At 53.2% G+C, this 127,894-nt stretch overlaps 3 protein-coding genes across 9 annotated transcripts; 1 reads left to right on the forward strand and 2 right to left on the reverse strand.

The window, feature by feature from the left end:
• Positions 1-4,880: 4,880 nt before the first annotated feature.
• On the reverse strand, positions 4,881-5,502 carry RNF222 (ring finger protein 222). The gene has a single exon (XM_064395299.1). It carries the CDS (start codon positions 5,500-5,502, stop codon positions 4,906-4,908), a length of 597 nt encoding a protein of 198 aa, XP_064251369.1. The 3' UTR covers positions 4,881-4,905.
• Positions 5,503-12,295: 6,793 nt separating this feature from the next.
• NDEL1 (nudE neurodevelopment protein 1 like 1) lies at positions 12,296-35,978 on the forward strand. 4 transcript variants are annotated; one of them, XM_064395308.1, is made up of 9 exons: positions 12,296-12,444; positions 21,665-21,762; positions 23,110-23,263; positions 24,406-24,554; positions 25,482-25,618; positions 27,508-27,681; positions 28,379-28,470; positions 30,395-30,537; positions 34,452-35,978. In XM_064395308.1, the coding sequence occupies exons 2-9, from the start codon at positions 21,677-21,679 to the stop codon at positions 34,537-34,539; spliced, it is 1,023 nt and encodes a 340-aa protein (XP_064251378.1). In that variant the 5' UTR covers positions 12,296-12,444; positions 21,665-21,676; the 3' UTR covers positions 34,540-35,978. The 4 variants fall into 4 exon arrangements, with proteins under 4 accessions (XP_064251378.1, XP_064251379.1, XP_064251377.1 ...); XM_064395309.1 differs by lacking the exon at positions 12,296-12,444 and adding an exon at positions 17,155-17,782; XM_064395307.1 differs by lacking the exon at positions 12,296-12,444 and adding an exon at positions 17,909-18,320.
• Positions 35,979-37,123: 1,145 nt separating this feature from the next.
• On the reverse strand, positions 37,124-121,588 carry MYH10 (myosin heavy chain 10). 4 transcript variants are annotated; one of them, XM_064395880.1, is made up of 43 exons: positions 121,481-121,588; positions 118,755-119,131; positions 108,163-108,319; positions 93,719-93,746; positions 83,527-83,629; positions 79,751-79,780; positions 75,023-75,115; positions 72,964-73,027; positions 70,856-70,954; positions 69,816-69,959; positions 69,412-69,507; positions 66,854-66,972; positions 66,273-66,425; positions 65,743-65,916; positions 64,299-64,472; positions 63,444-63,558; positions 62,342-62,404; positions 59,735-59,928; positions 59,112-59,233; positions 58,714-58,783; positions 58,456-58,616; positions 57,767-57,875; positions 57,549-57,680; positions 56,979-57,185; positions 55,547-55,684; positions 54,868-54,991; positions 52,232-52,403; positions 51,317-51,529; positions 51,085-51,229; positions 49,855-50,061; positions 48,856-48,960; positions 47,717-47,869; positions 47,179-47,427; positions 46,466-46,678; positions 45,589-45,801; positions 44,055-44,216; positions 43,339-43,467; positions 41,515-41,603; positions 41,078-41,201; positions 40,790-40,998; positions 39,833-39,941; positions 39,223-39,395; positions 37,124-38,701 (listed from the first exon to the last, which is right to left on the reverse strand). In XM_064395880.1, exons 2-43 carry the CDS (start codon positions 119,097-119,099, stop codon positions 38,557-38,559), a joined length of 6,024 nt encoding a protein of 2,007 aa, XP_064251950.1. In that variant the 5' UTR covers positions 119,100-119,131; positions 121,481-121,588; the 3' UTR covers positions 37,124-38,556. The 4 variants fall into 4 exon arrangements, with proteins under 4 accessions (XP_064251950.1, XP_064251951.1, XP_064251952.1 ...); XM_064395881.1 differs by lacking the exon at positions 79,751-79,780; XM_064395882.1 differs by lacking the exon at positions 62,342-62,404.
• Between the last annotated feature and the right edge of the window lie 6,306 nt (positions 121,589-127,894).

The following is a 127,894-nucleotide window of genomic DNA, read 5'->3' on the forward strand; positions in this document are numbered from 1 at the left end:
CGGCTCAGCTGCTGTCACTCGGGGCCACCACAGGGCAGGCTGGCTGTCCTCGGGGATGGAAAACTTTGGGGTCAAACCCTCCCACCAGGCAGGGTCCGGGTGTGCTGGGGGTAGCAGCTCACCCCAGCAGCCACAGGCAGCAGCTGTCCCCAGGGAGATACTCCTGAGCATCCCAGACTCCACAGCCCCTGGACTGTGCCAGGGGCTGCCAGCTCCAACCCCTGGGCACCCAAGGAGGGTTTCTTAGGAGTCTCCACACCTTAGAGTGCAGTAAAGTGACCCCAGGCTTTCCTCTCCCCAGGGATGAACCCCAGAGTCCCTCCCTCGGGCACCCCACGGGGATTCCAGACCCTGCTGGGCTCCAGCCTGGCAGGACGGGCTGCCAGGGCTCCTGTCCCAGCCCCTGGGCATGCACAGGGCATCAGTGCCCTGCAGTGCTCCAGTCAGACACAGCTCTGCCACCAGCCAGCAGACCAATCACCCTGGAGACAAGGAAAATGGCCTTGCCAGCTCCATTTCCTGCTGCAAAATGGGACAGCAGAGAAGGCAAAACCTGCCCAAAAGGAGCTCTTCCCAGAAAGGCATCGGCTGCTCTCTGCCAGCCGTTCCTGGAAGAAGAGTGCAGACACCTCTGGTGACATTCCAGAGGGTGTTTCATGGCAGATCACTGAGTTTTTGACAAAAGCATCTGTAAGGATGGCACAGGGAAGGGTAAAGCCTGCCCAGGCTGAGTGGGTGTGACCCAGGGACCTGAGTGACCCAGGGACCTGAATGACCCAGGGAGCTCAGTGACCCACCTGGCCCCACCCTCCTCTGCACCTCATCTTTGTCCCCTGCCAGCAGCCACAGGACAGAAATCAGTCCCTCAGCAGGGGACAGCGCCAGCCCCACCCTGTCCCCATGATGTCTCATTTTGGGGTGCCCACCCCTGCCGTGGGCACTGGGGTGACAGTGGGGACAGGGGCTGAGCCCCTCAGGCACTGCCAAAGCTGCGGGCACAGAAACCCCCTGTTCTGCAATGCCAGGAGAGGAGCCTGCCCAGGGCCACGGGCTGGGCAGTGGAGAGGGGAACCTGCCACGTGCTGGAGATGGGGCCAAGGGGATCTTGGCTGGAGAGCCCGAGGGATGGGGACAGCCAGGTCAGTGTCACCTCCCGTCATGTCCCCGGCTGGCCCAGCCCAACCCATCCCCATTCCCAGCCCAGTTCAGTCCCAGCCCATCTCCAGCCTAGCCCAGTCTATACCCAGCCCCATCCCATCCATCCCATCCCATCCCATCCCATCCCATCCCATCCCATCCCATCCCATCCCATCCCATCCATCCCATCCCATCCCATCCCATCCCATCCCATCCCATCCCATCCCATCCCATCCCATCCCATCCCATCCCATCCCATCCATCCCATTATCCCACCCCATTATCCCATCCCATTATCCCATCCCACCCCATTATCCCATCCCATTATCCCATCCCACCCCATTATCCCATCCCATTATCCCATTATCCCATTTCCCCACCCCATCCCCTCTCCCGGCTCTCCGGGCTGGCTGCAGGCTGCAGCTCGGAGCCTCCTGCTGTTCAATAATTCATGGCCAGCTCTGGCTGATGGAGCTGGGGCTCTCTGGGGCCGCTCCCTAATGGAGCCTGCAGCCCTGCCTGCCCAGCCAGCACTCCTGGGCTGCACAATTCCCACTGCTGCCATCCCGTGCCATCGGAGTGCCACCTCCTGCTGCTAATGACGCGTGACGCAGCCTTTGCTGGGACTCGGAGCCTGCTGCCACCCTGCAGGGAGCAGGGCAGGGCCCTGGCACACGCTGGCACCTGCCAGGAGGGTGACGGAGCAGCCACAACCCAGCTGAGATCAGCCCGGGAGGAGCTGGCACAGCTGGCACAGCTGGCACAGCTGGGGCACGGCACGGGCTGCACAGAGCCCAGCTCCGGGCACAGGAGGTGGCAGGGGACACCCGGGGCTGTCCCAGCCCCAGCTGAGCCCAGCCCGGGAGCAGGGGGGATCTCTGCCCGCAGGCAGTGCCCCTGCCCTGCCAGTGCCGTCAGCTGAGATCTGTGGCACAGCCCTGGCCTTGCCCGGCTGCAGGAGAGCGCTGGCTCCCTCCCCACACTGCATTAGGCAATAATCGATAGTAATCGACAGGCAATAATCGACAGTAATCGACAGGCAATGATTGCCCTAATGGGCCCTGCGGGTCACCTGGCCCTGCAGCACTGGTCACGGCCTTGGGTGGCCCCTGGCTGCTGCTGAGCACGCCTGGACACTGGGCAGGGGCAGGGACAGGGCTCCAGTGCCACCTGTGAGACAGGGGATGGCACACCCCAGCCCCTTCCAGCCTGGGAGGGGACAGGGGAGCAGGGCTGGGCCAGCCCAGCACGGAGGGGACTCTGATGGGAGCCAAGGGGACATGGGGACAGGGAGGATGTGGGGACAGTGAGAACATGGGGACAGTGAGGACGTGAGGACAGGGAGGACTTGGGGACAGGGAGGGCTTGGGGACAGTGTGGATGTGGGGACAGTGAGGAGAGGACATGAGGATAGTGAGGACATGGGGACAGTGAGGACACAGGGACAGCAAGGACACAGGGACAGTGAGGACAGAGGGACAGTGCCCCTGGGCACCGGGCAGCACTGCACAGCACAGCAGCTGCCGCGGGCACAGAGATGCCATCCCTGCACGCCTGGCACAGCATTCCCGGCTCTCCAGCTCCTGTTCCTCGCCCACCAGGGCAGGGCTGGGGGCTCGGGGCTGCCCCTGCCTGCCATCCCTGGCCAAGCAGTGCCACCCTGTGGGAAACAGCCTCCTCTCCTGCCGGGGTGTCCCCCTCCCCTGTGCCTGGCCCTGGCACAGCACAGGACCCCCCCCAGAGCTCCACTGCATCTCTGCCCAGTCCCCACTGCCCTCCCAAACACCTCCAGGGCTGCAGCCGCCCTGTGCCACCTCCCACCTCGGGGGCTGCTGCCCTGGCACCCTGCACTGGTTGACAGACACATTAATTACAGGGTTTGTGTTGAGTAATGAGGCAGGGACACGTCACAGCCAGGTCACCATTTCTTATGAAGCAGGGTTTCCATTCCAGCGCGGTGTCTCAGGCACCTCTCACACGGGGTCGGGGTCGTTGGCACCCCGGGTTTGGGTGGGGACACTGGGACAGGGCTGGGGCAGTGCAGGAGCATCACAGGGAGCAGCAGGCCAGCAGGGCAGTGTCCCCAGCTGTGACCCCAGGGATGGCAGGGGACACTCAGCTCCCCTGCCCCACACTGCTCCCCCTCCCCAGCCCCACCTTGTCCCGATTTGTTACCCTGAACTGTCCAGTCCCAAAGCCACCCTGGTGGCACTGCTGGCCGTGTTTGTCCCTCCCTCGGGAGCACGGGAACCCTGGGCCAGCCCTGTGCCCCACTGCCACCTCCCGTGGGGGACAGCAGGGATGTCCTGCTCATGTTGGGGGGACAGTGAAGGATGTCCTGCTTACCCTGGGGGGACAGTGAAGGATGTCCTGCTCACTTTGAGGGGACAGTGAGGGATGTCCTGCTCACCCTGGGGTGCCCATGAAGTGACACACTCCCAGAGTGAGAGCAGCACCCACAGGCCAGGGACTGGGTCAGGAGGACAAAGGTGACGAAGGTGCAGACTGGGCTGGGGACGAGTGCCCTGAGTGGCCCCAGCAGCAGCAGGGGTGTCCAGCAAAGCCATTCCCCCTCCCCTGAGAGCAGGCTCGGAGCTTCCCAAGCCCCAGCTGTGCCCCCCTGCTGCCCACTGCCCTCCCTGGGCCGGGGGCTGGCACTGGGGTCCCCTCAGGTGGCACCAGTCCCAAAGAGGGCAAAGCCAGGAGGATTTTGGGGCTGAGCAGTGCCCAGCCTGTTTGGCACAGGTGAAAATGAGCCCCGGGCTGTGAGACCAGGAGTGGGACACAGGGACAAGGAAATGTCACTCTGCCACAGGGCTCTAACGAGGAGAGCAGAGTGGAATCCCAAATCTGCCCCCCTGTGATGGCCAGAATTTGGGTTTACCCCAACCCCTGTACCTGTGTCCCCCTGGCTGGAGGGAAGCTGTGACAACGGGAGGATGGCCACGACCCTGGGGAGCTCAGAGAGGGAGGGCACGGCTGGGACTGCCCGTGGGGTGAGCTGGGCTCCCCTGCCACCCACGGCCCTGCAGGGAGGCTGGCAGAGGGGAAGGTGAGCCCACAGGGCCAGCACTGCTCTCTCCATCCTCTGGTATCCCTGCCCTCGTGCCTGCCAGCTGCAGGCTCTGCTTTTCCATCCCGGGCTGGAAGCTGTGGGTTTCTGCTCCAGGCTGGCTGCATCACGGTGATCCCGATGTCCTGGGGACCTGCAGAGCCCCAAGCCTGGCAGCTCTGAGCCCTTGGCTGTGCCCAGGGCTGGGCAGGAGCAGCACGGCCCCCTCAGCCTGCAGGTGCTGCCAGAGGGTGCAGGGGGATCCTCTCCACACAGACCCTGCAGGTGCTGCCAGAGGGTGCAGGGGGATCCTCTCCACACAGACCCTGCAGGTGCTGCCAGAGGGTGCAGGGGGATCCTCTCCACAGACCCTGCAGGTGCTGCCAGAGGCTGCAGGGGGATCCTCTCCACAGACCCTGCAGGAGCCACAGCAGGCTTTGCCTGCCATATCTTAACCAGAAGGCACAGAAATCACCAGCAGTGACCCTGCGAGCAGCTGGGGCTCTGCAGGAAGGTCTGAGACTCCACTCAGTCCCTGGCCAGGTGAGAGATCTTCACCCGAGCTGCTCTGGGCTTCCTCTGAGCTCACAGAGAGAGCGCCCAGCCTGGTCCCCACACCAGTGACACCACCCTGGTGTCCCAGCCGTGTCCCCAGTGCCACCACCCTGGTGTCCCAGCCGTGTCCCCAGTGACACCACGGTGGTGTCCCGGCCGTGCTACGAGTCCCTCCTGACCAGCAGCAGCCAGGGCAGCACGGCGGCCAGCATGGTCACGGTCAGCACGAGCATCACGGCCAGCGCCATGGGCGACTGGCAGCACTGCAGCCCCAGCGCCGGGCCCGACGCCTCGGACGGGGACCCCGAGGTGCTCCCGGGCCGGCCGCAGTCGTGCGCGGCCGCCAGCGGCGCGCCGTGCTCGCTGATGATGAAGATGTGGGCCTCCCGTGGCAGCCCCGCCGGGCAGCGCTCGGGCAGCACGAAGTGGCCGGGCACCACCAGCGCGTTGCTGGCCTCGCTCTTGGCCAGCCGCGACAGCGAGGACGGCGACAGGGGCACCTCCGGCTCCGCGCCCCGGGGCGGCCACGGAGCCTTCCTCCTGCTGAGGAAGGTGACGAAGCGGCACACGGGGCACACGATGCTGCTCTGCAGGTGCCCGTCCAGCTTGGCAGACAGCAGGCACTTCACCAGGCAGTCGTGGCAGAAGGTGTGGCCGCAGCTGAGGCGGCGGTGCGTGGCCTCCAGCGGCTGCAGCCTCTCGTAGCACACGGGGCACTCGGCAGGGGCAGCATCCTTGCTGGGGGGGGCCTCCGACATCCCTGCCGTGATAAATATTGGTATAAATTCCTGCTTATATATATATGTATATAATAAATCGTACTTGTAGGATATCTGTTATGAAAAGAACCAAGGTTTAGAAGTCTTACAAAAGGGTCGGGAAAGAGATTAGCTAGATGGATTGTAAAAACACAGGTGCTCACTGAGTAGAGGTCCTAATTTGCAAGTGAAGGAGATAGCCACTGCAGAAACTCTGGAACACCCAAACCATCATCGGCCGATAGCGACCCCAGATAGCCGAGGACAGCCCTGGACTGGCATTTGAATGATTAGTTCCCAAAACTTGGAATTGACATGTATCTGTTCCCGGACTCTATATTCCAAAGACAGCTTTGTCCGACCAGGAGACAGGATTCTTCCAACACGGACATGAGATAGAAAACTACATGAATATTCAGGTGAAAGAATAGAACAAAAGAAAAACAGTATATAGCCAAGGCTCACACTGTGCCAGCCCAGGCCCAGACTGTGCCATCCCAACTCACACTGTGCCATCCCAGGCTCACACTGTGCCACCCCAGGCTCTCACTGTGCCACCCCAGGCTCTCACTGTGCCACCCCAGGCTCTCACTGTGCCACCCCAGGCTCACACTGTGCCAGCCCAGGCTCACACTGTGTCACCAGTGCCCCTGTGCTCAGCTGCTGGGCATTCCCATCCCAGGCTGGAACCTGCCAAGGACAGGGAGCTGCTCCCATCCCAGAGACCTCTGAGGGGTCTGGGGGAGCCTGGAGCAGCCAGGCTGGTGGAGCAGGGAGGTGACACGGCCAGGGAGGTGACACGGCCAGGGCAGGCAGCAGACACCCAGAGCAGGCTCCTTCTAGCCTGCTGGGGGATGGCCTGGGCTGGTGGCCAGGCCATGGCATCTCCAGGCCATGCTGGTGGCCAGGCCATGGCAGCTCCGGGCCATGGGCACGCTCAGGCTGGATCTGGGCACAGCCAGCCCGTGCCAGGGTTAGTCAGAGAGGAGGGAAGGCAGAGCCAGCCCAGCCCAGCCCAGCCCAGCCCGGAGCAGCGTGGGGTGCTCCGAGCCCCCGATGGGGCTGAAGCTCTGCCCTGCCTCTCCCCTGGCACAAAGGGAGAGGGCAGAGAGGGGAAGGGAGAGGGGAGAAGCTCACTCAGCCCTCCCAGACCAGCTCAGCAGCCTGACCTTCCCAAAGCTGCAGGTTTTTCCAGCCCTGGTGGCATTTTCAGCCCCCGCCCAGCCTGCTCCCCTTTTCTCACGCACGGCGGTGCCACCGACACCCTCCCAGCCCCTCTGGGCTTCTGCCAGCCCCGGCAGGGCTGCCCTCCTCCTGCAGGGCTGTCACCCCGGCCGCGGGGACAGCAGGACCCCCTCCCCGGCACGGAACAGACCCAGGCTCCTGCCCCGCTCAGGAGGGGTCAGGGATGGCTGCTCCCTCTCTCACCCCCTGCCCCAAAGTCCCCTTACCTGCTGTAGGGCCCCAGGGCAGCGGCCCCTCCATGCACGGCTGTCCCCAGGCACGGGGGACAGCTCCGGGACACCCTGGGGACACCGCGACACCCTGGGGACACCGGGCACCGGCTGCGTCTGAGGAGGGCGCAAAGGCTGGAGCGGGACAGGGCAGGGACAGGGCAGGGACAGGGCAGGGACAGGGCAGGGACAGGGACAGGGCAGGACAGGCAGGGACAGGCAGGGACAGGCAGGGACAGGCAGGGGCAGCTCCCAGAGAGTGAATGCAGAGGAACCCGTTCGCCTTTAAAGGGCTCCGCTGGCCCGCCTGGCCAGGGAGTGGGCGAGGAGCTGGCGTCAGGGACAGGGACAGGGACGGGGACAGGGACAGGGACGGGGACAGGGACAGGGACAGGGACAGGGACGGGGACAGGGACGGGGAGAGGGACAGGGACAGGGACAGGGACGGGGACAGGGACAGGGACAGGGCTGGGACAGGGACAGGGACAGGGACAGGGACGGGGACAGGGACGGGGACAGGGACGGGGACAGGGACAGGGACAGGGACGGGGACAGGGACAGGGACGGGGACGGGGACAGGGACGGGGACAGGGACGGGGACAGGGACAGGGACGGGGACAGGGACGGGGACAGGGACGGGGACAGGGACAGGTACGGGGACAGGGACGGGGACAGGGACGGGGACAGGGACAGGGACGGTGCTGCCCGCCGCGGTGTCCCGAGGGATGCTCCGGGGTCACTGCAAGGAACCCGGCACTGCAGGGGTGCCGGGAGCCCTGGGGCTGCAGGGCGGGGTGAGCTGCACATCCTGCAGCGGGGCTGGGCCCGCACACCGCTGCCTTCATCCTCCTCCATCCTCACCCCCAGTGCCCGTTCCTCACCCTGCCCTCATCATCCTCACCCCAGTGCCCATCCCTCACCTGTCCCTCATCCTCCTCCATCCCCATCCCCTCTGCCCATCCCTCACCCTGCCCTCATCCTCCTCCCTCCTCATCCCCTCTGCCCGTCCCTCACCCTGCCCTCATCATTCTCACACCCAGCCCTCCCAAACCCCCCCAGCCGTGTTCAACCTGCAAACCCGAGGTTTTACAGGAGTTTCTGCCCAGCTCATTCTCCTCCCTCCCTTCTCAGCCCCAGCTGAAACACAGCATTGCTGGGAATGAGGGGGAGGCAGGAAAGAGTAAATCCCTGTCTGATCCCAGCCCAGGGGGATATTCCCAGCTGGAGAAGAAGATCCCTGAAGCAAAATTAATTTTCCAGGGCTGCACTGGTGGAGGGTCCAGGAGTCCTGGGCCCTGGGTAATATCCACTTCCATGCTGTCAAAATAAACTCAAACACCTGGAAAGGGTGGAAAGCTTCAAGGGAATCCAAGCTTTTAAAAGGAGCACAAGCTTATCCACCTTCCCCATGCTTGCTTTGAATTAGAGTGGGAAAATCAGTGTTTTTTTCTTCTGGGGTGTCCATTCTGCTCCTCAGGCACCTGGCAGGATGGACCCCACCACGAGGACACCACTTCAGCCCAAAATGCACAGGGAAAGCTCCTCGTTCAGCTTCTCCTGGATGGTTTCCGTGGTGCCCAGGAGATGGTGCTCTCGGATGTGCTTCGGCACCAGAAAACCCTGCCGGCAGCTCTGAAGGCAAGCCCGGGGTGCCAGGGTGAGGGGGTGGCAGTCCCCACCAGCTGGGGTGCTGCCCTTCCCACCAGGATCGAGCTCTTCCCCTGCCTTCTGATGTTTACATTTTTCTAACCAAATTTTTCACACGTTTATGTAAATAACTTGGATCCGATGGCCTTGGACAACCCTCCAAGACAGGGATTAGCGAGGAAATCCCTGCTCTTCCCCAAAGACCAGCCCAGTTCTCCTGCCGAACCTTCCCTGCTGCCTTCCCAAGGTAATTCCCAGGTGTGCCTGCACATTGAAGGGCCCCAGCTCCAGATCCACAATTCCCAGCCCACAACCGATCCCCCAGGGCCCCACACCCCCCCTGTCTCCCCTTGGGTCTCCCTGCACCAGGACAAAGCCCCCTGCCCACAAACCCTCCCACCTTTATAAGGCACCTCAAGGGTCTTGCATGTAGGGTGGGACCCTCACACTAAGGTTGCCAGCAATTTCTCTATGGCTATAATTAATTTCTCTATAGCTATTATTAATTTCAGAATTTAACACCGCTGTACTATAGATCATCTCCATCCCTAAAGGCCAGCCTACCTTTGCTATGACCCTGGGGGCTCATGAATGAGGCCATAGATTATCACCACCATCATCACCATCATCATCAGTGTTTTGGAAGGTAAGAGCAGCACATCTCTGTGAATAAGAGCTTTCCAAACATTTTTTAGCACCTCACTGTACCCAAAGGGACACAACTCCTTTTTTCCTTCAGGAAGGCAGTGGTTGTGCGGGGGTGACTGTCCTGGCTGAGAGACTGTGGAGATGATTTGGAGGTGTGGGACACCCCAGCTCACCCGCAGTCCGTGTCTGTGCCCGTTCCGGGAGGGTTGCTGGCTGCTGGGGCGGCGGGTGCAGCATTGTGTGGCCGCTAATGCTGAGTGACTGCTCCTTTGTGCTGCCCGCACATGGGAACGGCCCCGCACAATGCGGGACAGCGGGGCCCCTCACAGCAAACAGCCCCTCAAAGGCACGCTTAACCAGGCGGGCCCCCTGGGAGCCAGCCCCCAGCGCCCAGCCTTTGTCCCCAGCCGGCTCCGAGAGGTGGCCCTGGTGGCACTACTGGCATCCGTGCCTGGCGCTGGGAAAAGGGGCACGAGGAGCACAGGTTAAAGGATCCCGCTGGAGGGAAGAGAAACCAGGGGTGTGCTGCTCGTGGGTCCGTGGCAGATTAATTCCCTGGGGGATTAATTTAGGGTTGAATAGACACAGCCTTGGCTTTTCTGTAAAGGAGAGCCCTCGCTCACAGAGCGCATTCCAGGATCTGTGTTTGATTGCAGATCCAGCACAGCGAGGCACCCCAAAGCTCCTGGTGTGGAGCAGCACTGACCCCTTGTTCCCACGGACAGGGAGGCAGGGGTGCAGGCAGATGTGCAGAGATCCCCTCTGATCCTCCCCAGTGACACCCCAGCGTGGCTCATTCCCCTACAGGACACTCCTGTCCCCTCGGAGGGGCTGCTCTGCCACTGGAGAGTGAGGAAAAGGCTGCACCAAGACCAGGTGGGACACTCCATGCAGACATTTCCTCCTGGTTTCTGAAGTGCAGTGGGAACACCGGGCAGCCAACCTGCTCCAGACTGCAGCGTGGCCTCCTCAGAGCATCAGCAAGGGCTCTGCCCAGCCTGCTCCAGAGCTCAGCACCTCCAGCTCTGGCTCTGCCCAGCCTGCTCCAGAGCTCAGCACCTCCAGCTCTGGCTCTGCCCAGCCTGCCCCAGAGCTCAGCACCTCCAGCTCTGGCTCTGCCCAGCCTGCCCCAGAGCTCAGCACCTCCAGCTCTGGCTCTGCCCAGCCTGCCCCAGAGCTCAGCACCTCCAGCTCTTCCCACCTCGGGGCAGCTCAGGATCCTGGGAAAGGAGGAATTCTCCCGGATGGGCCTGCAGGCTCTGCACAGCCACCTCGATGTCCCTCCCTGCCCTCCAGAGGGGTGTCAGCGAGCCAAGGGCATGGCCAGTGGAAGGGACACGGTGACAGCCGGGTGGGTTGGTCCAGGCTGTGGCAGCAGCAGCATCAGCTCTGGGAGCAGAGAGCCCAGGGAAGGCTGTGCTCCCAGGAGGGATGAGGCGGCTCCAAGGGCAGTTTGTCACCAAGGGATGACAGCTCCCGGGACGCTGTGGCTTCCCCTCGTGGCACAGCTCTGATTCAGGTGTCCCGGGGCCGTGCTGTGCTGCACGTCCTGCCCGCCGCCCTGACGTGGCTCGGCAGCGTTTGTGGCCTTGTGCAACACCCAGGTGACACGGGGTGACCCAGAAAGGCCCGGGCAGGGGTCAGGGGACAGCCAGGCTGGCTGGACACAGAGATGTGCGCTCTTCATCCTCGGGCTGTGTGCAGCAATCCACGGGAAATGCAGCGTGGATAGCCCCATGTACGAAAGGATGGGACGCGGGGACAGAGGTGGCCGTGGTGGCAGCGTGCCCGCGGAGGGCACCGGCTGTCCCAGATGCGGTTTGGGACACGGCCTGGGCCCGCAGCACCGGCCCGCGGCATCCCGGCTGCCCCGCCCGCCGCTAATGACAGCCCGGCAGCTAATTACAGGGCAGGGAATTAAACAGCAAAGGCAGCCGAGTATCGGGGCAGTGCCAGGGAGCTGCGGGGCACGGCCCGCCCGGGGAGCCCTGCAGAGCAACCCGAGCAGCCCGGGGACGGCGGGGACACGGGGCACACGCCGGGCACCGGGGCAGCCCCGCCGTGCCCAGGAAGCGGGCACGATGGGCAGGGACAGCGAGGGGAATGTCAGTCCTCCTCAGCTCAGCTCGGGCCAGCGGGGGTCTCTGTGGAGTTCCAAAACCTCTGTACACGGAGTTCCCTGCTCCGGGGACAGAGAGGCTGAGCGGGGAGCGAGGCAGCGGCTGCAGGAGGCGGAGGAAGGAGGAGGAGCTGCCCCTGCTCCAGGGCTCGCCCGGAAGGAGGGAGGGATGTCCTCATCCCCGAGGGATGGATGTCCTGATCCCCGAGGGATGGATGGATGTCCTCATCCCCGAGGGATGGATGTCCTGAACCCCGAGGGATAGATGGATGTCCTCATCCCAAGGGATGGATGTCCCGAGTCCCGAGGGATGGATGTCCTAACCCCGAGGGATGGATGTCCTAACCCCGAGGGATGGATGTCCTGATCCCCGAGGGATGGATGTCCCGAGTCCCGAGGCAGGGATGGTGTCCGTGTCCGTGTCCGTGTCCGTGCCTGGGTGAGCCCCTGCCGGGGTCACCGGGACAGAGCGGCGGAGGGCGGGCAGGGAGCAGCTCCCGAAGGCCCAAACGGAGGGGGAGCGGGACCACCACACCCCGGGCACTGCCGGGGGGCTGGGGGCGAACGGGGGGATCCCCTTTCCGTGCGGGATGGGGGCTGGGGGCGAACGGGACGCGAACCCGCGGCGACACCGGGGACAGACACCGAGGAGAGACACCGGGGACCGGCAGCGGGGAGTGGCATCAGGGACAAGCACCGGGGAGCGACACCAGCGATTGACAGTGGGAGCGGCACTGGGGACAGACACCGGAAGCGGCACCGGGGAGCGGCACCGGGGATTGACACCGGGGGGCGGCACCGGGACAGACACCGGGGAGCGACACTGGGGACAGGCACAGGCGGGCGGCACCGGGACAGGCACCGGGGACAGACACCGAGGAAGCGGCACCGGGGAGCGGCCCCGCCCCCGCCACCCCGGCCCCGCCCCCGCCACCCCGGCCCCGCCCCTCCCGTGACGACAGCGCCCCCGCCCCGCCGGCTCTTGCATCACGCGCCGGCCTCGCCCCCCAGTCCCCGGATGAGGCGGCCCCGGCGGGCGCGCGCGGCGGCGGCTGTGGCAGGGGATGCGCTGCGGTGAGCGGCGGGGCCGGGCCGGCCCGGGGCTCCCGGCCGGCCCCAGCGGGCCGGGCCCGGCGCGGCGGGCGGGGGGCGCGGGGCGGGCGGCGGCGGGGCCGGGGGCGCTGCGGGCCGCGCTCCGCGCCGCGATTGGCTGGAAATTGACAACGGGGCAGGGCCCGCCCCCCGAGCCGCGCCATTGGCTGCGGGCGCGGCGCCGCCGCCTGCCATTGGCCGCGGGCGGTGTCAGTCACGGCGCGGCCCCGCTCGGCCGCCGCCCTGGCCGGTGCCCCCGGCGGGAGCGGCGCCGGCCCGGCCGCACCGGGCTCGGGCTGCCCGGGCCCTGCCGCGCTCTGCCCCCGGCGGGGGCGTTTGCTTGTCTCTGGCAGCGAGCCGGACGCGTGGTTTGCCTCTGTTGTCGTAAAACCCCCGATCGATCGTACGCCCGGGGCAGCGTCATGTGCCCGGCGTCTTTTCAGGAAGAAATTCCTGGCGGAATCGGTGCTTGGATGCTGCGGGGCAGGGAGGAGGCGGTGGAGTCGTCACCGCTGGGGTGCTCGGTGCCCGGCTGGGCTCGGGTCCTGGCCCGTCATTCTGCGCTCCCCGCTGGGCGTGTGTCCGTCGTTCCGTCCGTCGTTCCGTCCGTCGTTCCGTCCGTCGTTCCGTCCGTCACTCCGCGAGGGTTCCTCTCCGGGGTGCTGCCCTCCCTGGGAGCCCCGTGGGCTGTGTGTGAGCGTGCCCTCGCGGGTGATGAGCGTCACCCGAATTGCAGCAGGCGTGCTGGGAGGATGCGCTGCGAGGAGAGCAGCGACATCGCCGGCCTGCCCCGTGCCCCCGCCGGCACACCCCTGTCCTTCCCGGGGAACAGAGCCCTGCTCTCCCACCGGTACATCTCTGTCCTTCACTGGGAACAGAGCCCTGCCCCCGCCGGCACACCCCTGTCCTTCCCGGGGGGAGCAGGGCTCTGCTTCTCCCACCGACACATCTCTGCCCTTCACTGAGAGCTGAGCTGTGCTCTCCCACCGGCACATCCCTGTCCTTCCTAGGGAACAGAGCCCTGCTCTCCCACCGGCACATTCCCATCCCTGTCCTTCCCAGGAGCAGAGCTGAGCTCTCCCCCGGCACATCCCTGTCCCTCCCAGGAGCACAGCCCTGCTCTCCCCCTGGCACATCCCTGTCCCTCCCAGGAGCACAGCCCTGCTCTCCCACATCCCCATCCCTGTCCCTCCCAGGAGCACAGCCCTGTTCTCCCCCTGGCACATCCCTGTCCCTCCCAGGAGCACAGCCCTGCTCTCCCACATCCCCATCCCTGTCCCTCCCAGGAGCACAGCCCTGCTCTCCCCCTGGCACATCCCTGTCCCTCCCAGGAGCAGAGCCCTGCTCCCCCCCTGGCACATCCCCATCCCTGTCCCTCCCAGGAGCACAGCCCTGCTCTCCCCCTGGCACATCCCTGTCCTTCCCAGGAGCAGAGCTGAGCTCTCCCACCCACAGCCTGCTCTGCACTGGCAGTGACTCAGGGCTTCTCTCTTCCCCCTGCCTTGACTCGCTCACGAGTGCAGGGCTTTGGGTGCCTGTGCCATTTGTTGCCTGGGAGGTGGTTAAATACTGAAAAGAAAAATGCTGTCAAAGAGTTCCCTGGATACTTCAGAAATTTCTTACTTCCTTTACATTTTTTTCTAACCCCCCCAAGAAACAATTCCTTGTTGAGGAAAGATTTGTTCCTGCTGAGTGGAATTGTTCCTGGTGGCCTTTCCAAGGTCAGTGTTTTGTTAGATATGAGCAACTGTAAGAGGAAGAAGCTGTCCCGAGGCAGAAAAGAGACTGGGAAGATTTTAGATAATTTGGAAGGGGCTGCCCAGGAAGGTGGTGTGTAGCTATGATATTTTATGAAAAATCCTTTGCTAGGATTTTTCTCCTATTCTAGCTGAGAAGCCTCAGAAAAGGAATGTAAACAAGAACTATCTGATGGCTGTGCAGTGTGCTCTGGACAGTGTTTACCAACAGGTGCACCTGGGATTGGTCCATGTGAGTTATTTCTATTTAATAACCAATCAAAGATCCAGCTGTGTGCACTCTGAGAATCACGAGGTTTTGTTATCATTCCTATTATTTTCTTTTTAGCTTTCTGATGGGTTTTTCTCTCTATTATTTTAGTATAGCAATATAATATAATATAATATAATATAATATAATATAATATAATATAATATAATATAATATAATATATCAGCCTTCTGAAACATGGAGTCAAGATTCTCATCTCTTCCCTCACCCTGGGACCCTCGAACACAACCACAGTGGTGGGGTCCCCATCCATCCCTGGAGGTGTTCAGGGAGCTCCTGGATGTGGCACTCAGTGCTCTGCTTGACAAGGCAGTGCTTAGTCACAGGCTGACTTGGTGATCTCAGGTCTTTTCCAGCCTGAATGATTCTGTGCTTCTACATTTGTTTCTTTAAATGTCAGTTTGATGTGTTTGCAGCGCGGCTGCACACTCAGGCTGGTTCATGGTGCCAGTGAACTGAGACTGCACAGGATGTGGCAGAGGTGGGTGAGGAGTGTGGGTCTGGGATAAACAGTGCTAGGTCTGCCCTGGAGGACATCCCTGGCCTGATTCCTGGCTGTGCATTTCTGTATTGTTGTATATATGGAGGCAGAGCCCTGGTGGGAAGATTCAATAATTTAATTAAACTTGTCACTGGGAGTCCCAGAAGTGAAGGAAGAGTTCAGAGGCAGTGTTTGAGTCAGTGTTTGAGTCACCTTCCTTCCTCTTCAGGCGAAAACCCTCCCTTTTTTCTCTGACTCTTTAGAGTTTGCAGATACGTAAGATAGTTCCTCATTGGGTGGAGAAGGACAGAGAAGAGAAAGGAAAACAAGAAAGTGGAGAGAAAGCACAGGACTGATGATGGCTGTGACCTTGGTGTCACAAGGAATCTTGTCTCTGGAGACACTGCTGGCAGCAGACTGCCAAGAACTGCAGCAACAAAGCACACTTTATGCCCTCAGTCCATTACATTGGTTTTCTGAGGTGCCAGGAAAGGCAGACTGCAGGAAGGAAATGGTATTTTTGCAGCCCTTGATGTTTGTGGCACCGCAAACCCAGTCAAGATAAACTGGGGAGTGTTCACAAGCTGCCTCACTGCTGTGCTGCCCTGAGCCCGGGCAAACCAGACCCATCAGAGCAGATTTCTCATGATGTGCTCTTGTCCCTCCAGGGCTCTTCTGTCCCCTCAGCTCAGCGGAAGGTTTTGCTGGTCCTTTCTGCTGATCAACACGGACTTTGGGGGGTTACTTTTAATATTCTGTTTGATTTTCTGTTCATATTCTGTTCAGAGCCCCTCTCTGCTGGGGGCTGGTCTGGGATCCATTTTAGGGGGCATTTTTCAAATCCATTTTACCCTCCCAGCACTGGTAGAACTTCAGAGCTGTAAAATCAACAGAATTCAGTCCTTTTGGCAGAAACCCTGCCGAGTGCTTTTCCCCTGGAATTCCTTGGTCACTGTGTGGTGTCCAGAAGCATGTCACCCTCTGGCCACCACCCAGGAGGTGCCACTGGGGTGGTTTGGATTGCTGGGGTGGCAGGGAGGCCCAGGGGACACGGAGCTGTCCCTGGTGCAGGCTGTGTGCCACAACCTCCCAGGTAAGCCATTGCTGCTGCCTGGGGTGCCCTGGTGTTCCTCGAGGCTTAACCTGACAGCAGCAGAGGCTGGGGAAGGTGGAGGTGGCTGGGTGATCTCCAGAGGGGTCTGGAGAAGGTGGAGGTGGCTGGGTGATCTCCAGAGGGGTCTGGAGAAGGTGGAGGTGGCTGGGTGATCTCCAGAGGGGTCTGGAGAAGGTGGAGGTGGCTGGGTGATCTCCATAGGGGTGCAGGTCCTCCCAGCCTGGTGTGGGTGAGGATCAGAGCTCCTGCTGCCCACCACACCTCACCAGCTTGCCCAGGAGGGAGCAGAGACTGGGGCAGGGACAAGCAAATCCTTCCCACAGGCTGAATCTCCTTGTCAGTTTGCTGTTTGCTCCTGTCTGTGTGGATTCATCCCTCTGGAGTTCCTGGGTGCAGAGCTGGGAGGAAATTGTCCCCGTGCTCAGGCCAGGGTGTTCTGGGACATGCCCAGGAGCCTTTCCTTCACCTCTGCAGGTACTGAACCTGCAGCAGGAGCACCAGCCTCTCCTTTTTTAGTGAGGTTACTTGGGAAGGAGCAGAGGTCAAATGTCTGAAACTTCCCATGTTTGTGAAAGCAATAAATGTTTTTAAATAGAAAATTCTGATACTTCTGGTGGTCGTAGGTTGATTTCTGAGAAGAGACTTTTTGCATCAGTGCCTTTCTTCTGGTTTCAAGGCTTCTAACCAAGTGCTGGCTCACTCTTCAAGGGTTTTCCTGTGACTGGATATCAAATATTCACCAGACAGATGAGTCTTGGCCATGTGGTGTAGAGCAGACATGTTCTATTTGATTAACGAGGCTGTTGAGATAACAAGGCTTTGCTGTGTGGTGTTTGGTTTATCTTAAAGGCTTTCCTGAATTTGGCACCAAGTTCTGCAGGTAGGATTGGTTATCTCCTGCCTCCCGTGCTGCCCAAATTGGAAGTGCAGGATTTATTATTGCAGCAGAGCGAGGAGCGTTGTGCTGACGCTGTGCTCGGTGACTTTCTCCTCTTCCTGAAAGCTCCCGTGCTGCTGTTGTAGGAGAGAAGGAGGCGTTTGTTGTGGTTCACTCGAGAACATTCAGTTCAAAAATAGAACTGCAGGAGAAGGTTCACTTCCCAGAGGTTCAGTTTCATCCCAGCGATGGATGCAGGCACACATCCAAGCGCGGATGGAAATGCGCCGGCTCCCGTTCCAGCACGGGCAGAACAAGCCCAAATTGATAGGTGAAATCTGATCTGGGGCTTCTGCTTGTTTGTTTTCCATCTTCCAATGAGACAGTGCACGTTTGCTCTGAGTTCTGGCTGAAGTGCTGGGGTTACCTTGCCGTGAGTCTTGGTTGGGTTTGCGAGGAAAAAATCAAGAGCTTCAGCAGCTGGAGGTTACCTGTTGGTCCTCGTGGCCTGAGAAGGTGAAGAATGATGGAAACAAGATTTCTTCTGCTTTTCTGCCCGTGAATCAGCAAAAAGGGGGAAGAGGAAGAAGAGCTGGCAGTGGACAGTCAGTCCTTCCTGCTGTGCGTGGCAGCTCTGGAAGGTGCCAGCGTTGGTGACGGCGTCATTGCCTCCGGGAAGGCGGACTGGCAGCCAGCAGGCACTTGGGCATTTGGTGATAGCCACAGTGGGCTGTTATCTTGAGAGCTGAAGGCCACATGTGAGCTTGGCAGAGCTTCTTGATCAAGTCCTGTTTGAGCTGTTTGCCTGTTAATTCCAAAGGTCGGTGGGCATTTGTGGTGCCTTGGAGGGAGGGGGGATCAGCCGAGCGTGGCTGGGGGAGGTCAGCCCTGTGGTTGGTCCTGTTTGAGTGGCCTTGCTTTGCTTCTGCTTGATTTTTCATGTTTGGTGTCTGAAAATCTTGGGCAAATGGGGTTGCGAGGAAGAAAGCAGAAAAATGTGCAGAAAACCTGTTCATGAAGATCAAATAATAATCTTTCTCTTTATATGGCAGTATTTATGGGCTGGTTTTAAATGGGGAAGTGAGAGGCGATTAAAACGAGGAGGAATTCTTTCTGCGGCCACTTGAGATGCTGCAGGTACATCTGGGGTGAATTGCAGTGCTCAGAGTCATCCCTGCCATGACGTGTGAGGGGCTGAGTGACTTGGAGAGCAGGGAGGAGTGGATTCCCCACGGAGGGAAGGGGTGGCTCCCAGCTGGGAGCCGTGTTGGATTTCAGGCTGTGTTTTGGTCTTGGATTTCACCCCGAGCTTTGCTGCAGTCTCCCGTCACATGGAGAGCCTGGGGAGCTTGTTTAAGGTACTGTCTTACACTTCAGGCTGTGGTGTGCTTTCATGGCTTAGCTGGAGGATGGCTCCAGAGAGGTTTGGGGTTGGCCTTGAATGCAAGTTGCTCAAATTACTTGAAAAATCCTGTCTGGATGTTACTTTGGTTGTTTCTGGTGCATTCTGAGCCTCTGGCTCTCGTGATGTCTGCAGGATACTGCTCCTGTCGTTTTAAGGATGCTTTTGAGGTGGGAAAACAGATCTGTCCTGTACAAACCCCCCTGGATTTAGACAAGTTCTTAACCTCCACAGTTTGTTTTTTAGAGTCATTGCAGCGTGGAGAAGTTCTTTCCTTTCACAGTGGAGAGCTGCTGACTTTGTCGGGGGGGCTTGAAAGGAGCCCCGGTGTTTTGAAGGTAGTTCTTGTCTGGGAGCAGCTTTGGAGCTGGAGCTGTGCCCACGGAGCTGTGTTTTCCCAGGGCACTGTGTGAATGCTAAGCTGTGTTGGAATGAATCTGAGTGGGCAGCAGCCTAAGCCTGCTCTCATTTTCCCTGGAAGACGCTGCTGCATTGTCTTGTCTGCTCCCTGAAAGGCTCAGTGTTGTTTGTCAAAGGCTGGATTCTGCAAGTGCCACGTATGCAAAGAAGCCCTGAATAGGAAGGACTGGCCGTGCTGGTTCCCAGCTCCTGACAGAATTCCTGGGGCCAGGACAACAGGCAGCAGGCTGAGGCAGAGCAGGGTTTGTTAAACTCTTGGTATTCCGTGGGCATCCGCGCTCCCACACACGAGCTGTGTGGGGTTGTCTGCCTGTGCTCTGATAACTCCTGGGACTGGCTCTCAGCTTGCACAGTCCCTGTTTCTGTGCATCATTCTGGGGGAACAGGCAGAGCTTGGCAGAGTGAGGGATTTTCCCATGGCCACGTGTGTGCTGGGAGCAGGTCTGGAAGTGGCAGCATCTCCCCGCTCCCAGGTTGAGATTTTGGCACTGTTTGCAGGGTGGCTGTGTGCTCTGGTGTCCTGCCCCTCGTGGGAATCCAAGTGACAAAAAGCAGGATGTGGGTGCTGGAGCTGCAGCAGGGCTTTGTGCAGGACTGTCAGCAGATCCCAAATCCCTGCTGATGCCTTTAGGGATGGTGGGACACATGGAGCAGGGGCAAGCATGGCCTTGCACCCCCTCACCAAGCAGGATGAGAGAGCTGGGGAGGATCTGGGTGGGTTGGGAAGGAAGAACTCCTGCCCAGAATTCCTGGACCAGCACTGGGCTGAATCTCCTCCCTCCAGTGTGTGGAAGGAAAAGGTGCTGGACAAGGAGTGGGGGCAAACACAGCTCCTGTCCTTGGGAGCCCCAGGCAGCCCTTCCTGTCCTGCACAGGCTGCTGTGCTTGCAGGGATCCCTCAGATGTTGATTTCCAAGGGTGTGCCCCGTGTGAGCAGACAGGAAGGAGTCTTGTGCCTTATCTCAGCTACTTCTAGGAAATGATGTAAGACACTTCCCTGTACACGCTTTTTTCTAGCCACATCCTGAATTTTACTGACAGCCCGCTTGGCTGCTCACCTTTTGAGCCCAGCTGCTCCTGAGCTGTGGAGCTGAGCCTGGGTTGTGCTTTATCTGGTTTATTCTGGGGTGGATGTGCTCCCTGCTGCCCTGAGCCTCTCTAGCGTGCTGGTTTAGAGCTGGTCAGGGATTTGTGGCAGGGTTGGATCAGTGCCTGACAAGTGCTGGGGACAGCACCAGCAGAGCCCTGTCCTGGCAGTGGGAATCACAGTCCAGGAGGTGCTGGGCACAGCTGAGCTGTGTCAGGTGTCTGCTCTGTGGAACTGCAGCACGTGGGGCAGGAATACTGAGCTCCACATCCACAGGGCTTGGGATTTGTCCCTGTGGAGTGACTGAGCTGCCTTGGTAACGCTGATGCAAGTATTCCCAAAGAAAACCCTGCCTGAAATTTGTGATGGGAGCGGCTCCACAGGTACTTCTCATTTTCTCAGTGCAGGAGAGGAAACGCCATCGTTCTCCTGAGCCATGGCATGTTTGCTCCTGCAGCAAAGCTGCAGTTAAATAAACACAGAGATTGGAGGTGCTTTTGAGGTGCTTGGCTCTCTCTGGATCGGTTTGCTCTTGGCCTGTGGCAGCTGCAGGCTCAGCTGGAGAGCCGGTGTGCCAGTTCTGCCTGGCTGTGCTTGGCCTGGCTGCCCTCTGACGAAAGCATGGGATTGTTCTGGCCCACTTTGAGGTGTCAGGAATGTGGGTCACTGAGACACAGAACACATTAGCGTGACAGTTTTAGCCTGAAGGGACAGAGTTGGCTGGGAGCTGATGGCTGTTAGAGCCAGGGCTTGTAGGTCAGCTCTTCTGATCAATGGTGCAGGCGTTGTTCACAGCCTCTGCTTGGAGCCTGGGTTCATCCCCTTCTTTTTTGGGGTGGTAAGGACGGAATTTGAGGCTTGGCTTTTTGAGGAAAAATAAAAATAAAAAGCCTTGAAGAGCTGTGGGATTGCCTGGGGAGGGCTCAGCAATGGTGCATCTCCTGGTCTGAGCATTCTCCTGGTCCTGCTCTGCATTTTATCTCCTTCATCACCCCTTGGACCTGGCCTGTGCTGAGGCCCCTAATGCCTTGTGTCCCCTAGGTCATATAAAACCATAAAAATCATACCAAAGGTGTGTTGGGTTGTGTTTCTGGTGCTGGCCGACAGCCTGGGGAGGTCCAAGAAAGCAGGATCCTCATGGAGATGGGATCTGCAGTGCCTTGGTGTGGGAAACTTCTCTGAACACCTCCGGGCTGGGAACCCTCCTCTGTGACGTGACCACGTCATTTCTGGGAGAGGCTGCTCTTCCTCCTGGCTGCCCGAGGCAGCAGGGCTGCCTGGATAATTCCTGTTACCTGCACGGTGGGAATTAGCCAGGGCTTGCTGCAGGAGGAATAAGCTGAGTTTTGAGTGCACACAGAGCTGGTTGTGGTTCTCTCACTTGCAGTGTCCATCTCACCTTTGCAGCTCTGACAGCAGCTGTGGTGCAGTCACTGTGTGGTGGCAGGAGGCAAAATCTCTTCAAAACACTTCATGAGGTAAAGTGGACACTGACAGCTGCAAACCTGAGTGTGTGACCAGCTGTGGGCCTGAGAGGGCTTGTGGCACCGCTGGAGTTTTGTGGCAGCTACAAAATACAACCAGAGCTTCTGCTCTCCCTTCAGGCTGCTCCACAAGCCCGTGCAGAGGCTGGGTAAAATCCTGGGGCAGGTCGGCGTGCTGGGTGAGCCCTGGAGGCACTCCTGGCATCCTGGGTGCCAAGTCCTGGTGCCTGAAAAGGCAGGACTGAGCAGAGGTTTGGGGTGGTCTGCCCAGGTTTGTGCTGAGTGTTTCCCTGTGCTTGTGTCCTGCAGGTCGTGTTGATCATGGACAGTGAAGAAATCCCTACTTTTTCGAGTCCAAAGGAGGAAACTGCCTATTGGAAAGAGCTTTCCTTGAAGTACAAGCAAAGGTATTGTGGATTTGCAAGCTGAATGTGGTTCTTAATGACCAGGATTTGGATCTTAATGATGGCTGTTTAATCTGCTCCTCTGCAAAGCCACACCAAGATGGTTATTAGATACTTTAGAGAAAACCTGTGAGAAGAGAATTCTCTGGAAAGGATTTCCAGCTTTAAAATTTCCATCTCTGTGGGAGCTGAGTGTTTCTTGCCCAGTGTCAGCATGCCAAGCACTGCAGGCTATGTTTTGAGCATGTTTGAGCAAGAGCAGAGCCTTTTTATGATCATGTGCACCTTTGTGTAATTAAAGTGCTGCCTTGAGTGGTATCTTGATGTTTTATCATCAGAAGGCGCCTTTGGGCCTGCCTTGTATCATTCCTGTTCCCTCCAGCTTCTTGGAGTGGAGTTACTGGTATGAGAAGTGCCTGATTTGGTGTCTGCTGCACTTTGTTCAAGTGTTCCACAGCTCCTGGTCCTGCCTGTACCCGTGGTTTGCATCTCTTAGGGCACACAGGGCTTTGGCACCCAGAGAAGCTGCAGCTGCTGTCTGGAGCCATGCTGTGCATGTGGGGGGATTGGGGGTGGGCTGAGCTGGTTTTGGAGTTAAATCCCTCTCAAGCCCCAAGAGCCCAAGGTCCTGGTGGCTTTTTTTGTTTGCTTTGGGGTTTTTGGGAGGGAGGTGTTGGGAATGTGGAGGGGCCTGTCCTTGTGGAGAACCCGAAGCTGTTCCTGCGTGTCAGAAATTCCATCTGAGGCACCACTGGATGTGTTGTTGCCCAAAGCCTCGGTGGTTTGCTCTGCTGCTTGCTCAGGGCTCAGCTATTACGTGTGGTAAAGATGCAAATGTAATAAGCAAAGTATGTGGGGTGGCTACTTCTGGTATTTAATAACTGACAGTGGTATGAGGTAGGCATGTCCTGCCTTCCTGACTCTGCATGATTTTTACAAACTTGAATTTCCCAGCTAGTGCAGAGATGCAGAAAGTGTTGTTCTCTCTTCAGCTGCTGACCAAAATCTGGTTAAATGTTTGCTTAATTCATTGTGTGTTCCATCAAGTCTGCCAGCAGTGAAAGCTAATGGAGCACAAAGTGCTCCTCAGGCTCCCTTGAATCCTGTAAATAGCTTTGATTCCACACAGGCATTCAAGGTGGCTGCTGGGTTTGATGTAAGAGAATTAATTTCCTTCAATCGCTTAGCTTAATGCAATTTCTCTATTTTCCCATTTTTCTTTTTCCCCTCAGAGGTCTATGGATGACACTTAAGTGCTTTAAAACCCCTGGTTTTCAGCTTTTTCTTTTAGGAGAGCTGCAGGTTTTGTTTTAACTTGGCTTTCCCACTGATGCAATCCTCTCCTTGCAGCTTCCAGGAGGCTCGTGAAGAGCTGGCTGAATTCCAGGAGGGAAGCAGGGAATTAGAAGCTGAGTTGGAGGCACAGCTAGTGCAGGCTGAGCAGAGGAACAGAGATTTGCAAGCAGATAACCAAAGACTGAAATATGAAGTGGAAACATTAAAGGTAGGTTTTTTTCTGTGGTAGAGTTGCTTTTCTTTTCAGCTATGTCTTGGATCTCTTCTTGGATCATCTGGGCTGCTCTTGGGCACTGAATATCCAAATAAAAAAGGAGTTGTCTGGTTAAGATCCACACTGAAGCGTGGCATGTACCCCAAATAAGGCCAGGGACATTTCTGGCAGAATTTTTCTTGTTCACGTCATGAAAGTTGGTCCTGGAGTTTGTGCTGCTTTGGATTCCCCAGGCTGTGCCAAGGAGGAGCTTTATTTGTCCCACAACATCAGCATGGCAACAGGGCACAGCACAAGGGCTTTTGGCAGGCCCCTGCCTTGCCACCTTTCTTTGCAAAGCAGTCTTGTTGCCCTCAGGGTCTCCCTGGATTCATGAGACCCCAAAGAAAGCAGAAATTGATGATTTGTGCCCATCTCTCAGGGAGCCTCCACGTCCATTCCCAGCTGTGGCTGTGGAGCAGGAATTGCTGGAGGAGCTGCACGTGCACAGGGTGGCTCTCAGCTGATCCCCCTGTGCTAACAAGTGCTTGCCTCTCTTGACATCTTGAACAAGCATCATCTTGGGCAGTCTTGGCTTATTTAGTGAAGCCAGAGATCAGAAATTCACTCAGTGGCAGGAGGGTTATGGGCTTGCTTTGTGTCTCCAGTCCCAGCTGTACCTGCAGGGTCAGGATGTGTTTCATGAGCTCAGTGCTTTCTCCACAGCCCCTCAGAGGGTTTTTGGCAGTGGGTTCCTCAGTCTGTTGGGGATGACTCTGTGGGCCCGGAGGTTTTGTGGCAGATTTCAGTGGCCCATGTTTGCCAGTGAGAGTTTCTGCTCTCGGGGTGGCTGCTGTCAGGGCAGGAGCACGGAGGGCAGGCTTTGCAGCTGGGTTTCTCCCTGCCCTCCGGAGCTGAGGGCAGCAGATGAGGGCTGCATCCCTGAGAGGCAGCTGTGCCAGGGGAGATGGTGGCTGCCTCTGTGCTGTGGCCAGCTCTGAGGCTCACAGCCTGCTCCCTCTCCAGTTCCTGCTCTCAATTACCAGCAGTCCCAAACCAGCATGCTGCACACAGGGTGACACTTCTTGTCCCCTTTTCGTGCTCTTGGCTTGGCCAGTGCCAGCAGCTGATGTTTATCTCCCTGTCCTTTGTTTCAGGAGAAACTGGAGCACCAGTATGCCCAGAGTTACAAGCAGGTGTCGTTGTTGGAGGATGACCTGAGCCAGACAAGAGCCATCAAAGATCAGCTGCACAAGTATGTGAGGGAGCTGGAGCAGGCCAACGATGACCTGGAACGTGCCAAGAGGTGAAGGCTGCAAACCTCCTCTTCCCTTCCACACTGCACCACAAAGATCTTTCCTTTGCTACTCAGCTTCACTGTTCCTTAAAGGGAAAATATCAGAAAAACCCCAAGCACCCCCAGGGCTTTGGATTGCTTGGGCAGTGCAGTTGCCCCTCGTCAGCAGCTGGTTCCTGGTGCAGCAGGAGGGGCAGTGTGGTTTGTGCTGCTGTGAGGAGCAAGCCCAGGGCCAGCCAGGCCACTGCTGGCCCGTGGTGTCCCCAGCCAAGTGGCTGACACCTCAGAGCCCCTTTGAAGTCAGAGTCTCCTGCTTTCCACAGTGCTGTTCAGTCACAGGCCAGAGGAGTGTCGTGGTGCCCTGCAGAGCAGCTGCAGGGAGCAGCCCTGCCCTTCCCAAGGGCTGCAGTGAGCAGGGAGCACCCCGGCTGGGAGGAGGCCATGCTTCCCTTCTGCTGAGTGGGAATCCTGCCACTGATTCAGGGAGAGCAGGAATGAGCCTCTGGCCATCTGGAAAAAAGGTCTGAGAGCTGAGCCCTGTTTGCACAAGGCTCTTAAGCTCGTGGCTAACTTTTACTCTGGTTTGGGGAGGAATTGGGTGTTGGGTCATGTCCCAAGGTGCTGCCCACCTTGCAGAGCCTGGAGCCAGGCCCCAGCTGAGATCAATGCTCAGCTTGGGAGCAGGGCTGGGGAAAAAGGAGCTCTGGGCTGGCTCTTTGCCACATCCTTGGGACATCTCTGAGAGCCAGGTGCTGTTGTGTTCTTCTCATCTTTCTCTCCTGTTTCTTTGATGACTCCTTTCTAAGAAGCATTTCCATGGCTTTCAGATGCTTACCTTGTACACAGCCCTGCTAACATTTTCCTTCTGTTATGCTTTTGAATAAGCTTTTATGCTGGCTGAGCTGAAGAACCTAATATTCTGGATTTTGTTTCTAGGGCAACAATAGTTTCATTGGAAGACTTTGAACAAAGGCTGAACCAAGCTATTGAGAGAAATGCATTTTTAGAAAGTGAACTGGATGACAAGGAGTCATTGCTGGTCTCTGTACAGAGATTAAAGGATGAAGCAAGAGGTATGGCTGGTCTGGTTGGTTCTGGCTCCTGGTGCAGGGTTGGTTTGCTAAAAGAGATGTGCAGCAAGCCCAGCTCATGTTTCTGGAAAGCCTCACATGATGAGACTTGAACTGCATGCTTTAGGTCTTACTAACAGTGTGTTCTTTGTGTGTCCAGTGTAGCCAGAAAGAAAAACTTCCTCATTTAGAGCAGAATTAATAACTGATGGATTCAGGATTTTTAACACAAAAATACTCTGTTCCACAGATATAAGAGAATTGAGGAAGTTGCTTCACAAGTTCCTCTTCCTGTGGGTTTATAGGAAGGGAAAGCACAGGGAATGACAGGGAAATACAGGAAAAATTATCCAGCAACTCTTAAAAGAAATCTCCTGTGTTCCTTCTAAGCCCCTTGCAAATTGCCTTAAGTATATTATTTAATATGTTCTGGTAAAGCTGTGTTTAGACCTGTGGGAGGTGTTTGGGATGGTGTTCTGGGATGAGATCAGGAGCTGGGCATTCCCCAGTGGAATCACACTGAGCATGCTGGGGAAGCATTTTAGTGTGCTGGAAACTGATTTCTGTAACAGTGGAGGTGATCTGCTCCCAGCCTGTGCCAGCCAGTAATGGCTTTAGAGACTGGTGATGTGCAGCTTTGTTCCCTAAATGAAGCTTTCTAAAATATTTCCTCATGTAAGGAGCTCAGTGTAAGAACACACCTGACAGCAGGCTGGGATTTTTTGTTGTTTTTCTCCTTTATGAACCTTTTTGAAGCAAGTCTGTGCCCCAGAAATTGAGAGCTTTATTGGAAGCACAGGGACTTTGAAATAAATATGAAGAAATTTTCTGAGGAAGTATATGTATTGTAATGTGAGATTAGGGCAATAAAACTGGGAAAAGCAGCAAAATCCAGGGGACTGTTTTCCAGAACACTGGAACAATCAGCAAAACAGATATCTTGTTTCTTAGATGAGTCATTTGGACATTTTTAGCATTTGTGAGTTATTCCCCCTGGCAGCAGGCAGGAGCCTCTAAAAGAACTGGTACTGTCCAACTCCAATCTGACGTTTCTGACTGAGCAGCCTCAGATCCTCTTCTGGGAGCCCAGACAGATTGTCACTTCAGCTCTGCTGTTTTACCTAAAATCAGCTCTAAACATTTGTTACAGCTGAAAAGCTGTGATGTGCAGTCAATTTTGCTTTTGTACCAGATTGAGGCAAGGAATAGGAGGTCTTTGAAAGTGAAGCTGCTCTGCCCAAAAAGGAACAACTCACCTGTAATGTTTGTTTGCATCTTTCTGAGGGTTTGAGAGGTCCATTGCTGGGCTGTGCTGGGTGTTTTTGTAGCAAAAAGCTGTGGAAAGGGAAGGGATAAGCTGCAGTCTGGGGAGCAGTGGGAATAAAGCCAGGCTTTTCCAAGGCCCAGTCCTGTGGAGTGCCCTCCAGCCTGCCCTGTTCTTGTCAGGGTGCAAGCCTTGGCCTGCCTTTGGCTCGTGTGGTTGTTAACTGGGAGGAGAACGTGGGGAATGGGAAGCACAGGAGCAGGCCAGTGCTGTGTTTGAGCAGCAGCAGCAGCAGCTCTTTGTGCCCAGCTGCAGTTCTGCTAACGTGGAGCTCACACTGCAAATGGGGAGAAATCCTGAGGGAGATCAGCTGCCCCCATCCCAGGGACAGGGAGCTGTGTGGGGCAGGCAGGGCTGTTTGCTCTGGGATGGGATAATGGGGTGGGATAATTGGATAATGGGATGGGGCTGCTCTGAGGGCTGCCCCCACTGCTGGAGGAGGCACTAACCCAGGATTGGTGGGAAGTGTCTGCTGCTGCCCCTCCCAAATGAGCAGAGACAGTGTTTGTGAGAGAATCAATCACTAACAGGGGATTTTGTGGGGTTTTTTCCTGCTCTCAACCCTCAGACCTGCGGCAGGAGCTGGCTGTGAGGGAGAGGCAGCAGGAGGTGACCAGGAAATCAGCACCCAGCTCCCCCACGCTGGACTGTGAGAAGATGGATTCAGCTGTCCAGGCTTCTCTTTCCTTGCCAGCTACACCCGTTGGAAAAGGATCAGAAAATAGTTTTCCTTCCCCAAAAGGTACCCCCCATAGGATTGGGGTCTGGTTGTGCTCCCTAAGGAGCCAGAGGTGGGTGGGGTGTGGGTCTCCCACACTCCAGGTGGGTGCTTGCATCCAGGGCAGCAGCAGGGGCATTTCAGCAGTGAGAGCATGGCAGAGCAGTGAAGCTTGGGCACTGCCCTTGGGGGCAGGCAGGGGTTTGCACTCTGCCCTGGGCCCTGAAGATATTTGGGAATGCAGGGGACTGATAACTGCTCCAATGTGCAGCAGCACTGGTGGGTGAGCACGGTCAGGAACGTGGGGTCTGTCACCACCTGACTCCTCAGGGGTCCTGTCCCTGTGGGGCAGTGGGGTCTCAGTCCAGCCCCTCTTCCCTTCTGGGCACTCACAGGGACTGGCAGTGGGTGTTTCAGAGCAGGAGGGGGATTGCAGGGGAGCTCTGCCTGCTGGCATGGATTGCAGTCAGCAGCCTTGCAGATGGAGAGGGCATGAACTCTGCCTGGGGGGGGATGCAGCCAGGGCAGTGGGCAGGAATTAAACTTTATCATCCTCCCTGCCTGGAGATCCTGCAGCTACTGTGGGTAATTGTGTGAAATGTCTGCAGCAGGATTCTAGATATGTTTGGGGTTTTTTTTCATCTAGAAGCTGATTTATTTAAATTTTGGAAAAGCCTGAGCTGTGGAGGAGTGAGGTAATGAGAGGTGTCTGTGTTTGCAGCTATACCAAATGGGTTTGGTACCAGCCCACTCACTCCTTCAGCTCGAATATCTGCACTCAACATCGTGGGAGATCTGCTACGCAAAGTGGGGGTGAGTGCTCTGAGTCTGCCTCTGCTGGGCTCCTGGCCCTGTGCTCCAGCACAGCACAGCCTGGGCTCTGCTCTGCATTCTGCCCTGCCAAATCATCCACTCGCTGCTTGGTACTTGATAATGCTTCGTTTTTTTAAATTATTCTGATTTTTAAAGCCTGATCCTGTGGTTCTGAGTCCAGTTTGGGGTGACAAAATTCATATTTGGAATAAAAATTTTTCAAGTGCTGGGCTAGACACTGCCAACTTTTTCTCACCTTACCTGGGCCTGCAGCTTCCTCTGCCTGGGCTGCAGGGCTGGAGCTCAGGCCCTGGCTGAGCAGGAGCTGGGGTCACCCTGCCAGGCTGGGACAGCTCCTCTCCCGCTGGGATCTGCCACAGACACTGAAAGAAAAGCCAGCCTGGAAGCCTTTGGTAAGAAAGTGAGAAAATAAATGAGGAGAAAGCCAAATGCTCCCATCTGTGGCTGCTGGGGAAGTGAAATGCATGAGCCTTTAAAGGGATTACACTGTCAGCAGAGAGAGCTGCTCTGAACATCTGCTGCAGTGCTGGTCAGGACCCAGGCTCTCCCTTGGAAGAAGAAATGAGTTTTGAGCTGCCAGGAGCTTCTGTGAGCCGTGGAGTTGAGTGTGAGTGGAGCTCGGGGCAGCTGGGGCTGGCTCTGCCCTGTGCCAGCCTGTGCAGCCACGCTGAGCCTGCCAGGAGCTGCCCTGCAGACGTTGTTCCAGCAGGCCTGGACATGAGAAGTGCCTGGCTGCTGCCCTTTGGGCTCAGCCCTGCTTGGAAAGGGCAGCAGGACAGCTGGGGTCAGCAGTGACACGTTTCAAAGGGGATCATTGTGAGGAAGAGCCTGCAGGGGATTTGGGGAGCTTAGTGCCAATCCCGTGTGGTTGCTCTGCCAGCACAGGAAATGCCAGATAAGCAAGCAGCCCTCCCAGCCTGCCCTGAGCTCATGCCCTGCTCTGGGAGCAGTCAGAGGCTGCTCAGCAGCCCTGGGTTTGGCTGTGCCCTATGCCCCATGTACACTCCTGTCTCTGCAGGAGGATTTCCCTCTGCTTTGCTGCCTGCAGTGAGGCAGGGCTCAGGTCACACTGCCTGTGGCCAGGGGACAGCCTGTGGCACCCACACTGCCTGCATGGTCCATGACCCCTAAATAAACCTCCAGGGGTTCCTAGGCTCACCTGTGGCAGCATGTCAGTGCCCTCTTCATGGAATATTCTGTGCAGAAAGGACCAAACCCCACACTGGGGAGATGAATTTCAGAATGCCCCCATGCACAGGGGGCTGTAATGAGTGAGGGCTGCCTGTTACACCCCGTGGATATTCAGGATAAGGTGGATATTCAGCCTCTGATGGGGGCAGAAAAGGCAGGTGATGCTCTGGACTAAAGGACAGAATCAGGATGTTACTTTTCCTTCCTTCACTTTACATGGGGGAAAAAAAAACCTCACCAGGCCTGTTTGGAAGGGTGGCAGTGAAACTTTAGAAATTGACTTTATTTTGCAAGCCAAGATTAAGAAATAAATTCCAGGAAGCATTGTCCTGGTGAAAAAAACCAACTTTCCACATGCACAGTTCCTCTCAAGGCTTAGGATTCTGCTTTAGGCTCTCAGTGCTCTGATCAGCTCAGCAAGAAGTTTGGGTAACTTCTGCTGGCATTTGGCTTCCTGATCTTGGGTAATTATTTCAGAGTTCATCTGTTCTAGAATCTGAGCCCTCGTGGAGCTGAGTAATGTCTGGCAGTCTGCATCAGCATCTGTGTGTTTCCTTTGTGGTGGGGTGAGGAGGAAATGACAGCTTTGTTCCCGTTTTCTTGCCAAGGGTGATCACACTGCAGTCCTGATCGTGGCAGTCTCGGGCTCAGGAGCAGCAAAATCCTTCCTCTTCATGGTTTTTTAACCCTGTTCTCTCCTCCCCTTTCACAGGCCTTAGAATCCAAGCTGGCTGCTTGCAGGAATTTTGCAAAGGACCAGGCATCACGGAAATCCTACATTTCAGGGAACGTCAGCAGCGCCGCGCTGGGCAGCGCCACAAAGTACCCCGGGCACACGTCCTTCTTTGACAAGGGGTGAGTCTGGCACAGCTGTGCCCAGCAGGGCCCTGCAGCTCTGCCCCTGAGCCCCCACAGCCCTCCTGTGGGACAAACGGAGCAAGGGCTGGCTGCAGGGGTTTGGGGCAGCAGAGAGAAGCAGCGTGCGGTGGCAGTGCCACTCCTGCCCCATCTCCTGGTGGCTGTGCCAACCCCAGGCAGTGAGGAGTGAGCCCTCTGGGGCATCTCAGGGGCACAGGAGGGGTGCCCAAGCTGGGTGTGCTCTGGGGAGTGCAGAGGAGGGCAGGCAGGGATGTTCCCCGGGAGCAGGGAGGGAGTCCTGGTGCTCACAGCCCTCCGGAGGGGAGGATGAACCAGAGGGATGAACCATCGCTGCTGGGATTGTGGCTCCTCCCTGCTCTGAGCCAGCTGGGAGGCAGGGATTGCTGTCCTGGGAGCCAGGATCCTGTGTCTGCCGTGCTCAGAGCTCCCTCTGGGATGCTGGCAGAGCTTCTGCAGGAGAGATTTCGGGTTCCTCACAGCACAGGGCCCTGTGGGTGTACAAGGTGGAAAGCACAGAGTTCTCAGTGGTGCTGAGGCAAACAGCCTCCATGCTCCCTCAGTGCAATTCAGGGCTGCTATCAGCCCTTCCTCAACCCTGCATTTATTTCAGGGAATGAAACCAGCTGGTTCCAGGCTGGAAGTGCCAGAGCAGCCAGCTGAGCTCCCACATCCATCCTCCGTGGGGCTGTGTGGGGGACAAGCTGCACCTTAAAACCTGCCCCTGGTGACTGCTGCTTTTGGGAAGGAAGGATTCAGAGCCTTGGGGCCACGTGCAGATCAGCCTGTGGGCTGTGTGTGCTGCAGGGCTGGGGTGTGCCTCCCCCAGCCGAGCTCCTGCAGTTCCAGGGAGCAGGGCAGTGCTGGGGAGGGATTAGGGCAGCTCTGTGGCTATATTGAGCTGTGGTGTGACAATAAGCTGATTGCTCTCCGGGGTGGGGTCACTTTTAATCATGCAGATTGTCATCACACTCCTGATCCGGGCTGGCTGCCTGGAGGGGGGGCAGGCTGGGCTGGGGGGCTGAGGAAGCCTGGCAGGAGGGGCTGCACAGGGCTGGGGTGGCAGTGGACAGGAACGGGCTGGAAGTGGTTCATGTGCTGGTCTGCAAGGTGCCAGGGACGCTGCAGGGCCCCACTGTGCTGTCCCTGTCCCTGCAGCCCGTGTGCTGCCCCCAGGCTGTCCCCTCAGCCCCTCTGTGCCAGGGGGGCTGGCAGTGCCCGTGCTGTGCCCCAGGGCTGCTCTGCAAAGCCTGGCTTGGCCTGGCAGCTGGACTGGGGGAGCAGCCCTGGCCCGGGTGTGGGAGTAACCCTGACCCAGGTGGGAGAATAACCCTGATGATCCAGGTGTGAGAGTAACCCTGACCCAGGTGTGAGAGTAACCCTGACCCAGGTGTGAGAATAACCCTGTTCCAGGTGTGTGTAACCCTGACCCAGGTGTGAGAATAACCCTGTTCCAGGTGTGTGTAACCCTGACCCAGGTGTAACCCTGACCCAGGTGTAACCCTGATCCAGGTGTGAGAATAGCTCTGATCCAGGTGTGAGAATAACCCTGATCCAGGTGTGAGAATAGCTCTGATCCAGGTGTGAGAATAACCCTGACCCAGGTGTGAGAATAACCCTTACAGGTGCAAGTGTGCCCTGATCCAGGTGTGACCCTGCCCCAGCTGTGAGTGCAGCCCTGCCCCAGTTTGCAGCCCTGTCCCAGCTGTGCTGGGTTGGGCAGAGGTAGCTCAGCCACACCATCACAGCTCCGTTTGTTTTCCTCCTCCCTCCATTTCACTGAAATGTTTGAGGTGTCTCCAGCTCTTGTCAAGCCCCTGCTTTAGGGGAGGCCTGGAGCACAGCAGGGCTTGCAGCAGAGCTTGGCTGCAGAGCTGGGGGAGGCAGGGTTTGTCTGCTGGTTAAAACCTCAGCAGTGGCAGGTGTAAGATCAGTTTCCTGCAGATTTGTCCCTTCAGGAACAGGCAGGTTCTGTCCAGGTGCCAGGGAATGGCAGAACAGCACCTGGGGATGGTCTCAGGGTGGATACTTGTACCTTGCTGTTGTAATTATTGTTAATTGGTTGTTAATGCCAGTCCAGTTTTGTCCAGGAAACAGAGCTGCTCTGGGCTCTGCAGGGCCCTGGCACTGCCAGCCTTGTTCCCTCCCTGCAGCCCTGGCTGCCAGGGTCCTCACAGCTGCTGTTTGTTCTTGGCTTTCTTGTGAATCCCTTGGCTTTGTTTTAATGGCAGCAGCTGAAGTTTCAGGTGAGCAGTGCTCACAGCAGTCAGAGGTGTCTGCACCGTTACCCACAGCCCTGACCTGAACTCCGGGCTGGGAGAGCTGGGTTTTCTCCAGCCCCTGACCCACCCCCGTGAGAGGTTTCCCTGGGAGGGGGGGCTGTGGTGGCTCAGCTGCAGGGGTGTGTGCTGTGCCCACTGCGCAGAGCTCACACAGGACAGCTTGGCTGAGCCTTGGCTGAGCCCCTGTGCTTGGCCCCAGCTGCTGCCTCGAGGGCTGTGCTCAGGAATGTCATTTTTGTGTGCATAAACTTTCCCTTTCTCTCCACTAGGCGTGAGAAGGTGATATTCCCCACCCTGGTCATGGGTAAATGAATTCATTTGCACTGATTGGCTGCATGTGCTGTAACCTGGGCTTGGGGCAGCTCTGGGGCTCTGCTAACTGCACGAGGTAGTTGGTAGTGCCACACTAATGGGCCCTGACCAACCTGAGGCTGCTCTTCCTCCTCACTTGAAATAAGCCTCTCTGCTGCTGTGACCTGTTCAGACATGAGCCTGAGTGCTGCTTGCTTTCTTCATCTGTTTAACACTCCAGTAAGTGCATGGAACTTTCCAGTTTGTGATGGAACTGGTCACAGCAGGGTGCAGGGGAAGCTTCTTGGATGGAGTTCATGTGGAAGGTTTGCCCTGGTTGGGATTTTCCTTCAGCATTTTGTGGTTCTTGACCTGCTGATGTGCAGTGGCTGTGGCTGGCAGGAAAGCAAGGAAGGTGCCTGGGAGCAGGGAGGGGACAGCGTGGGTAGGGACAGCAGTGTCCCTGCTCCGTGTCACTGTCCCTGCCCAGCTGTGGCAGCTCCTGTGCAGGTCCAGGTGTCCAGCTGTGCTTTACCAGCTCCATCTCCCCTTCAGGCCAGGCTGGTCAGCCCCAGAAGAATCTGCCACTGAGGATTTGTTGGATACTTAGAGCTGAGGGAGTCTCGGGCATGAGGTGCTAAGTACAAAACACAGCTTGAAATGCAGATTAATGAGTCCAAATTAGTAATTAGGGCAGAGAGTGGTGGCCATGGACACAAAGTCCATGGCCCTGCAGGGACAGGCAGTCAGAACCACCCCTGAGGAGCCACTGCAGGGACATTTCCAGCAGGAGTGCTGCTCCTGGCTGCTGGGGCCTGCAGCTCCTCCCAGGACAGGTGTCAGAGCACAGTGGCAAAGCTGCTGGGGCTGCTGTGCCACCCCCGGGGAGGGCAGGTGCTGCACTGCTCCAGAGGACGCTGGGGAAGGGAGCCTCTGGATCCTGGGGCTCAGCACCAGGAGCTCCCCTGCAGCCCAGTGGGGAGTGGGGGGACACAGAGGCAGCTCTGCTGGGCTGTGCCACTGCTGAGGGTGAGTGTGACCTCCTGGCACGGGGACACGGGGCTGTGCCATGGCTCCAGCACAGGGCACTGAGTGCCAGGGCAGGGACAGCTGGGCCAGCCCTGACCCTGCACAGCCCCTGGGTGACCCCCAGCAGGCTCAGGCTCTGCAGCCCCCCATCCTCCTGGCACAGTCACCTCGGCCAGGCCATGGCACCGAGCTGGGGCCTGTCCTGCCCTGCTCCCAGAACAGGGGAGGGAGGGAGGGGCAGGTCAGTTCAGTGCCAGGCTGCTCCCCTAACGGGCTGTCTCTTGTCCCCAGGGCAGTGAACGGCTTTGACCAAGGGCCCCCCGGCCTGGGGGGCTCCCGCCCGTCCTCGGCGCCGGGAATGCTCCCCCTGAGTGTATGAGCCCCCAGGGCTTGGACTCGGATGCTTTTCTCAGCCCAGCTCGAGAAGAACTGCTCCTGATTCCGCCCCCTTCCCACTGGAACATGACCCTGAGAGGAGACCCCGAGCCCACGGCCCTCCATGTCCTGTCAATACAGTTTGTTTTCTGCTGTCGCTGTAGTGGACGTTCTCTGCCCCGGCCCCACCAGCTGCCACCCTCTGCTGTGCTTGGGACACCGAGTGAGTCCTGCTGTGCTTGGGGACAGGCAAGTTTGGGGACACTGAGTCCTGCTGTGCTTGGGACACCGAGTCCTGCTCTGTTTGGGGACAGGCAAGGCTGGGGACACCGAGTCCTGCTGTGCCTGGGGACAGGCCCAGCCTCGCCCCTTGGCTTTCCCTCTCCTCTCAGTCTGACAGAGCCTTGGCTGCTCCTCTGACAGCTCCCCTGTCCCTGTCCCTGTCCTGCCAGGCCCTGCAGCTGCTGCTCTCAGACCTGTGGAGGTGCCCTGGGGTGGCCAGCGGTGGCCCTGGGGCCGTTGGCACTCGGGAGCCAGCCCCAGGTGCTGTCTCAGGGGCAGCTGCACCCGGGGCACTCAGAGCAGGGCTGGGTGAGCAGCTCCATCCCTGCTGGACAGCTGGACACACACAGAGCCAGGCTCTGTGCCCACCCCAGCCCCCAGATGCCTTGGCAGGCCTGGCACGGCTGAGCTGTTCTCCCTGGGCTCTGCCCCGTGCAGGTGGCAGTGCTGGGGCAGGGGCTGTGCCCTCAGCTGTCCCCAGGGCTGTCCCTCTGCTCCCTGCTGGACTCGGCCCCCGTCCCTCACCCCACACACAGCCCCCCCGTGGGAGCTTTAGGAACCCCCAGAACCCCCTGCCCATCTCCCCTGTGCTGTAGGACTGGGCTGCGCAGCCTCACCGAGGGCTGCTCTGGCACTTTGGGGCGGCTGAACCTTGTGGGTCCTTCAAGCAACACATCTGTGTGGTTTCTCTGTCCATGTGCCTCAGAGTCAGTGGATTTTTATTCTGAACCAGCAAATGGAGCCAGGGTTGGAGCTGAGGGTTCAGCAGTTGTTGGTCAGGGGCTCTGCAGCTCCCAGGTGGTTGAGTTACAGATGCTGAGGAAGAAAACCCCACTGGCCCAGCAGTGGAGGTGGGATTGTCCCTTTGCCATTAGGGTTTGTATGGTCCTTCCTTCCTGTGCATCCTCTGCTGCATTTGACTGTTTACATTTGTTTTATTGTACATAGATTTGTAAACATAATACCTTTGCCTGAGGTCTTTGTACATAACTTGGGCTTTGTAGCTTTATTTATTCAGCCTCTCTCTGGCATGTTTCCATAGGATGTACCGTTCCACCCTGGTGCCACTGACATGATGTGGTTTCAAAAGAATGAAAACAAATGAGAGTAATCTTCCAAAAATAAAGTTCTTTTAATGTGGAATCAGTGGATTTTGCAGAACCAGTGGCCGTGGCTCTTGCTTTGTCCAGCAGGGTTTCCTGCCAAGCCCCAGGGAGGGGGGACAGTGTTCAGGTAGTGCCACGTACCCCACACCCCTTCCCTTGGGAATGTCGCTCAGTTTGGGCACAGGGGAAGGCACTGCTGGGCCATCCCAGCCTCTGCTGCTGCCACTGACGGGGGGACACGATATTGCCCTTGGGGACGTGTTGGTGGCCTCCAGCTGAGCCTTCTGGGGGGGTTTTGCTTCCTTAGAGCAGCTGGAAGAGTTTCCTGTGCACAGCAGCCAGGCTGGGCCCCCTCCCGGGCTGTTCTATCCATCCCGGGCTGCTCCATCCCTTTCCCGGGCTGCTCCATCCCTTCCAGGGCTGCTCCATCCCTTTCCCGGGCTGCTCCATCCCCTCCCGGGTTGTTCTATCCATCCAGGGCTGCTCCATCCCTTTCCCGGGCTGCTCCATCCCTTTCCCGGGCTGCTCCATCCCTTTCCCGGGCTGCTCCATCCCTTTCCCGGGCTGCTCCATCCCCTCCCGAGCTGCTCCATCCCCTCCCGTGCCCGGGGCTGTGCCTGTCTCCTGTCCTGGGGGCTCTGGAGCCGTGTCCCTGTCCTGCCCTGGGGCTGTGCCCGTGTCCTGCCCTGTCCTGGGGTCCTGGCCCCGCAGGGACACCCCGGGCAGCCTGCCCTGTTCCTCTGGAGCTGCCAGCTCCTGCCAGAGCCCCGCACCCCAGCCCAGCGGGGTCCCCCTCCCCATGGCCACCCCCTCTCCCCATCACTGCTCTCCCCTCTCCCTCCTCCCCTCCCGCCCATCCCGGGGCCCACCCTGGTCCCAGAGCCAGCTCCTGCAGCTCCCACCCTGGGCTGCAGCTCCTGCAGCTCCCAGGCCCTTCCTGCCCCGCTCCAGGGCAGGTTCTGCACCCCAAGACCCCAAAATGTGGGATGTGACTGCTCAGGCAGGAGCCCAGAGCCTGTGCCACGGCACTGAGTGGCAGCAGCAGAGCTCAGAGTTGCTTTGTGCTCCAGCTGGGCCCTGCCAGTGGCATTCAGAGGCAAAGGCTCAGCTCGGACCAAGCCATTGATGCTGTATTTAGGTCAAAATAAAAGGGGAAAAAAAAAAGCAAGCAAACAAAACAGGAAGAAGGGAAAAGGCAGCTTCCAGTCATATCTCGTTTATTAAGGTCTATGCCAGCCTCGGGAGAGCTCTTCCAGTAAGTAAACAGAGCAGGCGGCCGCATCTATAATGAATAAATTTATTGTCTTACAAAAATCATTGTCTAGAAATATGGGTATACAAGAAAACAAGATATTTGCAGTCAGACGCCTGGTGGTCAACAGCCAGTTTGATTAAAAATATCCAAACACACACAACAAAACCTTTGCGACAGATGTTAAAGCTTTTAACCAAAAAGGGAAATCCATGGGTTTTGAGCATGTGGCAGAGGAAGTTTCCTAGTTAACACTGATTCATTGTCACTAATATCAATAATACCACTTGGACTAGAGAGGTACATGATATGAAGCACAGTCAAAATTAATACATTAAATCATTGTTATATAGGCAAATTATATATGTAACGTTGTCTTAGTACTGTAGTGTCTAAGGCACTTTCTGTAATGTCAGTTTTCAGCTATTTAAACAAAAAGAACGCTAACTACTCACTGTAATACTGCTCAAAATAAAAAAAAAAAAAAACAACAAAACAACAACAACAAAAAAAAAAGGATTCACATCCACTGGCATGTTAACTGTAGGCAGGCAACATCCATCCATCCAGGGCGGGAGCCGCGAGCCCGGCCCCACAGGAGCAGGGCCCAGAGCCTCCCAGGGCCTCACATTAATAAATTAGTTGTGCCTTGCTGTGTTTCTTTCCCAGCGGTGCTCACACACCCAGGCCGGGTGCCTGCAGGGGGCTCTGGGGCCGGGGACCCTCCTGGGTGTGCCTGGACTGCATGGACACGAGGGGATGGAGCGGGCGCTGAGAACACTTCAAATGGGATTGCAGGATAAAAACGGACACTAGCACTCATCCCTACACTTCCCTCTAACACTTCCCAAGGCCGTTTTTCACAGTTCACTCAGGGGGGTGTGTGCGGATCACAACAATTGGGAGAAAAGAAAGAAACGGGAGCGGTTTGGTCTTCACTGATCCGAGAGGCTGCGGCCAGCCCGGAGCCTGAAGGATGCTGCTGGACACAAGGCATGCACAGCCACGGCAGGGGGTCTGTCCTGGCCCCCCACCCGCTGGGAATGACGCTTCTGGATTGATAAAAAAAAGTTTCATCCTTCACATGATGCTTTATAAAATGGCTTTACAATGAGTATCTGGAAAAGAGATGCACTGAACAGAGACGATCCCGGTTGTTTACTATATATAAAAAAGCAGTTGTACCTATATCTGAAGCAGGGTACAGTGTGGTGAGGCTGGAGAGCCTTAAGACATGGTTGACCTATGATAAGGAACCTTGTAGCACATGCCGAGGGTCGTAAGGCAGCTTTGCGGCCACAAGGCAGTTCCGAGGGCAGGGCAGGGCGCTGGGGCGCTCCCGCGGGGCTGGAAAGGTCTCTGCATGCAGGCGGGGCCGGCGCTACTCGGCGGGGGCGGCGGGGGCCTCGTTCACGTCGCTGCCTTTGCTCTCGGCGTCGTCGTCCGACAGCTCCAGAGAGGCGCCCTCGATGTGCAGCTGCCGCCGGCCCGAGCGGCTCGAGGAGAAGGTGATGGGTCCCCCCCTCCTGGAACGAGAGCAGCGCTGGGGGAGGCTCCTGCTCCGGGCAGGGGCTGGGCTGGGATTGGGATTGGGATTGGGATTGGGATGGGATGGGATGGGATGGGATGGGATGGGATGGGATGGGATGGGATGGGATGGGATGGGATGGGATGGGATCTTAAAGCTCAGCCCATCCCACCCCTGCCATGGCAGGGTCACCTCCCACTGTCCCAGGCTGCTCCAAGCCCTGTCCAGCCTGGCCTTGGGCACTGCCAGGGATCCAGGGGCAGCCCCAGCTGCTCTGGGCACCCTGTGCCAAGGCCTGCCCACCCTCCCAGGGAAGGAGTCCTTCCCAATATCCCATCCATCCCTGCACTGTCAGGCATATCCCTATGGAATACCTGGCAGCTTCCTTGCTCTCACCACCAGGCTCCAGTTCGAGCCATCCCCTAATCCCAGCAGCTCCCCAGCTGATGTTCCCCAGGGGGTCTGTGGGCTCGGAGGGGCTTGGGTCAATCCCAGTCCCAGTGTTCCAGGGGCACTGACCTTAGCCTGTTTTTGAGGGTGCTGACCTCCCTGCTCAGCCCCTCGTTGGCCTCCGTGGCATCGTCCAGCTCTCGCTGCAGCTTGCGCCGCGACGCGTTGGCGCGCGTGGCCTCCTCCTCTGCCTCCTCCAGCTGCCGCTTCAGCTGCTTCATCCTGGCGTTGGCTTTCTCCATCTGCAACCAAGCCAGCACTGGGGTCACCCTGCAGCTGCAGCCCCACCAGGGATGCAGCACAGCCCTGACTGGGGATGCAGCACAGCCCCGACTGGGGATGCAGCACAGCCCCGACCAGGGATGCAGCACAGCCCCGACCAGGGATGCAGCACAGCCTAACCAGGGATGCAGCACAGCCCCGACCAGGGATGCAGCACAGCCCCGACCAGGGATGCAGCACACTCATGCAGGCTCCAGCCTGGACCCCAGAACACCACGGAGCTCCCAGCCCTGGGAGAGCAGGGTGGGAACAGCCCATCCCAGCAGAGCTCACACACACAGGGAGAATCCCTGCTGGGCTTTCCCTGCTGGTTTCATCACCACTCTAAACTCCCTTTCCATTACAGTTCTCTTCCCAAGCCCTTCCCACCCAGGAGGTTTTCCTGACCCCCACCCACCTGCTCCTTGTACTGGTCCGCGTGGCGCCGCTCGTCCTCCACCTGCATGAACACCTCCTTCAGCTTCTTCTCCGTGCGCCGCACCAGCTTGTTGGCAGCTGCTCTTTCCCTGCAAGAGCCAAAGGCATCGCTGCTCCCGCTGCTGGGGGCTGGCAGCACGAGATCTGCCCCCCTGGGGTGCCCCTGGCACAGCCTGGAACACGCCAGGCACAGCAATGCAGCTGATGCATGTGCCAGGGGCTGCCTGGGAGGCAGGGATGCAGGGATGAAGAGATGCAGGGATGTGGGGATACAGGGAATGCAGGGATACAGGGATGTAGAGATGTAAGGATACAGTGATGCAGGGATGTAAGAATATAGGGATACAGGGATGCAGCTCTCAGAGCACAAAGCCTTGGGGCAATGTGAGGGGCACAAACAGGACTCAGAGAATTCCTTCACAAAGAGACTGGACAGAGCAGCTTTACAGCTGCTGCTCAACCAGTAACACAATCCTGCTGCAGAGCCCAGAGCACAGAAAGGAGAGAGGTGCTGGCAGGACAAGCCCCACCTGCAAATGCGGGGAGGAATCAGCTAAAGAAGTGAATTTTAAGAATAGAATTCAAGGAGAGATGGATAATTCACTGCAGAAAGACTTCTGGAGAGCACGGGATTCATCTCAAGCTGTCCCACATAAGCTGTTCCTCTAACCAAGCACCCAGGGGACATTTCACCTTGTCCCAGGAAACTCCTGCAGCACCCTGTGGCTCTGGGACATCAACACCTTGCAGAGTTCATGCAGCTGGTAGGAAGCAAATCCACTCTGGAACTCCCAGCCCCAGTTACTCTACAGCTGCCTTGTTAAAGTTTACCCCCTAAACAGGAGTCTCCAGACAATACACCAAGGCCCTTCAGAAACACCCAGCATGGAACTTCCAGCCATTCAACCGCACAGGCAACCAGGTCTTTGCCCCTTACTTGGCTTCCTGCTCCAGCTGTTCTTCAAGCTGTGCAATCTTGGCTTCTAGAGTAGAAATTGTTGCCTTGAATTTGGACTTGACAGAGCCCTCCAGCTCCTGCAGCTTGGCCTTGAGCTCCTTGTTCTGCCTCTCCAGCTGCTGCCGCGCGTTCTCGCTCTTCTGCGCCGCGCTGCGCTCGCCGGCCAGCTCCGAGTTGAGCGTGTCCACCTGGCAGGAAGGGACAGGGTCACTCGGTGCCACCAGAGCCCCCGTGCCCGTCACAGCCACAGCAGCTGCCCGGGCTCACCTGCAGCGTGGTCTTTCGGAAGCGCTCGTTGAGCAGCTCCATGTTGCTCTGCTCCTCCTCCAGCTCCTCCTCCAGCTGGGCAATCCGAGCCTCCAGCCGCCGCTTCTCGTCCAGCAGCGCTGACCTGCACAGGGCAAGGGGTCAGGGCGTGTCCAGAGCCAACAGGGCTCCTGGGGAGGGCACTCAGCATCAGGGCATCTCCTGAGCTGCAGGGGACCCTCAAGGAGCCAGCTCCTGTCCCTGCACACACACCCCAACACTCCTGCCCTGGCAGCGCTGTCCAAACGCTCCTGGAGCTCTGGCAGCCTCAGGGCTGATCCTGGGGAGCCTGGGCAGTGCCCAGCACCCTCTGGGGCAAGAACCTTTGCCAGATCTCCATCCTGCCCCTCCCTGGCCCAGCTCAGGCTGTCCCCTGCCCCAGGCACAGCCTGACTCACTTCCCAGAGGCGCTGTTGGCGATCTCGTCTGCCAGCTCGTCGCGCTCCTGCTCCGCGTGCCGCCGCGCGCGCTCCGACGCTGCGAACTCCTGCAGGGTGGGAACAGTCAGGGCAGCCCGGGAACCCCACACCCTCTGCAGGCACAGCCCCAGGAACCCCACACCCTCTGCAGGCACAGCCCGGGAACCCCACACCCTCTGCAGGCACAGCCCCAGGAACCCCACACCCTCTGCAGGCACAGCCAGGGAACCCCACACCCTCTGCAGGCACAGCCAGGGAACCCCACACCCTCTGCAGGCACAGCCCCAGGAACCCCACACCCTCTGCAGGCACAGCCAGGGAACCCCACACCCTCTGCAGACACAGCCCGGGAACCCCACACCCTCTGCAGGCACAGCCAGGGAACCCCACACCCTCTGCAGACACAGCCCCAGGAACCCCACACCCTCTGCAGACACAGCCCGGGAACCCCACACCCTCTGCAGGCACAGCCAGGGAACCCCACACCCTCTGCAGGCACAGCCCGGGAACTCCACACCCTCTGCAGGCACAGCCAGGGAACCCCACACCCTCTGCAGACACAGCCCAGCAACCCCACACCCTCTGCAGGCACAGCCCGGGAACCCCACACCCTCTGCAGGCACAGCCCGGGAACCCCACACCCTCTGCAGACACAGCCCAGGAATCCCACACCCTCTGCAGGCACAGCCCGGGAACCCCACACCCTCTGCAGGCACAGCCCAGCCATCCCACACCCTCTGCAGGCACAGCCCGGGAACCCCACACCCTCTGCAGGCACAGCCCGGGAACCCCACACCCTCTGCAGGCACAGCCAGGGAACCCCACACCCTCTGCAGACACAGCCCAGCCATCCCACACCCTCTGCAGACACAGCCCAGCAACCCCACACCCTCTGCAGGCACAGCCCGGGAACCCCACACCCTCTGCAGGCACAGCCCCAGGAACCCCACACCCTCTGCAGACACAGCCCGGGAACCCCACACCCTCTGCAGACACAGCCCAGGAATCCCACACCCTCTGCAGGCACAGCCCGGGAACCCCACACCCTCTGCAGACACAGCCCAGCAACCCCACACCCTCTGCAGACACAGCCCAGGAATCCCACACCCTCTGCAGACACAGCCCGGGAATCCCACACCCTCTGCAGGCACAGCCCGGGAACCCCACACCCTCTGCAGACACAGCCCGGGAACCCCACACCCTCTGCAGACACAGACCCCAACAGCCTCTGGGAGAAGCTGTGAACTGGGATATCCCAGGGGTTTTATGGATCAGCTGGATGTTCCCTCACTGCCCAGTGCAGTTACTTCTCCCTGTCCATGAATCCTTCCCCACCCAAAGCAAAGGAAAAAAAAATCTGTGAAGATCAGTAACTCCCCAGCCCTCAGCAGCAGGAGAAACCACTGTGCCCCACGCTCTGACAGACACAGTCAGTGTAAAGTGGTGCTAAATTAAGCAAATGTTTTAGGTTCTCACAGAGTTCTCAGCATGAAGACAAGAGAATAAAAATTAAAAAGCTCCAGCACAACAGCACACCCAGCACTGAACCTCAGATTGTACATCTGCATTAAGTGGCAGGAGCACTCAAGCATTTCCTAAGGACAATGAAATGCTCTACAAGTGCCACACTGAGCTCTGAAGGCCACCCAAGGCCACCTGGAGGAGCCCCAGGCAGTGCCAGGTTATCTGTGAAGGCAGCAAGGGAAGTGTGCTGAGTGTGGGCAACTGCTGCAAGCCTTGCAGCTGAAGCAGACAGGAGAGGCACAGGGACAAGAAAAACAATCTCCTGAATTTCCATCTCACCTCTTGGAGCTGGAGTATTTCTGCTTCGAGACTTTTGAGCTTCTTCTCACTCTCTTTGGACTGGGCAAAGATCTCATCCCGGGATGCTCGGGCCTCTTCCAGCTCCCGCTGGTAGTCCTTCATCTGAGCCTGCAGGTGGAGAGCAGGGTGAGGCACAGCCAGGCTGCACCAGGACAGTCAAACCAACCCAGCTCTGAAGCAGTTCAGCCCCTAAGAGATAAGGCTGTTCTCCCAAAGTGGCTTCATTCCTAAAAGGCATTTCCAGTTCTTCTGAATTCTAAATTTTCATTTCCTCATCTTTCCACCCCTCAATGCCTGGTCACAAATATCACATTCCAAGACTTCAAGCATTCCACGGAATTATAGAGTGGAATCTTAGAATGACCTGAGCTGGAAGGGTCCTTAATTATAATCAGTGCCACCCCTGCCATGGCAGGGACACCTTCCAGTGTCCCAGGCTGCTCCAAGCCCTGTCCAACCTGGCCTTGGGCACTGCCAGCGATGTGGAAGGTGGTTTGGTGGGCAGGGGAGTTTGGAACAAGATTCGCTTCAGGATCCCTTCCAACCCAAAGCATCCTGTGATTCTCTGAAAGGATGAGTTTTGCCTAGAGGATAATTCAGGCTGGACACTCAGACCCACAGTGGAGTCTGCCTCTCCTCCTGCCCCCGGCTGCAGCCCCTGGGCAGCTGCCAGGACAGAACCCAGCTGGGCCTACCTGCAGCTTCCTCAGCTGTTTGATGGCTTCATCCCGAGCCTTGTTGGCAGCCTCTATCTGCCCCTCCAGGTCCTTCAGGTCCATCTCCAGCTTCTTCTTGGCTGCCACGGCCAGCGCGCGCTGCTTGCGCTCGTCCTCCAGCTCGGCCTCCAGCTCCCGCACCTGGGCACGAGGGCAGCATCAGCCCTGCCAGGCAGGCAGGCAGGCAGGGCAGGGCCAGCCTGGCACCCGGGCACGAGGGCAGCATCAGCCCTGCCAGGCAGGGCAGGGCAGGGCCAGCCTGGCACCCGGGCACGAGGGCAGCATCAGCCCTGCCAGGCAGGCAGGCAGGGCAGGGCAGGGCCAGCCTGGCACCCGGGCACGAGGGCAGCATCAGCCCTGCCAGGCAGGGCAGGGCAGGGCCAGCCTGGCACCCGGGCACGAGGCAGGGCCAGCCTGGCACCCAGGGGCTGCCCAGGGCACGGGGACCCCTCCCCATGGCACAGGGCAAGGCCAGGTCCCACAGGGATCAGAGATCTCTGCACTGAGCACAAGGGAAAGGCCAGGAAAGGACTCAGCTTCTGCAGCATTTCCATTCCAGCCTCCTGCCCACCACTGCCACCCACCCCAGGGGATGGCTCCGGGGCAGATGGAGCCAACTCTGATGGAAAATGAGAAGTAGAATCACCTCATTGTCTCAAGAAAACAATGAAACCATTCCCTTTGAACAGCCTGTTACTGGCACTTATACACCAGCAACTTCTTTTCCCAAAATAAAACAAAACAGGAGTGTGTGAACAGCCAGGCAACATGGACTGAGCCAAACCTATGCAAAAACAAACTGAGCCAGAAATGCCACAGCTTACCAACATGAAGGAATATTCTGTTTTGAAGCAAATCTCCCTCCCAGTGCAAGGTCAGGAGCTCTTGTCCAGTCCAGATAACAGCAACTTTGCCCTGCAGTGACCTTCCAAACCCTGCAGGCCAGGTCTATTCCTAGGACAGCTCTACACTGGTGATTCTCAGTTTTTGTTTTCTTGGGATAAATCTTGAAATATTGGCTGGTTTATTGCTGAACACTTAATGTTGATTTAGAACTAAGCATGATCCTCTAAAGGCATTTCTTGAGGCTCTTCTGATCTCTGTGTTCCCAGAATTCTCAAGTCTGGAAACCTGAAAGCTCTGCCATGATTTCCATTTAGGAAACTGTTCAGTTAATTTAAAAGTCTATCTCAGCATCCATGGATTTGTTCCTGGACATCAAACAAGACGGGCTTGAAAATGCAACTGGGGTGTCCCTGTGCTGGGAGTACAGCCAGGCAGCAACAGCCAAACCCCTTTGGGGGCCAGCAGCACCCCCTGGCCCTGCCTGGGGACAGTGGCCAGCCCTCAGCCAGAACCACTGTATGCTTGGTAAAAATGCTCTGGTCTGGGGTTTCCACTGGATGGAATCTTTGAGCAAAGGGGTTTATTTTTCTGGCAGCACAGAGGCCCAGAGTTCTGGCCAAAGCCCTTCCTCCCCTCCTGACTGCAGCACAAAGTAAAACACACGTACTTGTTTCACCAGCATCCTCTTCTTCTCCTCGTTCTGCTCATCTCTGGCTTGCAGATCTCTGTCAAACTGGGCCTTCATGGCCTGCATGTTCACCTCCAGGCGGAGCTTGGCATCTTCTGTGGCCTGCAGCTCATCCTCCAGCTCCTCCAGCTGAGTCCTCATCTCCTCCACCTGCTGCTCCAGGGTTCTCTTGGACTTCTCCAGCTCGTGGACCTGCAGCCCAAACTCTGCTCAGAGCCTGTCCTTGAGGGGCCTCCCAGGGCAGAGCAGCTCAGGGAGGGCAGTGAGTGCCCTGGGCACCCTGAGCTGCACAGGGAGCCACAGCAGAGGCCCCACGGTGCCAGGGCACACCCACCCCCTACCCAGGCTGGCAAAGGGGAAATCTGATCCTTGGGTAAGGATGTGGGGCTGGGCACAGGGACACAGTGCCCATCAGGGAAGGGCAGGGCCTTGGCCTCAGCTGGGTGCAGGGGGAGGACACTGAAGGGTCACAGTTCTGCTCTGCCTTTGCTTCAGCCATGTCCTGCAGCTCAGCTTGACCAAAGGTAACAGAAATCCCCATTATCCCTCATTTATACACAATAAATATACCCAGCAACACAAAAATGGGGAGGTGGCTGCCTGATCTGCCACAGCTGCAACACATGAGCAGCTCTGTCTGACTGCAGTCCCACCTCCACTGACCCAAAAGCACCAGACTGGTATCTGGGATCTGCATGAGGGGGAGAATGCAGCTTGGAAGATGTTCATTATGCTGGGCATTAATTCCTCCAGCATTCTGGGTGAGCTTCAGGAAGTTCTGCTCTGGTGCACAGCCCCTTGTGCAGCCAGGGAGTTTTCCCAGTCTCTAACAAACAGGCTGTGGAGCCATACTCACATTTTTGCCCACATCATCCTTGGAGCTCATCAAGTCTTCCATATCTGTACGCAGCTGCTTGTTCTGCCTTTCAAATTCCTCCTTGGCTTCCAGGGCCTCCTCCAGGGCCCGGGCCAGGGACAGGGCTTTGGTTTCCTTCTCCCTGGCCTCTGCCTCAGCACGGTCTCGCTCCTCTGCATACCTGGCAGAAATGTTCTTTTCTTCTGCCAGCATCTGGACACGAGAAACCATGAATGCATCTCCTGAGCTCCACACTCAGGTCCTTCCTGCCTCAGTGTTCTACTCAGGAAGTGGCTCATGCCCTGAGTTTAACTGGCCTTCAGGAGCTGCCTGGTCCCTCAGCTGTGATCAAAGTGCCAGTGAGAGAACAGCTACAGGAGGAAAGCAAGCTACTCATCAAGACTCGAGTTTCATATGCTCCCCATCTTTCAGGTCCTTCTTTAGCCTACCTTGAGGGACTGCAATAAAACTAAAGTTTTTGTTCCAGCATAATTCTCCTTTCTGCATGAAGAGCTGATCCCTTGCTCTGACAAGCCTCGGAGATGGCATTTGGCTCCCAGAGCTGGGAGTGGCACATTGCTCCTCACACAGGCTGCCCACAGGTCTATCAACAACCACAGCACAGCCAGACCCTCTTCACACACAGCTCAGCAACACAACAAGTGCCATTTAAAAACCCTAGAAAGCCAGAGGGTGACAGCAGACTGCAGTACCTGATCAAACTTCTTCTGCTTTTTCTCCAGGTTGGAGACGATCTGGCGCTGGTGATCCAGGTCCACCATCAGGTCATCCAGCTCCTGCTGCAGGCGGTTCTTGGTCTTCTCCAGCTTGTCATAAGCCAGAGCCTTCTCCTCCAGGCGCTGGCTTAGGGACTCCATGTCCTTCAGCAGCTTCTTCTTGGTCTCCTCCAGCCCTTCAATGGTTCCCAAGTCATCGTCCACCTTCTTCTTGGCCTCAGCCAGCTGAAATTCACCAAGAGCAAGAGGAGGCCCTTAGGGCAACAGGAGAGGGGAAAGGCACAGGGGCAAAGTGCTGCTCCTGCAAGCTAAGGGAACACAGAACCTGGCAGCTCTCAGGCTCTCAGAGGCCCGAGCCCTGCCCATCACAGCTCAGGGGACACAGCACTACTGCAATGGAAGCTTCACTCCAAAATCTGCTCCAGCACCCGTGGAAGTTCATTATTGCTCCCCAAAGCTCTGGGACACTTTGGGACAGCTGCTCACACAAGGTCTGCCTCTCACAGCAGCCTACCTGGGCCTGCAGGGCCAGCATCTGCTTCTCCAGGTTCTTCCTGGCCTCCTCCTCCTCCTCCTGCTGCTCCTGCAGGTTGTTCTTCTCCTCCTCCAGCTGCCTTATCCTGCTGCTGAGGTTGAGCTTCTGGCGGGTTTCCTCCTGGAGCAGCTCCTGGGACACAGCATGGGCAGGGCTGAGTGTGCTCTGAACCCCCACAGCTCCACGTGGGGACTTCAGGTTCATTTTCCCTCAGATTTTGGGACAAACACATGCTTTATGAAGATATCTGTTATTTGGGTTCTCAAAAAGCCACTGACCATTCATTTTGGGCACATTTAAACCTTCCTAAAGCAGATCTCTGGTCAGGGAACCCATACCAGTCTGTTCTAGAAATTAAGGGATGATACCTTCCCACCTTTCAAGGGACTAGCCCAGAAGTCACCTTCAAAATGTATTTTTTCTTTTTCAGACAAGCACAGAGCACCTATTAAAAACCACCTGGGAAGAACGTGGAGCAGCAAATGCTGCAATGGCAGCATGCTTCCAGGTTTGCTGCACTGTTTAAATATAAAGGTCACTTTAAAGGTGGAAACTTCTGTCATAACAAAGTAATGGAAGGTGCAACCCCCATCCCACCCCCTCTCCTCCATCCTGCTCCCTACAAACCCCCCAGCTGTCATTAACATTATTCAGAGTTAACTGGCCACCATTAGAACTTTAATACAGGCAAGATAAAATATATTGAAGTGATGATTATCTGCAGAAAGCTGCATTTTCTTAATTAAGAGCCAAAACCTGACAGTTTGAACTTCAGCTGTAAGAATTTGAAGCTGTCAGCAGAAGACTGTTGCTCCTCATATATCCCAAGGATATTGACATTAAATTTTGCCTGGAAAGGGTTTTTTTATTTGATTCTTATCTGCCTCAGAGACAAAGACATAAAACAGAACGACCAGCAATCAGGAAGTGAAGCTCAGAGAATGAAAACTTGGCTCCCCACGTGGCTGAGCCATCCCCATCCATCCCACTTCACTGGGCAGAACAGGAAATGCAGCCCAGGGGCTTTCCAAAGCATGGAAATGTGTTTTCTGTCAGCAGTCAGCACTTCCCTGAGGAGCAGAGCTGCAGGGCCACGCTCAGCTCTGCTGCACACTCACCTGTGTGTCCTGGAGCTGGGATTCCAGGCTGGCTGCATCCTTGGCAAACTTGATGCCTTTCTTCTCTGCCTCCTCCAGCAGACTGGAGACGTTGTCCAGCTCATTCTGCAAAGCAACAGCCCAAAGGTGAGAGCACAGCCCAAATCCCACTGGGGCTGGGACTGCAGGGCACAGAACCTCAGCAAACTCCAGGTACAGAGCCCAAGAGAGGGAGACAGCAAGCTAGAACCACTGAAGTTTGGCTGCAAAAAGGGAAACGGAATGTCAGTGCTGAAGTGCAGTAACAAAACCAGAGCTAGTCTGATATTTAGCACTTTGCTCTGATCCCTGCATTCACACTTTAATGTTATTTTTAATTCCAGGACCATCTATTTCATGCAAGCATTAATTCAGGGATCATCAGGGTCTGAAGCATCACTGGAAGAGGAAAGGTTCCTGCCAGGTGCCAACTTATTATTTTGGGCTACACTTTTATATACCCTGAGACAGCCTGAAAGCTTCCCCCCAGAGAGCTGGGCCATTCCCTTCTGGAAGAGCTTCACCTGGATTTACCTGCAGCCCTCATTGCTGGGGTTCAAAGTCAGCCATGGCTGCATTTTTCCTGTTTGTTCCACTTCCCACAAAAATGGGCCTGTGCTTGCAACCCCTCCCTGCCAGGCCCCCAGCCTGGAGCACCAACCCAAACCTGTGGCCACCATCACTTTTTGTTCATCCTTAAGGAAAAGCTCAGCCCACCCCACTCAGTTCCCAGCCAAGCCAGCCCTGGCTCAGCTGGCCTGGGCAGAGCTCCCTGCAGGATTTGTGTCCAGGGTGGAAGCACATCCTCCCAAGGCACTGCAGCTCTCACACAGCCCAGGACGTTCAGGATTGATGTCACAGCACCACTGTGAGGCCTCCCAGGTCCACGAGAGCCCTGCTGAGGCCAGGTCACCTCCCACATCAGCCACAGGCCATTTCTGCACACGGTTTTTCAGGATTTTAGGGTTTCCAGAGCCTTACCTGCAGCTTGTTTGCCTTCTCAGCCAGCTCCACCCTCAGCCTCTCCCCTTCTGACACCTTTGCAGTCAGCTCCTGCACCTGAGCATCGAGTTTCTTCCTCTTGTGCTCAGACTCTGCCTTGACCTGCTGCAGCACCTTCACCTCACAGGCCAGCTCCTTGTTGTCAGACTCCAAGCCTTGCTTGTTCTTTTCAAGGTTTGCTTTGAACTAGGGAAGACAAAAGGGAAGAAGTTCAACCCCTGGCTGCAGGTGAATGTTTCCTGGCACAGATGATTGTGCAGATCAGGTCTCCATGCCCAGAGGGAAGCCAGGGGCTCAGCAGGGCTGCAATGCTGCTGTGGAACACTGGGTGTGCCAGCAGAGGCTGGGGTGCCAGGCTGCTCTCCCCAGGTGAGGGGAGCAGCAGGGCAGGATCTGGGATGGCAGCACTGGAAATGAATGCTTTGGTAGCACTGCAAGCAGCAAGGAATGTGCCCATGCAGAGATGAGCATGGCTCATCTCACAGAAACAAAAGGGAAGACATGAACCAAAGCTGCCCTGGTTTGAGTGGGCAGAGCAGCCTGGGAGTGCAGAACAAAGCAATGCTCAGCTCTGCACTGACGTCTGCAAGGAGCCTTTCAAACAGCCATCCCTGGCACCAGGGATGTTTAAGTGTCACTTCTGCTGTACCACAGAGCTGACACCCCCTGTCACAGGAGCTTTGTTTCAGATTGCAGGGTATATCTTTTCATGCTCCTATTGAGAATATTTATTGAATAAGGAGCAGAAGACATGCAGAAGATTTTCAGGTGAATAAAGCTGGTGAAAATCATTGTTTAACTACTACATTTCTCTCTTAATTTAGAGTACTAAGGAAGCTTGTGCAGTATTCACAATACATAAAAACCACCACAGGACAGGAACTGTCCACACACCCATTTGTGAATGACCCCAGGTGTAATTTCCAAAACCAGACACTTCTTTCTTTGGAATAATTCTCATTTTGAACAAGAGCCACGTGAGCCACCTGTGCCTCTGCTGCTGGTGACCAGAGGGCACAGCACAGATGTGCTGCTGAACAGCTGCAAACTGTCAAACCAACATGAGAAATGTCAGCTATAGGGTGGATTTTCAGAGGACAGCTTAGCTCTGTGAGCATGGAAAGCCTCAGCCCAGGTCTCCTGGGAGGAACCACACTGCCTGTGGTCCTCATATAAAGCCCTGGAGCAGAAAGTTCATTTTCCTCTCACCCTTTTGGCCTGCTCAAGCTGTTCAGAGAGCTCCTCCAGGGCAGTGGCATGCCTCTGCCTGATCTCCTGGATCTGGGCTTCGTGGTTTTTGGTTTCCTCCTCAATTGCTTTCTTCAGCTCAGCCACCTCCTGCTCTCGCTTTGTCCTGGAGGGGTCATCAAAAAATCAGCATTTCAGTTTTTTATAAATCTCAGAGGAATTCCAGTGCTGCTTACACAGACCATGGCCCTACCTGAGCTCTTGCTGTGCTGCAGTGGTATCCAAAGTATCTTCCAGTTCAGTTTTCAAAGCCTCCAGCTCTTCACTCAGATCCCTTTTCTGCTTTTCTGCCTTGTTCCTTGAGGCCTTCTCAGACTCCAGATCCTCCTGGAGCTCTGCAATCTGAGCCTGCAGCTCCCTGATCACCTTCAGTGCATTGTTCTTCTGCACTGCCTCCTCATCCCCCCTGTCAAACAGGCACCACAGTTACTGGGACTGCCCCTCCCTCAGAACCCCTGTTAATTAGCTACAAACCCAGCTGAACTTCTCCTCTGGAATAAAATAAATACCAACATTTATAGAATGGGGTGGAACCTTAAACATCACCAAATTCCCACCCCTTCATGGGCTGGGAGACCTTCCACTACCCCAGGTTCTCCAGCCCTGTCCAGCCTGGACACCTCCAGGGATGGATGACAGGAACCACAGATAAAACCAAGGTGCACTGTCACAGGTATCAAGCTTTAGTTTACAGTCAAATATTCCAGTTTTGTAGATCTCAACACTGCCCCAGAGATGTTCCATCTGTAGAATTTTCTCTTCCTGCAAAATTCTATTTAAAAAATCCAGGTGGTGTTCAGCATGACATGGAGTATCACCCAAACCCAGACAAAGTCTGTCCTGCACAGCACTTTAAGAGAAATACACATTTTTCCCTCCTGAGGCCGAATTTTGGGAGACTAAAAAAGCTTCCAGAGCCCAAACACTGTTACACCACGTGCAACTTCTTCTCTGTGCAGGTTTGTGGAGGCAGGATGCTGGGGCATCCCTGAACTCCTGGGAATTGCCCTGGCTGTGCACAGCACAGGGCTCCAGAGCTGGCAGTACTGCAGCACACCAGCCCTGACTGTGAAATTCCCTTTTGGGAGCAGCTTTGTCCTGCTCTGACCTGGCCACAGCAGCCTGCAGCTCCTCCTCCTTCTTGGCCAGCTGGATCTTCAGCTCGTCAATCTGGGCTTGCAGCTCAGCTATTTGGTCCTGCAGGTCTGTAGTTTCCCCATCCAGTTTTCTTTTAGCTTTTTCTAACTCCTGGCGGGTCTTCTCCTCCTTTTTCAGGCGTTCTGAAGGAAGCAAAGAATTCAATTCCTATGGAATTGTCCTTCTTGTCACCCTCAGGGACTCTGGGGTGGCAGGAAGGGTGGGAAGTTTAATTTATGCTGCCTCAATTCTTTCTCCAGCCTGCAGAAAAATGAAATAGCAAAGGAGAACTGCATGACTTCGCCAGGAAGTCAGGGGAAAGTCTCTGACAACTGTGAATAGCTTGGGATGAGGCAAAGAAACATCTTGGTAGAAAATAAGGAGTGGGAACTAATAGAGCAGCTTGAGCTGTTAGGCCAGATAATCACAGACATCAACACCCAAAAAAGAAGATAAACTGTGGACTGGAACAATTGCCTGGCTTTGGAAGGGCCAGGCCAGACTCCAAAAATCTGCTGGAAAATGGCACAGCTTAAAGTAAACTTGAATAAACCATTTTACAAGAATCTGTGCTGTTTAATCACATCCCACCAATGTTTAGCAAAACTCTGCAGCCCTGAGAGCTCCCTGCCAGTGATTTATGGTGCAGCTGGGACATCCAGCCCTGAGGAGCTTTTTGGGACAAGCACCCCACCAGCAGGGCCACAACAACCCCAGCCCCTGCTCTGCCCTGCCTGGGCACACCTGGCAGGGCTGGCACAGCCTGGCAGGGCTCAGCTTGGCTGGGCTCAGCCTGGCAGGGCTCAGCTTGGCTGGGCACAGCCTGGCAGGGCTCAGCTTGGCTGGGCTCAGCCTGGCAGGGCTCAGCTTGGCTGGGCACACCTGGCAGGGCTCAGCTTTGCTGGGCACACCTGGCAGGGCTCAGCTTTGCTGGGCTCAGCCTGGCAGGGCTCAGCTTTGCTGGGCTCAGCCTGGCAGGGCTGAGCAGGGCTGCAGCAGGTCCCAGCCTTGCTGAGCACACCTGGCAGGGCTGAGCAGGGCTCAGCTTTGCTGGGCACAGCCTGGCAGGGCTGGCACAGCCCAGCAGGGCTCAGCTTTGCTGGGCACAGCCTCAGCCCAGCTCTAAGGGCAGTGGCACAAACGCACAGTTCCAGGTGCCAGCAGAGTTCATTCCCCTGTTCAATCCTTTGTGGCTCCTCAGTGCAGGGATTTCCCTCACAGCACTCCCAAAGCTCCTTCTGGACTAGATGGAAAGGGAGCCATGGGCAGGAACCTCTCAGAGGCACCCTGGGCTGGCTGGGGTTTTCCAGACAACCTAAGGTAACAGTGCTTTTCCCCAAGCACTTTCACATTCCAAAGGATTTGTACTTTCCCCTCTGTTTTTACGTGAGGTTCCTGGTGAGTGACACTTACAGCAGAGTCACAAGACACAATTTTGTAATTGAGAGTTCACAGCAAAGTGAATTATTTTTTTTCCCCCAAATATCAGTGCCTAGACTCTAGCAGAGACCTTAATGGCTTCTTGAGTCATCTCCAAGACTAAATATCATTTTACCCTGCTTTCCTAGCCAAGAAATTGCATGCCTTAAATATAAGCTTTAATTTCCACATCTAAGGCCATCAGTCTTGGAATGGCTCTGTAACCAAACACATCTGTCAAGCTGTGTCCTGATTTGAGCACAGAGTACTTCAGAATTATTTTCCAGTGAGTAAAGCCTACTTAGACCCACCTTAAAGCCTCTGAATGGAGCTGTGGAAGACAAGGCTCATCAATCACTGCTACCCCTGCTAGCTCAACACCTGCCTACACAGATAAGGTAAAACTCTGATATCCTTCCAGAAGCACATCAGCCTTAAAAAATGCACCAGGACAGGCCCCAGCACACCAAGTGCAAGAACCATTCCCAAATTAGGGCTCAGAGAACAACTTTCTCTGTTATTTTGCAACTTTGACTTGGCAGCTCATTAATGTTGCACAGTATCTATAGTAATTAAAATAAAACAACACAAAATCAAGAAGGGTTGCATATGGGGTGGGTTTCACTTGTGACAACAGTGGCAAAACAGTCAGAAATAAATGGCTAAAGGACTGGAACCATGTAGATGGAATCATGGAATGGCTTGGGTTGGAAGAGGCCTTAAAGCTCAGCTCACTCCAACCCCTGCCTTGGGCAGGACACCTTCCACCAGAGCAGGCTGCTCAATAAAAAAAGCACTACAAAATAAAATATATCTACAAATATAATGAAGATAAATATTAAGAAAAGCAAAACAATTGAGATTTGCTTATTGAGAAACAATCCTGGAAGCCTAAGGAGTGCCATTCCTGCAGGAATACACTGCTCTGTGTTAGAGGAAAGTGGGAGAAGCCTCCGGGAGCCAGGATGTTCTCCCCTGGTGCTAATGGACACAGGCAACAGCAGGAACTTCTGAGTGTGTCTACAGAGGACATGGATTCTCAGAAATGAAACCCTGACAAGTTCAAAGGAGGCAGACTGAGCAGCCAGACCAGGCAGAGGCACAGCTTTCCTCCAGGACCTGGCAGGAGCAGCAGCCCTGCCCCAAGGATCCATCCCCTCCTGGGCTGCCATTCCAGGCACAACAAACCTTCCAAATCAGTGATCATCATTTCCTGCTTGTTCTTCAGTTTGGCCAAGTTTTTGGCTTTTTCTTCTTCTTCAGCCAGCTGAGAAGAGCATTCAGCAATCCTATCCTCCATCAGCTTCTTTTCCTGGGCAGGAGGAAGGGGAGGCAAAACAACTTCAAAATAACTTCAACACAACAAACAACAACAAAATTACTTCAACACAAAATAAGTTCCAGAGTCCCTAAGCAGTGCAAATAAAGGAATGTACAGAACACACAGAGGGCTGTCAGAGAGCACAAGATTCTATTACAGATTTTGTTTCTGTTACAGATTTCATTTCAAGTGATTCTCAATATCAAGGATCAGCTGGAATTGTTTGGAACCATGAACGCCTATTTTCCAGGAGAGACCTGGAATTCAGCACACAGCAGGCCTGGCTTTAGGACAGCACTGGAAATCTGTCTGCAGAGAACAATGGCAGCTATAAACCCTTAAACCACTTTTCCAGCTCTAGGATTTGGGAAAGTCATGAAACTGGGAAGAGTGTGTGACAAACTCCCCCTGCAATGTCAGCCCAAAGCCATCTCCAGTGTCTCAGCTTTGCCCTGGTCACATCCCAAAGTGCCCAGGTGTGTCAGACCCTGTGACAGCACTTTGGGAGCTGTCCCTGGGCACCTCCACCCTGCACACTGCTCCCACCTTCAGAAATTTGGAATTTTGGTCCTCCAACAGCAGGATCTCCTCCTCCATCTTCTTGATCTTTGCTTCAGCTGTGACTTTTTCAAGCTGCAGCTTCTGCCGAGCTCCCTCCTCCTCATCAAGCTGTTCCTCCAGGTCCTGGGGAGAGACACAACTGCATCTGTGCATCTTCCAGGCTATCCAGGGGGGGCATTGAGGCTTTTTTAACTCAGTGACAGAGGTGTGTTACTTGGGAAGCCTCTGGCCCTAACACACACAAAGCCACATTTGCTCGGTTAGATTCATGTCCAGGATCAATGATCTGGCAAGGAATGAAGGGCCATGGGATGCACATGGAATTTTTGGTGCTCTGGATTCCAGCTTTGGGTGAAATGTGCTCTCTAGGAAACACTCACTGCCACAGCCTTCACCTTCCTAATTCCAACTACAAAATAAAAAATCTGTAATTAATGACAACCAATCAGATCAGGCTTTATGGCAGAGCCTTCCCAGCACACTGCACCTGGATGGGGCACCTGGTGGAAAACACCAGGATCTGGGAGAGATTCCACAGGAAACAGCTCCCCTTATTTCAGTGCCACAGCTGAGCCAGTTCAGCCATTGAACAAAGAGTTAAAAAGCAATAATGCCCTGTGCTTCTGAGGGTTTAAACATGATTCATTTAAATATGATTAACAGACATTTTTAAACTGCATCAAAAGCTGTGAGAAGTGAAGTTTATTTCCTCTTCAACTACTTTTAATATTTTTAAAGACAGGTAAGTTCTCAGCTACTCCTTTTTTCAGGGCCACCATTATTTAAAAGGAAGCATCTTAATAATCTGATTGTCAAAAAAACCTCAATCAAGTAACTTGGAGGAAATGACATTGTCTTAGTGAAGTCAAATGAGTAATTTCCTTCATGATGTCCCCTGGATTTCAGTCCAAAAGGAACATTTCTCTCACAAGTGACACCATCCCATCAGTCTGTCCCCAAGCCCTGTGCAGCTCCTGCCCTCTCAGAGCACTTTGCTGCCTTTAATTATCCCACAGCACACACTGCCAGGGCATCCTGGCTTTCCTTTACCCTGCCAGGACATCCTGGTTTTGCTTTACCCTGCCAGGACATCCTGGCTTTCCTTTACCCTGCCAGGACATCCTGGTTTTGCTTTACCCTGCCAGGACATCCTGGCTGTCCTTTACCCTGCCAGGACAATCCTGGCTTTCCTTTACCCTGCCAGGACATCCTGGCTGTCCTTTACCCTGCCAGGACAGTCCTGGTTTTGTTTTCTCTCCTCACCTGCCTGAGACCACACAGAGCTCATCACACTCAACACAGGAAGAGAAGAGAAATAAAAAATCATTCCACTCAGGAGCCAAATTCCTCTGTCCTGCAGGGATGCTGAGGGAGCTTCCCCATCCTACTTCTCCACTCCAGGCACTGAGAACTGTACCTGGATATGGCCCTGCATCTTCTTCTTCTCATTCTGCAAGATTTGGTTTCTTTCCTCCTCCTCCTCAACCCTGGACTCCAAATCATGGAGAATTTCTTCCAGCTCTTGCTTTTTGGCAGCCAAGCGAGCTCTCATCTCCTCAGCCTCTGCAAAGAGCTCTGTCTCAGCCTGGAGCTGCTCTGCAAGGATGTTCTTCTCCTCCAGCACCTGCAAATACAAAAGGCAGTGAAGCTTTAAAAACGACACTTCAGAGACTCTCGGGAGAGATGACACCTGTGACAGCCACAAAGGTACCAAAGGCCACGTTCTGCCCCAGTTCCTGCCTCCCAAGTCCACATCCCAAACCAAGGACTTCCAGAAGAGGCTTTAGCAGCAGTCCAGAGCACAGCAGCTCTGGCTCCAGCAGCATTTCCTGCACTGCTCCCTGCAGAGTGGCACAGCAGGGCCATGGGCTGGTCCTGCCACTTCTGGCCAGTCCCAGTCCCCATCCCTGAGGATGTCACTTGTCCCTCCCATGGGACAGAGCACAACCCATGTCCTGCACAGCAAAAGCTGATCTTGGACACAAACCTGTTGATGTTTCCTTTCCATTTCCTCAAGCTCTGCCTCCACTTTTGTCTGTTTTTCCTTCACCTTCATCAGCTCCTCATCCTTGGCTTGGAGCTCTTCTTCCTGACGAGTGACCTGCAGAAGAGGCTTCACCTGCAAAGGTGTGGAAGGGAGATGTGAGAGCCTGCACTCAGCTATTTGCAGGAGAAAGAAACAGAAAAGAACAGAACAGAAGGAACCTTGGTGAAGACTCTCCACCACTGCCAGTGCCTCAGCTTCAAATATGCAGCACAATTCCTCTGCAGGATTTTCAGTGCACTCAGCTGCTGCTGCTTCTTTGCAAAGGCCCTGAAGACAGCAAATTTAAATAAATAAATGTGTTAAATACAGCTGACCATCATTTAATTTTTAGGCTACCCAACCCTACAACACTTACAGACCATAAATAGGCTTCTGTATAAGTTTCAGTAACTACACTGAATTTATGAGTTCTTGCTCCTACATAGTCAGAGCAAGAGCTGCATTCACCATTTCCCATAATTAAAAATGCTGCTTGTTCTTAATCTCAGCAGGTTTTTTTCTTAAAAAGACAAAATCAGGATGGATTAGCTACTTTAGTTTTTTTAAAGCAGCTTTCCAAAGAACTTCCAGGAACCTCCAGTGGGACAGGAGGAGAGACAAAGGAATTTGCAGCCACTGTAAAGGGCTGTGTGTGCCACAAAGGAATGAGCAGGAGAGGAGATATTGCCAAGGAATGAAGGTGAAAATTCTCCCCAGGCAAAAACCCTCTGAATACCCAGGACACAATTACAGTTCCTCAAGCACCACACTGAGGAAATGCGTCCTGAAATTCAAGTTTTAAAGCACAGCTCCCTGTCAGAGGGGCTTGAGAGACCCAAGGGAAGATGCAGTCCCAGAGCACACTCACTTCCTGGCCAGGTAGCCCCTGCACACTGCCTGGAAGAAGATGATGATGTCTGTGATCTTCAGATCCCGCTCCTCCTCCAGGTGTGCCAGCACTCCAGCTCGGAAGAAGATCTTGCTCTGCCCAATTCTGTACAAGTTGGGGTCCAGCTCCAAGGCTCTGATCTGAACAGACAGGCAAGGGCGTTCTTGTTACACCAAGAAAAGGACAATTTAGGGGGATTTTTCAATGTTTAGACAATACTTAGCTATGAACACTTACCATACGCTCACAGGCTTGCTTACCATCCATGAAACCTTTGGGAATTGCATTGGGAGTCAGGATCTCATACCTGGAAGGCAAAGAAAAAACACCTTTACACTCAGCAATAAACAGTGTGATTTCTAGTACAAACTTATAGCCAAACTACAGTGACCAAGTGCACAGTTAGGGAATTCCTCCAGGAAGTTTTCCAGCAGCCAGTTTTGCATTGTTTCCCCTTGCCCACTGCCTTCAGAATAAACAGCAGTAGTTAAACACATGAAGTTCAAGGCCTCACAATCAGGTTTTGATTTTCTTTGAGCTGGGCTGGGGGAGAAGGGAGGACTGTGGGGTCTTCAATTATTTAAAAAGGAACTTTAGCTCCTAAGAGCTCAAAAGGCTGTGGCTGCTGCTGTTACCTCTGCCTGAATTCCTGGAACACGATCCTGTTTGGGAATCCCTGCCGACAAATCCTTATTCCTTCCAAAACCCCGTTGCACCGGAGCTGATCTAGAACCAGGTGTGGGTCCAGTTTTCCAGCCTGGACAAAACAAAACACGGGTTATTTTAATTGGTATTACTGTACTTTCAGTGTTTCAGGCCAGAAGATGAGAATCTTGACTCTATGTTTCAGAAGGCTGATATATTAATTATATTATATTATATTATATATGCTATACTAAAAAGAATAGAGAAAAGATACAGACAGAAAGCTAGAAAGGGCAGGAATGGAAAGGAATGATAACAAAAGCTTGTGACTTTCACAGAATCTGAGACAACTGGACCATGGTTGGTCATTAAGTAGAAACAGTTTACATGGACTAATCAAAGATGCACCTACTGCATTCCACAGCAGCAAATAATTATTGCTTTCCTTTTCCTCTGAGGCTTCTCAGCTTCTCAAGAGAAAAAACCCTAGTGAATTTTACTTTTCATAACAATTTCACAGTAACAGAGGAGGAAAGCGCAGAGAGGACGCAGGGCTCGGTGAGGTGAGAACAATGAGAGGCAAGAGCCAGGAGTGGCCTGCAGCCCCACCTACCCTCTTCTCGTGGTTGGGGATGATGCAGCGCACGAAGTTGGGGTTGGTGTTGCGCAGTGTGGCCATCAGCTTGGTCAGGGACTCCTTGTAGAGCTGGCCCACGGTGCGGAACATGCCCTTCTTGGTCTTGTAGGCAGAGCCGAACGCCGTCTCCGTGATGCCCGTCACCTGGTCCAGCCCCACGATGCGATCCACTGGGGGCGACAAGGGGGAAGGGCTGAGTGGCCCCCCAGGGGCTGGCAGGGTGGCCCTGGTGGCCCTGGTGGCACGGGAGCAGCAGCAGAAGCTTGGGGACAGCGCCGGGAGCGGCAGCGCAGCGGGACCGCGACACCGGGCACAAGCTCGGGGACCAAAGCCACAGACCCATCCAGCACAAGAGTGCAGCTTCAGGAGTACAGGCTGAAACATCCAGCTCTTTACTTGCAGTTCTACATGACCAGGAAAGCTGCTTGCTGCCTTTAAATCAGCTTTACAGAGAGGTAAATGCTGGTAAATGCCAGCTCTCTGAGCTCTGACAGTGCACAGCGTTTCTGGGTTGGACATTTGGAATTGCACATCTGTTATGTTATGTTATCTGTTATGGGTTGGACATATCTGTTCTGGGTTGGACATTTGGAATTGCACATCTGTGCATGAAACTCGGTTATGACAATGAGATATGAATTAAACTCAGGTTTAACCTATTTTAACAGAATTTACAGAAGAGTTGGAAATAGTGTTATTTCAGTAACAAGAAGGGAAAAAGTATCTGCCAGACTTGTGCTCAGCTGCTATTTGGAGGAGTTCTTCCCATTTTTTAAATACACCTGCAAAGATCTCCCTGCCCAAAAGACAAGTTTCAAACCAGGAAAACTCCACACCAAAGCACTTCCAAGCTGCCATAAAGCACCACAATAGAGATTTGTCTTTGATTTTTTTGGAACATTTTGGTAAGGATCTCAAGGGTTTGTTTTTCAGAAGCACAATTGGAAATGTGAGTGCCATTATTAAAACCTTGAAGGTGATTCCATGTGCATGTCAAGAATTGTGCAAACAGTTCATTAAAAGATACACCGGTGGTTTAACACCTCAATAATTACAGCTGGTGCTCCTTAGGACTGAGCAAACCCCAACATTTGTGGGTTCTCCATGAAATCCAAGCTGGGCAGCCAGAAACAGGAAACTATTTGTAGGCTACAGCTTCACTTTTGTCATGTTATCCTCAAATTCATTTAAACCAAAGCAGAAGGAATTATGCTTTGCTGCCAGAATTATCTGACAAATAAGGGACACTCTTTAATTTCTTCCTAATATTTAACTGGTCAAAGGTCTATTAAAAAACAAAAAAGGAAAATTAAAAGCAGAGAAACACAGGGCAGCAAATTTGAATAATCAGTTGTAAGTCTTGAGTGCAGAGCAGAGCCTAGATCCTCCACAGGGTTTTGAACACAAGAATTCAACTTCTAAAAGTTGGAGAAATAAATAGGTGGAAAGGTGTTCCTAAGCTCATATCCCAAATATTCCTAATATTTTTATTATATTGTTTTGAAGCAGAATTCAGTCCCAAATCAGACATGGGATAGAGACTGCAGGGAGTCAGTTTTCTAGACAATTAAATGATTGTCAATATCAGAAACCTGCACCCAGCAGGCCCCACTAAGGACTGCAACCACTCAGCTTTTTTTCACCTTGCACTTCCTACAATTTGGCAAACAGATCTGATCCCGCACAGTTTTGTGCTGCTCCCCTCTGTGCTCCAGCTCCAGGAGGGTGATTTGTACTTCAAACAGGATGGCTGGAGTTAAATGTAAGCCCTGCCTGTAGGTTTAAAGCATGAACTGCATGGCTGGGCCATCACCCCTGGCTGGAGCCCCTGGATCAAAGCTCTGCAGGAATTCCTTTAGGAACAGCCCTGCCTCCTCAGGGATGGGATATATCAGGAGTGGTGAGACACAAACCCAAAACCTGAAGGCACAACCCTCACACCCATGTGTTTCTAAACTCGGGGAGAGGAATCCAAGAAGGATGAGGAGGTTGAACTAAACATCTAAAGTGTCTTCAAAGACATTCCAAGTGCATTTCTTGATTTCTCAATACCCAAAAAAACATCTGCAGCTTATACAAACATTAAAATTAATAGGCTTTTAAATAAAAGAACAATTCCAACAAGGCTGGAAGAAGTTTATTTCATTTTCTACCCCCACTAAAACTGCAGCACTCATCCTGATACTTTCTTGAGCTCTCCTCCCAAAAGGACACAGCCACGTCCTAAAACATCCCAGACTTTTGTCAATGTTGGACTGCAGAAAGAAGCTTGATAAGTGTTCCAAAGCTTTTGCATTCTCTCAAATGCTTGCAGCTACCAGAATTGTCACTTAGAGGCAATTCTACATCTCCTCATGGAACCAGGAAGCAACAAACCTTTTCATCTGCAATGCCAAACTGGAGATGCTTTGTGTGTGTGCAGCAGCAGCTGGACAGGAATGCACTGGGGCCCCGGGGGGCTGGGGGGTTTTACCTAAATTCAGCATGAAATGAGAAGTTCATGCAAGCCTACGAGCAAGAATGGTTCTCCTGGAGGTACAACAGCCCTGCCTTTAGTAGGCCTAGTGTTTTATATCCATTCACCTGGTGGCTCATGAAGACCAGAAATATTGTCATAGAAACAGGCTCTCTGAATATTCTGAATCTCTAAGGCAGAGAAACAGCAGAAACACAAAGACAGAAGAGCAGATACACAAGACACTTGAGTTAGTAAAAACAACAGGTTCATCAATTGCAAACACACTTCACTGTGCTACAAAAGCAGTTAGGCCACAACATATTCCATGCACATTTCAATGGTCTGTGGGAGCGGGGTTTGAGGGTTTGCACCAAAACACAATTGCTTTGTGTGTGTTCTCCAAGGGAAAGGGGCAGCTCCCCAACCAAAAAGTTCTTTACAGATTCATTAAAGCTGCTCTCTGTGGCTGCCCAAAGAGGGAAACTCAGCATTAACCTCCAGCACCACCATCACAAGCTGCATTTGCTCCTCAAGTAACAAACTGCAGGGTTTGTATCCTGTGACATGTAAATATACTCTGATCAGTAGACTGTGATGTTAAAAAGCAGAACAGAAAAGTCCCTGCTAAGTACTTAGGTGGCTGTTTCTGCTTTTTGGAGTAGTTTGGTGCAAGCAGTGATAAATACTTTCAGGTGATGGGCAGCTAACCTGGCTGAGCAGCAGGGTGCAGTTAAAATTGATTTAAATGTGCAGTATCTCAGCACTGCTGCAGCTGTTACTGCAATGAATTTCAGGAGCTGTGGATTTCCAGAGCACCACCCACCACTGCACAGGAAATAACTGTGCTGTGCTCACAGAGACAATGTTTACAATGGTTTACCAACAGCAAGAACCACCCCAGCTGCTCACACTCAGGACTCCACTGCTGAACCCAACCAAGAGTTCTGGACACGATTCCACGTGAAATTGGACACAGATAAACAAGAAATAAGTGAATATCAGTTCCAGTAATGAACATGAGAAGCAGCTACTCAGAAATGGTACATGTGCAAGGGACCAGAGGTGCAACTCAGCTTCCTTGGTGTACTGTGGGCACTGAGAGAGAAAATGCTGCAGGGATTGACAGTGGGGAAGTGGAGGGCAAGGAAGGAACAGGCATTAAAAAACCCCAAACAACTCATCCAGCAGGGTGAAACGACCAACAACCTGTGCTCAGAGCTCTCTTACCATCCTTCCAAAGCTCAGCCACGAATTTGTCAGAGGACTGGTGCAGCAGCGTGGCCACGTTGTCGTTCAGGGGGTCCATGTTCTTCATCAGCCACTCATCTGCCTTGTAGTCCACCTGCAGGGCAGCCCAGGGCACAGGCTCAGAGCAAAACCAGCTCCAGGTTTGTGTTTCCCAGCATCAAACACCAGAGGTGTTTTCCCCTCACTCAGAATCACCAAGGCTGGCAAAGACCTCCCAGCTCAGACCCAGCCCACGCCAGCCCTGGGTGCTCACATTTGGCTGAGCCTCCTTAGGACAGCTCAAAGTACCACGAGTTTGTTATGTTCTTCAAAGAGTAAATGGGAATTTTCTTTAAAATTCAGCCACCTGGCTTCTTTCTTACTGACAGCTGGGTGTTTATTTGCTGCCCAGTTTATTAAAATGAGTTTCATTGTGAAGATGTAAAACCAGCTCTAGGATTGACACCAATTACTTCATCTAAATTGTTGGAGAGTAAATTAAAGATGTGCTGCAGCATGATTTTTTAGAATTTCTCTACAGTATCTACATTTAAACACTTGGTTCTATACAGAAAACAAAGTTCTTATCTTTAAGGACCAAACCTGTGGTTTCCAAATAAACCCCAGCTCAGCAGCTAAAAAATCATTGATACCAGCCTGGGTTTCATCCCAGCCCAGGGAGCCCTAAAATTCCTTAATTCCCTACAGAGATTCCCTAAAATCCCTGTAGACCAGCATGGTTCTGCTTCAGCCAAGGCAAAAGTTGTCTGTTTTTGCATCCAGGCTTTGCAAGGAAAGCAGAGTACTTCCCCCAAACCAACCTCTCCCCACAAGAATTCAATGTTGAGCCCTTACCTTCCCTGCATAGTGAATAATGCAGAAGTCTGCTTTGTCCTTTAGTTGTCTTGGCTTTTGGAACTTGGAATGAGTTCCTTGTTCTTGGACCAATTTCTCCACAAATGTCTTGTCAGTAGCTTTAGGGAACCAGCATTCTTCATCCAGCAATGCCAACACACCAGGAGGATTTGCCTGAAAAGCAGTTGGAGAATGTGTTCACATTTCATATATGTATATATATAATTTTTCTTTTTTTTTTCAAAGTTTAGTATTTCCAGTGCACCACTGAACATCACAATAAGGGTAATCCAAAATGCTGCAAGCCTAATTTCAGTTAAACAAGCTGTGGGGGAGTCCAGGTCAAGAAGGATGCTATGGCTGATTCAAACAAACATATTCCAATATCCATGGGGACAGCACTGAGCTGGTCCAGTACTGACCAGGGCTTTGCTTTGAAGGGTTTATACTTAAAAGGTTCTGGGGGAATGCAAAGTTCACCCTTTTGGTGAGAGATGGTTCCATGTACCTGGCATCACACTTACAGAACAACTGGGAGGGCACTGAGGTTTGCTTTTAAATTGATAAATAACTTGAGGTGGTTTAGGATATTCACCTAAACATGTGCACCCTGAGGTCAGCCACACTTGTCCTCTGAGGCTTTTTGGAGATTTTACCTTGCAAGGAGGCAGAACTTCCTCAGTTCCACACACCAAGTGCAGAGCTTTGATAACTGAAACAAGATTTCCCTTTTCCCACAGGGAGAGAGGAATGCAGCCTTTGTGCTGGTCAGGATGCACAGCAGCACTGGGAGCTCACCTGCACCCCAGCACACACAGGGACAGGCAGGAGCAGCGCCTGCCCTGGCCCAGGTTTCATTTACAAGGTTCTGAGATGGAAAGAACAAACTTTCAGGAGTCTCTGTTCCCCCATCTGCTCCTCCTGCTCCTCAGCTTCATGGATTGAGCAGCCAGAGGAGGATGTTAAAAACCACAGTGACCAAAACCATTTTTAAGATCCTGCTTTCCTATTTGCAAGGCAATTTTCTGAAGGGAAACTCTACTCTACACGAAGTTTCAGGAATTTTGCTATTGATTCCCAATGAAGAAAGTCTACCACAAGTCTTGGAAAAACTTTGTACCTGAGTCCCAGAGCTCCTACACCACAATGGCACAGTTTAATGACACTGACAGGATTAATGACTTCATTAGTACCAGGGAAAAAGGTATAAAAATAGCAGCTTCATATCTTGAGCTCGGTGTTTTACACTGACATAAGGGCAAAATCCCCTCTGGATAAATCCTTTTATTAACAATCCACAGTATTTTAGATTTGAACTTCAGCATTCCAGTTAATTCCCTTTTAATGACAGCTCCACAAAGAAATGTCTCATTTGCAGGCAGCAAAAGACACAGTCAGCACTCCAAGCTCTCCTCCTCAGAGCATTATTCATGTGCAAACTTACAGGTCTCTCAATTAAGTCAATGCAGGGCTGCAGGTCCAGGCCAAAGTCAATGAAGTTCCACTCGATGCCCTCTCGCTGATATTCCTCTTGCTCCAGGATAAACATGGTGTGGTTGAATAACTGCTGCAGCTTCTCGTTGGTGTAGTTAATGCAGAGCTGCTCAAAGGAGTTCAGCTACAAAACAACATCAGTGTTCAAGAATGAGTCAGTGACAAGATCTGGGAGTCAAAAATTTGACTTTATAAGGAAATTCTTCAAAACTTTGCGAAGTTCGAACGTAACGTAAAGAAAACTGGAAAGCAATTCTACCAACCTCCACTGCATAAATTATAGTAGGAACAACTATCACACACAAAGAAGGGTTCAAGATTAAATTATGATTTTCTGGCACTGTAATTTTGGGCTGTCAGAGCCTCTGCACACCCAAACCAACCCCTCGTGTAACCACGCTGCTTTCGGCGCCTCTGCAGCGTGTCCTGACCCCCAGAAAGAGGGGAAAGGAAAGGCTGAGCAGGGACATTCCCCTGTACCTCGAAGATCTCGAAGCCAGCAATGTCCAGGATGCCAATGAAGGAGGCTCCCTGGCGTTTGGTCCTGTCCAAGGCTTTGTTGATGCGGTGCACGAGCCAGCGGAAGAGGCGCTCGTAGGTGGCCTTTGCCAAGGCTTCCACTGCAAAGTCCGCCTGCAAACCCAAACAGGAACAGTTATTTACCCTGGAAAAGCCATCAAAAGGACGCAGAGAGGGATGTTATCACAAATAACTAGCAAAGGAAGAAGTTGGAGGGAGTTAATATCAGTGAGGAATGAAAACAAGCGGTAGGAAGAGTTTGGAGTTTGATCAATGTTAAGAAAAATTTCTTTCCAAACTGTTCCATAAAAACAAAAGGTCTCCCAAGTATTTGATAATGTCACAACACGAAAGGATGAAACCAGGAGAAAGTCAAGGAAATGGAAGGGTTTCTCCTATTCTACACATGATTTTTACCATATAAGAACATTTCATACAGACAGCAGAGCTTTAAGGGAGCAGCAAACACCAAAAGCCAATTTTCTGTTAGCAGCTCATGAGGACGAGGCTTTCCCCGGTCCCTAGAGCCCCTGAACGCTCACCTGCTCTTTGGTCTGAGCTTTCTGCACGTAGTCCCTGCCCACCTTGATGCGGGGCGTGAGGATGGCGCGGGTGAACTCCATCACGTTCATTCCCAGCAGGTGGCAGAGCTTCTGCGCGACTGCGGGGACACGGGACGGGGACACAGGGACACGGGGACACGGGGACAGGGGGACACGGGGACAGAGGGACACGGGGACAGAGGGACAGGGAGAGAGGGACACAGGGACACGGGGACAGAGGGGCAGGGACAGAGAGATAGAGGGACAGAGGGACACGGGGACACAGGACAGGGACACAGGGACAGAGAGACACAGGGACAGAGAGAGAGAGGGACACAGGGACAGAGGGAGCACTGAGACCCTGCCCCGACACCTGGAGCAGCTCTCACCAGAGCTGCACCTCAGGAGCCAGCACAGGTACCCAGGTGGTGCCCAGCCCCTGTGTGCCCAGGGCTGGCACAGCTCTCCAGGGACACAGCTGGATGTGCCTGGGCAGCAGGGAAAGCTGGCATCCATCAGCTGCCAGCTCATTAACAGCTCAGCTACCAGTGCTGGTTCCAAAGGGAGCACGGCCCTTTTCTGATCCCAGGAAAAAGGACAGTGTGGGCACATCACACATCAAACCCCTCATTAAAGGTGCCTTAACACCTGTCTCAGATTGTGTTTGTTTGTGCCAGCCCAAACCAGGGGTGTGCCACCTTGCCCAGGGAGCTGAGGGCTCCCCAGGCCAGGGCTGGGAGCAGCCTGGCACAGTGGGAGGTGTCCCTGCCATGGCAGGGGCTTGGAATGGGACAGCCTTGAACCCAAAGCAGTCTGGGATTCCAGTATTTTACACAGAGCACTTCAACAGCAGAACCTTCCTGATGTCATGACATTATTTATTATTATATTATCATGATTTAAATTTATGATTTATATTATCATGATTTAAATAGTGCATTACCCACAGCAGCCCTACAGACCCTGCTGCATCAGTCCCTCCCCTGAACACGAGGCCCAGCAGCTTGGGTGGTTGTGATTCCACACTTCTAAAAATGACAGTGACACTGAAGGTATTTTTAGGTCCAGGGAAGTGTTGCCCTTTAGCAGGAAGCTCTCCACACCACCCAGTAAGAACTTGGCCCCGTATCTTTATCATCTGATAGCTTCTTTTACTGTCAAAATGAAAACAAAAAGCTGGTTTTTCAAATCAGCATTGGAAAACAGATGTTCATGCTAACATATGAGAGCTTCTGCTGCATTATTTTTTTATTTTAGCATTAAGAAAGCTATTATTGCTCTTGAATGTTGAGATTCTGTCTGGCCACATGTTCACTAGAAGGGTTCATGACCTGACACACAACCAGTGAAAGCTGGGGAGCATCACAAACTAAGCACTCCTTCACCTGAGCTGCAAACAGGAGCATTTCTGGGCTCTGGGTGAACAGATATGCACCAGCACACCAGGTAAAACTCACAGCCTCAGGGGCAAGCAGGAAGTGCTCTCAGGGTCTTTTAAACAAGAACTTGAAAAGATTAAGGGATATTGCAGTGCAAGGAGGAAGGTTCCCAGAGCACCCCAAATACCACACTCAGCTCCTTGCACAACCCAGGGACATGGATTTATTGTCCCAGCCTTTCCAGTCAGTCATAAACTGTGCTCCAGGTGAGAATAATCCCAATAAAGCACAGCAGGTGTGATCCCAAGCACCACACAGCACCTCTGAGCTGCCTCTGAGGAAAATGCTCCCACTGCAAACTGTCACCTCTGAGGGCAGGACTGGGTCATGCTGCCTCAGCTGGCTCCATCCTGCACTTTAAAATAAGCACCACTCATCTGAGGATCACAGGATGGTTTGTGGTGGAAGGGACCTTAAATATCACCCAGCTGCACCCCCTGCCACAGGCAGGGCCACCTCCTTGTTTGTTTGGAATGAGAAAGGACAATTTAAAAGGTGGGACTGGAGAAAACCCTGACTGTCCTGACCCCTGTTTTATTACTGCTGGGGTTTCTTTTCTTTTTTCTTTTTTCTTTTTCTTTTTTTTTTTGTTTTTTTTTTTGGGTGGGGGAAGAAATCCATCCTTCAAAATGCTGATTGCATTGCAGGCACTGATAAATTCAGTGTCAGCCACTCCAGAAACGAGCCTGCTCTAAAAGCAGCATTCCTGTCTTCAGCCACTGCACCATGGAAGTTGTGCTTGGCTCCAGGGCTCTTATCATTGGCAACAAAGCTGCTCTCAGCAACCAAAGAAAACAAACTGATTTAAGCATGAACTTCTTCCTAGGGCTTAAGTCTTTGGAGAGAGCAATAAACAAGATTACAACCAAAATACTTGTTCCAAGCTTAGCAGCAATGCAAACAGCATCAATTCCCCTGAAGGCCACTTGCACTGGTCTGCAGCAGGAGAGGGAAGGGAGAGCTTTGGGAATTGCCTGCTGGTGCCCTCAGCCCTGCCTGGCCTTTTGAGCACTGCCAGGGATGCTCAGCACTGCTCTGTGCTTGGCAGGACTGCACTGGCCACGGGGCAGGCAGGAGCTCAGCACAAGCCCAAGGACACCCCCAGACATGGCAACTCACCAGTGTTCTCTGGCATGGAGGCCTGATCTGTGTTCCTCTCCTTCTTAAAGGAAATGTTTCCAAACTGCAGCACTGAGGACACCACTTTCAGCATTGCTGTGATAACAAGAGACATGTGCATCAGTTTTGTGGCAGAGGGCTCAGCTGAACACATTTTTCCTCCTGTTTCTTGTGTCACTTTCCTTCCAGATTCCAAGGAGAAGTTCAGGGAGGATGTAATACAGTTTGTACTGTGCTTTTTGGGCAAATGGCTTGGATTCAACTCCAGTTGGAGTTAAGCAAACATTTTCTTCAGGCTGTCAGAGACACTGAAGCAACATTAAATTTGGTGACACTAAATTAGCAGAGTGTGTGTGTGAGAGAGGGAAAAGGACCCTGAAAATTCCAGAGGCTCTGTGACTTACACAAGATCTCATCGTGTGAAAAGCCCATGATATGCATGGCTTCCATGGTCTCCTGGAAGTTATCCTTGTCTTGTTGCCCAGGGATGGGGATGTAGCCATTAGATAAAAATCTGTAATTGTTAAATCCTTCGAGCAGCAGGTCAGCTGTGTTGGGGGAAGGGGAAGAGACAGAAAAATAAGCTCAGCAATGCTGTTCACACCCACCCGTGCTCTGTTCTCACTCAATTCCCCAGCTCTGCTTTAGGAAAGCAGTCCCTCAGAAATGGCTACAAGCCAGGAGAGCAGCTTCTGAAACCCTAAAAATACAAGTGCACCTCCCAAGCTGAGGCCAGATCAGACTCTCCCTGCAGGAGCTCTTGAATGCATTAAACCAGCCACAGAACATTACCCAGCACCACCTCAAATCCTCATCTGGAACATCCCAAAAGGAAACCTCTACTGAAAGGCAACAGAGCCAGGCAGAAATGGAGCTGGGGATTGATGATCCCATCAAGGTGCTGAGCACCAGCTTATCTCCTACAGGAGGAGGGGACCAATTCTCTGAAGTCTGTACCTTTATGAGCTTCACTTATCACAACCCACCAGCAGGGGAAAAATCCCCAAAGAGAGTTGAGATAACCACCCCAGCACTGCAGTGGCTTGAAGAGGGGGAAAATCCCCAAAGAGAGTTGAGATAACCACCCCAGCACTGCAGTGGCTTGAAGAAACCCCAGGGTTTCCTTAGGTTTGGGTTAAATTTCTCTGTAGGCTGGAGGAAATGGAGCTGCCTGTTTCCAGCTGGGAACTTTGCAGCTCCAAAGCAGGGATTCCCAGTCAGAGCCTGCCCAAACTGGGCTTTGGCAGGGAGGAGACACTGGCTTGGAATGGCAGATGGGCTCCCAGCACATCTGATAAAACCCAGCAGTGATTTCAGGGCAAAGCTACCCAACCTCTCCTCCTAAAACTCACCATTCACAACCACAGAACAACTCAAACCCACCCTGTACCCCTGAAACAAGCAGTGCAGCACCCCAGAGGTGTCAGATGCACACTCAGCTTACACTTGAGGTGCTCCCCTGCCCCAGCCAGGAGCTGGTAGAAGATGTGGAACGTGCGCTCGTCCTTGGCCTGGCGCACGGCTCGCGACTTCTCCAGCAAGTCTGGGGTCAGCTGGAGTCAAGGGCCACTGCAATCCTCCTTCCAAACACACAGAGAGCCCCAGAGCAGGCCATGGAATCAGCCTGAGACCTGAGAGAATGTCAGGAGTAATGTCCAGGGCAGCTGGGGCTGTGCCTGATCCCTGGCAGTGCCCAGGGCCAGGCTGGACAGGGCTGGAGCACCTGGGAGAGGGGAAGGTGACCCTGGGACAGAGGGAGGTGTCCTTGGGGCAGTGAGAGTGTCCTTGGGACAGTGGGAGTGTCCCTGGGGCAGTGAGAGTGTCCTTGGGACAGGGGAAGGTGACCCTGGGACAGTGGGAGTGTCCCTGGGGCAGTGAGAGTGTCCCTGGGGCAGTGAGAGTGTCCCTGGGACAGGGGAAGGTGACCCTGGGACAGTGGGAGTGTCCCTGGGGCAGTGAGAGTGTCCCTGGGGCAGTGAGACTGTCCCTGGGACAGTGGGAGGTGTCCCTGCCATGGCAGGATGGGCACTGAGGTCCCTTCCACCCCAAACCAGGCTGGGGTTCTGTCACTGGACTAGGTGCAGCACAAACTTCAGTGACTAAGTAGGTGATTTCCAGCTGGTAGAACCCACTGTTCATCTCAGCCAACTCCTAGCATTTCTACACTCCCATCCCCTACATTCCCTGCATTCCCTGCATTTCCTGCATCCCCTGCCCGTGCAGCCACCACTGTCTGCCATGGACCAGCTGCACTTTTGGTGAGGGGGAGCTCCCATCCTTCTCCATCATCGCTTCCACTCAGGTCCTAGCTGAGCTAGGACCCAAATCCCAAAACAGCAGCAGCTGCTGAACTCAGAGGTCCTTTATTATCCAAAGTGCATTTGTCATTCCCTCCAAGCACTGCATTTTTCCATCACAATCCACACTGCCTTTAAAGCTCCCAAATTCAATTTCTGCAGCAGGTAGTGCCTGATTAGCTGCCCTGAGCTGTAATCTTATTTAATTTTTTTTTTATTTATTCATATTCCATATTGTAAAGCAAATGTAGGACAGGGATTTGAAATGGCAGTGCCAAGAATGGGTTCCTGTGATGAAGAAGAAATTCCAAGAGTTAAATCCTCCTGTTTTCACAAAGCTCTGGGCAAAACAATTCATCTGGACTTTCCTAAAGGCTGCCTTCATTCCTGTGCTGTGGTGAATGAAAAAAACCCACTTATCATTGCAGCATATTTTCAATAACTATAGATCTTTCCCAGCCTTATTGGGAAATCACATTTTCTGACAATTCCAAACAGTTAGTGTTCAGATCAAGCAGTTTCAAAACACCGGAACCAAATGGAAACTTAACTACAGCATTGTTTATGATCAATATTCACTTCATGTTGTTTAGCAAGACTCCCAGCTCCATCCTTTTATGGCCACTCCACTGCTATTCTCCCAGAAAACTCCAAATTACACAATACATTTTTAGCACAGAGAAAACAACTTCAGGGAAGGGCTTTCAGTGCCAGAATTTTTACTTGGTTTTACACTCACAAATAAAAACGAATCTTAGAGCTAAAACTGAATTCGCTGTGGTATTAATCACAATTAATTAAGTATAACAGAAGGCCCTGTGTTACTGAGCCTTCATGGCAGCCAGAAGAGCTGAGCCCTGTCCTGGAGCAGGGGCTCCTCTCCAGGCAGGAGCTGCTCCTGCCACCACAGGGGCTCAGCTCCTGCTCAGGAAGGCCTTGGGCATTTGCAGAAACATTCCCAGGAAAAGCACATTTCACATGGTTTCCCTTTCTAACACAGCCTGGGTTTCAGGCCAGTCCACAACCCTGCAGCTTCCAGGGTGTGGAATTTGGGAGTTTAGGGTTTCTGAGCACGTGGAAGCTGCTGAATGTGTGATATTTGAGCAGTTATTTTGAAACAAAGGGAGAGAGGGATGCTGTCAAAGGAATGTCCAAGTGTGGCAACCTTTCACTGCATTCCAGGGAATTCCAGGGTTAAAAGCAAAACAAAGCAGGGCAGCTGCACTCTGCAAGGATGTGGCAGGAAAAAGGATACAGGTCTCAATGTTGGCCCCAACAATGTAACCAGTGACATCGAAGTTAATCCTGATGAATTTGCCCTGCAAAGGAAAGAAGATTTTTTAAAAATTACTTTTTTGAAAATTTTATTTATGACAACGCTGTCCATACCAAGGATAACCCAAATGCATTCATGGATCAAGGATTTCCCAGGCTCAGAGGGAACCTTTCCTCTCCCATGGGCTCAGCCATCACTCCAGTGGAGCACACTGCTCACAAACACCCTCCAGAGCTGGGGAACTCCTAGGGCAGATTGATTCATTTGGGATGCACACTCTCTGAAGGTCAGGCTCCATTTCCCCTGAGCACACACTCGGGCTGAGCTGGGGCAATGCTGAGATTCCAGCTGTGCCCTTTCTGTGCCATTTGCTGGCCCCTGAAGTGGCTTCATCCTCAGCCTCAGGTGCTGCCTGGCCCCAAGATTGCCCCCTCCTTTTCCAAAAGGCCTCCAGGGCCCCTCCTCAGCTCATCCAGGGGCTGGATGCTGCTGACATCAGCACAGCCCTGAGCCCAGGGCTTTGGAAAAGCTCTATCAGAGGGAAGCACTCAGGGCTGCCACATAACTCCAGCAAGCCCCTTCTCCTCTCCAATACAAACCAGAGATTTATCCCCTGGAACACGAGAGAAGAAAAAATAAAATCCATTGGCCACTGGGCTCCTTTGAGTCCTCCTGGGTTAGCAGGAGCAGGGCAAAGTCAGACCTGCATGGCTCAACAGCAGCACCTCTCACTTCGTGGGAGGACAGAGATTTGTTCAATCAGATTTTTTCAATCAGGTTTGAAAATGGCTGTTAAAGATGATTTTTTTGCTGCATGAGATGAGACCATCTGGAATGAATTATACTTGCTCCTTTATGAAAACAGAGCTGGAGCCATCAGAGTGATTATGTTCATGATGGCAATGCAGAGCTCAAAATAACACAAACCAGATGCTGACATCTTCCAGGGGAAGAAGTATTCTCATTAAATTAGTACAGCCTCTGATGGATTCAAGACAGGTAACAGAGTGGAGTCATTGTGCAGTGAAACCTGTTGATGTTATAAATCCTGTACCCAGCTCCTATAAGCATCAGGAAACATTATAAATAACAGGGCTGTAAAATGAAAAAAAGCTGAATTTCCACAAAACTGTGCTCTCCCATCTCAGGGCTGATGGATTTAGTCATACAGTTTTCCAGAGTTCTTATCATGGAGTTGAGTTCATGCATTATAAATCCAAGCAACTGTTGAAATGTCAAAGGCAGACAAGAAATCTTTCATTTGTTCTGTAAATTTTAGTGCTGTTCTCGCAAGCAAAAAGATTTAATACCTCCTGTACACTTTTGAAGTTGTACTAAAAACATCTTCCCCCTGAAATAAGAGATGGCTTTTTTTTTTCCTTCAAAGGAAAGGAAGTTCTAAGAAGTGGTAAAAAGCTATTTATTCATCCTGAGTTCCACCACAATTTTTAAAACAATGGAACCCATCAGAAGTGGTTATCAACCACCGAAACACTGTGAACAGCAGGCAGGGCCCCAACAAAAACATGGAGCAGCTACAGCAGGGCCTGACACCTGGGCTAGCTCACACAGTGGCTTCTTGACTTTCCTGCAGCAAATCAGCACTTTTAGATGGGGTTTGATGTGCCAGTCCTGCAGAAATTCAGGATGCTCTCTCCAGTCCCACCACTGGATGAAGTCACAGCTCTGCACGAGGAGGCTGTGCCAGTGCCACAGTCCCTGCCACTGACAGCAATCCAGCAGTTTGTGCACACTAGCCCCAGCCCAGCTCTGTTTGTTGGATTATGAACTGCTGTCAGCTCGGGGATGGCTGGAGTCAGAATAAATCACTTTGCCAAGAGCCAGTGAGGAGGTGCCCTCGGTGAGCCCAAGGAGCAGAAGGCATTGTAAGAGAACCTGGATTGATGGGGGAAGAGAAGAGAGGAATGCCCTGACAGCAGTGAGGAACACCTAGCAAGGGGGTGGGTGTCTGCAGCAGCAGCAGCAGCAGCAGGGATGAGTGCCCAGCCCGCAGGCCTGGCAGGGCAGGGGCACTCACAAAGCGCGAGGAGTTGTCGTTCTTCACCGTCTTGGCGTTGCCGAAGGACTCCAGGATGGGGTTGGCCTGCAGCAGCTGCCTCTCCAGCTCCCCCTGCAAAGCACAGAGACACAAACACAAGCAGATTTACCCAGAGCACGGGCTCGGGTGCTGCAGTCACCTCCCCTGGCTGCGGCAGTGCCACCACCTCCAGAAGGGGACTCTCATCTTGCCCTCGCCCCCAGACCTGCAGCTTCCTCCATCCAGGGTGCACGTGGTGGGGTTTGGGTGGTGTTCTGGTGGGGTTTCTTTATCAAAACACACACAGAGACACGCACAGACAGAGCAGGGACCAGACAGGACTTGATGGATGTTGAAAATGACTGAATATGGGAAAGAAAATTCACATTTAGGGCTAATGAAATCAGGCACAGACCTTTGAGTGCTTAAGGGAAGAAACCAATTTAAGTAATTTAAGGTTTTAGGTTTAAACTTTGTGCTGACAATACAGCTATCTCAGAACACCTATTTTCAAACCCAGAAAAACTTATTTTCAAACTTACTTTCAGGTGAGTGAAACTCCCCTTCAGTGAGGCAGACTGAAACTCATCTCATTGCATCACCCCTGACCTGGCCACACCAGCACAGCAGAACTGAGCAACACCAACTATAAACACTGCTTTCAAATTGCTCAATCCAGCCAGCTTTGCTCAGGCTGTTTAATGCATTTGTTAAATGTTTCTGTCAGCTCTGGCCAATGAGTTTGGAATTTGAAGTGCTTATCTCAAGGAAATTGCACAACAGCTTTTACAAGTTCTGTCCATGAGAAGGTCTGGTAACAAAAAAAGTCTGTGCTGCTTCCAAGAGCCCAGGAGGCACAAATGTACACAGGAAAATACATTGTCTTCTTGCTCTGAAGGATGGTTTGGGGGAAAAAAAATAAGCGAAGCTGTCTGGAATGTAGTCTCCAATCTGGCACTTGTGTTCATGAACCTGCTTTTTCCAATTATTTATAGTCTTGTGAATAAAGGCCCAGACCAAGGATCAAAGAACAGGAAGCATTAAGTCTCTTAAGGCTTCCACACGGGGTCAATTCTTAGACAGAAATTTTTAAAATTCACTACTTAACACCTAAAAGAGTTTTATTTGTATATTGAAATATATTTCAAGCTCTCCTGGAAATAAACGGCTGCTCCTTTTTTTATGTGACCTCAAGTTATCTGCTCAGAAGCTGCTTACTTCCAAATGTGCTCCCTTTGGGACATTCCCTAAATTCTGGGGCAGGTAAAGAAGGAATGAATGCAGAAGGGATAAATGTGAGTCTCAGAGCAGAGGCAGCAGTGCCACGGCAGGGCTGCCAAGGTGGCAGCTTAAAGGCACTTTTAAACTGACAAAATCCTGCAACTGGACAGAAACTGGGTGTCTGTTACAGCCACTCTGTGCTGCTGATAGTCTCCAAATTTCCCAAGTAAGAGCCTCAGAGCCTGGAATGCTCCCACCTTCCCTCCCCTCTCCTGTGGGCACACCAAGATCCAGGGCAGCACTCCCTGAGCACTGCTCCTGGGATAAACCCCAGCCAGGGCAGGGAGTGGGGCACAGCTGGCACGTCCAACTGCTTTTATTTTGGAAAAGAAATGCCCTGACTGCACAGTGAGTGCCCCTGGCACGGCTGTGTGCCAGCAGCACTGCACAGTGAGTGCCCCTGGCACAGCTGTGTGCCAGCAGCACTGCACAGTGAGTGCCCCTGGCATGGCTGTGTGCCAGCAGCACTGCACAGTGAGTGCCCCTGGCATGGCTGAGTGCCACCAGCACTGCACAGTGAGTGCCCCTGGCACAGCTGTGTGCCAGCAGCACTGCACAGTGAGTGCCCCTGGCATGGCTGAGTGCCACCAGCACTGCACAGTGAGTGCCCCTGGCATGGCTGTGTGCCAGCAGCACTGCACAGTGAGTGCCCCTGGCATGGCTGTGTGCCAGCAGCACTGCACAGTGAGTGCCCCTGGCATGGCTGAGTGCCACCAGCACTGCACAGTGAGTGCCCCTGGCATGGCTGAGTGCCACCAGCACTGCACAGTGAGTGCCCCTGGCATGGCTGAGTGCCACCAGCACTGCACAGTGAGTGCCCCTGGCATGGCTGAGTGCCACCAGCACTGCACAGTGAGTGCCCCTGGCATGGCTGTGTGCCAGCAGCACTGCACAGTGAGTGCCCCTGGCATGGCTGAGTGCCACCAGCACTGCACAGTGAGTGCCCCTGGCATGGCTGAGTGCCACCAGCACTGCACAGTGAGTGCCCCTGGCATGGCTGTGTGCCACCAGCACTGCACAGTGAGTGCCCCTGGCATGGCTGTGTGCCACCAGCACTGCACAGAGAGTGCCCATGGCACAGCTGTGTGCCAGCAGCAGTGCACAGTGAGTGCCCCTGGCATGGCTGTGTGCCACCAGCACTGCACACTGAGTGCCCCTGGCATGGCTGAGTGCCACCAGCACTGCACAGTGAGTGCCCATGGCATGGCTGAGTGCCACCAGCACTGCACACTGAGTGCCCCTGGCATGGCTGAGTGCCACCAGCACTGCACAGTGAGTGCCCATGGCATGGCTGAGTGCCACCAGCACTGCACAGTGAGTGCCCCTGGCATGGCTGTGTGCCAGCAGCACTGCCTGGGCACTGCACAGTGAGTGCCCCTGGCATGGCTGAGTGCCACCAGCACTGCACAGTGAGTGCCCCTGGCATGGCTGAGTGCCACCAGCACTGCACAGTGAGTGCCCATGGCACGGTTGTGTGCCAGCAGCACTGCACAGTGAGTGCCCCTGGCATGGCTGTGTGCCACCAGCAGTGCCTGGGCTGGGCAGTGCCCAGCAGGGCTGCAATAAACCTGCAATAAACCTGGAATAAAGCAGCAGGGAATGTGGATAAACACATTCACCAATCTCTGGCTGAGGCAGGCTCAGCAGCTCCCGTGCCATCACCCCTGGCAGCTGCAGGGAGCAGCTGGATCTCAGCTGTGGGTGAGAACCATGGGAAGGAGCAGAGCTCGGTGCTGCACACACAGAATTGTCACAGCTGTCACCAGGGGAAGCACAGCCCTCAGTGTGGAAAAGGCTCCTGGCTTGGGCGGTTTCCTCTCTCCAGGGACTGCTTTCACCAAAACCAGTCCTCTTTGGGAAGAGCTCAGGGCTTTGCAGACACTGCACTCCAGCTTGGCCAGCTCCTGCACAGGCATCTCCCAGAACGTCTTGGAAAAAGCAGAATGGGAACTGTGGGAGAAGAGAGGTCATGCAACAGCTCATGCGGGCAGCACAGGACAAGGCCAGGTGAGTCCCAGTTCGGGAGGAGCAGCAGCCCAGTGTGTGGCTCTGGGGAGGCCTGGCAGGCAGGGGAAGCTCCATGCTACTCACATACAACAGGGATCCACTCTGCAGTTCCACACGACATTGAAACACAGATGTTAATGAGTCCATGCCTTATGCAGTATCAACAGCCTGGGATTAGCATTTTCCACAGCCACAGTTAAAATGTTCACCAAGAAACGTTTTATGTCAACCCTGGCACACCAGCTCTAAGCAAAAGGAGGGTTCAACCAAACAGCACTCCGTCTATTTTTGGACTTGACAAATATTTCAGTGAAAACCCTCAGAAGTGACTGATGTGTGCAAGGAGCGAGGATTAAGTTGCTCACTAGGAATGTCTGCAGCTTTGCAAATGAGAGCATGGCTCAGACACACTCTGGCCTGCAGAGGTCTAAGGGGTACCACACACTCCCAGAGGCATCAGCTGCCCAGGGATTGCTTTTTGCTTCTACAGATCCCACTGGAAGGTCCCTTTACTATTTCCCTTTGCACTGGAGTTACACTGCACTCATCAGCTCCTGAGAAATGCAAGGGGGAATGCACCCAGCTGGACTAAGCCTTCAGTTTCTGTGCTGGTCACACCCTGGGGAGCTGGGACAAAGCTCTTGCTTCATTTAGAAGCTGTGCCCAGCACAAAGCATCACTCACCAGCTGGGGTTAGAGTGGGGCATTTCCCTTGTGGCAGCAATTGTTTGTCCCTGCCCACAACCCTGCCCTCAGCTTCCCCCAGGCCTGCTGCAGGTGAGCTCCACCTGGAGCCCTGCAATTCCTCCTGTCCCCCAGGGACTGGGATCAAAGAGCAGGGCAGGGGATTGGGAGCATGGCACGGGCAGGGTGGTGTGCCCAGCAGCCCCTGGCAGCACTGAGGGCAGCTGCAGCTCACATCAGCAACCTCCAGTCACATCCCACTCTGCTCACACCACTTTTTCTGGGGAAATTCTTCATTTCACAAGGCTTTTGGTTATGCCAGGCCTTTCACACTTGAGATCAAAGACTTCATTGGTGATGTGCAAAGCGATCAAAATATTCAGCCAAAGCACTTAATCAAAAGAATTTTGTAGCTTCCATTAACCAAATCTTTTATTTAGTGCTTTGTTTAATATTTAAAAAGTGTTCTGCACTCTCTCAGCAGCACATTACCCAATATACATGAAGTATTTTGGAGGAGAGTGGCTGGAGAGAAGGCAAACCTTTCATTTCAGGGCTTAAAAGTGTTCAAATCCTTTGCAATGCTGTGAAACTCATGAGCTGCTCACTCTTCCCTCTCTCAAAGCCAGTTAAATATTTCCAAAATTCTCTATTAGCTGTGTGTTCCTTCAAGGTTTCCCACATTATCAGCACAAAGAGAAGAATATACATCAGTTCTCCTACATAACTTGAAAAGCATTAAAAAAAACCACTTGCCTGGTGTTTCACGGGTTTGGGAGATTCGGGCTGTTCATTGCAAACAAACAAATGATAAGTTAGCAAGCAGGCACTCCAGCTGCACCCCACACCAGCACTGTCAGCACCACAACCACACAGAAACAGAACTGAGCACCACCAGGCACAGATTTAACTTCTCTGTGTTTAAATGAGGGCAGTTAAAGCCCCTTGGGAAAGCCAGGGGAGCCTTAGCCTGAGTGAGCCTACCTGAGATCCTGTCCTTCAAAAACTAATTCTGGTTCTTTAGAAATTAATAAAACAAATTAAGCAATTTAGCATTTCAGCAAGGCAAAGACAGCCTCTGAAGGCAATCATTAATCTGAAAGTACCAGTAATGAGCTCTAAAATAGCACCAACATGAAAGCTGGGTTTAGTGAAAATAGAGGCATTTTGGGGTGAGAACACTTTGGGGAAAGCTTAAAGCCCCTTCCAGAGCCTAAAGGGGCTCCAGGAGAGCTGGAGAGGGACTGGGGACAAGGGATGGGGGCAGGACACAGGGAATGGCCTGAAGCTGAAGAAGGACGGGGATGGATGGGATATTGGGAATTAGGAATTGTTCCTGTCAGGGTGGCAGGCCCTGGCACAGCTGGGGCTGCCCTGGATCCCTGGCAGTGCCCAAGGCCAGGCTGGACACTGGGGCTGGAGCAGCCTGGGGCAGTGAGAGTGTCCCTGGGGCAGTGAGAGTGTCCCTGGGGCAGTGAGAGTGTCCCTGGGGCAGAGGGAGGTGTCCCTGCCATGGCAGGGGTGGCACTGGATAATCTTTAGCATCCACTCCAATCCAAACCATCCTGGGATTCTGTGATCTGCATTTGATTGAAAGGTTTCACCTGATGGAGACTGGGCACCCTGCATTACTTTGAGCCCTCCTTCAGCCTCAGAGGAGCCCCTGCTCCCAGCCCTGGCAGGCAGCTCTCCCTCCCCCTGCCCTGCAGAGCCCAGCCTCTATCCCCCTTAGGGCTCAGCCAAACCCCACTTCTGGAGTCTCTCTGGCAGCTCTCTCCTCCCCACACCGAGGGCAGTGCCCAGGACAACACCTTGGGACCACCCAGGCAAGGAGACACTGGGGCACAGATTCCCACCCTCAATCCCAGGAATCCTCACTGAAATCCAGGCTGAATCTGCAGCCCCCGTGCCACTGACTCCATGCCCAAGGCCCATGTGCTCAGGGCTGTGCAGGACTCTGCCAGCTCTAAGGAAAGAGGGATTTTGGGACAGAAAACCTCATGGGCAAGCAGCTGGATGCCAGCTATGCCAGGCTGTGCAGGGCAGGGCAGAGCTCCTCACAGAGGATGAACATTTCCCCTCCACCCAGCTGGGGGAGGCACTGGTGAGCCCCTGAGCTGCTCTGAGGTGCCACTCTGGGGCTCCTCTGCTTTGTTCTGTTTTTACAGCCACCCTGTCAGGCAAATCACACTTAACCCTAGGCTTAGCATACAAATTGCTTTGTTTAAAAAAATAATCAATGAGGCATTCAAACAGGCTCAGAAAGACACATGTCACTGATAACTATCTGCAGCAGGATGGGTACAGGCAGACTGCAAGCCATGGATTAATTTAACAAGCCTCTTTAGCATCTTCTTGTGCACAGGGCAATGCACAGCTTGCACAGTGGATCACCAGCAGCCCTCTACAGCTTCCTAATGAATATGCAAACAGGGTCAATTAGGGCTGCTTCTCTAAGCCCCATTCTGACCCTTCCTACCCTTCCAGCGGCACCTGTGAGGGTGAGACATTCTTTGTTCCCAATATATAAACACCAACTAATTGCTTCACAACAAGGGAGACTCATTTATATTTTCAAAATGAGTTTGGTGACAAACATTCTGCATTTTTCATGGACACATGGCAAATCCAGTGCCCACTGTGGCACTGCATTGAATAAAGGGCACAACCCAGGACTTTTATTCAGGACACTCCCTGTTCTTTTTGTTCACATCCCAGCTTTCCCCTTTCTTTCCTGGGCCTTCACAGGCTCCCTGAGAAGTTGCATCATCTCCATCCCTCAAGATTTTGAAAACTCAGCTTTTGTGGGGATTGGGCAATGCACTCTCACTTTGAAGGGAGGCACATTTTGAAAGGTGTCTGGGCAAGAGGCTTCTAGAAGTGTCTGAGGCATTCCAAGCTGTCAACAGCATATTTAGAAATACTTGGTGCAAACCCTGCACAATTCCCCTCTCTCCAAAAGCCTGCTGGCAATTTTGCTTCTGTAGAAATTGAAAAAAAAAACCCTGGGTTTGTCCAAGGCTGCACAGTGCTAAAGCCAAGAACATGCACAGCTCCAAAGCTCACAGCAGATCACTTGAGCTGGATGATGATGTCCCAGACAGTGCCACCAAGTCACAGCCTGCCAACACCATGGCAGGGCCATGAACACTGCCCTGACACTGCTGGCACTCCAGTGACACAGAGGGGACAGGATCCTCCTCCCGAGGCCTGCAGCACCCTCAGCCTGCTCAGTAAACACTCACAAAGACTGATCTCCATCTTTTCTGGGTGAAAAAGCAGCAGCAGTTTGAGCAAGTCCCAGAGCACAGGCTCACATTATTTCCTCCTGACCAAAGCTAAGGCTGAAGTTTCCCCATACACTCAGGAGATCTCTCCAAATCTGCCAAACCTTTCCTTCTCTCCCACTTCAACCCTCACTATTTTCCCCTCCCAGACTGTCCAAAGCCTGGTGCCCCTGCAGGAGCCTGGCACAGCCGGGGGTGTCCCAGGGAGCTGTGCCCTGCTCTAACCTGCACACGGGCCCAGGCTGGGGCACGGGGCCAGGCTGGGTACGGGAGGGATTTCTCCCCTGGCACAGTGGGGAACACTGGACAGGCTGCCAGGGACGTGGTGCCACCAGCACCCTGCAGGGCTCAGGAAATGAGTGCAGTGACACCTGATGGGGTGGCTCAGTGGGGCTGGGGTGCTGGGCAAAGGCTGGGCTGGATCCCAGAGGCTTTTGCTGTAATTCTCTAACTCTGCAATTCCACAAGATAATGCAGTTTGAAGGTTCCAGCCACCACAGACACCAGGATTACTACTGGAAAACCATTTGTGATTGCAGCAAGACACTGTTTGGAGCAAAGCTCAATTAAAACTTCACTGCAAACATATCCAAGTGCTCCTAACAGTGAATATTCAAACCTATTCCTGGTTTTTAAAAGCAAAGAATCACTCAAAATTCAGTGCAAACGTTGAAGCCTGGCAGGAAATCTGAAGGAAGTTCTATATAAATCAGAGTTGGTTTCAAGCTACCCAAAAAAGCCAATATTCTCTGATATAGAAGTATATACTCACTTGTTTATAGTGTAATGAAATCTGAGCTTTTAATTGGATGCTGGCTTCTAGAAATAGCAACCCTACAGCAGTTTTTAAACTGTATGATTTTTCCCATCTACAAGTTAATTTTTGAAAGCACAGAAAGCTTGTTCACAAATATAGTACCAAAAACTGCATCCACTGGGAACTAAACTCAGTTAGAATTGCCTGGGTTTATTGAATCTTTGTGAAAAATGGGGTTTATTGCATAAGAAAGCTTTGCTTTTATTCATATAAAGCCTCTAATTTCGCAACAGAAATTAGGCAGTTGACATGGACTAGAAATTTTGATGTAACTGCTCATTTCAGCCACTGCTAAAGAGAAAATAATGGTTGAGACAAAACTGCACAGATTATATTACAGTTTAATTTTTAAAAAGTCATTTTTTGAAATGCAAAGAGGGTAATTTGAGAAAAGAGCAATGAAGAAATAAGAAAATAGCCCAACTTACAGGAATATTATGGTCCTTTCTTCCTTTATGGGAGGAAGCAACATGAGCAAGGTACTGAATAACCTTCTTGGTGTTCTCAGTCTTCCCAGCACCAGATTCACCTCTGCAAAACAGGGCAGACAATTCCTTCAGAATTCACCTTCAACAACTCAGCAATCCTTTGTTTACAGACCAAAAGCAGGGATGCTGCAGGGAGCTACGAGGTGTTTGTGTAAAATCCCCCCTTCACCCCAAAGATCTCCTGAGCTTCAGGATGTTGGTACCAGGTGTGACACCAGTTTGATTAAGAGCTTTTGGCTTTATGCCTGAACCCCTCTGCCAGCCAAGGTGACAGCGAACACATCACTGCAGACAGAAGGTTTTGGGGTGCAGATACATTTTTATTTTTAAATCATGAGATATACACACACACTTTTACACTTAGCACGATTTTAATACATCAGGGTTGGTCGTGGGAATTACCAAGTTAAGAGAAACACTCAGTACCTTTAGGAGCCAGAAAGAGAGTGCAGTAAAACACCCCTTAAACAAGAGACTCTTTTCTTTCCACTGCTCACCTCGGAGTCTTTGCTAGGTTAAAAATACGTTTAAGGCCACAGGGCTACATGAAACCATGAAGAAATGAATTTTTATCAGTGCAGAGTGGCAGAGTTCACAGATCAATAAAGATAGCAAATGCACATTTCATTTTTAAGCCAGAGGTGGATTTAAGGCAGACCATGTTTAGACAGAATTTATGGAGAGGTTTACAGGAGATATGCAAGGCAGGAAATGTGACCAAGTTCATGCAATCACAAATGAGGTTACTACAGCTCTAGAAATCACAGTTTGGGGTTTTTTTTTTTCCCTAACCTAGGTCTGATCTTCATACAAATCCAGCCCCAGAGGGATTCAGGGGTGCCTTAGGCAGGGCTCAAACAATGCAAGCCACTGAAGGAAGATTTCCAGGGAGACAGAGACTGCTGTGAGCAGCTCTGAAGTGTGGGAAGCTAAAAAGGGTTTTATTATGGGGATTTGCATGGAAAGAGTGGAAGCACTCCTGCCATTCAACAGTTGCTCAGAAGTTAACAGTTTGGAAGCCAGCTCCTTTGTAAGAATGACAAGCACACATTTTCCCTGCCCGCTTATTCCTCCTCTAAGCTACTTACAATGGAAATGTTCATTTAGCAGGGGAATTTGAGCACATTCTTGTGCAGCCTTTTTCATCATACACCCCAGTTTTGTAGCTGATCTGCATTTGCTGAGGGCTTCAGCACCTCCAGACCTGCAGCTGTGGATCAGGGAAGAGCTGAGGAGCATCCCTATCCTCACACTGCCCTCAGCACTGCAGAGGGAGCCCAGGGAGCACCTGGAATTTCCATTCTGCAGATACAGGAAGGACACTGACACTAGCCCAGATTGGCAAGACTCAAACACTCTCGTTGCTCCTCACCTTCCAACACTAAAATCCCAGCAACCCCACGGGGTTTCTGCCCTCAGAGAGGGGAACCTCTGCTGGAGGGTGGCGGGGTGGGCATTCCTGCACCCAGGAGCAAGAACCAACACCCACTGCAGCTCGTGGGACTCCTCACAGGAGTTCCAGGAGGAACAGCTTCTGTTTGACCTGAGAGAACAGCAGCAGCCCCAGGTTTGGCTGGAAAACCCCGGGTAAAATGGCTCTAGAGATGAGCTGTGGGATGCTGCTCAGCCTCAGGACCAGCCGTGGCCTGCAGAGTGCTGAGCCTCACCCTGGGTCCCTGGTGCCACCTGCTCCTGGCTGCAGCCACTTGGCTTCCACTCCTCCCACAGCCAGAAAGCAGCACAGGATATGGAGGTAAGAAAGCTCTGCACTGCCCAGAGCTTCCCAGGGAGCTCCCTGCACACTCACTGACCGGGCTGGCTTTGCTCAGTGCCTGGAAAAGCCTGGAAGGTGCTACCTGAAAAGCTGGTTGCAAAGGAGATCACTCTGAGAACTGGCTAATGGATAACTGGGTTTCCTTTTTGCCAAGATACCATCACTACGAAACCCGGAAAGTGGGTGCACTTTGGGACAAGTGGACAAGTGGAACAACACCCTCTGACTTAATGAAAAATCCCATTTCCACCCAGCCCAGAGTCCCCACAAACAAGGCAAATGTGAATGCTGATAAGCAGAAAAAAAAAGCCCCAAACCATCAGGTGCCAATTCTTGCTTCTCAAGTCTTTATTTCTCATTTCCCTTTCACTGCAGTGTTTACATTAACATAATTCATGACCATGAGCAATAATAAAAGCAGCTTTGCCTGTTTCTGGATGTGTATTAAAAAATGCTAATGCTAAAACTATTCCAGCAGGTAAGAGAAGTAAGAAGCACGGCAAAATATATATTTACATTTTAAAACAATACAATTTGTTCTTATTGTCAGCAGAGCTGGGGAATGCACTATTAGCTGTGCCTGTAAAGCTAGAGAAATAATCTTTTCTGTCAAATCACAAGAAAAAGGTTTATTACATTTTAGAGGAGGCAAATCTCCTGTAACACATGCAGTGCAGAGAAGCTGCTACAATAACTACAGCTCAGATGTCAGCTCTGAAAGGGCAGCACAGGGCTGGAGGAGTCAGACACAGCAGCAAAGCTGCACAGGCACAGGAAAGGCAGCAGCTTGAAACACATTCCTTGTGTTAAAAACCCCCTAAATCTATCAGAGGGGTATTTTAGAGAGAGGCTTTGTGCAAGACCTCATTCAAAAGCAGCCCCAGCGGATGTTATCATCCCAGTCCTGCTCTCCCTGGAGCTTACAAGAATGCCAAATATTTCCTGCAGCATCGTGGCAAATAGCTCTGCTGCCACATACTATGAAAGAATTAGAAGATTTAGGATAAAGTCCTTTGCATTTACAGGAATAATGACATCTGCATACTTTGGTTCTTTCCCAGGAGTGCAAACACATGGATTACAGAAATAAATTAAAATCTTCTACCTCTATCAACCTGCCCAAAAAAGGTAAACTCTGAGTAACACCACGCACAGTATTTATGGAATGGGGATGGAATCACAAAGCCAAAGCCTAACTTCTTCTAAACTTTGTTTTAATACAACTCGATCTGTTGCCATAAATGAAACAACTAAAGCCCCGTGCTGAGCAGCAGCCTCACCTCAGCCAGTGGCAGATCTGCTCAATGATTTCACCTCCTTCTTTCCAGGCTCAGCTCCACTGGCAGAATCAAGAGCTCAGCTCCAGCCATGGGCTATGCCAAACTGTGCTCCCTTCCTTAGCTCCAGCTGGCAGCACAAGGTTATTCCATCCCCTAGCTGAGGCATCTCTCCCTTGGCAGCCACCTTCCAGGGACAGGTCAAACAAAGCCTGCCAGTGCCTGGTGAATTCATGCAGGATCCCATGTCCAAGTGCTCTTCCCTGGAGCAGCAAAGCTCCTGCTTTGAAGCAGCTTCATGCACATTTAAAAGAGCAAAAGTTTAGCCAGCATGAGCACTTTAAAGCTGAACATGGTTTTGAATTCATTGCATGTAAAGCTGGAGTGTCATTTTCAGCAAAGCCCAGAACTCTCCAGGCAAATTCATCCCAGCTCCAATTTGGTTAGGAAAATCCAGGCAGTGACTCAACCAGCTGCAGCTCTTCCCCTGAGCAGCCTGAGCCCAAACCTGGCACAAGAAGCACTTCCAGCACTGACTGGGCTCTCCCTGGAGAACAGGCAGGTCACAGGGAGAGGAGTCACAGGGACACAGCAAGGAGCAGGGGTGGGGTGCTCTCCCCACAGCACATCCCAGGGGAGGTATTACCCCAGGGACAGCCCAGTGCCCTTCCAAGGGGTCTGTTCCGGGAGGAAACAAGGTTTCTGAAGGACCAGAGTAGTGGAACAGCTGCTTTCCTTACTGCCAGGCAGGTCTGAAGCATTCACACACCTTGTGACAGTGGCAGCACCCGGCGTGGCAGGGCCACCACCCCTCCCTGACCTGGGAAATGCCTTGTGGGCTGCAGGGAAATCAGCTGAGGTTCAGGTTGTTTACTGAAGGCCACTGGCCCCTCTCCAGCTCCCTTCCCCAGAGAGCCATTAATTCCATCCCACAAGGCAGCGAGTGCCACGAGCAGCACAGGACACAGGGACACCAAGCCACACATCCAAGGAAGGCTTTGCAATGCCAAGGCAGGCTGTGCTCTATCCTGCTGCCTGGGCACAGCCTGCAGACTGACAGTGTTCCTGAAGATGTGGAATGTGTTAGGACGGCCAGATGCAGCTGGAGATCATCTCTGCGATTTAAATTCCTGAAAAACTAACCCAAACAAAGTCAGGATTTGACATTCTGGATGGCTGGGTCGCTCAAACCCTTCCTCTGCCCCAGGAATTTCAGTCATGGGATGCTCAGGAGAAGCCCTGGGATGAGAAGGCTGTGTGGCAGCACAGGGTCCCCTGTGAAGAAGAGGCACCAGGGCAAGGTCCCAGCACACTGAACCCCCCTGCTGCTCACAGCTCCCTGGCCAGCAACGCCTCCTCCCATGGAAGCAGCCACTCACAGAAGGCCCCAAACCATGGAAATATGGAAATATGCACTTGAATTGTTTGGAGGAGAAAGTAACTGCCTATGTAAGAGCCCCAACAATGGCCTTTTGTCCTTGCCACAACAGCAGTTGCAAAGAACAGAGGAGACACTTATTCTCAGGCACAACTGAGCAGATCATCTGCCAGTTACAAATTAACAGATATTTACAGACAAGACCTGTAATTAAAGGGTGTCTTAATCACCTGCCTTATTTTCTGCAAGAGGTATAACTGATAGTTTGGCAAAGAGTCATTAATTGGCTTTACTATGGACGTGGCTGCTCTGGAGCTGCTCCTTTCCCTGCTGATGCTCCCCATCATCTCCACACCACTTGCCATGGGAATGTTACCAGCTGGACTCCAGCCAGGGGTTGTATACAAAAATGTTTGGTATTTGCTGCTGTTGGCCTTTAATAAGCAGCCTCTCTTCCCTCCACACCCCATCACTCCCACGGAAGCCAGCCCAGATTAGATATCCTTGTAGGGCTGCAAGCATCTGCTGGACACCTCTTTATCAGGCCCAGGCCCAGCTCTGGGAATGCCAGAGGTCCGTGCTCACAGTCTCCACTTCAGAACACACTGCCTTTGAGAGTGCAGTGCAGCACACTTTCTGAGCTTTCTTCAGTATTTCCCAAATTCCTAACTACCACAACACTAATTTCTTCATCTTGGTCATCAGCCTGGCATGCTCAGTGAGCACAGAAACACCAAAACTTCACAAAATAGCAGCTGCAGCTTCTCCAAGGGAAAAATAATTTAAAAAAACAACACCCTGAAAAGCTCTTCAGCCCAGCTTGACATCCCACAGAAACAGGAAAATGTGCAGGAAGGCCTGGGAATGCTGCAGTGTTGGCACCACATCTCTGTACAAACCACCGACAGATGCTGAGTCAGGCTGAAAGCCACTGCTTCTGGACACAAATATATTACTGATATTATATATATATATGACTTATAAGCTAGAAGGAACATGAAGTTTGTGGAACTACACATATTTCATTTTCTTTTCAGCAAACTAAGAATTTACAGAGAGAAGGTCCAAAATAAACTTTCATTTTTGGTCCCATCAAGGGGGAATGATGAGATGGAAGTTGGTTGAGTCCAGCTTCCCAGGAAAGTGCTGCTTCTGAGGGCTGCTGGTTTGCTTTTTGTTGCAAAGCTGGATGAACTAAACTGCAAGGCAGAGGAGAGCTCCAGCAGCCTCTCACCATCTGTTAGTGGTTAGCAGCCCAAGATTAAACCATCCAACTTCAAAGCTGAAAAGAAATTCTCACCATTACTGTTTGTTCAGCTCCTCCCATCTCATCTTCAGCCAGGCAATAATCTGGCTTTCACCCATGGATTGTCCAATGGATTTGGGAGCTGTAGCTGTTCCTGTGACTAAAACCCATATTTGGGTTTTTCAATTGGTGAAAGGCCAAAGGGCACAGAAGAAATCCCATCACTGCTCCTGAGGCAATCAGGGGGTGCCATGGAGCAGCAGAGGCTGCTGGATATGGGAAAAGGACTTTGGTTCACTGGGAGATAAAGCCCATCCATAATAAATAATTTCATCAAGAAGTTCCTTCTACAAATTTCATCCCTGGGCTCACACAGGCAGATGGGGAAGGGGAGGAACCACCATGAGCCAACACACAAACCAGAAGCAAGTGGAATGGAAAAGTTTTTCTTCAGCACAGCTCTCAAAAAAAAATAATTAAAAGAACTTTCAGCAAAGTGAATTTCTTAAGAAGATCCACCTGCACTCAACTTCTTCACAGAGCTTGTTATTTACCAGACCAGTGACTGCAGCAGTGCAGGCCTGTGTGGATGGTGTTTCCTAAAGATCTGCACAGGGGAGGACAATGACACTGCCTCTACCCCAGACTCAATGACACTCTCATGCCAAGGATAAAAATGCCATGCGTGCCACATTCAAACCAGCATTCAGTTGTCTGTTGAGCTCAGAAGATCAAAAGCTGATGGTCACCTTGCAGGTGAGGTGACAACAAAACTGAAGAGCAGAGTGTTCAAAGGTTCCCAAGTAAGTACAAATGGATCAGACACTCCCTAGGCCAGAACCCAAGGGAGGCATCTGGAGAACTGCAGAGACAATCTTTGAAGAACAAGAACCCAAGGGCACGTCACAGCACCAGCCCTAACCCAGGAATGCCCCCCAAAGCAGCACTCCTGGCTGCCAAGAAGAAAAGGGGCTGGATCCAGAAATCCTCTAAAGTGTCCTTCAAACACCATTGCTGGAGAAGTGACTGCCCCTCCTGTAAAGGCCATGGAAGCAAAAAACCAGGAAACTTCACCAGCAGAGGCACGGGGAGGGAGGAGAAGGTGCAAAGCAGGCAGAGCCTCAGCAGCTGGGATAGCTCTGTCCAGACAGCTCCTGCCCAGGCAGCTGGAGACAGGGAAATGACAGGCACACCACAACTGCCCACTCAGCTCAGGGCACCTCTCAGCAGGTGGCTTTTCCCCATTAGCCACCCTGAACCACTCCTACTGGAGAAATGAGAAGGTATTCTGAGGGCTCCCGGCCTCAGTAAACACCAGGGTCAAGCAGGTGACCCAGGTCCTGAGACAGCAAGTTTGGGATGAGAAGATGAGTCTTATGAAGTGCCACAGGAGTTTCTGAAACCACCTCCGGTGTGGTTAGCACTCTCCTGGCACTTCATTTACTCCTGCCTTAGTCCAGGACCTGCAAAACCAGTGCCATGAAGGGAACACACAGTCTACCTCACCACCAGGCCCAGCAGTGCAAGGGGAGGCCTGGACCCCTTCCCACCCCCGAGCCAACCAGGGGATCCCTCCCCAGCTGCTGCCCGAGGGAGCTCCCCCTGGCCCTGTCCCGCTCCCCAGGAGGATTCAACACCCCACAATGCCAGTTTATCATGCAGACCTACAAAAGAACAGGGCTCTCCCAAGCGTGGTGGCACTCTGCCAAGGTCTGGCTGTCAGGATGTCTGTCCCTCCCCACCTGAGCTCAGCCAAGGGAGGACCCAGCACGGGATGCACAAACTCCAGCCTCTGTACAGATACAAACAGGGATCAATTGTCCACTCAGTGCAGGTGGATCAAAAGCTCAGGGGAACCTTAGAGGTGAGGGGAACCTTAAAGCTGAAGGCAGGAGAGCTTAGAGGCTTTCCAGTTTGTAAATGATCAGATTGGACACTCACCAAATCCTGCAGCACTGCCATTCCAGCCTTGTGGGCTTGGCTGACCATGCAAAGGAGAGGAAAGTTCACGGGCAGACACAAAACATGAAGCTACTTCAAAACATTCACCTGGGGCAGGCACACACTGCCAAAGCATCCACACACACACGGGAACAAAGCCTTTCTTCTCACTCTGGGATCCCATCCCTGCTTTGAGGGCTGCTTTGTGCATTGCACATGGAATAGTCATCACACAAAACACAAGTCCTGCTAGGAGCAGGAGCCACAGACCTAGCCAAGCCTGAGTTAACCAGATCAATTTTTATCTGAAGCACAGAACTCTGTTTGCTTCTGTGTCCTTAGGCCCTGAGAATCTTGTATTCATGGGATACAAGAATCCTGTATCCATGGCTGGAAAAGGCATGGCTTGAAAGGATCCAGCCTCAGTCTTGCACAGACTCTGAGAGCTAATGCAGGGAGCACACGATGGAGACTTGAATCCCTCCATGTCAGCAGGAAACTGAGGCCAGGCCCCCTTGCAGCAGCCAGTGTCCCCAGCGAGCTGCTCCAGGCAGCAGGGTCCTGCCAGGGCACGTCCCCAGCACAGGGCACCAGGGCTGGGCACCAAGCATGGACCTGTCCCTCAGACCCCCGACCCTGCTGCACCCTGCAGGACAGAGCCACGGTGAGCTTTCAGCCCACAGGAGCCATCCTGCCCCAGGCTGCTCCAGCAGGGACAGCTCCCCTGCCCCCAGACACCCCCAGCCCAGAGGAGCCATCCTGCCCCAGGCTGCTCCAGCAGGGACAGCTCCCCTGCCCTCAGACACCCCCAGCCCACAGGAGCCATCCTGCCCCAGCAGGGACAGCTCCCCTGCCCCTCAGACACCCCCAGCCCACAGGAGCCATCCTGCCCCAGCAGGGACAGCTCCCCTGCCCCTCAGACACCCCCAGCCCAGAGGAGCCATCCTGCCCCAGCAGGGACAGCTCCCCTGCCCTCAGACACCCCCAGCCCAGAGGAGCCATCCTGCCCCAGGCTGCTCCAGCAGGGACAGCTCCCCCTGCCCCCAGACACCCCCAGCCCAGAGGAGCCATCCTGCCCCAGGCTGCTCCAGCAGGGACAGCTCCCCTGCCCTCAGACACCCCCAGCCCACAGGAGCCATCCTGCCCCAGCAGGGACAGCTCCCCTGCCCCTCAGACACCCCCAGCCCACAGGAGCCATCCTGCCCCAGCAGGGACAGCTCCCCTGCCCCTCAGACACCCCCAGCCCAGAGGAGCCATCCTGCCCCCATCCTGCCCCCAGCAGGGACAGCTCCCCTGTCCCCCGACACCCCCAGCCCAGAGGAGCCATCCTGCCCCAGGCTGCTCCAGCAGGGACAGCTCCCCTGCCCTCAGACACCCCCAGCCCACAGGAGCCATCCTGCCCCAGCAGGGACAGCTCCCCTGCCCCTCAGACACCCCCAGCCCACAGGAGCCATCCTGCCCCCATCCTGCCCCAGCAGGGACAGCTCCCCTGCCCCTCAGACACCCCCAGCCCACAGGAGCCATCCTGCTCCCATCCTGCCCCCAGCAGGGACAGCTCCCCTGCCCTCAGACACCCCCAGCCCACAGGAGCCATCCTGCCCCAGCAGGGACAGCTCCCCTGCCCCTCAGACACCCCCAGCCCACAGGAGCCATCCTGCCCCCATCCTGCCCCCAGCAGGGACAGCTCCCCTGCCCCTCAGACACCCCCAGCCCAGAGGAGCCATCCTGCCCCCAGCAGGGACAGCTCCCCTGCCCCTCAGACACCCCCAGCCCACAGGAGCCATCCTGCCCCCAGCAGGGACAGCTCCCCTGCCCCTCGTGCCTCCGGGCTGGCACACCGAGTGCTGGCCAGGGACTGAGCACAAGAGCCCCACTCTGTGCGGCTGGGGCTGGGCCAGCCGGGCTCCCCGGGCACCAGGGAATCCTTATCTGCCTGCCTGACACTCCCAGCAGCGCAGGAAGCTGCAGGAACACACAGTCCACGGGGGAGAGCGCAGGAGGCTGGGTCACCCCTGCAGCTGCACTCCCAGCACAGAGCACTCGGGAGGGTCAAAGCCTCAAACCCCACTGGTGCTCTCCCTCCCAAGCACATCCCAGGGAAACCTCAGCTCAGGTGAAAAGGGAGCCCTGGTGTCACCCTGCCTGGAGGCACACCCAGAGCTGAGCTGTGCCCAGGGTCTCCAGACCCACTTTTGGATCTGGTCGTCCCCAGGCCTTTCCCACTGAGCAGTCACAGCACAGCATTACAGAAATGAACTTATTAAATCTTTTGGGGTGGATGCAGAGCTCTCCACTGACGTTTTAAATCACATTTCTTAAGTGGAACATGCCTAGGAAACTCAATAATGTGAATTACAGTACTAAACACTATATCCCCATATTAAATATCACTTCATGCCACATCTTTTCCCACTGCCTGTCAAGACTGAAGACCCAGCTTTGCCTCCCACAGCTGTATCAAAGCCCCTCTCACAATACAGACTCCCCAAAGTGCCAAATGAAAAAGGATCACTCACGTGCAGAGAATTGATTGGTCCTCACGGTCTGCAAAACAAGAACAAACATGGTTATAGGGGTTTGTTACACTGCTCTGTAATCTGCAAAACAGCTCCCTTTAATTAAGCATTTCTAACGTTCATCTTTCCAGTTTAACAATTCGAAGGACACTCTGAAACAATTTTAATAATGTCCCCATTTCACATGCACACACCCCTCAAACAGCTTAGAAGTTCCTAGAAGTCCTGACATTGCAGATAATGAAGTCAAAATTCTAGTTAAATTTCATAATCATCCACTGTAAGGCTTTTAACTATATTTTCAGATAAAGCAGCCCTAACACTTTTATTCTGAATGCATCAAGAACATAAAACCTTACATGAGCAGTTTCAAGCACACAGCACCGACAACCACACTCCTGGAAAGAGCACTGCCATCTCCAGCAAACAAGGGCTTTCCTCCCCAGCTTTGTTCTCCTTTTTAAATGAACATGCAGGCCTGAAGAGCTCCCACAATTCAGCTTATTCATGAAAGCCTTGTCCAAAGGACATCCAGGGAAACAAAAGTGCTGCAGCATTTGCTCAGCACTTTGTGCCACGCTCACGACCTTTGGGAAGAACTCCTGAAGGTCAGGTGCAGCCTGCAAGGGCTATTTCATCATGCCAAGAGCTTCACAGGATGTATTTCAGCACCGTTTTAAAAATTCCATCATCAAAACATGGGAATATACCTGCAGCAAGCACATTTCAGCCCAAGCCTTTCAGAGCAGGCAGGTGCTGCTGCACCCTGCCAGCACAGCCTGAGCCACAGATGCCTCCCCTGGCAAGTTCTAGACTGCATTAACACCAAAAATGACCAAAAATGGAGGTGCTTTCTGATTGAAAAATGTTAAAAACACGCAGTCAGTTGCACTTGGAGCCTGCTGTTCAAAAATACCAAGGACTGGGAGTGCTTGGAGTGCCTCTGTGCAGAGCAGCTGCCCTGGCTGTGCCTCAGCAGGTGAAGCCTGCAGCCTGGCTGTGTCCTGCAAGCAGATGTGAGCTCCAAAAACCCCTCCTAGGGTAACAAACAGCAGAATGAGTGCAGGAGAGCTGAAGAATATTAGTTCAGATGATTAAAAATGGGAGAGAAAAACTCCAAGTGTTGGTGCCCCTCCTGCCAAGGCTGCAGAGATGCTCCTGGATCATTCCCTACAGCTGCATGGCCAGAAGGGATGCAGGACAGCACAGGTCATTTGTTCCTGCAGAAGGAACAGCTGGATGAAAGCCAAGCTGGTACCCTGAGCAGAGCTGAAAGCCAGTGCTTCTTAGCTTTAGTATTTACTGAGGCATTTCTTTAAAGTGACATGTTGATTTTTCCCTTTCTTGCTTCCCAGGAATAACTTCACCCTAATTTTGGCACAGTAGCTGGGCCATTACCTCAAAAAACACAGCCTCCTCTAAACTAGACCTCTTCAATTTAGCACTTAAAAAAAGTTAGCACAGCTAGATTTGCCTTGAAGTTTAATTTATTTAAAGACAGTGTGAGTTTGTCAATGCTTTGTAACATGACATTTGCTACCTGTGCATTTACCATGCAATGCTACTGTGCCACAACACACAAGGCACACTATAAATGAATTTTCTTACCCAATTAAATTTAGAGAAAATCTACAAGTCCAGAAAGTTGTATTTACTTGCCACTGGCAGAAGCTCCAGCAAGTGCAGCCAAGCTTTTTAACTTTCTCTGCCCAGGAGCCTGAACTGACACAGCCCCTGCAAAGACAATTACCTGCACTCAAGCAGGTCCCTCCAAACCCACCTCTCTGTGTCCACCTGGACTCGGAAGCTCCCAGAGCAGGCAGGTGGAAGGAAGGCAGCAGCAAGCTCTGAGCTGTGCCTTGTGATGCCTCCCCAGCCCTGAGCTGACACCAGACCCCCGTGGAGGCTGGGGTGATGCCCAGGCAGGGCCAGGGGCCCTGTGGCCCAGGAAGGAGCTGACCTGCCAGGGGCACTGTGACAAATGACTGATGTGGAAGGTTATTCATGGCTGGCTTCTTTAGCTCCTTCTCCCCTGAGAACACAGTGTGCCTGCAGCCCTGATGTCAGAGCAGGTGCTTCCCCAGCCTGGCTGCAGGGACAGCACGGGAGCTGTCTCCCAGCACAGGACTTCCAGGCACACAGACACCCAGCCCCTGCAGCAGTCACCCTTCTCTACACTGATATTTTAAATATTGCAGAGGTGCAGATCCCCCTCACCATTTGACTGGGAATGAATGGGAGCAGGCATTTGGAGCTTCCCAGAGTGAAGTGCCCAGCCACAAAGGCATTTTTGGAATTAGCACTCATTCTGAGATCTAGGAAAACAATTCCACAGGTGCCTTACCTGCTTTGGGCTTTAACCTCTCTCTGATTACAATTCTTATCAGAGAGTGACTTTTACACAGACACTGACTGTCTCACAATCGCTTGTTTAAGGTGAGAACATGAAACAAGTGAGCCAGGGTGAAAAAAGTTAAATCTGCTTTCCCAACCCAGGCTGGAGGGAAAGCAATGGGCTGCCACACATCCAGCCAGCAGAACAGCATGCAGAGGGAAATGGTTCCTATTTGCAGGTTATTATTGGTCCTTCCTCAAACCCAAGCACAAAATTCTTGTGGATCATTCACTGCGGCACAGCCTTTCCTTTTCCCTGTCCAGAGCAGTGATCAAATGCCAGCCCCATTTCTGGAGCAGATATAAAACAAATTCCTGCTTCTTTGGGAGGTGGAGGAGGCAAGTTCTTTGGTATTTCTCAAACAGGAGAAATCTGGCTTTCTAAAAAGAGGCCTGTGCAGGGAGGGGAGGGCTCTTGTTTATTCGTAGGTGGTGTTTCATCCTCAGGTGCCACGCAGCACACCCCAGGAAAAGCCCTGGCTCCCTGTTTGTTGTGGCTGCAGGCTCCAAGGAGCTGCTGTGTATGTGCCCTGTGCTGTAGGTGAACAGGCTCAGATGTCAGTCCAGCCAAGGTCATTTCAAAACTGCATTCCTGACAAGTTCTGGGGAAACAGGTCAGTGCCTGGGGGAGAGGGGCCTTTCCACAGCACAGATTCTGCTGCTGCCAGAGCTCTCCCAGGGCTGTCCATGGATGCCACAGGACAAAGAGGGCACACAGGTGTCCCTGTGCCACTCCTCAGGTCCAAGCTTCCAATTATCTTATTTTTCCTATTTTCCTGCTGGGCTGATAAACATGGGAAGAGATCTGGTTACAGAGATGAAGCACGCCTTTTTAATTTGTGTTTGCCTTTAGAATGTTGCCTGGTTACTTCCCAAACTATCATCAAACACTTAGCACTGTGAGAGTGACTTGCAGCAAACACCTCTGCCCAGAGCCAGCAGGAAGAGTGACAGGCACAAGTTTGCTAGCTGGGCACCTGGCAGGCCAAGTGTGCCCTGACACACTTCTGGGCACCAGAGAGCTCTGGTTATCCTGCATGGCACCTCCCTGGCAGCTCAGTGCAGCTCCCCAAAGCCAGGGCAGCCTGCAGGAACAAATCAGCACCGTGCCCCCAGTGACCCATCAGAGCTCCAGGGAGCTCTGCAGGAAGCAGGACACTTGCTAATAACACAAAGCTGATATTTCAAGTTTTAACACCTACATTTCACCAAGTGTTTAAAGTTTTAAAGAAGCTGAACCTGCCCATGCCCAAGGTATCTGATGTGACAGAGCCAGCAGTGCCCTGGAGCTGGGCAGTGTCACTGTCACCTCCTCGGGAGGGCTCAGGTGACTGAAGGATGGAAACAGCACAGGTATCTCCAAGAAAGGTGAGCAGGATCATTGCACTATGCTTCCAGCAGCTGAAAGGAACCTCTGGGAGTGAGAAATTCTCAAGGACACTTCAGGAGAAGCCATTTCTCTTGGCTCACCTTCAGACTGCATTCATTTTTTTTCTTCTTGCCTTGTCATCACCAGCTCATTCATATATTGGTCAGGTTTTACATCCAACCCTTATTTCTTTGAAACTGCCAAGCAGTGGACTCACAAAAATTCTCATTCTTTCTCTGAAAAGGTGTAACATTAATTTATACCAGAGGAAAGATCAAACTCAGATGCAGCCCACTCCTCGTGGCTATCCAGTGGTTTTAAGTCCTAGAATAATAAGATTTATCAGCTTTGCTCCATCAGTGCTCAGACACTTCTCCCTCAGAAGACTGAAAGTGCCCAGACATCACTCCATGGAGAATTACATCAAACCCTGTCCCTGCAGCCAGCTTCAAAGGGCAGCCCACCAGGGCTGCTCTCCATCACTCAGCAGTTGCCAGCCCTGGTGTTCACCTGGTGTTCCCACACAGCCTGATACACCCCAGGCACAGCCAGTGTCTCCTGCACTTCCCCTGGGGCTGAGGAGTGCCAGCTCCAGCTGCCACACACCCTTCAACAACCAGAACTCACTGCTGCCCCACTGCAGGGCAGGCTCAGCCAAACCCCTCCTCGCTGTGGGGTGGAGCATTGGTGTCAACACTCCAGGGTCCCTGCTATTTAAGTTAAATAACAACAGCTTTTATTAAAAAGGGTGGAAGAAAAAAAGTGGTTCTGTCCCTTCTTGTGGATGGTTTGAGATAAATCACAAGAGGCACGCTCCAGGTTGCGCTGGCTGAGCACATGAAGTTAATAATTGGCAGTGCTACATAGCAGAGGTCACCCAAAGCCCAGTCCTGGCTCACCCTGCGCTTGTCCCAGTGGCCCACAGCACTGCAGGCAGGGCTGCTCTGTGTGCCCACACTCCTTATTCCTCAGCCAGCACAGCCCCAGCCCGGGAGGGCTCGGCCCAGCTGGGAATTGAGACTGTTCAGAAATCACGAGCCAGGCATTTGCAACATTAGCCTGAAATTCCCCAAATTCCTGAGGAGAGAAGTGTGACGTGCTCAGCCTGGCAGCCAGGGCTGAGTCAGCAGCAGGGGACAGAACAAACAGGACTCTGTCCTGCCCACTGCAGCAGCCTCCCCACCACAGCCAGCCACAACTGGCACTTGACTGGGCTTTTTAGCCCTAATGAAGTTGGAAGAACCTTAAATATGGTTTAGATTTCACTGTCAGCCTTTCACTCCCTTTATTAACAATAATTAAGAGAAGCTTTAGTAGAATTAATTCAGAAATGACAGCAAAGCTGCTGCATTGGTGACCAGCAGTTCATGGGTAAGGTGCTGTTCCCCCAACAAATCCGAGCAGGTCTGGGGTGATTGACCCAGCCCTGAATCAAACAGGGGCTGCTGTAATTTGGGAGATGAGCAGAGCACAAATTTTCTGCAGCTCCAGCCTGCAGAAAACCAGGGGAAGCTCCCTGGGCTGGGCCAGTGTTCCTGGTGCCCAGAGTGCCAAGCTCTGGCCAGGCACGGCTGCTGGGCCAGCTCAGTGCCCAGGGGCTCACAGGGGGCTCAGCAGCTCAGCTGAAGGGCAGTGACAATCCAGAGGGGAAAACTGCCCTGCCCCGAGCTGCCAGGACCTGCCCCGAGCTGCCAGGACCTGCCCCTGACACCCACAGAGGCACTGACACGCAGGGGAGCGGATCCCTGCCTCCCTGCAGCCCTCACTCACCCAAGGAGCTCCCCAGGAGAAATGAAAACCCACCCAGGCCATCCCTGCACTTCCATTTCAGCCCTTATTTGCATTCTGCTTAGCAGTAACCTAAGATCAGTAGGAGCTGGCAAGCCACAGGCTGGACAAGGTTTATTTGGACTGCAGAGCCTCAGCACAGCCCTGGTTTCCACTCTCCATCCATCCTGCTTAAGTTGTTCTGCTTCCCACGTAGAATAATTTTGTTTAGACAAAGATTACACTGTCCACGGAGACAATGATCCAAGGAGGCCCTTCAGTTTGAAGATGTAAGCTCACTCCTTTAACTTTTGCTCTTCTCCTTTCCAAACAAACAATCAATCCCCAACCACTCCACAGAAGGGGCTGGCAGTGACCTCTTCCCCAAGCCTGATCCTGCCTGAACTGCAGGAGCCTGCAGAGCCAGCAGGAGTGAGAGCAGTGCCACAGCAGGGACATGGCTTGGGCTGTGTTCATGGTTTGGTGCCACACACAGGGCACACATCACCCCCAGAGCAAGGCCAGCCACGGGCACTCAAGGCAGCCACCAAACCCTCCTGCAGTTTCCTGATCCATGTATTCCTGTTCATGTGTTCCTCACCCAGGCTTTAACCCCCACGATATCCTGAGGCACAGGCTATCAGAGTTTAGCTCTGCTGTTAAAATATTTGCTTCTTTTTGCTGTTTTGGACATGTTATCTGCAAATTTCAAGTGATGACTCTGTTCCTGCATAGGAAGAGAAGGGTGGGAGAGGCTCCCTATTCCCTGTGCCACTTCAGATTCAGACTTCTGTTACATCTGACCTGAATTGTCATTTCCTTACTGAACAGTTTTGCTCATTCTGATTGTTCTTTCAGTGTGTCCTGTTCCATTTCCTCTCTGCCCAAAGCAGGGCAGCCCAGGGCTGTACAGAGTGCACACTAAATCACAGAATGGCTTGGGCTGGAAGGAGCTTTAGAGACCATCCAGCTCCACCCCTGCCATGGCAGGGACACCTTCCAGGCTGCTCCAAGCCCTGTCCAGCCTGGCCTTGGGCACTCCCAGCCCCAGCTGCTCTGGGCACCCTGTGCCAGGGCCTCCCCACCCTCCCAGGGAACAATTCCTTCCTAATCTCTAGTTTAAACTTCTGCTTTGTCAGTTGAAATCCATTCCCCCGTGCCCTGTCACTCCATCCCTTGTCCCTGTCCAGCTCCCTTGGAGCCCCTTGAGGCACTGGAAGGGGCTCTGAGGTCTCCCCAGAGCTTTTTCTTCTCCAGGCTGAATAACTGCAGTTCTCAGAGCACCATCCTGGTGCCTCCCCTGGCCTTGCTCCAGCAGCTCCAGGTCCCTCCTGAGCTGGAGCAGCCCTGCAGGTGGGCTCTCCCCTGTGTTTGTGCTTGGCATGTACTTAAGTCTCTATATTCTAAAAGTATTACATTATTACAGATTGATTAGTATGAAAATAGAAAGAAAATGTGTCGAGTCTACGGTAAAAATGTTTGAGATGGATCCCTTTTCCACTCACTCCTCACATTCCCTACTGATTTACAAGCACTGCTGCATTCAGACATCCCCAGACCCTTCACCCCTCCAGCTCCTGCTTGAGCAGCAGCAGCTCCAGCATTGCCAAGGGAATTCATCTCTCCCAAGATGTTTATGGACAAACAGAGGAATGCAGGTTCCAGGGTCTGCAGCAGCAACTCCCAAACCATAAAAAGCACAAAACAATGGGCAAGATTGACCAATCTTTAACCAGTTCTTTACCCATACAAAGGTCTTTCCTCACACTGCTTACACCCCCCCTTTGGTTAGGATTGTTATCAAATCCCTTTTGGGAAGCTGATCAGGAGTACGGTGGTCTCCAGGTTCTGAGCAGGGCCCTGGAGATGGCACCAGCAGCTCCCATCTGGCTGCCCTGCTGCCACATGTTTCTGTGCAGCACAGTCCATCAGCTATTCCATCTCTGAGATTAAGGATTTGGTTCTTGCAGATTTTCTATTTTCAGCATTTTCTATTACTAACCCTTCAGAGAATTATTTCCTGCTATTTTCCTCTAATTTTCCACAATAAATTCCCTGAACAACTTCACAGCAGATACACATAAACAGGTAGACACCTATTTTTTCTTTTGCATTTTCCTTCTCCACACCATCTGATGGCTTTACCACGACTCTGAAAAAGCCCTAGAACAGGATGAATTTGAATGCCCCAGGGTGATCAGGAAGCCATGAGCTTTTATTCACCTTCTTCTCTGAAACAGATGCACAACACCTTGCAACTCTGAGTCCTTGAGGAAGGCTCCCAAAGCCTGCCAGGAACACCTGAGAGCATCACGCCTGGACAAGTGAGAGCAGGCTGGAGACAGAGCAGGACAGAAATACAGAAACTGGCACTTGTGCTGCTGCTGTGAGCCTGGGCTCCCAGACAAGAGCAGGACAGCAGCAGCCCTCACCTCTGCCACTGGCCAAGGGACAAATCCTGCTCTGCTGCTCCCTTGCCAAAGGACAACAAATCTAGGAGCAAGGGGGAGGAAAAAGAAGCTGCAGCGAGTGCTGGCAGGGGCAGTTGTGGCATAGCTGCACCCTTAGCTCAGCAGCCCAGAGGAATGCAGGCAGGGCTGACAAGCCCCAGCTTTGTGCACGGCCCGGCTCTCACGCTGCTCCCCAGATCAGAACACATTGGAGGTTTTGTTACATCAAGGCATTGCTGCTTGTGCCTGTCATCCCAGGCCTGGGCCCAGCAGCAGCAAATTAGCCATTTCACAACTACCTAGAAATAAAAGGATTTAATTGAAACGAGGGCTTCGGTGCAGGAGCAGGTGCTGACTGAGTAATCGCAGTGATTCATCTCATGAATGATTTCCCAAGTTGGATGCACTCAGTCTTGAATTCCTGTCTGTAGGCACAGGCACAATTCAATTATAAGGCCAGCTTGCATAGCAACTTTTAAAATTAAAGTCATCTCTGCTTGCTCAGAATATCAACCAAAAAAGCCCATGAAGTGGCTCATCTATTGCAGCACTGCGCTTCAGGAGGAGGGAAAAACCAAGGCTCTGAGGAAACTAAAAATTCCTTATGTAACAATTGTCACCCCTGTCTCATTTGTAATACAACAAAGTTACTGAAATTACATTAAAAAGATGTCAACTTCCAAGCAATTAAGCCTTCAGAGAGAGCTGTTCACTGAAAGTATCATCATTCCTCATTAAGTGCCCAGCCTTGAGCTGAACAGGGATGCAGTCACATTTTGACACAGAGAAGGACAAAGGTCAGTAAAGAACGACAACTTTCCCAACAATAACAAAAGGAGTTTAAAATGCAGTTTCTAGAAGCAGATTGTGTAAGCTCAGTAAGGATTTGCTGCTGGTGCCATTCACAGCTGGCCAAGCAAGGTGCAGTGATTTCAACCAGGACAACTCCCAGCCCATGAATCTCCCAGTTTAATACCAAGAGACAGAACACAAAAGTGAGGGGAAGGAGACGAAATACTGCAAAACAAGTTCAGCTGACAGAAGTATTTATCATTTTACTTCAAATTCAAAAATAATGAGGCAGGAGACTTTCAGCATGATGGATTTCAGTGTTTTCTGCTTCAAGAATCTCCCTGCACTCAGCCATGCAGACACTGCACGTGGCCCTCCTGGAGGTGTGCGAGCAATCTGGATGGTAATGGTGCTGTCACCTGAGTATTTATATTCCACACCTGCCTGAGTGGACCAAGTGAAAGCCCAGAATTCTCAACGTAACAATAAAGGGACCTATAAATCCTTCACATGACATTTACCAAGCAGCCAGGTCTGCTGGGATCATCATCCTGCACTTTGCAACTCCTTACAAGGCCTTGGGGACCCTTTTGGGAAGTCAAGAGGCAATGAAAATACCAAGAACATTAATGGCATATTTATCAGGTTCCATCTGCTCCTCACAACAGAGAACACCAACCATCACTCCCAACTTTTTCAGTCTCAGAGCAATTTTTCCCTCTTCCATTTGAAGATTTAATAGACTTTTAAAATAAAAAAAGTCTTATTTTAGTTTCAATTCTTTTCTTCCATATCTGGGGGTGGATATGCCCCCAGGGGAGGACTTAAATCAAGATTAACTACAAATATAGACGGAGAAGATGTTTTGAAGAGAGAAGCATTGCACCTGTAGGCAGTTCTGGCTCCTCCAACACCAAGTGTTCCCTTCCCCTCTTAGGCTGTTTCCGATAAACCTTCTCTGCAACAGGATTAAAGGCAGGCCTAAAATATCAGTGCTAATTTGGTGCTCATCAAGATGTCCTCAGGGAAACAGGATAAAAAGGAGAGACTCAGCATAATTAAGCAAGAGTAATATTAATAGGCAAGCTGGGCTTTAGCAACAAAAAGTCAACAAGTTTTCCTTAGTATTTCTTCCGAAACACTTGCATGTCACTGAATAAAGAGGCACAATAAAACAAAGCCACACTTCCTCTAGAAATCCAGTGGGAAACTGGAAGGGAAAAGGGAAAAGAGAAGGTCAACTGTGGAAAAAGCACTAGAGAAAAATTTGTGAGTGCTGCTTCTACACAATCAAATCTCCCTTGCTGGTGAAGTATTGTCACAGCCCTATCAGCCTAGAAAATCCATTTTCTCAAAGAAAATCCTGCTCTGTGGCAAATTTTCATGGCCCATAACTTTGAGCAGGACTGAAGAACACTAGCAAGGCTTGCAAATTGTATAAGCAAGCAGAATTAAGGTCACCATTGTCACAGGGATTAGGACAGCAATTCCTTATGATCATGTCAGCATGCTCTGTGGGGCCAGCACTGCCCTACCCCACTGCTGGGCTTCATCCCAGCCCATCACCCCTGGATATGGCCACTGCCTGCTTCACCTTCTCCTCAGGGAAACGAAGGGAAAGTGCAGGAGAAATCCACTAAACCACCTGTGAAGTAACACCCTACTACCACAGCACTTTGAAAAATAATTACTGGGGGAAAGAGAGGGGAAATCCAGTCTGGAAAGCTGAATTGCAGGTTATTATCTCCTGCGGTCAGGCACTGGGTAATGAGTCTTTTCCTGAAGAGAAATCCTGACTGGCATAACTAGAATGCAGCCCAGGTCCTGGCTGCCTCCAAGAGGAGCACCTCCAACTCAACCTTTAATGCAAGCCAGCACTGCCTGGGTTTGCCTTTCCCTGCAGACCCTGCCCCAAATCCCCGTTCCCTCCCAGCTGCCCCGTTCATCTGCAACACTCAGCCCTGGAGAGCAGTCCTGCCTCTCCCAGAACTGATTCTGTGTCCCTGGAATCCATCCCCTCCAAGCTGGGCTCTCTTCTGGTGTCAGAGCTCTCCCCAGGCTGTGCCCTCTGCCCTTGGCAGGCTCTGACCCACGTTTGCAGCCCATTCTTCCCTCCCCAGAGGGCACAGGGAGGGCTGACCTGGGCAGCCAGGGGGGCACGAGGTCCCCCCAGACAGGAAATTCTGCAGGGGGCCAAGAACAGAGCGGGGTTTGATGGCTGGCAGGCAGCAGTGCTGACACACAGACTCTTCCCAGCACAGCACACGTGGAGAACTGCAGGGATTCATTTGTATCCCCAGTTCAGGAACATTCAGAGTGTTCCAGCAATGTTTAAGACAAGGAATAACTATGGAGATGCACACACACCAGTTCTGCTGACCAGAAAATCCTTTGCTTTCATAATCTAAATAAAAATCTCCATTTTCTTATTTAAGCACAAATATTAAACACACAAAACCTCAGCAAAGCAGAACCTGGAAGCTGAGCTGTGACTGTCCATGCTCTGAATTAGAGGCATGAAAGCACTAAGACCCTGAGTAACACTTTACTCACTGTGCCCAATTCCCAGCACAGTAAAATTGTGGTTTCAGAAATCAGGTTGCTCAGAATCCTAGCTCAGGTCCAGGTATCCTGTTAATCACAGTAAACAGCTCACAAACACCTGGAAATGAGTAGTTTGTGATTAGCTGCAAGGAAAATAAACATGATTATGCTGCACAAAATACCACTGAACAGGCCAGGAAAATCCAGCCAACCACTTTCATTAATCTAGATTAGTGGCCAGGATATTTCTATTAGGGGAAGGTCATATTCTCCAAAGGAATTGCATTCCTATGGTTTCAATTTCAGGTTTGAATCCTAATAATTAAACTTCAGACGTCAAACACTGGAAAGACAGCAGCCATTCCTATCAAAGGGAGCCATGGATGTGCTGCAGCAGCAGAAGCATGGCTTGCACTGCCACTGGGAAAACTCCTCTCCCCAGCCCTGCCTGTGCCACCCCAGCCCTGCCTGTGCCACCCCAGCCCTGCATGTGCCACCCCAGCCCTGCCTGTGCCACCCCAGCCCTGCCTGTGCCACCCCAGCCCTGCCTGTGCCACCCCAGCTGCATGTGCCACCCCAGCTGCATGTGCCACCCCAGCCCTGCATGTGCCACCCCAGCTGCATGTGCCACCCCAGCTGCATGTGCCACCCCAGCCCTGCCTGTGCCACCCCAGCCCTGCATGTGCCACCCCAGCCCTGCCTGTGCCACCCCAGCCCTGCATGTGCCACCCCAGCTGCGTGCACAGACCCCGCCAGGAACGGCACAGCAACACTTCTACAAGCATGTGGCAGTACCTTATCAGCAAAAGCATCCTGGCCAAGGATTCTGCTGCAAATAAAGGCTCGCAGACACCTCTGATGATTAATCTGGAGCGTTTTGATTAACCCAGCTAGCTCTTGGTTACAGACGTATTTCTACCAGCCAGAACTTCCTGACACATATTTTCTGTTTCATTGAAGACTGAGTGCTGACTACAACACAAGGCAGAGTTAGAAGATGAGAGACATTTTGCACATTGTGTTAAATACTTGATAGGGAAAACCTATCCTCACCAAAGCCTGGGCACACTCAGTAGCTGACCTTGTGTTGCCACTGATAACCAGAAACAAACAGAATAATGTAATCATCTGCTACTGTTAAGACAAATATTATTTGGTGCTCTAATGACTACAAAACCTTGGTTGTTGTAACTGCAAGTTTTATTTACATGGAGACAAAGTCAGCTCCCTGCAGTGTCTCTGCAGCAGGGGCAGTGCCAGAGCCCCCCACTCCACCTGGCACAAACACCCACTGCTCCCCCTCACCAGCACCCATGCCTGTGCTGGGGTTTTTATTTATCCCTGCAGTGTCCTGTGCAGACAAATCAGCAATGGGAAACTCACCAACTCCTGCAAATGCTGCCTAAAATAAACAGGGAGTGGCTCCATGCAGGTGAAGGGCACTAGAAACACAGATTTAGTTACCCTTAAACAAGTTATTCCCTAAATAATGGATAATAATGGATCCCATTGCAGGGGTTTCATCTGCTCTTATTCCAAGCTATGCCTTCATTTGTTCAGATGAGAACTCAGACTATCAAAACCAAAAAGAAAGCAAGCACAGAGAGATTTGATACAAAATATAAACCTCCATGCATCAGAAGGAAAGAAAAGAGGACTGTAACCAAACATACACCATCATGTGCATTTTTTTTTAATTCCATCTTCCAAAAATAGTAACATTTGTCCATGTAGCAGGATCTCCAGAGATACAAACGAGTACCAGCAGGGTATGTGAGCAAATATATGGAGCACCCGGAGCGTGGTAACTGCTGACATTGACTTACTTTATTAGAGGACATTTGTCTCAAGGACATTTCAGTGTATTCTTGAGACCATTTCGAGAAGTGCTTTCAGATTGGGAAGCACTTAATCACAATCCACTTGAGACTGCTACAATAAACTCCTTAAAATAAATCTTAAGGTTTGCTCTGCTATTATCCCACATGCACTTATTAGGGGTGCTCTGATCTGAGCTGTTAGAGGCTGTTGTTCTGGTCAAGAAGTCAGAGTTTCTTTCACAAAGACACAAAAACAGAGCCCCATGTACCCACTGGGAAGCAGAACAAGTCCTGGTGGCCCCAGTTTGCTGCTGTCCCCCTGGCTGTCCCTGCATCACCCCGCTCTGCTGGCACAGCTCTCCTGAGGTGAAAGGACACTCAGCAACCTGTGGTTGATTATTAAGCAGCCCCAAAGACAAAGTCACAATTCAAGAAACAAAGACTTGTGTGATGTATTTAAAGATATCAAGTGCCTAAAAAAACAAAATTTAACATTTAAATGGTTTAATCTGGTAGCAGAAAGAGCTTTCCCTGAGTTTGGGTGAAGTGGGTCAAACAGCTCTTCCCCTCCTTGCAGCCCAAACTCAGGCACAGCACACAGCAAGGTGTGCAGAGCTGGCTCCTGGTGACACACACCTGGCTCCAGACAACTTGCTGCTGTCCCCACATCTTAACAGCCCCCTAAACATGAATCAGTACTGGAATGAGCTGTGCTTCCAAAATCCTGTGTCAGAAATGCAACTGGGTGAGTTCAACAGCACGTGCTCATTTCTGTCAGGTCAGAGTCAGTTTTCATGTTTGTCCAGCACAGCCTTAAAGCCAAAATTCAAACCATGAGCCCTCCATGAACTCACTCTATTCTACTACAGACACACATCAGTTAGGACAGAAAGAAAGAAATTCCTCCAGGTTAAGTGTTTCCCTGACCTCTGTTTGAACTCAAAGCCACCATTGTTCCATTGTCACCTCGGATTATTTGCCAGCTGCCAAACACCATTTTTATAGCACTGCCTTTTCAATCCCAGCATTTCACTCTTCCTTCATCCAGAGCCAGTGCACAGCATCTCTGGACATGCAACTTAGCCCTTTTTATTGAGGAACAAAGTATTTCTGACTCAACTCCCAGAGCAGCACTGGCCCAGCCCAGCTGTGCTGGTGTCACCTTGCTGCTGTGCCTCAGTCACACAACCTGGTTCTCTCCCCCCTCTGTAAAGCCCTGAGTGCACACGGCTGGGTGAGGAATCCCCAGGCTGCAGGAGCACTGAGGAGCTCCCAGGCAGCTGCCAGAGCCCAGAGCCTGCTCCTTACCTTGCAGCATGCACCTGTAGGCAGACTCGGATATGGCGTAAATGTGCGGTGGCATCTCGTGGCGCTTCTTCCCTCTGTACATCTCAATGATGTTCTCTGAATAGATTGGGAGGTTCTTGTAAGGATTTATGACTACACAGAACAGCCCTGAATAGGTCTGGGAAAAGAAAAAATAACAAACATTTCTGTTAGTAAACAGTATTGAAATAAAGTCGGAAAGAACAGAAAGCCTTTTCACAGGTTCTAGAATATTTATCTTAAAACAAAATTGAGGTGCTTTTCGTAGAGCAACTCAAAGCACATGCTATATTCAAATTATTGGTTTCTAGTTCTCTTAAAAGGCTCTTTAATTACCTGCATAAAAAGTAATTTAAAGATAATAAGCGTAGGTAAATCTGAAGAGGAGTATCTGATCTCTTTCCCACAGACATTTAAATCTCTCTTCCGTTTGCCAAGTTCCAGCTCCATGGACACCTTTTGATGTTCAACTCCTTCAGTAAAATGTGCATTCCAAGTCACTTTCATTTTGAAGGAACTGATAATACCCATTGCTCTGGTGAATAATCTAGATGAGGGAAGAGCCTATCAAACCACCATCATTTCTGCTATCCTGTCGCTGTCCGTCCTTCCTGCCCATGAGCCCTTTCCATCCCACAGAGGGGCCACTCCTCCCTCCCCACCCAGTGAGGGACAGGCTGGCACCAGCCCTGCAGATGTTTCACGCCCTCCCTGCAGAGCTGACCCTCCCAGAAGTGGACTCCCAGAGCATCCAGGAATGGGACATTGCTGATCCCACTGGGACACTTCTGCCAGGTGCCACAGGACTGAGCCACACTGCAGCAGTGCCCGCGGGGCTGCACTCCCCTGTGGGCCAAGCAGAGCTCCATCCCTGCTCCCTGCACTGCTCCTGAGGGATCCTGGCAGAACAGCCCTGGCAGAAGGAGCACAGGCAGCCACGGGCTCTGGCTTACCCAGCAGGACAGATGAGCCCAGCCTGGCTGAGCCTGGCCTGGATCAGAGGCTGAGCTCTGCAGGCACAGCTCCCTGCACACACCACAGCTCTCCCTCCTGCCTGTTCCCTTCCAAGGAATCTGCCTGGCCCCTTCCAGCAGCCACCACAAGTGACTGCTCTGAAGAAAGCAGAATATCTAATCTCTCCACTCACTGCTGTCTCCTCACAGGCTTGGACAGCATGTTCCTTTTGGTCACTGCTGAAATTCCCATCTTTAGCAGCTCAGGAAGGGAGCAAGAGAGACCAGGTTTGGCAGAAATAGGAAGTATCTTTCTGGATGTCAGGAAAACCACGTTTCTTACCTCTGCAGGCTGAGAGGAGAAAAAGGACGGGGAGAATAAGCAGAAAGCTTTAACAGCTTTAACAGTACTGAGAGGTCACTCAGGATACAACATTTGCCCATTTTAAAAAGTATTTCTGCTGCATTGGTATGAACACAGTAGCTGACAGTCCCAGTCTGCCTCTTTTTTCTTTTGTAAGTATAAAAGATTTTATCTGAAGGAAAAGGTGCCCTCCTGTCCTTTCTACACCTCCACCAGCTTCTGGAAAGACAGGCAGAAGGTGTTCTCTGAACTGAGTCCAGCAGCACCATCAGCAAAGAAAAAGACCTTGGTTTTAAGCCAGATGTCCTGACATAGGGACATCTTATGTCCTTGCAGGAAAATACTCCCTCTGCTTTGGTCAGATCTGCTGGGTGATAACTGCAGGGCCTCACCTCCTCAACAAGGTATTTATTTCTCAAGAGAAAGGAAACACATCTTATCAGGGCAACCGAGCCAAGCATAAAGAACAACTGATCAGTCATTAACTCAACATAACATGGGGCTCTTGGCAGGTGGGCAGCTCCTCCCCAGCCTCCTTTGCTACCACTGTCCCTCCTGCCAGCATCAGTGCTCCTGCCCTGCTGACTGACCTGGATGCTGCTGCAGACAAACGTCACCCAGGGCTGGCTGCAAACAGAAGCATTTCCCAGCCCAAACTCACTCCTGGTGAGGCTGGGAGGGAGAAAGGCAGGACAGTTATTTTAACAGCTTGCTACAACCACGCAAGGAGCCAATTAACTGCTGATCAGGGGGCAGCCCTTCCCTGTGCTCAGCTGAGGTCACCCACACCCCTCTGCCACCACCTCCGGGGACACAGAGGCTCTGAGCACTGCCACAAGCCTGCCTGCAGGAGAAAGAGCACGTTTGCCAAGGCCAGCACAGAAGCACAGCTCAGAGCCACGGAGCAGCACCTGCCCTGTGCTCCTGCAGGGCAGGCACAGCTCAGGAGGAGCTGCTGAGAGCAGGGCAGAGGAATCCCCAGGGCCAGAGCCCCCCAGAGCTGTGCCAGCAGGGCTCTGAGCAGTGCCACGGGGCTGAGGCCAGCAGGGCTCTGAGCAGTGCCATGGCACCACGACGGGCTGAGGCCAGCAGGGCTCTGCCCAGGGAGGGCTCTGGACCCTCACCCTGCTCTGCTCTCACCCCCTAGCCTCAGAGATTGGCACTTTGGGCTGCTGCTCCTCCCCTGAGCAAGGACAGAGCTCCCAGAGCAGAGCTGGCTGAGCTGCAAGGGAATCACTGCAGAACCCACCTGCACTGCTGACCAGAACCACTGCCCTTGCCCAGACATAAATAAATTGATCTGGTAAATAATTTTTAAAAAATCCTAAGTGCTGGGATAGAACAGCTCTTTGGAGATTATCCTCCTCTCCTCCCTCCAGTTGCTTTGGCATCTTCAGTTTATTTCCCCAGCACAGACATGGAGTAAATGTTACTATTTTAGCCACATAAAGAATAAATAACCTAGAGAAACAAACTTAACAATCCTCTCTTGATAACACCTAACCTGGAAGCCTGTCCAGGCCATCTCCTGAAGCAGTGGTTGATGAACCTGTGGACCTGGAAGGAATGGAAAAATGGAATAGGCAAAGCCAACATAACCAAAGCAGAGAAGGCCAACAAATACCCTGGGCAACTGAAAAGGGTTAACTGAAGAATCTTTCTATTGAACAGGGCTGAATTAGAAGTTATGAAGCACAAAGTTTTACATTTTGCCAGTGCTGGGGTTCATTTATTTGAAACTGAAGTAAAGGAGAAGCTTTTGTCCCAGACCATTCCCTCTGTGCCATGGCAGCTCTTTGCATGGAGCACCCTGAACTCCAAAATCAATCCACCTTGATTTCCTGAATGTGTTTCCCTGTTCATTCTCCTGCTGTTTCCCTGCAGAATTTCAAAATGAGACCTTCCTCAAACCAGCACCACCCTGCACAGCCTTAATTTATTCACAGGAAGATGGAACTGAATTTTCCCAATTTCCTGACTGTCATCTATTGCAGAAAGCAATATATGAACATATTGGTGGGCTGGCTTCATGGCTTGGCAGGCAGAAAGGATGCTTCTAATGAGCCAAATTTAATTGGGAGGGAGCAAATGGTACCAAAATCTTTCACAGCTGTTTTATAACTGCAAGTCTCACAGTGAATCACCGTGCCTAAAAAAGCAGGAAAGGGCTTTGTGCATGGAAACCAAACACATGGAAAGTAGAGACTGTTTAAAACCCCTCAAAAAAGCTTCTTGGTGAGCAGCCCCAGGAGGAATTATCAGGAGTACACACACATCTGCTTAACAAACGGACAGGCCATTTAATGAACTCTATCCTGTGGGCTCTGATGGAATTGTCAGGTGGGAATGAGAGCTGGGACCAGCTGGGTGAGCTCCAGTAACAGCCCAGGCTGGAGGGAGAAGCAGCCTTCATTCATTTTTCAGCTGACAGAGGTGGATGAGCACATTAAGAATTGAAAGGCAAGCAAAGATGCTGATTCACCTGGAGCTGATGGATCAGCTGTTTGAACACAATCCTGCTTTAGCAGGAAGAGCCAGCACCAAGCCACAGGCACAGGACACCCTGGAATGCACTCTGCAGGCAGGGCTCCAGACACAAACAGTGAGGAGAGCCTGACTGAGAGCTTGGTTATACAAGCTCCCCTTCAGGACACTAAACGCGCAGTTTGAAGGTTTCCAGATGCTTCCAGCCTGGATCCAGTAGTTTATCATGCAGTAATTTGGGTTCTGGTAAGCTGTCCCGACCTGCAGAGCTCAGGATCCTGGCACTGGCCTGTTTCAAACCCCACTCCATCCCTGCATCCTGGCAGGGGGGTGGCTGTGAGTGAACAACTGGCAAACAGGGTGAGTGATTCCCAGGTGGACTCACCTGGGAGCTCCATCTGGAGTGTGCCCTCATGGCCTGTCCTCCCTCACAACCCTGTCCTGAGCACGAACAGGGGAGCTCAGGTAAACAAAGGGCCTGAGGCTGTGCCCTGCATGAACAGCTCCTGTGGCCAGGGACCACCGCTGGGCTGCCATGCCATGCCATGCCATGCCATGCCATGCCCTGCCATGCCATGCCATGCCCTGCCATGCCAAGGCCTCCTCAGAGCACCACTGAGGCACATCAGCACCGTGCAGGTCCAGCTGGGCATCTGTCACAACCAGCCTGGTGATCTAACACTCACCCCAAACACAGGCTCAGCCTTGAGCTGCAATTCTTCAAATACAAAGTGACAGGTCCACTCTATTACTACATCAATAATTAAGCTGAAGTAAGCATTCAGACAGCTCTCATTATTAGCTGAAACAGAAACCAGCCATGCCCAGCCCTACATGCTTTAAGCACCATCCCATAACTAATGGAGTGGAGCACGCTCTCCAGTTGATAAACTGCCTCAACAGAGCATTTTCTTTGTCTGCTTTTCACTTCCTGAGGTTACAGACTCACCTTTCCCACTCCAAGCTGAGTTCCCTGAGCCAGACATGGTTTTCTCACAGAGCACCTTTTGTCCCTGACATTATCCAAGCCTTAAAGGACAGGGACTCCTCATCCCCAGAGGGGTGAAGGGGAGGCTGTGCCCTGGGTGGGCACAACATGGAATCAAAGGGTGCTCAGCAAGGGCAGGGAGCAGCCTGGGAAGCTCAGGTCAGAGCCTGGGCATCACAGCCACAGATTTACCCAGGGCAGCCCAGCAGGAGAATCAGCAAGGGAAGGAGCCCAACACACACACCAGGAAGGATGGAAAAGCTCAGCCCACACCACAGCTGATCTGTCTGTGGATGTTCTGCACAGCTGGGGCTGAGCAGAGGCTCAGCAGAGGATTTCCTGCAGGTGATGTGCTCAGAGAGAGCCCCCAGCCCAGCAGGGCAGGCCATGCCCTGCCAGCTCCTCCTCTCACACGGACACACTCAGGGTCACAGCCTCAGCAACTGCCCAGAGCTGAACACGAGCTGAGCTTGCACCAGGGCCCCAGGAGTGTTCATATCCTTCCACCAGGCTCTGCAGAGCTGCATGTCAGAGCCTGACTGCCCCAGACAGCTCTGACACAGGGGCTGGAGAGCACAGTGCACCCCCTGAGCACTTGCACAGGAGAGCACAGGGCAAACTGCTGCTCCTTCTCACACTCTTAATCACCCTCTTTTACAGAAACCCAGTTTGACAAGAACAAGCCCTTTTTCATAGCTCTGCTTACCTGATTCACCTCCTTTCAGCCCCTCAGCCATTTCTAACCCTGCACACAGCTCACTCAACTTGATGACATTTATGAGTATTCCAAAAATCAGAGTCAACATAAAAAAAAGTTCTTGTGTCAAAGCAGTTCCACCAGTGTGAACCCCTGCATTTCTTCTGCCACATGCTGGGTATTAGATCCAGTGACTGACTTGTGGTAGGAAAAAGAATTAAGTAGCAAACTCCATTTCTTGCAGGTTTCTTTTAATACCAATCTTTGACACTCAGTAACGTGAAACATTCCCAACTGGACCAGCAAGAAAATTAAAGCAATTAGAACACAGATGCTTATATAATACCACAGATTGTTCTAGGTTACACTCAGGCCTCACAGGAGGCAGCAGCTTAACAGAAGGAACAGCTTAAAGACAGTGCAGGGCTGTGAGAGCTGCCACCCACAGCAGGCTCTGGAACTGGGGACTGTGGCACAGCTCCCATTCCCTCCCTCTCCTATTCCAGTCAAATGGCAAGTACATTCAGAAGTGAAATAACAGGGCTGCAGGCCCATTACAGAGGTAACACTTGCAATTACCAACAAATACCTGCTGCAGTGTTTTACTTGCACTACAGTGAGCACGTTTTCTACTTCACTGGTGCAAAAAAAACCCAGCAGCCCTGTGCCAGGAGAGCAGAAGCAGCAGGAGGCTTCCAGGAACTCAAAGCCTCACACAAACAGCTTCCAACGCTTTTTCAAAAGTCTTGGCTTAAAAAAGCCCACGGGGGAGTGGGCAGGGAAGATAATGCACAGCTCACTGGAGTTTGGGGGACGCTGAAGCTGAAGTTAAATCCTTCCTCAGGCTTTGTTTCCTTCCTCAAGGACAGCAAAACTCATCACTCAAACCTGACTCACCCCACAGCACACACAGCGTGGGTACCTGAGCCCCAAACGTAGCCCAGGGCTCCCCACATCCCCAGGCACCAGGGGCCATCTGGACACTGCACAGAATGTGAGAAATTCTGTCCATTTTAATGCTTCTGACTGAATGGGGTCAGGAAGCAGGTAAGGAGAAGCTGCAGTGATTTCTGGGGGTATCACAAAGCCACTCAGCCACCCGTGGGCAAGGCCTTCCTGCAGGAAAGCTGGGCCAACAGCAGATGTGGCTACAGCAATGGTTTGAAAATAAATGACCATAAAGCACATTGAATTTGGGATACCTTGGGTTTACTGCAGCTTAATTACACCCTGTGTTTGGGTGAGCAATTCCTTCACCCCATCCTACTGCACTGGGAACTTCTGACTGCACAAGCCAGACTTGAGGCCCTGCCAGAGCATCACAAAAGGCACTCAGACTCCAAAGTTTACAGACCCCCTGAGTGGGAAACCTGCTATTAACCCCAGAGCTGTTCAGTGTTCACCTGCACTCAGCAGTCAGAGCAGTAAAACCCACCTGCAGCTCAGGTGCTGGAGTCCCTGCAAATCAGAACCTTGTGGCAAACCTGTCCAGCCAAGAGAGACCTGCTGGCTTTGACAGGATATTTCTGTCCACAGAGGTACATAAGGTGATGTTTCTCAATTTAAAATACATTTTAAAGTGGGATTGAAGAGTTTTTCTTGCCATCAAAAGAGCTTTAAATTGCTCAGTAAAATCACCTAATGCCTATCACAGCTTGTGACAAAGAATTAAGTGTGGTCTTTAAAGAGCAGCATGCAGGGCTGAGGGACCCTCACCACCCACCCTTCCCTGTGCATTCCATTTCTCCATCTCATTCTCTGATCCAAAGGCTTCTTCCCCCCATGGAATCATATTCTGCAGACACACTCAAGCACAAACCAAGCTCTAGGGCTGATCTAGAAGCCTCCACAGTGGCATTTTACATGCAGGTCTTACAAGAATAAAGATGTTTCCTCACCCAGGGTACAGACCTCAGTGAGCCTAAACCTCTGACTAGAACTACTCCTTTCTTAAACCAACACCCCCAGAAAGTCACCTGGAACTCAGTTCATGGGATAAGGATATTCAGGAAGCACCATAAAACCAGTCTGAGCAAAATCATGTTTATTCCAAATCTTCAAAGGACCTCCTCAGCCTGTGGGTATTCCTCCTGGGTGCCCTCCCAGTGAACCACCTCCAGCTCCTGATCTGCAGCTGAAGGATGTCACTAATGCAGCCTGAAGCCAGGATTAAAGCTGGCTGCTCCAAAGCAGGGCAGCCACAGCAGCTCAGTTCTGAATGGAGAGTCAGTGTTCACAAGCATTTACAGGAAGCAAAACCCACTCCAGCAGGGTATGAAGGATGAATTCAGAGCTTTAGTGACTCAACTGATAGGTAAGAAACATTGATATCCCTAGAAAAGCACAGGATTTGGGGAACTTCAGCCATGAAACACAAGGGAGAGTGAAAATTCCAAGCAAAGGCAGAAACAATGAAAGAACAACTAAACTGCCTGCTGTAGGTGGCTGCACCTCCACACAAGCAGCACTAACACTCCAAACAAACCTCGTGGCAACCAATGGAATGGATGATGTTAAAAATGGAGCAAGAAATTAAAGTTATTTCATCTCCAAAGCAGAGCTGGGATCACCATAACCGACACTCCAAGCACCCTTCCCAGCATTCTTGTACAAGTGCTGTCCTTTCCACGCTCTGTGCTGCCATGGGCAGAGCCCAGAGGGACAGCACCAAGCACCCACACCTTGCCTTTACAGGCCCTGACCTCCCAATTCTCCACTGTGCTCACCCTCAGCTCAGCAGTGGTGCCCAGAGCCTGAGATCAGGACACTTGGCAGAGATGCTGCAGCTTCCAGAAACTGCTGGCCACCCCTACTTGGATGTTACATGAAACCCTTGGAGTGAGCATCAGTGCCCAGGGCAGTGTGGGCCTTAGTCAGCCTCCTGTTCCTGCAGCAGCGTCATCTGGCCAGGGATCACAGCCAGAGGCCTGCACCCACCCCTCGCTCCTTTCCTTTCCTTTCCAGGACTGAAAGGAAACATGTGTCCATTTCACTGGACATTCTTGCATCTTTCCCTTCCTAGAAAGGCAACACTCCTCGCTGCCTGGTGGGAAATTCCAGGACACCTGCTCAGATTCACCACCTGCACCTCAACTGCTTGAGACCAACACCAAATACACAATTTTCATTTGGTTATCATGGGAGTACTACCTGGAAATCCAACCAGAGCTTCAACCAGCCCCTGGCAGCATGGCCAAAGCACCAGGACTCACTTCAGCTCAGCTGTCTTGGCTCTTTCCCTACACCAGGCAAACAGGAGCTGTGGGCAGTGGCTCTGGCTGTGCCAGCAGCAGCAGGGCCACGTTCACGAAGCTCAGGGATGCCCCACAGAGCCCCAGCAGCTTGAACTCCTGGCTGTGAGCTCTGCAGCATTCAGTCCCCTCACAGCCCAGCCCTGCTCCTCTGCACACCCTCACCAAGCTGGCAGGTTTCCTTCCAGCCCAGAGGCCATCCCTCCAGCTGCACTAACAGTGCTCTCGGGAGGAGAGCATCCTCCAGCCGTGCCCCTGTATCCCAGTACAGCCCAGCAAACGCTGGAGCTTCCCAGCTGGGGCAGGCAGGTCTGTCACAAGGGCCACGTGCACTGTCCCCCTGCATGGCAGCAGCACACAGCCAAGGAACAAGCTCCAGGGTGCCCCAGCATGAAGGGATGAACCCTTGGGAAGAGAACAAGCTCAGGCACCTGCAGACCTCACAAACTGCACAAGCATGAGCAGCCAGTCTCACAGAGGGGGGCTGTCAGACCCCCAGTGACAGTCCTGTGTGCCAGGTGCTGACAGCACCCCAGAAACGCCCGGGCTGTGTCTGCAGTCCCTGCACTACAGCTTGCTGTGACATTCAAGGCCTGCAGGTTTTTAACCTTCATAACGAAATGAGCTATAATAGTTGTAATGAATTTCCTAACAGCCATAATTAGGATTGATACACAGACTGGAAACTTTTGACCTATCAACCTGTTTACTTTTTGTTTTCAATCCATTAATTATGCAATTAGTTTCCTTATGCAGGAATCATTCCAGAAGTATTTTTCACCCAGCTCTGCTGTGAGCACCTTGGTGTAAGGCCTTGGAGGAGGAAGCTGACAAAGACACACAAATAAAAAAAACCACTTTGTAGTTGTACATCATTTTAATAAGTCCAAATATTATCAAGGGTCAAGCTAAAAATGTACCCCCCTAATCCCCAGATGGAGGGGAAAATGAGCCAACTATCAGGACTAAATAAAGTGGATTTAAGCTTTAAGTGTTTATAAAAGCGAAGCAAGCATTTAAGCAGATGTTCCAGTGTCTTTTGAGACAGAAAGTCTCCTTGTAGCTGTTCCTGACTCCCTGACCCAACAAGTCACTGTGCAACCAGCCTGCCAAGAGAGCAGGAGTGCTCCTGACTGAGGCACAGAGCTGGGACAGAGCCCAAGGGAGGAGCAGGCTCAGACACAGCACCAAGGGCGCTGCGATTCCCAGCTCCAGAGCAAGATGCTGATAAGCCAGATGTTCAATCAGTGCTTCAAAACCACTGGAAAAAAACAAGCTTTATCTTATTGGTTTATTTTAAGCGCTTGAACACATCCCTTCCTGGCCACTAGGCTGATATTCAGTTCCAAAAAGACATTTTGCACTCCCAGTACTCCCAAACTTCATATTTTAAATACCAGCAGAGTCTCTTATTGCCATTTTTAACATGCAGCACGTTAAAACAAGAGATGTGCTCACTCACATGAGCAGTTAAACACAGCAACCCAGCAAAGTGAGGGCTTGTCACTCCCTCAGCTCAAGGAAGCCACTTGCCACTGCTCAGTGGATCAGCTCAGCAGGAGTCAAGTGCTCCAAGGAGCAGCAGCAGCAGAGCCCCCCAAGCTGCCATGTCACATTCTGTGGCTGAAAGATGCTCACAGAATGTATTATTTGTTCCATGACAGAGCTCTTGACCTGTACACAGCACGGAAAAAGACTTTGGACTCATGCAATGCTGGGGATATAAAGTATTTAGGCTGCCAAAATCAAAGCCAAGACCTGCTCCAAGAGCAGGGATGGCAATCAGGTAAGGTCAGCTGAATTAGCACCCAGAATGGATCCCATAATTACTACTTACATAGATGAGCCCAGAGTAATAGCGATCCTTTAAATTATGCAATACAGAGGCTTCATTTAAACAGGTTAATTCTGCCATGTCTTCCACTTTAGAGAACTTGGGAGGATTCATCTTCTGAACGTCATCTTTATTGACGAGCGCCTTCTTCCCGTTCTCCGCCAGTTCAACCAACACCTCGTCCCCTTTCTCCTCCTTGATGCTGGCTGCCTCGAAGCCATGGCGCTCCGAGGGGATCCACACCAGCTTCTTGGCAGTCCAGTCAGCCTGGGTGGCAGGGTTGTAGATGACAGCCCTGTCCACGAAGAGGTAGCGCTCTGGATCCTCCTGCCCCGACCTCTGCGCCATCCCGGGAAGAGAGGGGTCCACTGCCAGTCACCCTGCCAGCAGAGAGGGGAAAGCAAGGAGCACGTTACACACCAGCCTCACAGCTCAGTGATCCACCACCAGTTCCTTCTCCAGCACCAGCTCCTTCCCTGGGAGAAGCAGCACAGGCATGGCTCCCAGGCTGGAGCAGCTGCTGCACAGCCCTGCTCACGCACCTCTGCCACACAAAAGCTCAGTCACCTGTCCAGTGTCACCAAACCCAGTGCAGGACAGCCAGGGACTGGCTCCAGCTGTGCAGCAGCAAGGCAGAGACATCACAGCAAGAGCTGCAGGCAGGAAAAACACGCACCTGTGTGCTGGGCTCAGATAAGGAACCAGAGCAAACACAGCAGAAGCTTGGCAGTAAACTCAGCTGTGATGGAACAGTGAAAAACAAAAATACAGAGATAGATGCAAACCATAAATCTGCTCAGTCGATTCTGCTGCAAAAACCAGGAGGAGGCAAGGATGAGTTTTAAAAATGTGGATTTGCAGCTACAGACAGGAGCTTGGGGCACGTGGGGTTTCCACAAGCCACCAAGGCAGCTAAACCTTGCTCACATTCTTCCTGAAAAGCTTTGCATTTCCACAGCCTGCTCCCGTTCTCAGTCCTGAGTGCTGACATCACCATATTCCAAAAAATGTCTCCAGATCTCAAGTTTACCGCCAGGCTCAAAACACTGCAAGGAATGATGCTGGATTTTCCAACAGCTCCACGGGTAATTTGAAGCAGAGAGTAAAACCACTGACTGACAAGAGCCCCTGCACACTCATTTTACCTGGCTGCCTCTACCCAAGAGAGGCCCCTGCCACCAGAGCCAGGATTCCTGGAGCTGGCACATCCATCTGCAACTGCCCACAGAGCGCCAGGGTAAAGCCTGACCCTGCTCCTCAGACTTTAAACATCTTGGTTTGTAACACACACCACCTTCCCTGCTGGAGAACCTCAGGAATCCTTTCCCAGCAGGGAACCCAAAGGCCAGCTTGGGAACAAAGCCAGGGAGGCTCCCAAACTGCATTTGTCACCTTTCCTACTATGGCACGCGCCTGATGGAAGTTCTGCAACCCAGCCCTCCCGAGAAGAACATATAATTAACCAGGAAAATTGTGTCTCCATCTAAGGCAGAGAGATTTGCTACATTGTCCAACTTCAGGGAAAAGCAAGCCTGAAGTCACTGAACCCTTCAGAGGTGTGAGGAGCAGATCCCTTAGCACAGATGGCTTAATTCAAATCAAGATATGATGACTCAACACGTAAAGTATTTTAGAAGAGCCTCTCCGAGAAAATTTCCATGAACAAAGATGGAATCGTGGAGGGGACACCTCTAAGTGATAGCTGGACTCCTCCGCCAGGAAACTGAAGGTTTAGTCAATGAATGCCACGTTTGGCTGGAGAAGCCCACAGATGAAACCAGCGAGCTTTGAAAGCCACGTGAGAAAGGCGAGCGTCCCCAGCGTGCCAGGCTGCAACAAAGGCCGGGCACGGCAGAGGCAGTGCCCCTCGGTGCCCTGAGTGCCCCCGGCAGGTGAGACACAGCCCGGGCAGCCAGCACCGAGGGGCACGGGAGCCTGAAGGTCAAACACGGCTCTCCCAAGGAGATGAACCATTACCGAGCCCCAGCGGAACGAGGAGATGGATGCACCCACACACCATGCAGGCACCAGCACAGGGACGCGGTGAGCGATGGAGAGCAGCGAAACCCGGACACCGGGCAGCACCGGCACCGCCGGCCATCCCCGCCCGGGCCCCGAGCCCACCGAGCCCGTGACAAAAGAAGCACAGCGAGACCCTCCGCAGGAGCACAGCGAGCTGCGGCTCACCCAGCCACGGCTGCTCCGCTAACAATGGCATTCAAATGAAACACACAAATGAGCGCGTTTATCATGCAGGAATCCAGCACTCCCAACAGACGACGTGCGAATAAAGGCAAAAAAAAAAAAAAAAAAGAAAAATCCCAAAAAAAAAAGCCCAAGACACGTTGTGAACAAAAGCGGGGCGGGGGGCACGGCGGGGCAGGGCCGCCCCGGGCCCAGCAGCGAGCAGCGCCCGCGGCCGCGCTGCCCCTCGCCGGGCCCGAAGGACAAAGAGGCGGCCGCGGCTCGGCCCGCAGCGCCCGCAGCCCCGCGCCCCCCGCCCCGGGCCCGCGGGGAAGGCAGAAAATGGCCGAGAGCGGCCGAGCGCGGCCCCCTCCTCTCGCGGCCGGCACCGGCGGCGGGGGGAGGGCGGCGCGGGCGGGCGGCCCAACAAGGGGGTCTTTGTGTGCCGGGCCCGCCGCCCCCGCCACACCCCCGCCGCGGGCGGGCCCCGCCGAGCCGCCCCGCTCCCGGAGCCCCCGGCCCCGCCGCCGGCCCCGCCGGCTCACCTGTGCAGCGCCGGCCGCCGCCCGCCGCCCGCCGGCTCCGCCGCGCCCGCTCCGCCCCGCGCCCGCCGCGCTCCTTTAGCGCCGCGCCGGCCCCGCCGCCCCCCGCCGCACCGCCCGCCCCCGCCGCCGCGCGCCGCGCGCCCATTGGCCCGCAGCCGCGTCCGTCAGCGGCTCCGCACGCTCCCATTGGTCCGCGCTGCGGCCGCTCTCCGGCCACAGCCATAGCAACCTCCGCACGCCGTGGGCCGGCCCGCCTCCGCGCCGCGCTCCGCCCCGCTCGGCGCCCATTGGCTCTCGTCACCCCGCAGCACCGCTCTGATTGGGTAGCTGCCACGCCCGTCAGGGCGGGCCCCGCCCCGCGCTGCAGCACGGCCGGCGGGGGCGCGTCCCCGGTGCTGCAGCGAGCGGCGGGCGCGCGCCTCCCCCTCACCCGCCCGCGCGCCCCCGCGGCCCGTCCGTGTCCGTGTCCGTGTCCGTGTCCGTGTCCGTGTCCGTGTCCGTGTCCCAGCCACCGCCAGTGCCACCGCGATGGGAGCCGGGCTGTGCAGAGCCCGGGCCCGCTCCCCGCGCAGCCGGCCGCAGCCCTCGCTGACCGCCCGCGGTCACTCCCCGGCCGGTGGCGGACACGCCGTGTCCCGGCCGAGCGTCCCCGGCCGCCTCTGCACCGCTCGGGCCCGTGCCCGGCCGGGCTGCCGTGTCCCGGGCCCCGAGCCCTCGGTGCGGGTGCGGCGGGCGCGGCGGAGCGGAGCCCCGGGCCCGCGCGGGGCCGGCGTGAGGGCGGCTCGGGGCTGCGGCCCCGCTCGGCACGGAGCCGGCCCCGCACAGCCTTGCCCCGTGCCCGCGGCGGGCACAGCGCTGCCCCGAGCCCCCGCTGCTGCCTGCCCCAGCGCTTAACTCGGCCTGACAGCCAGAGCGGGGGCAGGAATTTGTGTTGGAGCCTCCTGGCTGCGAGCAGCAGGGAGCCCGGGGGATCTGGGCAGGGCACAGGAGCAGGGCTGTGTCCCCTTGTGTGTCCCCTTGGCCCCTGCTTGGGAAGCAGGACGTGTGTGATCTGGAACAGAGGCGTTTCCAATCACACCTGCCTTTACAGCCCGGCTTAAAGGGCTGTAGGGTTCAAAAGGAGGCACTCAGAAAAATGTGGGGTGCCAGGCTCCTGGGGATCACTGGGTCGCCCCAAAAGAGGCACTCAGATAAATGTGGGGTGCCAGGCTCCTGGCATAGAGCTGGGAATCACTGGCTCATCCCAAAGGAGAAAATCAAACGGGGGGTGCCAGGCTCCTGGGAATCACTGGCTCACCCCAGAGGGGACACTCAAACAAATGTGGGGTGCCAGGCTCTTGGGGATCCCTGTCTCACCACAAAGGAGAAACCCAGACAAATGTGGGGTGCCAGGCTCCTGGCACAGAGCTGGGGATCACTGGGTCACCCCAAAAGAGGCACTCAGACAAACGGGGTGCCAGGCTCCTTGGGTTTCCTGGCTCACCCCAAAAGGAGGAAATCAAACAGGGTGCCAGGCTCCTGGGGATGCCCAGCTCACCCCAAAAGGAGGAAATCAAACGGGGTGCCAGGCTCCTGGGGCTCCCTGGCTCACCCCAAAGGAGGAAATCAAACGGGGTGCCAGGCTCCTGGGGATGCCCAGCTCACCCCAAAAGGAGGAAATCAAACGGGGTGCCAGGCTCCTGGGGCTCCCTGGCTCACCCCAGCCCGTCGCTGCACACAGATCAGCTCCTGCGCAGCTCCTGGCGCCCGGGTTTCTCTGAAAGTCTCCCTGGTAATTACCATTGCAGTGGGAGGTCTTGCACGTCCTGTTTCTCCGAAAAATCAGGGTGTTGACTCGCAGGCAGATGAAAGGCAAAAGGCCCAACTGGTTCCTCCCCTGCGTTTTGCTGTGCAAGGCTGTGCCACTCCCGGGCAGCCCAGCTTGCTGGCCACTGCCCCGAGCAGCCCCAGGCTCCGAGTGAGGCAACCCCACGTGGAGCTGGGGTTGCCTAAATGCAGGCACAGCCCAAGATCTGCACTTTTCCTTGCTCAGCCATCAGGTCTCCGTGAGATGAGGCGCTCAGCCCGCGTTCACAGAGCTCCCTGGCAGTGCCAGAGCTTTCCAGAACTCTGCTGGTGAGTTCTTTGCTCCCTTTGGAAAGATCACGGGCACCAGGAGCATCACCATCACCTGTGGTCACCCCTCAAGGCAGCCAAGGCCTGGGGATGGTGCAGCATCCAAACCTCAACACCTCACACCCCAGGGCAGCACCTCCACATCTCCCTGCTTCCAGAAAACTTCAATTTTTAGACATTTAGCACCATTGAAAAGAGAAATAGAAACACCACCCAGAAAACATTAATGTAGGCACAAGCTGTTTGAGGAGTTTAGTTTCTTCTAGGAATTTATTTCCATGGAAAATCGTTGAGGATCCTGTAGATGCCATGTGGGGCGTGACAGGGTATAGCACTGGGTTATTATTTTTATCACACAATTATTTTTATCCACGCTCCTGTTCGGAAGGAATTCTCCAAATCCACTCAATGCCTTTAACCCATGGAGGAAAAGATAATATTTCTGTCCAGCCCAGGAGACTGGAAAGAGCAGAGGCTGGAGAAAGCAGAGAGAAACATCTTCCACATAGGATTTTTACTTAAATAGAAACTCGGCTGGCCATTAATCCTAAAATTGCCCCTGTACCTTTACACAGAAATCTCTTGATACTGTGGCTACCAGGGCCAGGGGGCTTGAGGCTTGAGGCAAAGGCTGTCCCAGGGGTGCTCCAGAGCTGGGAGCAGGCAGGCCAGTAAGAGCCACTTGAGCCTGAAGCAGCACTTGATATGTTTGAAATAACACAGAGAATTTAAGCAAAAAATGCTCCATTTGTTCCTAATTTCGAGTGGTGGCATGTCCTGTGCAGCTCCTTTCCACACTGGGTGATGCTCCCCTCCCTGGGACAGCCCCAGGCAGGACAAACTTCTGCAAGGGGCAGACACCCCTGGCATGCCAAGGCTGCTTGTCCTGTCCCGTGTCCCTGCAGCACCCACAAATAAACCAGAACCCCTCATTCCTTGGCTGTTTGGCACTTTTGCCTCCTGCAGAGGTTGGTGCCTCCCTTTCTGTCTGTGGGAGGTTTTGGGCATCTCCAAGAGTTACAGAGCTGGGTCTGGCCCCCAGGAGCCCCTGCAGAGCAGAACTTCTCCGGATTTCTGGGTCAGATTTGTCCCCCACACCTCCAAGCCCTGAGCAGTTCTGAGCCAGGGTTTAGATTCAATATTGAAATGCAGGGGTCTCATATGGACAAAATGAGGTTTGAGCCTAGTGGTGACGAGGGGACACCTAAATAAAATCCATGTGAATTCATTTCCCAGCTCACATCCTGACCTGCTGTGACTTTGGGTGGCCACAGGGAAGAGGTGTCACTGTGCCCATGGCAGGGTGAGGTCACGCTTGAGGCACAGGGTGCTGTGACTCCCTCGAAGGAAGGTGGAGGAAAAGGCAGAATTGCTCCTGTACAAACTGCTTTGTTGTGTGGGATCAAAACAGAGAGGTGTAGGGATAAAAGACAAATTATTCCACGAGAAAATCACCTTATAATAAGCATTTCTATGCGAGAGGCATGAAAGGAATGGGAAATTCAAGCCTCATGCTTGATGCTTGAGTTTCAAAGCTTTCTGAGCTGTACTAAATGGCAGTAAGATGAGGTTACATTTATTTCTTGCAGCAGACTGTCCTCCAGGGCCACACCGCTTATTTCATCTCGTGTGTCAATAGGAAACGTTCCCAAACAGGAGGGATCAGCACCAAACACCAGCTCCATTGTCTCACCCAGCATATATTTCAGTCCTGGAGAGTTTCACAAGTTCACTAAATCAGGAATGGAAAGTCTGCTCCTTCCTGCCCAAAGGGGATTGCACAAGGGCTGGCTGGCCAGGCTGCAGTGCCCCTGATGTCACAGCAGCAGAAATAGCCCCTCTGCAGAGTGAGCGCCCTGCCAGGCTGGCAGGGATGGGTTTGGGGTTTGCATGGCTCCCAGCACACCTGGCAGCCAACGCATCCATGGAGCATCCCGAGCATCCTGGAGCAGGGAGGGCTGGAGCTGAGGACAGGCCTGAGATCCATCCCACCCACAGAATCACAGGATCACAGAATTCGCAGAAACATCAGGTTGGGAGAGACCTTCAAGGTCTTCGAATCCAATCCAACCCCAACACCTCAACTGAACCCTGGCCCCCAGTGCCACATCCAGGCTTTGTTGAACACCCCCAGGGATGGTGACTGCACCACCTCCCCGGGCAGCCATTCCAGAACTTTATCACCCTTGCTGTAAAAAACTTTTCCTAACATCCAACCTATATTTTCCTTGGTTCACCTCAAGGCTGTATCCTCTGGTTCTGCCAGTGCTGCTGGAGACAGAGCCCAGCCCCAGCTGAGCACAGGCACCTTTCAGGAGCTGTGCAGTGATGAGGGCACCCCTGCGTCTCCTTTTCTCCAGGCTGAGCACCCCCAGCTCCCCCAGTGCTTCCTCACAGGGTTTGTGCTCCCAGCCCCTCTCCAGCCTGTTGTCCCCTCTGGACACACTCCATGACCTTCCCAAACCGAGGCTCAGGGCTGGGCACAGCACTCGAGGTGTGCCCCCACGGTGCCCAGCACAGGGGAGGAATCCCTGCCCTGCTCCTGCTGGCCACACCAGCCCTGAGCCAGGCCAGCAGCACCAGGATCCCAGATCATGCTGGACCAACGCCTGGGTGGGCAGGGGGTCCTGTGCCCAGCTCCACCTCCCACCTGCTCTTCCAGTGCCCACCTGTGCCAAAAAGGAGAAAAAGCCTTCAGAGCCCCCTCTGAGCAGCAAGCACCCAAGAACTGCTGAGGACAGCATCCAACAGAGGAGAGCCTTCCAGCAGGAGTGGAGATCTGATGGCTGCTGGGGTGCCTTGGGAGCCTTTTAAAGGCAAATCCTGCATTGGGGATGTCTCCCTGCCTTGTGAGAAGGTGTGAGCTCCTCAGGGCCCACGGACATTGCCCAGAGCACCAGCAGCTCCCACCACACCACCAGCAGTGTCCAGGGCCAGCAGCAACCTCAGCTCCTGGAGAGCTGACCACAAGAGCTTGTGTCTGCCTAAAAAAGCCCAGAGGAGCATTCCCAAGCCCTGCCTCGTGTCTGGGCACGGGCAGAGGTGCTGCCAGCTGCCCTGACCCTGTACAACCCTGCCACACTTCAAAGGTGTGTTTGCCCAGCCAGGCTCCAGCCCTGCACCTCTGGCCAGCTCCAGTGCCCTGCAAGTGGCAAGTGATGGCGTGCAGGGTTTGCCCAGACAGTTCTGGGGGTTTTCCCAGCTCCACTCGGAGCCTCCTGTCAGGCTCTGCACTCTTTAATTGGAGCTGATTTACGGCATTTTTATTGCTGCAGACAGCCAGCAGTTGGCACAGCAGGCAGCTTTAATATTACTTTTGCATTTTGTTATTGAATCACCAGCTTGGAAGGCAATAGTGGGGCTTTTTATAGCTGCAGCCTGGCAGCACAGCTCCTCGCTGGGCTCTGGAGAGCTCAGGGTGCCCCTGGGGGCAGCTGACCACAGCACAGCGGGCAAGCACCACTTTGTGTGAGCAGCTCAGGGCCAGCCCTGCTCCCAGCCCCTGCCCCACAGCCCTGCTCGGCCACTCCCGGGGCTCATCGTGCCTCACTGCCCTGCAGGGCTGGCCCTGAGGCTTCACCTGGAGAGTGTCACCCTCCCGGAGTGAAAACGCAGGGAATGGGACACAGCACCTCGAGCTCAGGTCACTCCCAGCTCAGGACAGCTCAGGGGAGGCAGAGCAGCGTGTGCCAGCTGCTGCCACCCTCCTGTGTCCAGCACAGGACATCTGCTGCCACCCTCCTCTGTCCCACTGTGACAGGCACGGTGGCTTTGGGATGTGCCTTTTGCTGCAGCTCACACTGTCCACCCAGGGTGTCACCACCTTTCAGTGTCACCTCCTTTCAGTGTCACCACCTTTCAGTGTCACCACCTTTCAGTGTCACCTCCTTTCAGTGTCACAGGCGTGCAGGACCTCTGTCCTGGTCTGGCTCCCCTGTGTGAGGGGTGTGATAAAGTGTGCCTGAGAGAGATCAAGGTGCTCTCTGTTACCAATCCATTACCCACAGTGTTCTGGAGGAGCCCATTCACCTTCACAAATCTCCTCCCTGGTCATTCATCTCTGGCTCACAGCAGGGCCCAGCCGGTGGGCAGCAGCTCCACACGCGGTTAATGCCAGCTGGAAACCCTCTCCCCTCCTGAGAGAGGGGAGTGGGTGCCCTCCTGAGGGCAGTGCCTGCGAGCTGGGCATCGCTCCTGGCTGGGAATGTCCCTGCAGCCCCGCTCTGCCCCCGCCCTGTGGAGCAGGGATTCCTGGGCAGCCCCAGGCACCTCTCATTCAGCCTCATTCAATCCGATTTA

This window comes from Passer domesticus, chromosome 20 (assembly GCF_036417665.1).
Source record: "Passer domesticus isolate bPasDom1 chromosome 20, bPasDom1.hap1, whole genome shotgun sequence".
NCBI classification, from domain to species: domain Eukaryota; kingdom Metazoa; phylum Chordata; class Aves; order Passeriformes; family Passeridae; genus Passer; species Passer domesticus.

Excerpts from the sequence above, each read along its gene's own strand:
- RNF222 (XM_064395299.1), bottom strand. The coding sequence starts at position 5,502 with ATGTCGGAGGCCCCCCCCAGCAAGGATGCTGCCCCTGCCGAGTGCCCC.
- NDEL1 (XM_064395307.1), top strand. The coding sequence starts at position 18,294 with ATGGAGAGCCTGGGGAGCTTGTTTAAG. Across the intron at positions 24,555-25,481 it reads GACCTGGAACGTGCCAAGAG|GGCAACAATAGTTTCATTGG; the intron begins GTGAAGGCTGCA and ends TTTTGTTTCTAG. Across the intron at positions 25,619-27,507 it reads ATTAAAGGATGAAGCAAGAG|ACCTGCGGCAGGAGCTGGCT; the intron begins GTATGGCTGGTC and ends CTCAACCCTCAG.
- MYH10 (XM_064395880.1), bottom strand. The coding sequence starts at position 119,099 with ATGGCGCAGAGGTCGGGGCAGGAGGATCCAGAGCGCTACCTCTTCGTG. Across the intron at positions 54,992-55,546 it reads AAAATTCCAAATTTCTGAAG|GAAAAGAAGCTGATGGAGGA; the intron begins GTGGGAGCAGTG and ends CCTCCTGCCCAG. Across the intron at positions 43,468-44,054 it reads AACAGCTGAGGAAGCTGCAG|GCTCAGATGAAGGACTACCA; the intron begins GTAGGCCCAGCT and ends CTCCACCTGCAG.